Below are 144179 nucleotides of genomic sequence, written 5' to 3'. Positions count from 1 at the left end.
GTGTACTATTTTTATTTGTCTGTTTGAACATTGGTTGAAAGTCATTTCCCTTCTAACTTGTTAATAAAATTTCTTGAAATGAAATATGCAATTTTTAAGAGTTAACCAAAGATTTGATTATTTTTTACTCTTTCAGGTTGAATGATACAGGCAGCATGTGACACAAAAACTCTGCTATGAATGCAATTAACTCTCATTTTGAGAAGTCTCTGCTTGCAGCCCTGATCCTTCCTGACATCTTGAAACATACAATCGATATCCAGTGGACTCTTGAACTCTGCTATCTGCCAAGAAGAAATTTGGGCCTTCAAGTTTTCTTTCGTTCTACAACGAAACCTCTAGATGTTATCTAGCTAGAATTATATTATCAACCTCCTTGGAAATCTGGATAACAGATTTTGGGAAGGTGTCTGGTGCCAATTTTGTTATTACAGTGTCGATTATAACCATCTGAATCGTCTGCACCAGTTATCCTGAATATCAGATATTCTTTTTCTTTGAGATTTTATTTCCACCTGCATCATTGCATGGAATTACAGAGCATCAATTTTCCTGAGCTCTTCTGTGAAATGAAGAAATTATTCCACTCATGCTTCACCTCTGACTTCAAAATACCCAGGAACTGTCACACTGCCCAATTGTTTTGGTAAAGTGTGAATTGCACTTTTGCAACGTGTGATAGTTGAAAAAACTCCCAATTGGATGAGATTTTCCCCATCTTATGTAGTCTTTGGTCCAATAAAATATATTGTTCCTCTTGGTGGTCTGCAGTGAGATTTTCAGGGAACTCAGCCTTGTAGCAGGAGTAGCCTTCCACAAAACTGCAATTAGACCTTGCTCAGCATTTTCTGAAATGATTGTTTCGGCATATTCCAAAGCCAGATTTTAACCAATAGGAATGGATATTCATGCTTCACCAGAAGCTGCACAAATACAGGGTGTTTGGGATTTTTTTGCACAGAGGATCATTCAGATGATCGTAGCTCATTTTGTGGAATAAGTATTATGCTCATTAACTTGTTTCTTAACATCTGCATTGCATCTTTGGCAGCTCACACGAGACAGTTTGTTGGAGCATGCTTTCAGATGTACATGATGCCAAAGCTTATGTACTTATTTCAACCTGAAAAATCAGTTTCCAAAAGTTCTTGCAAAATCACTGGTCCCATACAGCTGCATAGAGGCCCTGGTGAAATGAGTGGAATATTTTAGGGAAGGAGTTTGCAGCAGCGAGCTGTCACACCATAGTTCCTTGGTACAATATTCTGTATTCAGAAACAGAGGTGCCAAATAATCAAACTTTATGTATGCAATTTTAAGTCAATTAATGAAGTGTCCTATACTACCAAACTGTGTCTTACAACAACCAAATATTACTTTAAAAAAAAAAAAAAAAAAAAAGTGTTTTTTCTTATTTCCTGAACAGGTAACACTGCTTCTCTTTGTCCCAGATGGAGCATACAACATGTTGTTGAAGTGCTTTGAAAATTTTTTTTTTTAATTCAATAATCACAGAATCACAGAATTGTAGGGCTTGGAAGGGACCTCCAGAGATCATCAAGTCCAACCCCCCTGCAAAGAAGGCCCCCTACAGCAGGCTGCAAAGATGGGCATCCAGACAGGTACTGAATATCTTCAGAGAAGGAATATCCATGACCCCTCTGGGTAGCCTGTTCTTGTGCTCTGTCACCCTCACTGTGAAGAATTTCCTTTGCATATTGGTGTAGAATTTCCTATGCTCCAGTTTATGGCCATCTCCCCTTGTTCTGTCCCCACAGTCCGCTGAAAAGAGGTTGGCCCTTTGACTCCCACACTTAGGATATTTGTAAACATTAATAAGATCCCCTCTGAGTCTTCTTTTCTCAAGGCTGAGCAGACCCAGGTCACCCAGCCTTTTCTCATAGGGAGAAAAGGTAAGAATAGGGAGAATAGATGCTCCAGGCCCTTTATCATCCATGTGTCAAATAACATATCTTAAAACTTCAGACTTCGGTAAAAATGCAACAAGAACAGAAGTTGTATCTGACTAAGGAAATCTTAGCTTGCAAACAAACTTTGCTTGCAAAATTTTAGTAGGATGATACGCAAAGTTCTTGTACTTAATTAGTCCCAGGGCTGCTCCAGAATTCATTGGTGCAGGGAGTTCTAAATGATTGGTTTGTTTGTTACATCTTTCACATGATTTTTGATGAAAACATGCTTCCAGAAATATTTAATTCTCTTCTACTCTCTTGCTGTGTGAGTAAATCTTTACACCTAAGATAGCATTTCCTCTAATCTGTCTCTAGCCCTCATACTTTGAGCTTTTCTCATTCAGTATTGTTATTTCTCTTCCACACTTGTTTGGGTTGTTTTGGGTTGTTTTTTGGTTTTTGGTTTTTTTTGCTGTCTTATTTCAGTAGTACCTCTCTGCAGTGCCTGGCAGCAACATCGTGTTATAATGACTACAGTCACCATTCCAAACACAAAGTGCTTTTGATTTAGAAAGGGCCAAGTCTATGAGTAGGAAATGTTATTCTTACATACATGTTAAGTCACAAAGATAAGTTTCATGCATCTACACATTTGCACATGGATTGCCAGACTTTGGATGGGCCCTTGCAGCGTCAAGAAAAGAGATGAAGGAATTAGGGGTTGGAGAATGGGAAACAGAGAGGACAAAGTGCATAAGACTGAGCAATCGCAAACTAAGGAGAAGAAACCTCCAGCAAATAAGGTCAGTGGCACAAATGGTGAAAAAATACTGAAGTTATTCATGCCCAGAGGCACTTTATATTTAACCATGGAGTAGCAATGCTATGCTACATTTACAATTAAAATAGAAGGATCTTTCAGGTAACAACAACTGTCAAAGTGTATGTTGAGTGACTGCTAAACAGAAACATATCTGTATTTTACTCTTCTGTGCTATAGAAGTCTCTGTATTGAGGTTGTCCTATAGCTCTCTTGGTTACAAGCACAACCATGCAGTCGGTGCTCTGTGTCTGTTCTCATGGTGTGTCTGTATATAAGGGCACTCACCTCCTCTTCTGGCATTCCTGGCAGTTGTGCTTTTGAGACATTGTGCTGTTAATATTTCATCCAGGAAATATTCTTGTATAAATCTTTCATACTCTCAGCAAATGCTGTATACATTGGCTGGCTTCCTGGAACGGTTTTAAGTAAGTTCCTTTCAAATCGCATCTCCTTACCACTTAAAATGTCTTATAACAATGAAACTGCAATCACAATTCTCACTTTTGTAAAGCATCAGAGATTTCACTCACTTTGTTGAAGGGTAAATCTGAAAATGGTAATTCCAGAAGGTCCTGATAGTTCTAGAATTATTTAAGAACAGATCACGAAAGTAACACTGATCACTAATATCTGTGGCCGTATTTTCCAGTTAAGCTATGCATTTCAAATTTGTTCTTCCTGGTTAAACATAACTGAATTACAGCTATTGCATGACAACAACCTGGAACCCTTCCAGCTTTCACTCATCCATTGCAAGACTAATTATATTGCATAAAAAGACATATTTAAGTAATGTAAATTGTGCCCCTATAAAGTCTGTCATCATTATCAGAGTCTGTATTTCATATTGAGTGTTTAACCCCATTCCATTGTTCATCAAAATAAAACACACACACAAAAAATGGACTGCTGTCATATGATTCATTCCCTCTTAAAAGAATCTATTGAAATGCTGGTGCGCAGGTTAGTTCAGCAAATATCCCTCCTGGCGACAGGCAGCCTCATCCTCCTATCTCTCCTTTTGCTCATCAGATGCTTTGTTCATTCACAGCTTCTTGGACACAGTTATCTGAATTGTACCAAGAGCATTGCCAGCTGGTTTTTGGCCCAGTCACCTCCTTGTAGAGGTCTGCCAGAGGCTCCAGGGCAGTCTGGAGACCAGTTCTCATCAGAAGTCCTTGGTATGAACCACTGGAGGCTTCTGGGGTGAGGTGTGGAGCAAGAGAAATATCCTGCAGGCAAACTGTGAGTTGTCTGTGAGGTATCCTGGAGGTGGAAGGCAGCTGAATCATGGCCCACACTGTGATCCTAACTGCTCTAACAGCTGCCTATAAATAGGACTTCAGATATAACCTAAAGATCCGGAACAGAGAAGATCTCTGATGCAGATGCATACAAGTAGAATAATATTGCACCAGAATAACATTACATCTCATTGCATCCAGGACTTTTGAGCACTCAAAATGATGAGATTTACTGCTATGCGCTGTCCAGATCATGCTCCCATTTCCTGTTTTATTGAAGAGCATCTGGGAAAGTGGCCAGGAAGAAGCTGGTTTCTCCAAAAGAGACATTCAGGAAGCTCTCTCTGGCTCCAGATGCAGGCAGGAAAAGGGCTGAAGGTAGTATACCTTACTGTAAGGACAGCAGCAGCTCTCTCCACCATCATGCCTTCCCTAAAGTCTCCTGAGCCCCTAATCTCTCCAAATGTGTGCTGAACACATGCCTGAGCTGAATGCAACGAACGTACACAAGATCTCTTGGAGCCCTAAAATTAAACCATTCAGCAGAAGCCTTTTAAAATCCAAATTGCACAGTGATGAAAGGGATGAATATCAGAAGTCTCCCGTACAACAGCATGGAGCTGTTGGTGTTTCAGCCTTCTGTCCAAGTCCTTTAAATGACAGCCCACCACTCGTGACTGGAGTTGCAGTAGAACCCCACATTGTTCTTGGCTCCTTTCTGCAGCCCTTCAGCAACTCCTTGCTAGCCAGGAGCTGTGTGTTTCATAGGACAAGGCAGCTGGCAAACTCTTAAAGCACAGACTTGACATTGAAAGGAGTTACGTGTGCAAAGTGTCTCTTACTTAGGCATTGGAACCCATAGCTATCTTTGGAGACCAAGTCTCTTACTGGCAGCAGAATGGGGATCCGTGGCAGGACCTGCGCCGGAGCTCACTTAATCACAGTGTCTCCTTAAATAGAAGCAAGTTGATGCATTGTGTTCAGGCTGGAAATCTAGAGGTACTTACAGCAAGGTTTTGTAAGGCAGCCTGGGAAGAATGAACATGTGGATCTCACTAGCAGGAGGAGGTAAGCTCCCTGCAACCCTAATCAAAGGAAGTGAAATCACGTGATGTGGTACTGATTACACTTGTGCTCCGTGTAACAAGAAAACACATGCTTTGTGCACAGCTTAGAGGATGATGTGTGTGAGCAGAAACAACTGCGCTGCAGCCCCTCAGTGTCTGCACACCAGGACTCTCCTCAACACAAGATGATAACAAGCTAATAGGTATTTCCTGCATAACGGTTACAAGAACAAAAAGGAAGAGAAGCACATGCCAGACATCAGCAAGAGGCGGCCAGCTCCCAGGCAGGGAAATGTACCCTAGCAACAGATCATAACCAAATGGAACAGCACAACACCGATGACCAGAGAGAGGCAAAAGCCAGCCTGAAGAACAGATGCTTTGCACACGTGTAACAGTCAACTTTCAAATTGGCAAGCGCCTCAGTAGCCATCAGTCCACCTGACTGAAAACACAGAGGTCTTCTTTCAGAGATGAGGATTATTTTGAGATACCCCAAGTCCTAACGACTGCAGATGGGACAAAACAGCTGCACCAAGAAAAACAAATAGTTTCCTCTCAGCCTCAAACCAATTGGCCCAGCACATGCTGTAATAGCATCCCAGTTCAACAATCATGACTTATCTTTTGTATTTGCTCAGGATCAAAGAAGTGATTTAAGAGGTAACACTTGTTGGAGTGATTCCTGCTAGAAAACGTTCTGGGTCCTCTCCCTTGGCCAAACTAAAGCTGTGACAGAATCTAACACAATGTTTTTGAGAGAGATGAGTCACCTCTCTTATGGCTGTCCAGTGAAAATATTTAGGATATTCAGTGTGATTGAATTGTTACTTTTTAAAGTCTGTAAAAGTGCAGAGGAGAGATGATGTGTAGGATTGGGTGGAGAATAAATGCTAAAAATGCTGCCTAGGGAGAAGAGAAACTTCCATTCTGATTCAGTGGAAAGCATTTTATTTCAAGATAAATATTATGATATTTCATTCTGAAATGGTGCATTTAATTTCGAAACCAGCCTCTCTTTTAAAGAAAAGGGCAACACGTGAAGCACTCAGTGGTGGATGCCCCATTCTCAAAGACACTGAAGGGCTGGACAGGACTCTGAGCACTCTGATCTAGCTGTAGGTGTCCCTGTTCACTGCAGGGGTATTGGACTTGATGACCCTAAAGTGTCCCTTCCAACTCAAACAGTTCTATGATTCTACGAAACCTAGCCTAAATGTCCACTGTTCTCCTGGCTGTAAGGGATACAATTGTCAGTCCTTCTCCTTAAAAGCTAAAGTTGCAAAGTTAAAAAGGACAGTGAAGAAAAAAAGAAGGAAAACAGAAAGAAAAAAAACCAACCCAACAAAACAGCTGAAAATGGCCTGTTCCTGTCTGATAATCCAGGAGGATCTCTGACCTCCAGCTTTTCCTGTGTTCTGCATTCACTTGTGCAGCTACTTTAGTGTTTCTGGGTCAGAAACAGGTGCTGAGAAGCTCACTGGGTCAGTTCAGGGACACTGCTTCAGTTACCAAAACGAGGAGACTGGAATCAGCCGTTGGCTCGCTCTGAAGATTACGAGTGACTGTGAGCAATTTCCCAGGTCTCACTTCACTAAAATCATTCCCCAGGAGCTGAACTTAATTACTTTGGTGGGATTCACGTATGTTCTTAAGTATTTTCCTGCATCAGGACATTAATTGCTCTGTGCCTTTGCTCCCCATCTGCAGGATAGGTTGAATGCTGCCTCGCATGCTCTGTTTAGATTTACGTTCTTGCATCAGTCCCTGTTTACTCAGCACTTTGATAAGGCTGAAGTTTCTTTCGAGCTGTTGCTGGACCTTGTTGCATTTCAGGTTTACAGAAGTCTGTATACTGGTCGCCTTTCTGCAGCTTTCATGTCGAACATTGACAAAACATTGAGTTGCTTGTTGATATGGGAGCAAACCAGCAAGCAGTACTTTTCACTTTAGCTCCATCACAAATAGAATAATTACATGGCACTTTGAGACAATTTGCTAAAGATGTTCACGCATTTCAAGAGGGTAGAATTACTTTATCCAAAGCAATTACAAAATAACTAATTAGTGAGACTGACTGTGAGCTCCTACCAATGTGCTATGTGGAGATGCTGCTTTTAATGTCAGACAACAAGCCTCCAGCTTATGAACCATTTCTAGGTAATGAAGAAACTTCCAGTGTAATAAACATGCTGTTTTCAGCTGATATTCCCTAGTCAAGATGTGCACAGATCACCACGTTAATGTTAGCATTCCCTTCACCTGCCCTCCTGGCAACACTGTTCCACCAGGTGAGCAGTGATGGGTATGGGAACAGCTGGGCAGCAGCCCCATGGAGGAGAAGCAGTGAGGACACCCGCATGGTGTAAAACAGCAGCTGTACCTCCTTGCTGCTCCCTTCTCCCGAGGGATTTTGCTACATGCTCTGGGATGGGAGGCCACAGAGAATGGCTTTGAAAGAAGGTGGGTTTTTTGTTTGAGTATATGGATTAATTGCAAATTAATTCATTCTGCCCTGTGCTGATAAGCCAATGAAACACTGTGTGGAAGTTGTCTCTGCTCAGCTGGCTGTAAGGTGGGCTTTGGTGTGAGCCAGTGGGATCTGCAGAAGCAAAAGAGAGTGCAATTCAGTGATTCACATTCAGATTCCTCTTGTTGATAGAAAAAGAACAGATCATTGTCAATATGTCTCTTGCAAGAAGACTTCTTTAAATTCTGTAGGGAAAACAGTCACATGTGAAGAAAATTGCCATATCTTGGTTGTTGTTTTCCTTTTGCTTTCAGATGAAATGTATCTACTGTGTATGGAGTAATTGTTGCAGGCTGTGTAATTAGTCTTCTACATGCACAGTGGATGCAGACAAGGAGTGACGTATCTTTATGGGGTTAATAAAACACAAACCAGAGATAAAGTGAGAGCCTGGGTTTTTTTTGTTGGAGAACTGTTAAAGCAATTGCTGGCAGAACATTACACCTTAGTGTAGACCTAGGGACATTTTGCAATAAATAACTTTTGTAAAAAAATCCAGACTGTGAATTTAGCATAGAATTTTAAACCATCTGTGCGTTGTCACTCTAACCCTGAGGTTTCAGTTATTTGTGTACTTTACACGAATCTGATTGAGGATCTGATCTAAGTGAGGATAGGAGGGAAGCGCCAAAGACTCAATTAAAATCAGAGATAATAGAAATAACCTCTTAATTCTTCATAGGTATAGTATTTCTTTAGTTTTAAAAACACATCCATCTTTAAGCTCCTCATCCTCTGTGTTATAGTAGTTATATTTATAAAGACACAGCTTCTAAGATATTATGCATACTAAAATTCACAAAGTAGAAAAATGGAAAGTTCTTCAATTCCTTCTTCCCAGATGCACTAGGGAAAAAAACTATATAATATATAGGTGCGTTCTTTATGTATGACTTATTTTTCACAATTCACTTGCTTTGTGGATAGATCTCTTCCTTGTAAGTAAAGGAAATTGTAGCATTTCTGTTTCAAACATAAAACATCTTCATCTGTCCGTCTCTTACTCTCTGCAAGTCTTTGATAGGACTGTATTAAGGTCATCACTAAAATGCATTTTGCAAATTTAATACATAGATGGGTCGTAGAAGACTCTAAATGTGATCTGCATATATCTAAGCATGCAAGTTAAAAACAGGTGGTAGATGTGAATTCTATATCTGAAAACAGAACAAGATGGACTGAAAAGACTGTTAAGCATTACATGGTGCTTTTTACAATCGATATCTCACTTTGCTGTTCAGCCATCACTCTAAGCACTATTATTATAACAATTCTGCCTCCACTAGAAGATGGGGTTAACTCAGGCAGATTCTGATTTTGCTTACAGTTTGCATGTTTCAGGTCAGAATGGAATCATTTTTGCAATCTATCTGCTGGCTACATGAAGACCTTGCTCCTTATATTTAAGTGTATCAAACAGCCTTTTTTTTAGCATTTGTCTAATCAATTTACCTCAGATTCCTCGATTATGAAAGCTAAGCAGCTACATGTTCCCAAATTCACTACTAACCTCTCCTTTAAAATCTTCTGCTAAGAGTGACCTTCCCACCTGCCGCAGCTACAGCTGCATACGTAGCATAGCTCATTCCTATTGACAGCTGTAGCATGCATGATTGCTGAACAAGTCAGACTGACTGGTGGGCATCAACAACAGACTGTAATCTGGAGGACTTTTCTCCCTGTTTTCTTACTGTCTTGGCAGTTTTTTTTAACTAGCTGCTGATAAGAAGTAATAAATCTACTCAAGTGCTGACAGTGATAATCCAGGCAATTGTTGCTCTCTAACTGAGGTGGAACAGGTTTTCTTTGGTTTGTTTATTTGTCAGACATAATCTAACACTTTTCCCCTTCTACTTGTGAGAAATTTACTGCGTGTTCCCCTCTGGCCAGATGTTTGAAACAATGTCATCCTAAAAGAAAGCTGTATATTTGGCGATGCAGCAGAGTCCAGACTTGGCAATCACCATTAATCTATGTGTCAGCCTATGCTTTATGTGCCTGCTCCAGCATAATGGATGCTGTCACCCAGATGGGAGGCCCAGGAGGCACTGTGTGTCTACCAGCCCTCTTAACCCTGGAACATCACTAAATCACAGAGATGCTATATCTGCAAGGTCTCCCCTGTCAGTCCTGAAAAGCCGCAGCATGTGCTGGTCTCCTGGTCTAGCATTCCCACTGCCCTCTCCACAGTCAAGGCCATCTCTTCCCAATACCTTTTCAGATGGCCCCATCAGGAGCTGACAGACAGAGAAAACAGGCCCACATGCCTTATCCCCATGCAGCAGGTGCAGTTTGCCTGTTCCTTGCCCCAGCCCAAGCACCTGTACAAAGCTGAACTTAACATGGGCCTCAGACAGAATGGCTGATGTTGTTCAGTAGGTGTGGCACTGCAACGGCATATGATCGTGCAAGTAGAATGATCTGCATAGAATGAGTAAAATCAAAAATCAATTTTAAATTCTGTTTTACTTACATCAAAAGTAAGTATGGTACATGTTTGCTGTCTTTTCTGGAGGTGTACATCCATTCCTGTGCTCTTACAGGCACTGTAGTCTTTGATCTTCTGGAATTAAATTTGTTGCATCATGGCTGTCTTTTGGTTTATTGCCAAACTTGACCATTTTTCAGCCCCTCTGCAACTCCTTCCTATTTCTGTTTCTTACTCACCAAAATATTCTACCATGAGATGCAAACAGTTGAAAATATTTAAGCACTAGCCACCAAATTGCAGATGCCTCTGACAAGATAATGAACTACAGTGACAGCTGCACACCAAGAAACTGCAGAAAAATAAAGATGGAAGTCTCTGACTTGTACAGGAAATAAGACAAGAAACATTTGCTGTTTTCATTTTGATGGATTAGAAAACATTCTCAATTTTTTTGGAAAGAAAGGCTGTTATGGAGGATGATGTTGTCCCTCATTCCAGGAGATTGGCTGTACTGGGAAAAATCTCATGGAAATAGGCACTGCCTGATGGTCAGATACCATCCAGTTGGCAACACCTCACTGCCTGTTATGTAGGTACTTTTCAATCTAAAAAATTGGATTTCCAAGTTTTCCTGTTGGCTGCTGACCTCTTATTTGGTGCCACCAAAAGTGTAAGTGTCCACTTTTTACCAACAAACCAAAGAGAGTCTGAATTTCTTGCTGATTCACACAAAGAAAGTGACTAAAGATGTGACAAAGTTGAGGAGCCAGGTGGGTTCCCTCCCCTTCCTCAGGCCAGTTTGAGGTATGCCATGTGAACTTCCTGTACTGGATTGCTGATCACCTCTGAGTATGTTCCCAGAATGAAGAACTGCTCCCCTTCCCCCATATGTGAGTGGTCAGAGTACTCACCTGAAGCACCAGACACAAAAACTTGCCTGTCTACTCTGAAAAGAGCTGTCCTTCCTGCTACAGTTTCTTATATGCTGTGAACCCAGGTAGTTATAATGAACGTGGGATTAATTTATGCAAAATGACCTGTGGAAGAGGGAGTATGAACTACATTGCTATAGCCTAGCAGTTAGCAGATAAGAAGAAAAGGCAGTGGAGAAAATCTAGTGAAAATGGAGATTTGAACTGGAGCTGTGATAAGAATGAAATTTTAAATTTTGGAAAAGGAGACAGTGAGAGAGAAAATCCTTTCTGGTTGTGCTTTATGAGAAGGACTTGGCAAGACCACCAAACTCCAGGAGAGGCTACACATTTGAAAGCTGCACTCTGGTGAAAGGATGCTTTTCCCTCAGTCTGTGGTCAGAGGTGGGACCCGAGACTCACTGTCCTCCCAAGTGCATCCCCAGAAGAAGCTATCAAAGACAACTTCTCCACACTCAGCTTGCAAGCCTGTATTCTGGTTCTGGTGCTAAATTGCTCAGCTCCTGTTCGGAGCCTGAGTCTAAATTCATCTGTAGGTTCTACCTTTTGAGGAGCTAGCTCAAAACATAATTTTGCTCTTTTTTCCAGTAGGAACGTCTAGTTTTCTAATATCTGAGACTGTTAGCTGCAATATAAAGACCAGCTTAACATGGATCTTAAATTAGTGACGCTGTTTACTTTTAATTAATGATTTAATTTTCCCAATTAGCTTAATGTGATGTTTGCAGTATGAATTCTTCCCTTTCTTTGAACTACAAAGTAACACTGATCCAGTCCTATAGAATAAAATACTCAGGAGCAGTTTATCCCACATGCAAAGAAGTAGAATAATGTGAAACAACAATAACGTTTGATGTTAACAACAGGTCATCTGTACCTAAGAAACAGTTTTTCTCTGTTCTTTTTTTTCTTCTGCTTTTTACTATCTCTGCTTGAGATGTGATAAAGAAATTAGGAGAAATGGAATATCTATTCCCTGTAAACTCATTTCCTTCCTGGTTTAAAACAAGAACAACTTCGTCTTAACTTTCTTTCTAGCTCAGAATAGTGGCCTCAGGGTCCACTGCTTTGTTAGGCTCCTCTACAGTGGTCACAGTATCTACTAAAATACACAATTATTTTTAATGATTTCAGAGCTTGAACTTTATTTTAATAAAGAGCATGGTTTGGCTTCTGTTTTTCACATAAATCAACTGTTATAAATTCCAGGTTTAGTTTTATTGGAGATTTTTAAAATATTTTATTTCATTTTTTTTCAAATACCAGAGTAAAAGCAGCTCAGATATCAGAAACTCCTTTTCATCACCTTACAAATGCCAACAGTACATATGGATGTTCCATAAGTTTCTATCACCAAGGTGTTAGTTTGTAATGCATTGCCTTGTAAACACAAGTTGTGTGTATGTTACATTCTGAAGTCAGGTGTTCTTTCATGCCAATTCAGATGTGATTTACTGTAAATAACTCTGATGTTGCTAAGAGACAAATTTCAAAACATGTCTCAACCACAACAGTATTAATATTAAAAAACTTAAGATATCCACAATATGCAGAATACACTCTAACATTTTGCATTTAGGCCAAATAATGTTTTTCACTTGAGGGAATGTGACTTAATGACAGTAGGAGGTCAGCAAGCAGCAGGTCTAAGATCTCCCATAGCGTACTTTCTGCCACCATACTTCAATGTTCCCTACATTCACACAAGCTCTTTCTCTGTATGTCTAGCAGGACAGGCTGCTGAAATCAAGAAAACTGGTGCATTTGAAAGCTCTACAGAGACTGGGAAGTATATCTTCTTTATACATAAAAATTACTTTGATGTATTAATTGTCTTTGAAGACAAGGTTAATCTCACAGCCAGTAAAGGAGATGAAGTTGTTCAACGGGAAGTATGGGAATTAGGAACTGAAAACACAATATAATAGTATGTCTGCAGAAGGATAAAAAGTGTTGCTGAAAGTTCAGGCTGGGGCATTAAATGTTGTTTTCTGGTGAAGAACCTAAAACCAATATCATCTAATTTCATATTTTCCTCTTTCTCCAACATATACAAAATAGCCTGACCAGGAAGGACAAGAAACAGAAGGCAGGGAAGAAGGAATCACCTTTATCCAAGTTAGGGCAAGAGTACAGATGCTACTCAGGGACATTCAAGCAAGTTTTCTATTGAAGTTAAACTACTGAATAAGGTGAATGATTAATTAGTGAAAGAGAAGAAAAGGAGTAATCTTCCTAGATGTCAGTGTGAGTGAGTTTTCAAGTGATGTGCACGATGTTTAACACCACTATAGCATATATTCACTCTTTTTTCATGTATCTATTTAGGTGTATTGGAATAATGACCCTGAATAGACATGGGTGTGTTTTCAAACAACATTAATTTTAATTAATCCAAAGATACTAATGAGTTCTCAAGTGAATGAGAAGCTAACTCACATCTAGGGATTTGGGAGGGTATTGAGGAAGCAAAGAGCTGAGAACCAAGGGAAGTTTCCTCAAGTTAGGTTGTGGGCACTTTGAAACTTAATTATCCTGATATACCTCAGTTCACTTAAGCTGTTGTTTATAGTTGACCTACATTACTAGTGCAACCCTCTACACCCTGTTAGTTTCTCTAAAGAGAACAGTGTTTGAACTATTAAAAAAACCCAGACATTTTAAAATTAGCATTAGTGGCAGTGGCAGGGCCAGTGGAAGATGCAGCAGCTGGGAGAAGTGGGAAGAGTCAGCACCCTTGTCATAACAAACACCTGGAAAGCAGTAAATGGAAGAGGAAGAGGCCAGTGTAAAGAGAAGGAAGAAAATGATAAGAAAGATATAAAGAGAAAAAATGGGAGGATTAGAGCACATAGTCATTATCATAATTACACTGACTATGATAATAGGAAATTTAATTGACAGTACTTGCAGCTCCTGGCATTTGGATTAACTTATCCTTAGAGACAATGAAGTAGCTGGAGAAAAATTACCTGTAGTTTTAGAGGACTTGAATCAGACTGCATGAACTGTATGAAAATATGTGAGAGGCAGGAAAATTACACTTGCTTTTGCTGCAAAATCAAACCCAAGATGCATACTACTGGACAGATCTGCTCTGAAATACCTTTTTGAGCACTGATTAGCTTTGACAAGCAGGTGCTTCTTGCAGTCTGTTGCCCACAGTTGTGGGATGCTGAGATTTTGGCAATGACTAAACTAAAGTCTCATGTTTCCTTCAGCAAGTGCTCTTCCACCATACGAAATGTTCAGGGTATTTTTGAATGAACAAGATTTCATGACAGTAGCAGTAGGAATAAAACTAATTACATCTGTTTGATGGTAGGACCTACTTTAAGATAATTTGCAACAGACTCCCCAGGGAAGATTGCCCCTTTTGAAGTACTTCTCACTCCAGGGTTCCCTTTTGAAGTAACTCCCTTTTTGGATTGCTTTTGAAGAGTTGCTTTTCCTTTCCTACAGTATTTGGGTTCTGCTTTGTTGCACGTTTCCCATTGGAGTTTTGCAGTTGAAGATTAATGAGTAAAAAGAGAAACTTTTGATTTGGATTGGTTTCTCTTTCATACCATCAGGAAGAGGACCTGGCTGCATGCTGCCAGAAGAAGGGAGGACTAAGAAAGCTACTGCAATTCATTAATCTCTTCAGTGGTACCAGCTTCATGTCTAAACTGGCCACCACCCAGTCTGAGATGCAGTAATGTCACCGACATGTCTATGTGTCTGCTCTGCCTCAATGCAAAACAAATCTTTTTTTTTTTTTCTTCATCAGCTTATGTATCTGGCCCTCAACCCTAAGGGAGCTTGTAATGCCATTAGCTGTGTTGGGCAGTTTGGAAATAACACTGTTCTGACAGTAAGAAATATCCATCACTATAAGTGTCAGCTCCACACCTGAGCATTTGCAAATGGTGAGCAGCGACACTGGAATCTAAGGTTTGGTACTTCTGATTATTTTTTTTTTTATTAAAGCTGACATAAAGGTCAGGAGACCCACAAAGTAGAGATCAGTAGAAACTAAAGAAGTCTATCACAAACCTGAGAAAAGCTTCTCAATCCCCCCAAAATGCCCAATCAATACCTTGCCGCACTGTGACATGGGGTCACAACATTTATGTTGCACTGTATTGCATATCCAACCAGCTCTCCCTCAAGCTTTTTGGCCCTGGTGGTTTTCCACAATTTGGGAAACCACATTCTTGTATCCAGGCAAGACACTGCAGTGTGCAGTTTAGAAGCCTGTATTTACATGCACCATCAAATCTCCCAGAATAGCAACCTGCTGCATGAAACAGATAGCCCCTCCATGACCAGACACTGCTCCTAAGCTGATCTAGACCTGGAAGCACCTGATACTACTGCTACCTTGGGGCCAACTAGGATTATTGGAACATTACTGATGTGGCCAGAGATATTACTGAATGCAGATTAGGGGACAGTTCCTCTCATCTGTGCTCCCTGCCTGTGTCATGCAATGGTTGAGTTTGAAAGGGACATCTGGAGGTCACTTGATCCAACTTTTGGAGGTCATCTGGTAATGCCTGTAAAGCAAGGGCAGGATAATAAGGTATAGGTGCTCCAGTGGGATCAATAGTTGGCAGTTATCTACCTGGGGCATCACTCCCCCTCCTTTTTCCCAGCTCTGTTCACTAGCTCTCCTGAGCAAGGCCTCTATCTTCTGAATGGGGACATCAGCATGTGGCACTGACCAGCTAACAGCATCATGGCTCTGCACCAAGAACCCCACACTGCAGTGAGTGATGAGTCTCTTCTGGGGCCAATCCACAGGGCAACCATGGAAGTGTGTTAACAGAGACAATACCAGGCAGTGTACAAGCTGTCCAACAAGCCAGTCTGAAAAGGAAACACATTTGTTGATGAAGATGAGGACATAAATGCTCTTTGAACAAGGAGGTGAACTGTCTAGCAAAATGGCAGGTGATACAGGAATTCACTAGTAACACTTTCACAATGAATCAAACTCAGTGCTCTAAATTATCAGTGGAATAACACGAAAAGTGCATAGTTATCCAGTGTTAATTTAAGAATGCTATGCTGTTCAAAGCAGATTTTTAAAACATCGAAAATGTTTACATTTTAACAGGGTCATAATTGAAATGGAAACAAATGTGCTCCATGAGCAAATCAGTCCAAAAGAAATGAGTGGGAAATTTTTTTGGCTCTGCAGAAAATCAGGTTAAATTAAATCAAAATAGCAGAAAATACTGAAACAAATGGAGAAGACACAGTTTGAGCATTATGATATGAGATCAGTGGAAATCCCTCTGAAATTCCATCATTCTCATTATCATACTAGTAAAATACTATTTATGGAAATAATGGGGCTTTCCAAATATAGAGAGATGCTACTAACACCACACTGAGCCTCAGCAGCAGCAGCCTTCTCTTTCTTGTATCTCCCATAAACTGGAATTTAGGTCCTTACAGTTCATCTTCCTAGAAATTGCATTTAACACCAAGGTAGAATTACTGATAATTTGTATCTTATAATCATCATAGTGTTTGTTTAGAAAGCATTGTTGTTGTATGCCATAGAAAGTTTAGTCATTCAAATGTCTCTTCAAACTCAAGTTTTATTTTCATTTTTTTCCCCAATATTAGTGCTAGTGAGGAAAGTTATCCCTTCCTGTCCCTATCCCTGCCCTGTCCCTGCCACCATGCACCTTCATTAGGCTGAATGTACTACTTGTGCATCCACAACAAGATCATTGAAGTAATCTGAGGGTTTGGTGCTGCGGGAAGCCTGAAGAATGCATCGTTCTAGCACTGTTGCCAAAGGAAATTTCATATACATGTGCATACTATGAATGAATTGTCTATTGACAGTGAAATGATAACACTTTCTGGGCCACCCAAGCTGAGGTTTCAAAAGCACTTTTGCATATCAAAAGCTAACATTGTATCAACCATCTTTTCACTAGACAGATCATAAATCGATATCCTATTTTTATTAAGTACCTGGTCTTTGGGCTACACGAAATCCCCAGTGTGGCATTTTCTTTGTCAGATTCCTAGGAAAAGGACTGGTTCACAAAGATTTGCCCAGAGCAGTGAAGCTTGATGTTGGAAGGATGGGATGTCCACACATGCCTCAGAGTTGGCAAAGAGCTGACTGCGGGGGGATAGCAGGAGACTTATCCACGGCCCAGTATTGCATTCCTCTTCATGTACCCGTTAGGCATCCTTTTGAGCTAAAGAGCTTCACTGAAACTGCATACAACCATTCACATTTCTGTCTCCTTGCCTCCTTCATGTCATTTTATCAGCTCACAGAAGGCTCCAGCAAGGTTCAGAACTTGTGCCAGAGACACGCAGGTGTGTGGCCAGGAGCTGTCATGGGGATGGGACATATGAGGTCAGAGCAGGATCTGCCCTTTGATCCTTTATACTTTTTGCCCAAATCTAGCAGAATCAAAAAAAAAAAAAAAAAAAAAAAAGTTTTTTGTAAGAAGGAACAGAATTTGCTTTATTTTTTGACCCCACGCAATAGTCTGTGAAATGTCCCCCAGTACCAGGAGTGATGTGCAGAGAGGAATCCCTTTGGAAGTGCTTTACAGCCCATGTCTTGGACACTCGGGGATTTTTCTATCACCAACCTGCAAGAACCTCCTCAGAGGTCTCTAATGCTGACAATTAGTGTTGTGGGGAGCCCCACAGGGGAAGTTTGGATAAACATATTGGCACAAAACCAACTGAGCATTGGGAGTTCCTTGTCCACCTGCCTAATTAGCTGGCAAACAACTCAAAATGCTGCAGTTTTTTTTTGGCCCTCTTGCATACTACCCTCAGTATTACTTGTAAGATTGGTGCTGGCACAGTGAAAGCATTAGGGAGAAACTGAAAATCTTTCTGACTCGCTGGGCAGGAGTCACCTCCCAAATCAGAGACAATCTGGGGTTAAGCACATTGTCTGTGTCCACTGTCTCACCTCCCTGGTTGCTGGGTGCTGAAGGGCCATGTGCTCTCCCCCACACCTCACTGATATCTCGCCTAGCATACGCTCTTCCACCATACATAGGGGCCCAGGGGAGCAGATTGACCTAAATAACTGCTGGAGGTGACAGAGACAGTTTCCAGCTGATCTGCATTCCCATTCTGCCTCTTTAAAATATCTACAGTGCAACACAAAACCAAAAAAAGGATAAGGCAGAGCAAACTGTGGCCTCTAACTTTCCCATCATCAACACTGAAGCTGAAGCAAGTGACAGTCATCACTTGGATATGGGCAGCTATGCACAAGAGTTTCAAAGAAAGAAAAACACAACACAGATCAACCAAAACCACAAGACCTGGATCTTTTCCTGATGATTAAGTTATTTGAATTTATGAATTCTAGTTATTTCCCAAAATGGCCTGAAATGTATTTATTAGCCATCTCAAAGTATTATGAATCAGCCAGGAGCTGACATAGACTCTGAGACATATCACTCACTCTGGCCAGAAAAAGCTACAGAACAAAGGATAGAGCTCATAAACCACATCCACTGGGCTCTGGCCAAACAGTGACTGTGATAAGGGAGGTGACTGAGTGGGAAAATTAGTTTGATTAACTTTATCAGCAGGAAGGTGAGGAGTGGAAAATCCCTAAGCAGGAGAACAAAGGGGCAGAGGTGATAGAGCAGCAGTTTGAAGAGGGAGAAGGCTTTGGGCAAAAAGGAGGAACAAAGGCACATGCCTTCATAGAGGACTTCTATTCTCTGCACCATCACCTGAAGAAACAGAAATCCAGCTGGAGAGGAGGGGGTTCCAGGCAGGAGAAGAGCGTTTATGTGCTGCAGGGACAAAATCATGCCAAGTCTAGGGAGAAGGAATAGGTAAAGGAAGTCAAGAGGAACTTCATTTTGGTATTCAACAGAACATCTCTGGATTTTCCCAGACATTTCCTCTTTTTTTTTTCTTCCTTATCCAGAAGCTTTACCAGCAGATAGAAATTTTTTTTGTGTCCTTTAAAATCATCTGGTAGTACAATGACAAGGAGAAGGATAAAAAATGCTCATAGAGTTGCAAGATTTCCAGAAGTCCCAGGCAAAATGCTGTTACAGCTGGTAGATGCAGCACATAAAAGATTATGCTGGGCTATCCCAGAAACACTGGACTTCTTACATATACCTTGTATGGCTATTCTGAACATGCACTCACCATGAGCACAATTCATGCTCCAGAGAGTAGAGGCATCACGTGTGTTGCTCTTGCAGGTGTTTGGAGGATCTTCCAAAGAAGGATTTAGAAAGATGAAAAATGTGCAGTCCCCAAGTGTTGTTTTACTGAGACCTCACTTCCTTCTGTACAAAAATGACAGGGATCTCTTGGAAAGAGTCCTGCGGAGGGCCACAAAGATGGTGAAGGGCCTGGAGCATCTCTCCTATGAGGAAAGGCTGAGTGAACTGGGTCTGTTCAGCCTTGAGAAAAGAAGACTGAGAGGGGACCTGATCCAGGTCTATAAATATCTAAGGTGTGGGGGGCAGAATGGCGAAGCCAGACTCTTTTCAGTGGTGAGTGGAGACAGGACAAGGGGAAATGGCCAGAAACTGCAGCATAGGAAGTTCTGCACAAATGTGCGCAAGAACTTCTTTACAGTGAGGTGATGGAGCACTGGAACAGGCTGCCCAGGGAGGTGGTGGAGTCTCCTTCTCTGGAGATGTTCAAGACCTGCCTGGATGCCTACCTGTGCGACCTGCTGTAGGGAACCTGCTTTGGCAGGGGGGTTGGACTCAATGATCTCTGGAGGTCCCTTCCAACCCCTACAATTCTGTGATTCTGTGATTCTGTGATTCTGTGATTCTGTGCTGTCTACCACCAGGTAGGACTGTGCTGAAGTCCTTCAGAGAGTCAGGGTGCCATCACTTCACATATCATTTTACTTCAAATACCAGCCTCTACTAGGACCTAAGAGATAAACTAAAACTCAGCAGGCAGCAGTCTAACAGATAACTAGCAAGGGAACTGTATTACAGCTTAGCTAATCACTTTTCTTCCAGAAATATTAAATATCTCTTCCTACATACAAGGAGACTTAAACAACAGGGAAGATACTCCTCCAAGGTGACCCACTAAGCCAAGTGACAGAGATAAGAATAGACTCTGTCTCCCAAATCCTCGCACAGTCTGACTTGCAAATATCCATCACTTGTGCAACCACCGCAGCAACAGTAAGGACATGCCAAGGTCACTGTGGGGAGCTGAAGACAGTGTTGTAACTACTGAGGCACAAGGCACAAAGATTTTTCAGGAAATGTAATAAAAAAGGAGAACCTAGGATAAATAGGCGATTTAATAAAAGCAGACTGTGTATATTGGTACAAGAGACAAACAGAAGAGTATGGAATAAATGCTGACAAGTTGTGATGAAGAGTGTGACCCTCTGTCATGTTTACTTACCCTGTTATTGGGGAAAGTGAGGTACCATTCATGTTGAACTACTGCTCTGACTATGATGTGCAAAGATGTGCTGTGACTTGAAAGTTCCTTTCCCAGGTATATTCCCATCAGGGGAGGCCACTGGTATGTGGCCAATGATGCTGCTTCTCTGTTTTTTTGTTTTTTTCAGCCAGTTGCCAGGAAAATGTTCTTTTCACCCTGTACAAATGACCACAGTATTGTCACAACCATTTTTCAGTACTTTTGTAAAGATATTTCAACCTAGAACTGAACTTAACTGCCCATGCAAATACCTCACTTCTCTCCCAGCTCACATTATTTTCTATAGACAGAGCTTTTTTGACATGGCTCTGGCTATGCAGAGAAAGAAATTTTGTGTTCTTCAGCTGCTAGGGATAAATCCTGGCTTTGGGTACAGTGAGTACAAGGTAAATGGAGTCTAGTGTGACAGAGTGAACAGTAAAAGCAAGAACGTATTCAGGAGTAAGAGAAAACTAGCAATTCAAGGCCAACAGCAGACACGGTGCTATCTGCATTTCACACCTCAGAGGTTCCTCTGGTTGTCTAATGACATCTGTTGTTCTCTCATTTTGCAAAAATGGATTTCAAATCTAATTACCAAATTCACATAAAAACCCAAGGGTAAATTTATGAATTCAAAATGCTGCTCTGAGGGCAGCATATGTGTGTGGGGAGAAGCCAACTGTAACCCACCATGATATGAAATGTCTCGTTTACTCCTACTTACAAACAAAGCCAACTTCTTCACTGATTTTCCCATAGTGTCTGCAGGTAACTCCATGCAAGCTGTGAGTGTGCAGCACAGCCCACAGCCCGCTGCACCCCTCTGAGCCAAAAGAGGTAGCAGGAGAGCCAAGAGGCACTTGAGGGCAGCTCTACCCATGCCCACAGCACAGGTGGACATGCAGCACGCTGGTAGTGTTCGAGGAGTGACAAGGCTGTGGGCTGCTGCACAGAAATGGATGGAAAGGATTACACAGGAAGTAGACTTGTATATCCCCTCAAAGAGCCAATATTTTCCAAGATATAGGACTTAGAGGAATGCAAAAGCACTTCAGGAGCATCAAAGAAAGCCCCAGCGCTGGACCTGAAGAGACTGAGGAGAGCAGGATGATGGAGACCATGAGCTCCTCAGGACAAAACAGAAAGGTGAATTGCCAGGTAAAGCTGGAGCCTCCATCCCTCGCAGAAGAAGGAGATGGGTTCTGTAGTCCCTGCACTCCTCTGTGCTATCTGCAGCCCCATTCTCTTTCAGCAAACAGACTGGACAGAGAGATTACAATCATTTACTGCAGTGAGGGAGTGAGATCATTTAATCTAGCAATGTCGCTGCTTGCCACCACAAGGATAGCACTCCTGCAGAATAGTCTCCTAGCAGTACTGTTCTGTTATCAAGCATCATAAATCTTTTTGATGAAGAGCAAGCTATTAAATGTGCAGAGCTTTGCTAGTAGTGCACTAAAAGTGTATGGGAGGTGTTTGCTACTTCCTGAGCACTTTCCTGGATGTCTGTGAAACCTTTCCTGGTGTCAGCTTTCCTTCAACCTCAGCAGTAATAAAATATTGTGGAGTGACTTCATTCATTGCCTTTTACCTCTGAGAACCTATGGTGAATTTGTCTCAAGTTTTTAAAGTGTGTTCTCAGTGGATGGATGGAGAACAGGTGTACCAAACTCACTCTATTTTCCTTTACGTGCTTTATCCTGCAGCTGAAAGTGTTCAGCTTGGAGCTATATGTCAACATTTCAAACCTCAAAAATGTGACAGGTTGGGAATCACACATGCTCCCAGAATAATCAGTTAGCCATAGTGATTATGTATATGCTGCAGCTGAGAAAGAGACTTACAGGGACAGGCTTGGAAACCGCAGATGGGCTTCTAGGAATCACTCAAGCGCACAGTGTTCCTACTTCAGCTAGCAGAGCCAGTGTTGAAGGAGGAAGTAGTTTTAATGAAGAATTTGGTTTCCATGAATATCATCAAACACTTTCTCTGGCCCAGGCCTGTGTTCAATGTCTTTGCCCAATGCATCACCCAATTCACTGTGTTTTTGTCAAAGTGAGAATGCAGGTAGGAATGAAGTCTTAACAAAAAAGATGGCTAACAGTAAGTTCTCAGTGCTTCTCTCAATCTGCTCTCAGCTATCCTTCATTCTCGTGCAAAATAAAATTGATTAGTTAAAACGCTTAGTTTCCATTTTAACCTCTGTGGCTTTGCACTGGAATGAAATGGATACATCTGAAAATTTTTCTGGAGGTAATTTCTCCTGTTAGCTATTATCTGCTGAAGTTTTAACACAGGCTGGCCCTCTGCTGATGCTCTACTCTGCAGGCACAACAACAGAAAGCAGCAGCCTCAGGGTTTGGAGGTTTAACAGGTGATTTGACTCCAAATCAGTAGCTAAGCTGTAACCCTCCCTTTAGCTTCCAGTGAACTGTGGATGTGTGTCACCAATAGGGATTTGGGTGAGAGAAAGATGGGCTCTTGCAAATGGAAATAAGCAACTATAAAGTGAATCATGGTCAAATGCAAAATAAGCTATCAGCACTCAGAAAACCCTGCCTAGTTTGCAGTGCATAGAGACTGTTCATTTTCTCCCCTCAAAAATCAAGGGAGATTTTCTGGTTTCACAATGCAATAGGCTCTTTAGAGACTTTTTTTTCTAAATATAGCTTTAAAATTACTTCACTAGAGTTAAAAGGGGTCCTCACAGTGGATTGGCCCTTGGTTGTCTGCATGACACCACAGGGGAAGGAAAACAAGGAGGACTGCAAGCCTCTAGGGTCAGCTCAGACTTCAGTGTAAATCAGAGGCACCTGTTCCACTTAGGACCCTGCTTGGGTGTTCACCAGTGCATAGAAGTCAACCTGACATCAAGTGTGCAGCTGTGGGGACACACTGTACTTGAGAAGAGGCAAAATCATCATCCTTGTGGTATTTAGAGCCTTAAGTTCAGTAAAAAAATCTGTTCATATTTGCTGATGTCGCATACATTTTCCTGATGCTTCTCTGAACCTTAGTTTTGTCAGTATATTTTTTGAACAGCAAAAATAACAAAAAAGTTGCAATGGGAGCACTCATCTTTAACAAAAAATAGCTATCATCAGTCCTATCTTCACATCATTTTAATGAAATGTCTTTGTAAGGCACGGAGCATGACTATTGCCCAGCTTCCCACTGTGGTCTTTTTCTTGCAAGGTCACAGAGCAGTATGTGGGCCTGAGGAGGAACATGCGGGGAGCCCTGAGTAATGTGAACTGTCCTTTTTCTCCACCTCCATCTGATTTGTGATCCTTCACTCTCACCTTGTATCTGTAATGCAGTTGAGTGCAGGGAATGCAAATTTCTAAAGAAAGCACACAAAATGTCAAAATAATGTACAATGTACAAATGTACAAAATGTACAAAAAATGTACAAAATAATGTCTCACTTTTAAAAATATTGACGAATCTCAAGAGTTTTTAAAATCATAGCCCTTCATTCTTTGTTTCATGAATGTTAATTTTCAAGTATACTGAACTAATATGACCACATTGCAGCTGTGCAAAAGGAAGATGGTTAAAAATAGCTGTAGTGCTATATCCACAATTAATAATACCTCACTCATCATGTCCAAATATGACAGTGCCAGGCCAACAGCATCATTTTGATGCCAGATGCCTCGTGCAAGTGGACAGTGAGGAACAGAGTACAGGAGGGAAGGGAATCCCACAAATGCAGGTGAGAATTGCATTGCTGGAAAATGAGAAGAATGATTCGTGCAGGGCAGGCACCAGTGGGGAAGCAGGGGTCTGTGCTTGGCAACAGAGAGCCAAACAAACAGATGTAGAGAAGATGATGTTCACCTGCCACAGGCAATATCTGACCAGGAAATGGGCATCCAGAGCTGAGGTGCTGGGCTTTTAGCATCCATTTCCATGATAGATCCCCCACGTCCCTTAGAAAACTGTGCTGAGGTGTCTCACAACTGTGACAGAAGGGACATGAAGTTGCCTCATCTTACTTGAAGTCCAGTGCCAGTAGCCACTAGATTGCCCAACCTTGCTCCGGATAAAGCCGATGGTCATTTCTTTCTTCACAGCACTGTTACATAACTGATTTTTTTGCAGATATGCATATGCTTGATTCAAGAAAGTTCACGTATATGTAGAAAAGTATAGAGATAACAAAATCATGTTCATTACATTGCTTGAAGATTGCACCCTTTTGATGGGCAGATTACTTGGCATGAGCTTTGTTTTCATGCTTCCTGTCCTTTTTGCTCATTGCTCAGGGCATGCCAAAGCTGTTGAAAACACTAAAATTTTGAGAGCTTCTTGCCTTGTATCTATGATCTATCTAATGATCTAACAAATAGATCATTAAAAAACCCTACTGCACACATTCATGTTAAAGAGATGGAAATAGCAAGCATGTCATTTGCATTTTTTTGTTTGTTTTGCCTAAATTGAAAACATTCCCCCTCCTTCCCCACTTCAAACACCAAGGAAAAAACAAATTTTGTTGTCCAGATATCAGAGTAAGGGAAGTTAGCTTCTGGTCAAAACCTGCTTACAAGATTTATGTCATCAAATACATAAAGACAGAGCTTGGGGCATGAAAATGATGAGTTGTAGGAAAGGGCTGGTTGTAAGAAAGTGTTAACACATTTATTATAGCTCTAGGGAAAGGTGTATTTTGCATTCTTATCAGACCAGCTGTTACATTATAAAGGCACTAAATTTTGCATCTGGTTTTGAAAACCCAGACAGAGTCACATGATCAATGCAATATTAGTTTATCAGATCTATTTTTTTTACCTATAGAATGCTTTTCTACATTAGACTTAAAACTGAATAATTTGGCCATTACGGCCTACACACAGCAATGGTATTTCTCCTTATATTAACTTTGTTGTCGAAGATACAGCTGTTGTAGGAAATATTTTGAATTTTTAGTACCATCTGGTGTGCTGAAAGAAAAAGAAGTGCTTTAAACGTTGGCATAAATCCATTTTCTAAGTGGGTAATATTGGTGCTTTGAGAAAGGGGCTGTCAGAGCAGGAGATGAGAAGAGTTGTTAATCCAGGCTGTTTTCATCATTCTATCGCACTACAAACCCTACCCTATCTTGATAAAACAAACATGTTTATGACTCCTAGAGAATTCAGAATGGCTCATCATTACTAAATACATTTGAATTATCCAATCTTTTTTCAGGAATTGACTTTCAGCTATGCTGGGAAATGACAGACTCAGGGATTGCACAAACCAGGAAGCACAGGGAGCTGAGTCTGAGTGCAGAGGCTATTGAAATACCTCCTCCCAGGGGTGAGAACCTGCCTGGTGGCCCCTCTGCAATGCTCCTATTTTCCCTGTTCTCGCATTTAGAACCCAAAATCTTACTGCTCCAGCCTGAATTTGCTGCATGGATAAATGAATGTGAGATCAACATTTATCACACAGTTAGCTCAGAGAGAATAATCTAAGCTTTCTATAGGAATGTTGGATGACTGTGTTACAGTTCATACATCACAACTTCTGAGCAGTCATTTCCTATTGCGGGGAATTGGGTTAGAGGAGTAGCAGCAGCAATAAGGTAATACAGTGTTTCCATAGGGAGCCCTGAAATCTTCATTCATTAAGTCTCCACTGCAGCTGCAAGCATTAAGACAATCCTAAAAACATGGAAGTTGCAGAGGACAAAAATGAAGCATTTTTTCCAGGGAAAAAATAAGTTGAAAATTCACTCTGCAAACATTTTCATTAAGTCACCAAAACCCATTTTGGAAGCACAGTGCACACCTCAGTATCCAAGTCTTAAATCTGTAATCAGCTTTGCAACAGTCCCTCCAACAAAAGAGATTTCATAGTGACGGACTGTCAGCATTGCCCAAATTCTTCAAAGTGATGCAGAAAAAGCTGCTTGTAAACCTGTGGAGATCAGGAACCGTGTGTGCAGGTGCTGCAGGTCTGCTGCAGCCTGCATGTACAGCCTTGTTAGAGAATGCTTGGAAGTGCCAACGCATGGAGCAAGGGTAACCACTGGCAGACGGACTGCTTTTCTGTCAAAACATAAAGCATACATTTGAGACAATCATGCAAAAGTCATTTTCCCCTTCCTTCCATAAATTACAGGTTTTGTACAGCATCATTTTGTTGGGCTATTAACTACAATAAAATAAATTAATTTTCATCAAATTAATACTAAAACCTGTTAGCATCCTCTACTGCTATTTCACCAGTCTCCCTGTACGAGCAATCACAACCATTTTTCTGCGAAGCGTTGACTTACTTATACCTCACCTCCCTGCCACAGACATTCACTTTCACAAGTACTAAACTGAATATTCACTTCTTTGGCTCCATGGTATCAAGGACCCTTAACAGTTAATGGTGTGCATGCATTTTATTTTTCTCCTCCTATTCCCCTTCTTCACAAAGCCACTCCAGTCACGCATACTTCTCACACAACTGCCTATGGTGGGAGCAGAGTAGATGTTTTGAATACCACTTTGAATAAACATTAGAACTAGATTATTTGACTCAGAAGCTTGCTAAAATTTAGTTTTCCTAAATGGCTGCTACATCACCACACTGGAGGATTGATATCAAGTCCAAGATCTGAAAACAGGACTGAGATCCATAACAATTATTTCCCATTGGAAAAGTACTTGGTTTTGTATGAGCATTTTGTAGCAGCAGGAGACCATCCTATGATGATATTCCCTTCCACTGACATTATCACTTAATTCCCTTTTTTTTGAAGGTTTTTATAGGGATTGGGTGCAGCTGTTTCTCATCAGCCCCTTCTTATTAGAGTTTCTAAGACTCCTGATTAATTTAGAGCCTGTTTCAGCTGCTGTTTAAGGAGATAGAGCATTTTGCTCTCACCCTTCTCAGTTTGCTGTTTCTAATAGCTTTTAAAACATTGCGTGTAGTATTAATAATATCGTTTATGAGCAAATGTATGCGTAAGTTCAAGATATTTGTCTTATTCTCAGGAGTTAGATTAGTTCCCTCTACCCCTCTTTTAATTTTTTTTCCTATCTTAATTTTTAGGGTTATATAAAAGTGTGAGGGGAGGGCTCATTCAACCTCTTAGGAGACTCTTGTATTGTCTGATACTGGAAGGAGTTGAATGATGCTAAGCTCTGCCTGAAAATAGGTCACTCACAGAACCCTGTAAGATTGGGTCACCGTAGTTCTTTCCCCCAGCGGTTGTGTGTGTGTGTGTGTGTGTGTATTCAGAGATTTAGTATACAAATCTTGCACAAAAGGAGCGTCCCCTTTTTCAGCTCACAAGGGAGGCTGTTTTTAGCAACTAGCAAACGCCGTGTTGCATCAGTGCTTCTGATGGCTTTTCAACCTTATACCAAAAGACTATGGGTAAACCAAAGGGCTTCTGCCAGTGACTGCAGCTCAGGTGTTAGAGGGTTAGAAGACAAGGGAATGGTGCCTTGAAGACCAAAAGGACAGCTGAAGGAAAGGGTGCTTTGGGGATGAGAAAAGAAAAACATTGCTATTGTTGGAGAGAGGACCTTAGAGAACTCATTGCCTGGAACAAATCCCACACATGTCCTTCCTGTAGGCTGCAAGCATTTCTAAGGCCTTAGATATGTCTCAGTTAATGCTGTTTTTTTCCAGAGTCTCCTGATTGCTTAGTATGTTGCAGCCTTCATTTTTCCAGACAGTTGTCTTGAATTGGGTAAATTTTTTTCAGAATCACTGCTGCAACATGAAAATATTTTTAAAAACTTTATGTTCACCAATAAATTTCAAACGCTGTTTCTTCCTGCCAGTTTATTAGAAAGGTTGAAATAAGGAAAACCAATACATTTCTTAACAGGTTGTTCAAAAGGCAATGTAAAATCTTCATAAGATGGTGCGTTTTATCTGCTGATTGCATTTTTAAAAAGTGATCTTAGTAATATCTTAGTTTTATGCAGGGTATCTAATCAGCCATACATAGATAATGTTTTACATAAAGAATTCGCATTGACTTTAACTAGGACCATGCATCATTCTGCTGAACAGCTTTTCCAGTGAAGAATGTGTGCTCCTTGTCCACAAACACATGCTGATTACAGCCAGTTACCTTATTTTTTTCTTAATTCAGTTTTAGGATGGAAAGTTCTTCAATTGTATAGCAGAGCAAACCTCTTAAAGAGCCTGGGGTGATGATGACTGCAATGAGGAAAGCCTACAAACAACAGAAAAGCCACAAGCATGACGTACTTTACCAGTGCAAAAAGAAAATTTGAGCAGAGCCTGATGAAATGCTAAGGAGAGAGAAGGGACACAGAGCTCTTGACTGACAGATGTTTTACTTAACTTAGCAGGTAAATGTAGTGTTTAATAAAAGAACTGTGTTCCTGGTAGTACCACTCTCCAGTAATTCAGTTAAATTGTGTTAGTTACAAGTTACACGGGAGCTAATTAACTCTGCAGTATGCACTAGGAATATGGTTCAGATCCATTTGGGGTGCCCCCAGAGAAAGCTGGGCAGTGCAGGGTCTCAGAATGGTACAGCCAACACTGTGAGTTTTGTACTTCAGTGCCCTATTGCTTTCTGTTTCTTAAAGGTTTTGCATCTAAGGTTGCTGCATGAAATGTATAATGCACGATAAACTTTATTTTTCTATCTGAGTAGCTTTGGATTTTCTGCTACTAAAAACAAAGGCCATGATTGTAGGACTAATTTACTAACTGGATGTTTATTCTCTCTCCATCTTGTTTTACTTTGCTATCAAAACATATTTTGTTTCTGTTAATCTAGAAATTTAAGCTGCAATAATCTAAAGCTATTTACCCTGAATGAAACTATTCACACAGAGTTTTAATATGCTGTAACTTATATAAATTGACTTCACACCTTCAGTTGATTGATTTATTTAGCTTTCCTGAGTGACCCTGTGTAGGCAGCCCAAACTGTTTCATTAGTAAAATGAGGACTACCCTTCAGGCTGTATCTCTTTCAGCTGTTCTCAGACCCTGTCCAGCTCTTTTTCATTACCCTGAGAATTAAAAATCTTGCAAGAGGCCTGAGGCCAAATTCAGCTCACTGCTGTGGATTATACTTATGATTCAGCCTTTCTTTCACCCTAAGGAGAGTCTATTTCCACTTCTGCTGCTGCAACACCTTTTCCTCCCTCCTAAACAGATTTGCAGTCAAACATCTCAGCCTGATGCAAGACATCTAGCATCACCCACACACCCTCATATTTTGTTTTTCTCAATCTGACATTTTTTCTGCTTCTATGTTGTTATTTTTTTTCTGCAATCTTTTTCAGCAAGAACCATCTAAGATAAACTTCCTACCAACCAACCACTGCAAATCAAAAATTGCAATGTAGGAAATGCAGGAGTGCCCCCTCTTGTCTGCTCTCGAGTAAAGCACTTTTCCGGGAACGTTGCTTTATCTGTCAATTTGCATTTATTTACAAATTGAAATGGAATAAAATAAAGATGTTCACAGCCTGATAAATGGAGTTGTGTGCATGTGTTTGCAGATTGAAACCCTCTGATGCTCTTTTTTCGTGGGGAGGGAATTCAGAATTACAGGCATATGTAGCACAGAATGAGTGTTAATTTTCTGCCCACTCCACACTCTTCATTGTTTTATCTTCAGACACAAATGCTTTTGGTATTGCTTTGATCAGAAAGATCATAGCTAATAAAATATTCTCTTTTTTTTTCCTCAGATGCTTGAACCTTGGGATTCCCTTTTCCTTGAATCAGGATCTTCAAAACGGCTACACTGTGGTATGAAGTCTGATTTCCCAGATATTAACTCATAAATATTAACATTCTTAGAGTCCCTCTAGAATAATTTAGGAAAATAATTATATCTATCCTTTCGGAATATTCTAGGTGATGAGAATGGAAGTGGTAAATGGAGACCACAAAAAGAATTACCTTTAGGAGGTTGAGTTCACCTGTGGTTATTGTACCTGTGCTGTCATCTTGGGTCAGCAAAACCAGCTGCTATCAGGTGGCTGCAGGGTGGGGTGAACAAGCTCACAGAAAAGGCTGTCGGATAGGATTCGTTGGGAAGTGGGTCCATGTATTGACCTGTATGTCCGCATTTTGTTGTGTTAGTGGGAGACTTTATTTGCTTATTCATCTCTTCATTCATTTTAGCAAGACCTTTATGAAATTAGAACTATTAGAATTAGACAACAAGGAAGAACTTTTTCTCTCAGAGAGTGGTCAGGCACTGGAATGGCTGCCCAGAGAGGTGGTGGAGTCGCCGTCCCTGGCAGTGTTCAAGAGGCATCTGGGTGATGTGCTGCGTTATACGGTTTAGTGCTTGTGGTGGCAATGGTGATGAGGAGACGGTTGGACTAGATGATCTTGTAGGTCGTTTCCAACCTTGAGATTCTATGATTCTAGAAAGAGCAGCCATCCCAAAGCTCAGCAAAGCCCTTTATCTGAGCCCTGTGTGACTGCCATCCCTGTGGACAGGTGGCCCCTGGCCAACATGGGAACAAACAGGGAAATCTTCAGCTTCTTGCAGTCAGATAAATGTGGAGGTCTCTTCAAACGTGAAATTTCTAAGCTGTAGGTTTGTGCATTTCCTCATAAAGATCCCTGCAAATTTCTATCTTGAAGTTCTGCAACATAGCCTGATTTTCTTTCTCCTTGCCTCATCTCCAATCTCTCACACAGCTTTTGGTTTGCTACTGGAAAGTGACCCCTTGAGACAAAATTAATCTTATTTCAGGAACTGTGCCCACAAAACAAGGAGATGAATGTTAAGTTCTGGTTAGTACTAAAGAAAAATAAAACACAGTACAGCATTAAAGCCCATGTGAAGTCAGTGCTTGTGAGCAGTGCCAAAATGACGATTACACAGAAGAAAGGCTCTGATTTAGCTGGGTAACATGTAATCCAAGGGCTATGCTACACTGCTAACAAGTCTAGATACTAGGAATGCGTCTATACCATCTAATTAATATGGCACTTTGCCTGGCCTAATGAGTTCAATTTCTTTAATTAGGCCAGACAGGATGCTATGCTGATGTGGCCAAGACACTCTGAGACCTCAGTAAGTATCTCAGCAGGGCATAGCATTGTACCACATAGACCCATGAGCTTGTTGGCATGTGGGATCTCACTCTGTGTTGTATAGGACGTAGTAGATCCACCTGTAGTCTCTGTTCAGTGTTAATCCTTTGCTGAACTCCAAGAGTGAGTGAAATGATCGAAGAATGACTCTGTGTTTGTACTGAAGTGAGTACTCTACTAAGGAAGAATCCTATAGCTCTTTGTGAGCCTCACATGGCAACTGTGGTGGCTATATTTACTTCATTAAAAAGCATTCATATATGCTGCTCTTTCCAGTGGTAGCAATATCTACCTATTCAATATCTACCTATTCATATCTAGCCCTTGACTCACAGAGGAGAAGCTATGAACAAGGTGGGTCAAGTCACTTGTCCCAAAGTAGTGGACCTTCCATCTGGTGGCGTGTTGAACAAGAGATCTGTGTAACACTTCAATTCGCTATGCAGAAACCCATAGCTACTAAACTGGAAAAAGGAAATACATCCATTTTTGGCTAAAACTGTAGATTGTTCCATTTAATTTTCAACTTAAAATGTCATAAACAATCAAAGTTTCTGAGATCATGCCCTCTGTGCATCTGCCCAGGAGGATGTCCTTGCACCTGCTGCCTGCACTTCACATGAGCTAATGAAATTTAGAAAGTTACTGAGTTCTTACAAGGTTTGTGAGAAAGGGTACCTGATGTGGTGCCTCAAGGCGGGAGATAGCCCACAGAGAGCTCTGCAGAAAACATGTTTCAGGACTTCGCCTTATTAGTCTACAAATAATTGACTCCTCAGTCACATTTTCTTTCTCTGAGGTGGATTTCACTGAGGAAGCTTCATGACTCAAACGTGTAACTGAATTAAAATGTCAGTCATCCACAAACAACAAGTCCACCAGCACCCAGGTTTGCTGAGTCTCAGACTGGAGCGAGGATGGGCCTCCCAGAACTGCTTGTGCATCAGAAGGCTGGTATCAGTGTCCTCGCTGATGTTACCTGAGTCTCTGGGAGATGAGATTCACCTGCTCCTGATCAAATCCATTTTTTCACACAAGCCCTCGAATTCTAGCTTATTATTTTTATTTTCTTTGCAGCTATGGTGTATTTTCACTCTCCTATTATATTCTTCCCAGATGAGGCTGCACTGTATTGCCTCAGATCTATGCCAGAAAGAATTACAGATGTTTCAAAGGAAGTGTGCAGAAACCGTGCAGCTGAAACAGAATAAATTATGCTTAAAATCAAGGAAATGTCCTAATAAGTGAGAAATGCACCAATTTCTCCTTGAGCTTTTTTCCTTACTGCTACCACCTGTGTTTATTTTTTATTTTCTTTTTTTTTTTTTTTTTTATTTTACGGTGTGGTACAGCAGCTGGTTCTTCCAGTGAAAAAGTCTGTCGTAAGACCAAAGTTTTAAAGGATTTTTGGAATTTCTTACATTTTCTAACTTTAGAATACGTCAGCAAAATGTAGAGGTGTATGTCTTTATCTGTAGGACAGAAAAAAACATGCTTCTGGAAAAGCTGTTAGAACTGCACCTCCCTTCCTCCCCCCTCTTTTCCGACAAACTATAGGTTGAGCATTTGACCCAGCAGTCACCAAGCACAACCCCAGGTGTTTCCAGAAGTTCTCCCACATTGAAGCAGTGGAGCAAAAGGAGCCTCTGCCCTCATCTGGGTGGCATGTCTCTTTCACTGTCTGCAACGTGCTGAATTCAGCAAGGAATTTCTAACTTTTTGCCTCCCCGTAGCTGTAACCCAGGAGAAGCTGCAGACATCTGTGGCAGACAATGAGTCATGTGCCTTGGCTCCTTCCTTTATGGCAAGCTTTTGCTTTACAAGCTGTGCCCACTGCGTACACATACATGTACTCCAGCAGTGTTCAAATACTTCTGGTCTCCTAATTTTAGGCTGCTCTTTTTCATCAGTTTCCCCTTGGAAACAATGAAATAAAGAGAATACCTAAAAAGCCTGGCCCAAATCTCAAGAAACCTGGTTCAACAGATGGTACCAAAGTTTTACACCTTTCTTGCCAAGATACAGCTTGTAATTAATTATTTGATGAGACTCTCACAGTCTTTTTTTTTTTTTTTCAAAGCTTGCTTATTCCTTTCAAGTCTTTCCGAAGAAAAAGCATTTCCACTGATTTCAGGAAGAAAAATACATCTTAGATTAAATTTACACTGAGAGGTAGAAGGAATTTTTCGAAATAGTTGTATTTTTTGCTGAATTATCTTTGTGCTTGATTTCTTTAAGTTACAATATATTTACATTAGCTAACCATACCTGAACATTACTGTTTCTTCTGCACTTCCTTGAAGAAATTTGGTATTCCCATTAATAACACACATGAGATGAGATCATCTAACCTGTTATGGAAGAAATACATAATTCCATTGGCATTTTATTGCAATTTAGCACGCAGTGATGTCTGCTTATTTTAAAGTTTATCTGGGTAATGAATTGTATCCTTTAGGCATGTTGTAATAGTTCTTATTTTTCTAATGGTATGTTTTCTGTGCATTTCTAACAAAAAAAGTCCATGTCAAATGAAATGATCAAAACTGAGCATGGTTTCCACAGTGCAATTTAGCCCGAATTTGAGCTCTGCATTTTATAGCTACGCATTTGAATTATACAAAGAAGGGACTCAAAATAATTTTCAAAGTGTTAATGGAAAGCATAGGAGATTTTCTCAATTAGAAAAATGCAAATCTCTTAAGACTTTGCTCAGCTCCCAGATGTACAGTAGTTTGAAGCATCTTCTTGAAGCTCCGTAATACCATGTCCATAAGACTGCCTCTTGCAATGCCAGTACATTTGTATATTGAGTTTGGTTTGTAAACACATAAATCTGTGTTTTGTGTTTCACAAGTAACTTACAGCTTACCACGTAGTCTGCTCTCGTAACGTGATCCATGGTTGTCTGGTCTGTGTTTAGGAAGAGGTTGTGCTTTTTCTCATGGAAGACCAACGTGTTTGAAACCACTGAGTCAAAATGAATCATGAGGTTGTCCTTAATACTCCGCTTCCACAGTGTAACATTAACCAGTGTGCCCAGTTAGGGCTAGTGTGCTGCCTAGATCTGCATGTGACAAATGTGATTCTGTGCCACTTCTTACACAGCAACCTATTGTCTCCCCATGTGTCTTCCCCCCAGCAGCCAGTCATGCATTCCCTGGGCATGTTGTCATGGCCACATGGACTGTTTTCCTTTGGAGTCTAATAATAAGTCAATTAGAGCAGGATTAGCCTCTGGGAAATGAAACCAGTTACTCCCTCTCTCCCAGGATGAGGACCTTAAATGATCTGCCTGAACATTTTCCTCTCCTTTTGTTTTTCCTGCAATCCAGCAAATCACTTCTCTTCTAATTAGCTTGCCAGTAGGCATCTATCAAATGTTTCTCTTGTTAACTTACTGACTAAGCCAGAAGGGTGCTTTGTAGTGCCTTGTAGGGGTACTGCCAAGTTTAGTGTCTGATAGAGCTGGAAAACAAACAGCCCCTCATCTGTCTTCTCCCCCCCCCCCCCCCCCAAAAAAAAAAAGCTCTGTTTCACTCCATGCAGTATTTTCACACAGGAATTAGCTAATTTTTCCTCTTGGCCAAAGCACTCCTTTCACTCTGCAGGCAGTTGGGAAGAGTCATGGTGGAGCCCTTTCTTCTAAACACCAGTATGCCAGTGTTTAGACAAGGGGGATACAATTCTGGTCAACGGTTTTCATTTTGTGGATTAAGACAGGCAGAAGAAAAAAAATGTGGCTTGTGAGTATAAATCACTCTTGTGTTAAAAGGTAAGCAAATTAAAAATATCAGCCAGCCTGCCATGCTTAAAATTTAAAGGATCGATACTATCTCCTTACCATCCCATCCAACTCGATCCCCTTGACCAGGCTGCTCTTGAAAGCCATTTTCCCAATGGAGAACCACTTGTGCTGGAAGGCCTTTGTCATTACAAACTGCCATGAACAAATGTGCCCCCAGGAGAAGCAGCTGAGGACTGGGAGCACCAGCCACAGGGTGCCTACGGAAAAAGCAGGGAGTTGCTCCAGCGATCACCACAGCTGGGCAAGTCCTCCACATTCCCTGCTGCAGCTCCAAACGACACAGATGCTCCTCCATTGCGTATAGGACTGTTAGGTTTGCATTATATATAAGATGCTGAATACAAGTCTGACTGTGCCTGATTGTACCAGGGCCGCAACCACCAGTAAGCATGAAGAGAAAGCAAAGCATGACAACTCCATCTGCTGTCAAACAAATCTGCAATGAGCTGGGGTCTGGTAGGGGACCCCTTCTAAGCAATTCCTCTGTGCCCTAGAAAATGCATACCTTATGTTCCTGTACAAACCACTGTAAATGTGATGTTGCAAAGAGCTGGCTGTTGTTACACAGAGCTCAATTTATGCAGAGAGCATAGCTGAAGAGTTTCAGATTAAAAGAATCACAGCATGTATTTTTTGCAAGCAAGGCTATTGAGAAAAGCTAGCGTTTCTCAAATCTGGAAAAGCAGCTTTTGCTTTTAGCTTTCCTACCTGCTGTCTGCTCCCTGCAAGGAGCCTGCAGATGCAGCTGAATGCCACGGGTGCCCTGCATGGTGCTGTGGTCTGAATTGGACACTCATGTATCTTCATCTTCTGGACTGCCAAACATATCCTATATTTTAAAGTTAATAAAGCAAATATCAGTTGACAGGATATGAGAGGTTCATGTCAAATGGAGCCATAAGAGAGACAAATGTGGACATATGCATTCAGAAAATGTTCAGGCAGTCATCAAGCACCGCTTAATCAACACTGATGATGAGATGTGCATGGTGTTGAGCAGCAGCAGTACACAGGTAGCCAGGCTGGGCTCGCTGAGAGGCAGACAGGCTGTAGGGCTCTTCTCGGCATCCTCCTCCTGGCACGGGGGCTGTGATTAACAGCCTGGCCAGGCTGGGCCAGGGGCCTCCCGATAAACTCCGTGCTTTAGAACAAAGCCGTCATTCTCTTGAGCAGTTTAATGTGCTGTAATGAACTGAAATAAGGCAGAATGTAAAGGCAGGGAGATACAGGCTCTCTGCTGGAAAGCAGAGTCATTAAAAATAATGAGCAGTCTTTCACTTCCTTTTTTTTATTAACTTTCTGCAGAGGACAACCTGGCATTTTATTTTTAACACAGTCCCCACTTCACTAATATCCGTTAGACAGATGGCGAAAAGTTTTTTGCAACATACTCCAGAATATTTAGGAAAATGAAGTAAAACAAACAGCACAAGAACAGAGCCCCCCTCTGCTGTTCTTCTCCTCATACCTTAGCCTTTTTTTTTTCCACAGCCCCTGTGAACTGACTAACTTCTGCCACACTCTGCGGTGGTCACACACAAAGACATGCACCGAGCTGTTGCATCCAGGAGAGTTGTGAAGTGCATATTACCTTAAACTTAAAACTTAATTTGAATTTATGCTAATTACTAGCTAATATCTGCAGGCAGGGCAGAGGTTGGTGACAGGACTCCAGGATGTGCAGTGTGACCTGTGTTCAAGATAGCTGCTCAAGCACATCCCACATCCACAGCCCACCAAGCAGGCTGTCAGTTTTCCCAGCTGCTCTTCCCCTACAGCTGTTGAAACCTTTGGCCTATGCTGGGAAGGGGAAGACCCAATCCTGCCCCATTCCCTTCACTAACGCTGCTGCCTCTGCTCTTGAGAGCTGCTGACATTCGTCAGGCAGAAGCTGCCCCTTATAGACGCTGTGGTGCTATATGTGGTAGAGATTGAGCTTGGTAACCATTGGCGCCATTACTGCAGGTAGACATGGCTCAAATGATTGCTCCAGATCTTTAGAGCTGTAGAGCAGAATTTAAGCTTCTAATCTATGCTCACAACCTGTCTTCACTGCAGATTTAATCTGAGCTTTTCACTTATTACTGCACTTCTGCTGCCCACGTTGGGGCCTCCTGGGCTCCAAAGCAGCTCTCCTGGCTGTGAGGGTCCATCCCCCAGGACAGCTACCCTGGCCTGGGCTCCCAGGTTTGTCTGCTACTATCCCTTCACTCATTCACTGCATGAGTCCAGAACTTCAAATTCAGAAAGGTGTGAGATAAACTGAGCATAACATCACAACAAATAAGAAATGTGCTCTCATCAGACTCTCTCAGCTTGTTTCCCCCTAGCCTTTCAACATTAAACTGAACCCTCGTGTTCCTGCTGTTTATCTCAATGTTTTCTATATCCAGAACAAAGCAATACGGCATTTTCCTACATGATCACAGCACAGCTCCTCATTGTGCATGTTAGCTATGTTAGTCTGAATCTACGTGGCTGTCACAATGACTCAGCACAGGTTACCTGATAACAGAACAAATAGTGAATACTGAATTGGTTGCAAATATTTGCACTCAAGCTGTGTTAGCTGTGTTCCCCTTTTGTAACTGATAAAATGCAGGCAGTTGCTTCTGCCAAGGAAGGCCTGGTGACTTTTTCAGGTTACCTTTCAGTGTGATGCCTCTACAATGTTGCTATCCATACTGTCTAGTTTCACAGCTGCCACCAGCAGCAACAAAGTGAATGAGCCCATACACAGTCGGATATTGGACTTTCTAAGTTAAACCATTAAAAAAATTTCTGCTTCGTATCTGCATTTATATATCCAGCTATGTCTAAGGATTATGTCTGTCCCCGTTGGGACTGAGTCAAATTTCTTAAAATCTTGAACTTTTCATGAGCAGCATGTACAGCAAAGTCTTTGTTTCAGTGAGTTCAGTACAGAAGGCCAGAGGAAATTCAATTAAGAGAAAACTATTCATTGTGTTTATGTATCATCGTATATTAGCCTTCTTCTTCTCATTCTACAAATTGCTGTGGGCCATGCTGATGTACAAGGTATCTACACCACGTGAGGATTTGTTTTTGCAAATCCCTTTTGGTTCATACTCCAGTAGGGCCCGTGCCAGTGACTATCTCTGACAGCCCAGAAGAGATAGAGCTGTAATTGATGGTGCCCCCGGGAGATTCTCCTCCCGTCTCTGTGTATGTGTGTGTGCAAGAGAGAGAGAAACAGACTGTCTTTTATCTCGTGCCAAAAGTGGATTTAATCCAGCACTGAGCTTTTCTTCTTCTTGTCTGTTCCCAAGTGCTACAGTTTTGAGGATGGGATTGGCAGAAGGCAGCTTCCAGAGAACATCTTGCACCAGAAATTTCGGAACACAGCCTTTTCTCTTTGGATGAGAAGTAGTAAGGAAGGCAGCAGAAGAAATGACAGAGCTCAGCTCTGAATATGCAGAAGGAATAGCACCACTACCCTGCGCTGGGTCCTCTGCCTTTTTCAAAATGTTTTGGCAGAGAGGAGTTCCAAAGGGCCCTGATGAGGCAGTCAGAGAGACTACAGCTTCCCTGCCTCATTCCAGCCTCCTTGCCTCCACCCCAGTTCTGGTGCAGAACATAGCATAGGGGAGTGGCCTACATTTTACACCCAGACTATCGGCTCGTGAGGAGGAGAATGGTTTCTTCAGTAGGATGCAATGCACATGCATGAAAGACAAACTTTTTTCTTTTTTTTTTTTTAATATGCGGTCTGCAGAAATGTGTTGCTCCTCATCCTATCCTGCTCCCCTGGGACCTGGAGGTTGTAGCTGCAAGTTTGCTTGCATAACCTCCTCATAGACTGCTGTTGTTCCCTACTTCCTCTCTTATTAGTAGTTCAAGTATACTTGTGGTGATATAGGCTAGCTGAATAGACAAGGAGAGAGTAGGACATACTGTTTACTTTGACTTTAGCAAATTTTCAGTATCTGTACAATGAAACTGGTAAGATACAGACAAAAGAAATGGACTACGAGACAGGTGGAGCTGAGTAGGTAGATAGCGACCAGCCAAACTAAGTGTGGTGAACAGCAGGACAAAGTCCTCCAGGTGTCTGGTTAATAGTGGTATACTCAGGGATAAACATGGAAGCCAGTTAAGTCCAATATCTTCATTAACAACATGGACAGTAAGATGCGGTACATTGTCTGCAGATATCAAATCTGAGGAAGCAGTTGAGAGCTAGAGAGTAAAGCTGGTATTCAAAGGGACCGGAATGCCCTGAAGAAATGGAGCCAGGATCCTTTCAGGCTTAACAAAAGTAAGGGGAAGTCCTATTTCTGGCATAATCCAGAATAAATGAAGTGTATCTACCATCACAGGCAAGTCAATTGACTAAAAACCAACTTTGCAGAAAAGACCTAAAGTCCTAGTAAACAACAAGTATGAGACAGCTTTGCGGGAACCTTACTGCTGTCTACAAAAAGGTAAGTGGGTATAGAGAAAGAGAAAGAACCTTATTCTTCTTGAAAGTGCTGAAGGTGGTACACACAAATTTCAGCACAGGAAATTCAAGTTAGATAGTAGGAGTCTTTTTCCTTTTTGCGAGTTGTCAAATAATTGAAGGGTTTGCCCAGAGACTGTGGAATCTGCTTTGGAGATGTTCAAAACTGAGTTATGTGAGGAGGTAAACAATGAGATCTAGTTGCTATCTAGTTGGAAGGTCAACTAAGTTCTGGGAGGGGTAGGATTGTATTTTCTGCAGCACATTTCACAGCTTAATAATTTTTTCCCTTCATAACTATATAGGGGCAAGAACAAGTCCCTATGGGATCTGACTAGAAATACAGTCATCTGAGGATGTTTTCTCTTCTATGGTTACATTTTTGTTCTTTTCCACTAATGAAAAGAAAGCAAAACACAACACAATAAATCATGTAAAATGCTCTCAAGAAGCCTAAATAAATTTTATCAGTTTTCAAATCTTTATCAACCAATCTCACTTGTTAAAACAGTCATTTTAATACATCTTGAAAAATAATACCAGGTGAATCTGATAAGAGCTATTTTTTTTTTTTTTTTTTTTTTTTTTTCCCCCATAAAACCATGCTGACTGCCATTGCTGATAGTATTTTCCTGCAAAGAGAGCACTTTATCAGTAGCTCTAATGGTTTGGCCAGGATTGATTGCAAAGCCCAAAGGCCCTGCTTTTGAATCACAGTGTTTTATGCCTGTAAAGTACTAGCACATAAATGAGCTTTCTTGCTGGCCTCTGGAAACATAAACCAAAACTTTCCCAGTTGGGTGCCAAGGACTGCTCACTTAAATAATGTCTGCAAAGACCATGGGAATGGCAGATGCTTAAAATTAAGTCATGTTTATTTACATGTTGAACATGGGTTTAGGCATCTAGCTTCTTATTTGAAAAACTATAGCAAGTGTGAATAGCTCACTTCCAGACAACCATGGTTGGGCTGTTCTTAAATGTAAAAAAACTGCTAAAAGAGGGTGTAGACAGCAAGAACTTGTTCAGCGTGGCTGTGCCAGCTGGGAAACGCAGGGTTTCTTCTACTGCCAGGTGTCAAATGCAGCATCAGCCAATAGTGGAGGTGTGGAGTAATGTGCAATGTGAATCTGCACCTGTGTGGGAATTTGCCACTGAGAAGATCCAAGACAAATATTACACAGCATTTGGAGAGAGAAAGAAGGGGAGGGAGAAAGGATAACTCCTAAAACTAGAATTAAGGTGGGGAAAAAATTTCCTGCTAAGTACTGGTAAGCTACTACTGACAAGTACAGAGCTGTCCCCTGCTTACGCTGTCAAAGTGTGCTCGTCCTATTGGTGACATCCAGTCTCATAGAGAAGGAGCTAAATGATGTTACCCTGAATCCCAGTGAATCTCATGTGAAGCATTAAAAATCACAAGTGCATCAAAATCATCTTGTGTTGATCCTTGTCAAAATCCTTAGGGAAGGAATTCACAGCAAATGTCAAATGAAGGCGGGAGGTGAGATTCTGAAGACGATCTAAGTACATGCCTCAGTAGGGCTGATTTTCCTGTGCAGACTGCTGTGCACATGTGGCTGTATCGCTTCTGACAACCAAACAAGCTTGTCCAGAACAGGCTGGGTGTCCCTGCACTTTATCATGCAAGCACTGCATGTAACGCTGGCTCTTGAATGCATAAGTCATTTTTAACTGATACTTCTGGCCAAAAATGGAACATATTCAGGCACTAAATTCAGATTCAAATCACTGAGGATAGGATGTTTAACACCTTTGAAAATCTGGTCATATGGCTTTCAAGACTCCAAAACGTATTTGCAAGTCGTAGCCAAAGGACTAGTCTGATCTTGCCATCTATTGATAGAAACCCACAGCTACAGCTGGGAATGTGTAATGTGTTTGCAGTCCTCTTCAGGCAACTGCAGGCCCAGAGTCACTCAGTCTGTGAAAATCAGCTTCTCTCTTCACCAAAATGAAGAGCTAGTATTTACAGGCTAGTTTTTATTGTCCCTTGACAGGCAAAAAAAAAAAAAAGGCTTTGTTGTGTTTATTGTTTCTAAAACAATAGGGCAGGGAAGCATCTGTTTCTAATACTGGACAGTACAGCTTAGGCTCCTTTATGTTTCTCAACTTGGTTGCCACCAAAAAGAAAACAGTCAAAATAGCTCAATGGAAAAAGGAAAAAAGAAAAAGGAAAAGGAAAAGGAAAAGAAGAAAAAGAAAAAGAAAAAGAAAAAGAAAAAGAAAAAGAAAAAGAAAAAGAAAAAGAAAAAGAAAAAGAAAAAGAAAAAGAAAAAGAAAAAGAAAAAGAAAAAGAAAAAGAAAAAGAAAAAGAAAAAGAAAAAGAAAAAGAAAAAGAAAAAGAAAAAGAAAAAGAATTCTGATAAAATACCTGTCTGAGAGGTCAAGGGCATTGCAGTCTTTCTGTCTTGGGAGCTACTGTGTTTGTTCCCAATCTTGGTTCTGGAAAGCATGTACTTGCTCTGCAGGAGTCCCTTACCCCCTGCCTCACTTACTGCAGATTTTTTCATGTTTGATTCAGAAAGGAAAGAGTTTATGGAACATGAGAGCTGTACACACAGAAAGCAGAGAGGGAGGGGAAGGGAAACAGTCTGCCAAGGGGATGGATCAGAAGAAATAAAAATGCTTTTCCTTCTCCAATATCTAAGAAACTTGTGACTCCTAACGTGGGAGGACTGTAACATTGTATCTGATCCTGAAGTTAATTTAAAATGCAATCAAAAAATACTTGAAATGATGAACCTCTTCCAAATGAGTAAGCCATTAAAATGTGCTCAAAGTATATCAGCAGAGCTTAATGCAACTGCATGGTAAGAAAATATTTGGAGTTGCTCTTGTGGGATGTTTGGGTAACATCTGGCATGCTTCTGATAGCAACTTGTGGGTCCAATATGTGCTCAAGAAGATAATGAGGAAGCAATTGTTCTAAATATTACAGTGGTGTCAGTGCATACTATGCTGTAAAATGAGCATTTTGGAGTTCCTGCAGTTTTAATGTGCTGCTGAGCAAACTTTCCCTTTTGTAGGCCAAGTATTTCTCCCAAAGGTTAAGTAGAGAGTCTTATGATATTTGGCACAACAGAGGAGGAAGAGAAATCAGATTTCCAGCCTAAACAGATATATCTTCTCAGAAGATGTCTCTGTTTCAACCATTGCTTTTTAGATGATTTCCTTAAGCCCTGATTTATTAGTCTGAGTTCAAAAACTGTGCCTAGTCTGAAGATGCTTGAGAAATACACTCCCTCTCTCCATCGACCCAAGCAGTTGGTGTCTGATGCAAACTGCTCTGGGTAAATGCGAACCAGATGTTCCCTGATGCTGACATGTGACCCGTCCCTCACACCCTCAGCCAGCGCACGTCGGTCAGAGAGCTGCAGAGCAGCACAGTGCAGCCTCAGTCAGCACACTGCTCCAGATCCCACTCACCCCATACAGACATCATCTGCTGGAAATAGCGCCCTGGCCCCAAAAAGCAGAGTCATTGTACAGTGCCGACCTCAGTCAAATGAGCAAACATGCCAGTCGTGTATGGGACTAACAGAGATGCCAAGCTTGCATATGCTCATGCCTGCAGTCCCTCTGCACCAGCTCTGCCTACAAGCACCCTGCAGAGAGCCCGTGCTGCTGCACATGGCAGGTCAGCCCATCTAAGAGGTCTGAGATAGGGAAATCTGGAGTCAGATTGTGTTTCCCAACTGTTAATAAAATTTCCCCTGGAATAAAAGCAGAGGAGCTGGCGCCACTTTGTGTTATTCAAAAACCACGAATTTCCTCTCCCTCCAGAATCTGTTGCAACTTCTTAAAAATGTTACATTTGTTTCTCCCAAACGAGCATCCTCCTCCTTCATAACGCACCCAGAGAAAGTTAGCAATCCAGTCTAGCAGCACTAGCAATGAGAAGAGGGAAGGGTGATGGTGAAAGAGCAGGACACCTTCATGCATGGGAATGCAGTAGTGTTTCATCCCTGCAGGGGAATGTTAAAGGTTTCTGCCGCAGAAGGAAATGCAGATATGAAGGATGATGCTGAAGCCAAGATGAAGAGCATCAGCTGCAGAGGATGACAAGAAGAGGGGACAAGAACAGAGGGACAAGAAGAGACCCAGCTCTCAGCTAAGGCTTCCACACATAGACTGGACTCTTGGCTCTCCCAACACTGTCTTGCTGCTTGTGTCATGTTTCTTGGTGCTGCTGTAGCCTCTACAGTACAGCAGATGGGATGTGGGCATGGCCAGAGCTGCACACACCAGGGTCTGCTGGCAGTAAGCAGGGACCTCTGCCTCGATGGGGACACCTGTACTTGTAGACCTACATATAGGGGGTGATCTGTGATGTGCCACCACTTAGTAGTTTGCACATAGCTACAAGGTCAGGACTTTATTATTGACTGTAATGGACATATGCAGGGAACTGGATGGAAAATCGTGGAACAGATTATTTCCCAACTTTTAACAGTGTATGTCACCCTACATCTTTCATTGTTCAGTGTATTACTGTCCTCCTGGCCTGAGGCCTCTGGTTATACTGGACTTTATGAAATAGACCTCTGCTATTTGCTGGAGCCTCTGGAGTTTGTGCAATGATTTTGTGCTAAATTTGCTGCAGGCAATAAAAATTAAGAACAGCTGCAAACACAAAGACAAGTGGAGATTTGAAGAGGACTTCTTTCATGCTTTGTCTTGTTATTTCCAACAGGCTGAAAGGCAGGCACCTCCTGAACTTCAGAGGGACAAACAGTATTTGTCTGGAGAGGAACACTGTAAATATCCCAATGCTGGACTTTGAGGTGCTCTGCCAGGTCATGTGAGCCACAGCTGCATACAGGGTGCTTCTTGACAGAGCCTGGGGAAAAACTGGGGCCAACAGACTGAAATCCAGCATTGCTGGACCTGGGGGTATGCAAGGTGGGAGCTCCAGCCTGACCACCAATATCCACAATGTGGGGAAGTGTCTGTGGTTTACATATGAGCCCTTTCCTGAAGAAAGAGTTAGTACAACAACACTGGAGCAAGAAGTAGGGCAACCCAGTGCGAGAAATTAAATTACTTTCCAGCCTAACAAGCTTTGCATATATGCATATATGCAAGAGAAATTCTTTGGTATGCTCTGCAATTCATCAATTAGGAGCATAAACTTTTTAGGAGGAAGATTTAAGACTCTGCTAGTTTTAGCTATGTAGAAATGACAGCCTCAGTCTCCTGCATGCCAGGAAAGCACTTCATTATCCTCACAGTTAATATGCAAACATTTTTAGCTCGTACTCAGGACAGCACTGATCACATCATTTAGCTGTGGCTCAAATGGTACAGGCAGCATAAATTAGCAGCACAGTGTACAGCTAGATCCGTCTGTAAAGAAAAATATGCTCTCAGATATGCATGAAATTCCTTTCTTCAGAGTGACTTGCTCTGTTTAGCTATAGGGAATTTAACTGGCAACATTTCTAATAAGATTTAAAATTTGAATTTTAAATAACAACTCATGATTAAAGAAATCAAAAATAACACAAGAGTCAACGCGTCACGTCACTTCTCCTGTTTTCCTATTAGTAACAGTATATTTTGAAAAATAGATACGAAGAATAACTGCATGCTTTGTCCTGAACAAAACACTAGAGGAAGACACAGAACTAGGAACAAACCTTATGGCAAATGTAGCTACTAGTGAGTGTGTTTATCTGCAATTATATATAGACACACACACGTACACAGAAATAGAACCAAACCAAGCCTTCAGCCTGAGGTCTCAAATGCAGGAGCAGGATCCGTGCACTAGCACAGAACTGCTGCTGTGTGTTATTGGGGTTCTGCAAAGTGCTATAAATGCATCTTGGTGTGGTGACTAGTGGGAACAGAACCAAGTCTTATTGTACTGGGCTGGGGGCACACCAAATCACAGAGAAGCCTGTACCACATTACAAAATCAAACCCCAAAGCACCCTCTGCCAAGTGGCTTTTCATCGTTGTGCCAAATTCTGCCTTCTAGCATGGAAAATACCATTGGCCTGATAAGAAGCATGTGGTGTGGGGTGTGTAGAAACACTTGAATACATAGAATCATAGAATCGTAGAATTGCTCACGTTGGAAAAGACTTTAAAGATCAAGTCCAACCACGACCTAACCATACTACCCTAACTAACAACTCTCCACATCATGTCCCTGAGCACCACATCCAAATGGTTTTTAAACACATCCAGGGATGGTGACTCAACCACCTCCCTGGGGAGCCCATTCCAGAGCTTAACAACCCTTGCTGTAAAGAAGTGTTTCCTGATATCCAACCTAAACTTACCCTGGCGCAACTTGAGGCCATTTCATGGTTGTTTCAATGTCTGTTCATAGGGCAGGAACACTAAAACAGGCTAGCTCACATTTTCAGGAAGTAAAGCTTCTGAAGAACTAATTTTCCCAAAAGAAAGTTGTTTCAGCTAGAAATGTCAGGTTCATCCAAAGGGTACGAAACAGTGTTTGTGGTATATAGAACAAAACACGCAGAGAGAAAAGACACTGCACAGCACAGAATTGCCTATAGATTTATTTTAATGAAAATTTCATGACTCTCACAGCTTATATATAATTTATTATGGTAGTAACAACATAGCGCTGATAATAGAGGGGCTTTTCTGTGATTATGGGCTAGGTGAGCTTTTCAGATAGCTGGAAGCGTGTTTCCACTTAAGAGAAAAAGTCCTCTCCGTGTCTCTGCTTAGCCAGGGGTGTACGTTGCTGCTCAGAACAGAGCTCTGGAGTTCACTTCCTTTGCTTCATCGAAAATATTCTGAATGTTGAATTTCATATGAAGCAGTGCTGTCGACAGCTGGCCAGGCAAACTCACTGCAGAAGGGTGCACTTCCAATTCAAAGACAAGCTCCCTCTTGTAAGACTCTCAGCACTCTCCTCCATAGACCCATCAGGATAATCACTCTGTTAATATTTGGCTGCAGAGTACCAAATATACTAGAGCATATAAGAAAGAATGGCAACGAAACTTTAACCCTAGCACAAAAGTTGGGGCTCTTAAGGTAAAAGAATCTCTTTTTGCTGTGCACGCTCTGGTAGCTAGCTAGCTCTATAACAAACAAACCGCTTCTGTATTTTCTCTTCGAGGCAAAAACGATGCATTTTTCCTCTTTTCCACCCTCTCAGAAGCTACCAGCAGGGATTTGGCTGACAAGCTGAAGATGGTGTTCCTTTTCTGGCCGTAGTAGTAATAAACTTGAAACAGAAAACTGAAGGGCAAAAATACTGTGTAAACCCGCATAAAAGGGGCTACTGGCGGCCGCTTGCTTGGCCTTATTTGAGTGGCAGACCTTCGAGGAATGCAAATAGTAGCAGCACTTTGTTTGCTTTAGAGAGGTGTTAAATAAATATTTTTACAAGCCATTTCTGCAAGACATTTTAAGTACGAAACACTGAAAAGAAACTTGCTGCCCCCTGATTTCACTAGCACAAATGTCAGTATGTTTTCTGCACCACATTGTTAATTATTGCAGCTTCCAAAGGAACATCACAAAACTCGCAGGGAATGATGAACTGACCGTGGGCATCATTATCAAGATCAATAAAAACCACCAGAGACAGCTGACGTGCAAAAAGGATTTGATCCCACTAAGGCTGGGTGGCTGCTGCTGCTGTGAATTACTCCAGGCTTTTGCGTACAGAAAATGCATGAGCTTTCTGAAAGTTCCTTGCTTCTGTAAATCAGATTGTAAAATAAGACCATATAGCAGGGATTTCAAAAAGAGCCTTTCAGTATTCATGAATGTGAGATTTTGCTTTCCAAAACAAAATAGGAATGGTGTGCAAGACAGAAATAGCTTATTTTATTTCAGATGCTGTGAGAGAGAGCAGAGCGGGTTCTCCATGCTGCATGCTTTGTTTAATTATACAAATAAGATTTGAAAAACATATGCGGACAAGAAAATTTTGTTGCAGGAACTGAGAGAAAACACACACACACAGATTAAAGAAGGAAACATTTGTTTATTAAAAAGGAAAAGGTTCTGGATGGCAGCTCAGTCAGACATGAGACAGATGAATGTATGCACAGCTGTTCATGTTTAAAGACAGAATATAGACATAAATACAGTTAGATCTTTGCTGTGCTCTGCTGCTACAGTATTTTTATACAGCCAATTCAAAGGAATATCTGTCATAACTGAACACGAGGAGAAATTTATCAGAAACAGAGCACAGATTGCTTCTCCAAGGCCAGGATAAACAAAGACCAGAAAAGCCTCTCAAGCTTTGCTATTGCAAAATAAACTTAATTGTACAAAAGAAAAACCACCTTCTGTGGATGAGAAGATTAAATGTCACATTCAGCTCCAAGACAGATTGCTTGTTCTTCTGTTTGAACAAAACGCACAGGGTAATTTTCCTCTGCTCTTATCACAGTAACTGCCCTGTCTGAAGGGAAGCCAGCACTGTGAAGCAGGAATGCACTTTAAAAGCAACATCTTACTTTCTCTGTGATCTATTCAGCCTATTTCCAATGCACAGCAGAGACAGGGAGGCTGATGAGATCCCTGTCTTCCTCCCCCCACTTCTATATTTTCTTTAATACAACAAGGTCATCTTGAAAAAGGCTGAGGAGGTGATGACCAGCTACTGCAGAGAGCAAAGCAGGAGCCAGACCAGCAGTCAGGCCTTGGGCTGCAACTTCTTGCCCAGGCTTGCTGCTCTTTAGCCTTGAGGACATTGCCTCCTGTTGGCTCTGCCAGCTGGCTTCAGTCCTAATTTGTGTGTGTTAAGTGAATCAAATACTACAATTAGTCAATAGTACAATAAGCATAAAGGCATCTAATGCCAGCCTGTGGCATTCCATGACTCAAGCACCACATCCACAGGAGAATAGGAAAGTGCACTGTGTCATGAAAACTAATTTCTTTAAAGGGTTCTGGTGTTCTTTAGAGGGGTTCTTTAGAGTGCAATTGGGAATTGGTTCAATTTATAAGTAAGTAAATAAATAAAGCCAACATACATTTATTGCTGACACGGAATCTCAACTGCAAAGCATATATAGAATGCTCATTTTAATCATTATTTCCTATTAAAAAAATAAATGATCTTGCTTTAAAACTACTTTTGGATACAATTTTTCTGCTCTGTTTTTTTATAATGTAAGTTTAAAATATTATAGCTTATTTCCATTTCACTTCCAATACAAGTATGGTTTTGACAGCTGCAGAACATCAAATTTCAGGAATCTATTTGCTTCTTTATGAGAACATAAACCAACCACCCTTCACACATTTGCTAATCATATTTAAAATCCTGGAAAACATTGAAAGCATTTGCAAGGTAGCAATATTTTATACTGGGCCTGAATTTCTTAGGGATCTCTTGTGTTTCTATCAATGAAAATGCAAAGATGTAAAACCCCTCCAAGTTATGTGCAATTTTTATTTCAAATAGTAAACAAATCTGAGATGCTAACCACATTCAAGGCTAAAGGACTAAAAAAAAAAAAAAAAAAAAAAAAAAACCCACAAAGCTTCTTTCATCATCTCAAGTGCCTCTTGGATATTACAGAAAAATATACAGATGCCATCAAAAATCCTCATAGTCAAATAGACTTGCTGAAATCAATAGCAGCTGTTCCCCTCAATTTTGGGTGGGCTGTTTGTACAACAACCTACATCAGTCCTACATCAAACACCTGAGTGTATTCTGTTCCTCTGTGCAGGGAGGGGGCACAAAAGGGCACAAGGACAGACTGCTCCAGCATGATTTCAGCTATGCTGGAGATCCAGTGAAGGACAAAAGCTAGGGTTTCTGGCTCTTGATATCACTGTAGGGAAAACACAACCAGAAAAAAGATTCTGTCATAATAAGATGTAACAGGTCCTAGGCAGTATGCCATCATTTCAGTGTACACAGAGTGACATTTCATTAGCTGAAGGTGAGCAAAAATTGTTTTTTATACCTAGTCCATTCAACATACAATAGTCAGCTAAGTGCTCAATGTGCTAATGCGCATATAAGTTATGTCTTGCAAATGTTGATCAGATTGAACACGTTATAGAGGATATCCAGGGGAACATATTACAATCCTCTCTAGCTATTGTCATTGCTCAGTTAGTTCATTTTCTTCTTATGGATGAGTGATGGGACAATTCAGTGTTTCTTAAACCTCCAGGAAATCTGGAGAGCCATTTGCCTGTGACCAGCAGTGGCAGCTTGGCAGGCACAGACCTACTTGGTGGACCCTTCAGCCTCTTGCTCATAACCCAGTGTTCAGGTAGGATCCCACTCAGTTGGGATGCTGTGCACATTTGCAGCCACAACAGTTGGAAGAAACAGAAGCACAATACTGTAAGACAGCCCATAACTAACCTTTTATTACATGAACCTATAAACACATCAGCATCACTAAGTTTCCAGATTCATCAGAGTCAGTCATGAAGCTCGTGTTTTCCTTAAATTCCCCTCAAGATGAAAACTGACCAGTTTAAATGGAAGGATTGATTAAGCACTGATTCTCAGATAAATCAGAATCATAATATGAGGAATTCATACAATGTCAGAACATGCAAGATTCTCCCTAAACTAGGGCTGAAGACCCCCAAACAAGCTCCCACCCCACCCCACCCCTAAAAAAAAAAATCTTAAATGCAACGTTGTTTCATATAGAAGTTGCACTCAGTCAGAGGGTATGCTTTAATTATAGAAAATTCATATAAATTAAAAAATTATCTGATAAGAATATGCTGTGTTGAATATGACGTGAAAAGACACTTTGATAATGGATTTTCAGTGATTTTGCAGCAGAAGAGCTGAGCAATTCCCAGCCTGTAATCACTATTTCAGAGTTGAAAAGAAAGCGATCCTCCTGTAGATGGAGGTAGATTGCAGCTTACCTCCTGCCAAAGCAACCACTGAGGGATCAGACTACGAAAGAATTGATCTGAGTGTAGCAGAGGGAAGAGGAAGAACTGAAGTCTATTATTTCAGTGAATGATTTACAAGCAACCTCCTCAAGAAAGGTACAGATGATCACTGTAGTAGGGGCATGCTGATGTGGAGTTTACACCTCTGAAGTAAGATTTCCTTCCAGGGAAAAAGTCTGCATGACTATAATCTGCTTGTGCAGCAGTTATTCCAGTACCTGTATCTATCATGGCAAGGAGGTATTAGTATTGTAATTATTCTGTGCAGAAACAAGTCAACATAGTTTTGCAACATTTTGTGCTGAGCATTCGATTAAAAAGAAGAAGTATACAAGTACCATTCACACAAGCATATTTATTATATAAATACTTTATAAATTACAAGACTTTAATTATAAACATAAACATTTCTAGGAAAATAATGTTTTAAATTCTTAATAACTTTTACAATTAATACAAGGCACATAGTGCAAAAATACATTTCTGATGCAGAGATAAAAAAATAATTACCTACGTGTGTTATCTAAAATGTAGCTGCTTACACTTATGTGGTACAGTATTGTTTTTAATTAATACATATTACTAATTTATGGTTAGCTCTTTGTGGGTAAAAATCTGATATAGTTGCCATTTGATCTACCAATTTTACCAGCATACAAAACAAGTATTTGGTTTACAGAATGCACTTTGTCAGAAGTACGTATAGTTATCCATTACATCATATAAGATACTAGACATGGAGAAAATTCTGCTTGGAATACCTGAGTATTTCCCCTGAAACACATTATCTTTGTTAGCACATAATTCTACAGTTCTGGACTGTAAGGTAATGCAAAACAACCAGTCCTTCCCCTCTATCACACAGTTACTTTTCTGGAAGAAATAACTGTAATTAGCAGATGTTAGAGCTGCATTTACAACCATTCAGAAATCAAACTGAGTCAAAGACAGACACTAGCCACACTGTGAGCATGATGCTGCCCAAAGTTTTCACTAAGGTTACCGATTGAATTGGAATATAAAAGGGAGACACACTAGGCATTACTAATATACCACTGCAATAAGGTGTATGTGGAAAGGGTTTAAGTAAATGCATGTTCAGACAATCACACAGAAGGTGATATGGTCAACAAATAAACTGCTTTTACAGTATATTTGGTTGAGAGGCAGGGATTAAAATCAGATCTCCAAGCAATACTTCTTATTTTCTCTTCCTGTAACCACAGAAATACTATGCATTAAATGTTTAGCATGTGCTAGAGAGACTACAAAGGTCAAACCACACTTTTCAGCATTACTGCTAGTATTTGAGCACCACAAAAGAGGGACAAGGAAAAATGTTTTTACTGACAGAGAAACACACAGATCTATAGATCTATCTCAGGAGAAAGAACACTGGTTATGTACTTTCCTGCTGAAAATTATTAAACATTCTTAACAGAATACACAAAGTTGCACGTATTTGACATTACCAGCTGTTTTCTCTATGTAGAGATCATTTTCTTTCCTTCCCAAATTTTAGTAGAGCCAATCAAGAAAATCAGTGCAGAAAGTACTGAATATTGCAGAAAGAATTGCACTGGCTAATTGTAAGTAAAGAATGCAGTTATGGCACAGTTTGAGGTGTTATGCATGTTAGCAACATGAGTGCAATTTACTTGCTGACGTTTCTACTTTACAAAGAACGGAGGTCTCCCCATTAAAACCTGAAGGTTGTGATTTACACACTTATTAGCCCATAAACAGGCAGTACCTCCCTGAATAAACACCAAAGAAAACAGGAAGGAATTCTCAGCAGTGAGCATTACAGTAATGAGCATTACAGAGATGAAAGAATTAAAAAATATGTATATACACAGCACCTACAATTTGCACCTAAATGACAGATGTTCCTGCTTTGATGTTCTTACCACATCAGAGTTCTCACTTTATTTGAAGCTGGAGACCAGTAATTGTGTTAGGAATACACTTCCCACAAAACCCTCCACATCTTCCATATATTTTGGTACCATCCTAGAAATTAGACAGAGAGAACAGTCAATCAAGAGAAGCTGCTGAAATCTCAGTTGTATGAAATGCTTCTTGAGGTTTGCACACAATAGACATTTTACAGATCAAACCTACAATTACTAAATCTAGAGATGATAGCATTTAATTAACAGAACAGGCAGAGAAATCCTTTATCATTATTGTTGTATACCTTCCACTCTATCTTGGTATGCAGTATTTTTCTTAACTCTGCTTGTTTACTTCTCCTCTTCAGTTGGTCTTTTGGTTTCCACTATGAGACAAGTTGGAAGCAACTCCTGCAGTATGTATCTTCAATAAAATGGTATTTTGTATAAGGCAATATTAGGTACCTCCAAATTTTCAATGAACCCAATCAATGTGACAATAGGCTTATAAAACCAGTAAGAGAAGGCTAGGTAGGCAGTGCAATCTGTATTAGATTCCAAGAAGTGTGATTAAACATGTTGTGATATCTTTAAGATTAGTTTATCAGGCCTCATGCTGCACTTGTAAGAACATTTAGATAGATCAGTGGCCTTGAGCACTGCATTTTATTAATAAATAGCTTTGCACTAAAGAGTCATCATCAGCACATCCAGAGGCATAACATTTTACAATAGCAGGTAAAGTAAAACAGTATTGACTTACATGGGATTTGTGTATGTCAGCGGTTGCATAGTTGCCCTGAGCCATCCACCTAACAGTACTGGATAATCTCAGACCTGTACCAGCCAAATTAATGCTGAACTGGCCCTAACAAAACAAAAACAAAAGGTAAAGTACAGAACTGATAAACAGAGTTCAAAATACTAAAACACTCATATATATAGCTTAGGTTATATCTGGACATTAAGTACTCAAAGATGCATAGCTCTCCTGGGTTAGTTACATCACGTTATTTCTTATCTTTTGACTCTCACAACACAAAAGCACATGAACCAGTTATTCTGTAGTAAGTAGCACCTGTTTGCAAAGTCTGAGCGCAGAACTGACATCAGTTGATTAGGCTGGAGCACCTCTTCTATGAAGAAGGGTTGAGGGAACTGGGCTTGTTTACCTTGGAGAAGAGAAGGCTCCGGGGAGACCTCATTGCAGCCTTCCAATTCTTGGAAGACAGCATATAAACAGGAGGGGGTATGACTTTTTATAAGGGTGGACAGTGATAGGAAAAGGGGGAATGGTTTTAAATTGAGACAGGGGAAGTTTAAGTTAGATATTAGGAGGAAGTTTTTCACACACAGGGTGGTGACGCACTGAACAGGTTGCCCAAGGAGGCTGTGGATGCCCCATCCCTGGAGGCATTCAAGGCCAGGCTGGATGTGGCTCTGGGCAGCCTGGTCTGGTGGTTTGACCCTGCACTAGTAGGGGGTTTGAAACTAGATGATCATTATGGTCCTTTTCAACCCAAGATGTTCTATGATTCTATCATCAGTTAATTCAAATTATTTTAGCCTCCTTGCTACATATTTAAATTAAATTTACAAAAATTATGTACATGCAATATGCAAGAGTGAGGCTGATTTTCTTGAAAGACATTTCTAAGTGCCTGAACTTTTAGGAGACAACACGGTCAGGTCCCGATGTTGTCTGGAAATTGGAGATAAATCACTTCTTAGCCATCCAGGTCTCAAACCTTTGCCTGCAAACTGCCCAAGCATCATTATTATATCATCTCCCATTTCTTTCTCTGTATACTTAATAACATAACTGAACACGAACATAAATGGAGGATAAAACAAATACCTTTGTTGCTAAATAGGATGCTTTGCTATACAAACCATTCAAAATATTTTATTGATTCTGAAGTCTTTGCTTATGCAAATAAATACTCTGAAAACTATCTTCATAACACAGATGGTTCATATGAGGACAAGAAAAATAATTTAAAAGCTAATAAACAAACCTGGGAATAGAAAATGATTAAATTATATCTACACAGAAAAGCAATGTGTGGAAAAGTAAGTGCTACCTCCACAAAGAGCCTAAGTGTTGGTTTAGGCAGAACTCTAATCTGAAAATTTCCAGCCACCCGCATACAATTCTCAAAGGCCTGAATTTCTGATTTCAGACTATAAAAATTGCTTAAATCCCAATATCAAATGTTTAGCAAAGATAAAATCTCCATTATGTATTTCAGCTTTCATATTTTATTTTTAATATTGCCAGTGATATATATATGTATGTATACAAAAGATCTGTGTATGTTTAATATGTTTTATATGTGTAAAAATACATCATTCAGTCTTTATTCTTGAAAGTCATTGAAATTCCTTTCTAAAAATTCAGTCTTACGTTGTTTGTTATGGCAGATTTGTTTCAAGTGCATTTCTACACAGATTTGATATGTTGATAGCACTCCTACGCTCAGGATGCACTAACATAAGCAAGTATCGATTGGGTAGATAGTTCTTTGAAGGCTGAAAAAGGACATTTCCATGAATGAATAAAGCATCTGGAGGAAATTCATACAAATGGTGTGGAATGTTTCCCACAGTTAACAGGCCCAACGTAAATATGTTCATAGGGTTATGTTTTGTAAAAATAAATGAATGAATGGACACTTTTTGTCTGCAGGGGTTTAACACAGGGGTTAGTTTCAATGCTAATTCACAAATGAAAATACATCAGTGCAAAAACACATAAGCAGAATGACTTCCTGACAAAAGTTACTGATCACAAGTAGATATATACTGCACCGAGCCCAGAGTCTGAATGTTGAAGGTATTCAATACTGTAAAGAACTCCAACAGTTTTCTTGCCAAAGGTTAAGTTTGCCTAACTTAAGCACTTCATTTGTACCTTAGTTGTAAGTCTCTGTCTGCCCTTGAATGTATCCTCCCACACAGCCTGTCTTAAGCTTAGGCATCCAGGTTAGATAGACAACAAATATTCACTTCCATGCAAGTTTTGAGCTTATTGGCTTTATCTTCCTTTATAATGAGTGAAAATAAATATGCACTTCCAGAAGATGATCTTGAGGTCATTATCAGACACCTTAGGATATCCTAAGGTTTCTAATGTGGTAAGAGTCTATGAACCATTTTCTAGGGAATCCCATTTCTTCCAATAGACTCCAAAGACAGCATTGGTTGACTAGATTATGCCAGGGCTATAACTGCATTAGCAAGGAGTAGACTGCAGTATGAGCAAAACTGTGAAGTGAAAAAGTCAAGAACCTCATGTCCATATACAATAGACAAATCAGATTTTACACTGGACTAACTCTCATCTAGTCCCATAGACTGAGTTCTCATCAGCAGTTGGAGCACATATGGCCCTTCTGGAACTCATCATTTGATTCAGTTTCATCCAGAGGGCATCCAGTTCATGCGTCCCAACACTGCTCCATGGCATGAGCCAACAAACAGAAAGCTGGGACACAAAGACATTCACTTAAGAAGCCTCAGCCATTCCAAACTAAAACACTGACATTGAATTCAGCAGCTAAACAAGGTTGATTTCTTCTGGTAGTTCTCAAAGGCATACAGTTTGTGATAGAAACAGAAAAAAGCAGATGATGGAACAGAGGAAGGAGTAAGAAAAAGCACTTATTAATGTCACACACACACCAGGCAGAACGAATTTCAGAAATTTAGAACCTTGCAGCACTAAATCAGTAAAACTTTTTTTCTTTTTTCAAGGGGAGAGAAATCATTAATACCTGTGGACATCTGGCAGCACTGTAGCAATCTCCAGCTGTAGCAAACGGAACTGCTCTCCCAAGTATAGTCTGAGCAAAAAGAAAATCTGTGGCTAGAAAACAGAAAATTACTCAACACCGAAAGTACTGCATTAGAATATTAGAATCTCAGGTGATAACAGTGTGAAAAAGACAATTTTTTTTTTTTTTTAATAAACAGTGTTTTACATTGTCCATTCCAGCTTATGCCACATGAATCAAATCTACAAGCCCAGTTTGCTCTTTGAGACACAGTGAACATAGGAGGATATGCAGCTGGATGTAGCTCCACATGAGCTGGCTGTGGCCCAGTTTGCCATCTTCAGGCAGGGGCTTGAAAGTGTTGCAAGATTCCCAGTCCCTTTAGTCTGAAAGGGACAGTGTACAACATGGCATTGTTCTCAACCTTCTCAAGAAAAATATGCCAATGAATTAGAGGAAATGGAATAATGGAAATAAAATCTTTGAAACTGAATCTAATTCATATGTAAATTAAATAAGCAAATGCAAAATTCAGGTCATTTGACTACTTGGGACGGACTAACATAGGAATTGTTTCTCTGTTTCTTGTGTGTGTTTTTTTTTTCTCCTTTGATATTTCCACTGAAGTCATAAAGAAAACACAAATTTTGTTTGTCAGGAATGGCATTACTAGATCCACAGTGAATTGAAGCGATAATTCTCTAATCACAGCCGTGCACAATATCAACAGAAGGCTCACACTGGCTGAAACTGCCAAAATGCTTACTTTTAATTTGCATGGAGGCGACATCAAATCTTATTTTGCTAAAAACCGTGAAGCCAGCTGCAAGGTAATCATTTCGACAGGCACAGTCTTGCCTCCTGCTTCCATTGAAAGGACATTCATATGGATTCTGTAACCTAGAGAATAGAAAAGATTTAGTTTTCCATTTGACATTTTTCCGTAACAGAATACCGTAGTGAAAAATAATTGTATTGCATTATGCCACCTACAGAATATTAAACAATTACTGAACGTGAAATTCAGCTATTAGCTCAGCTCAACTGAAATATCAGTGTGGATTAAAGCCATTTCTGAAGTCAAGATAGAAAAAAAAACAAAACATGATCATTTATTGCAACTATCTCAAGTCCAGCTTGGAAATATCCACATTTCTGCAGGTGTGTTTGTAAGTCTAGATATTCAAAACAGAAAATCAAGGAAAATAAATTATATTAATCTGCTCTCACCACAGGTAAGTATCATTCTACTGATTTATTTTGGAAGAAATAAATGCACTTAATGAATTTACAAAACCACTTTTTTTTTTTTTTTCTTACCTGAGTCCATACACTTCAGAGAAATTGTCTGCTTCTCCTTTTACCAACGTCAAATATTCTTTGGGATTGTCTAAGTGCATGTCTGAACAATAGATCTGCAAGAGCAAATATAGACCTTTAGCAAGATCTTTATGAGAAAAGTATTACTTAATAAAATTGTGTTCATAAAAACTCAAATATTAAGCATACTTTTATCATCCTTCCTTTAATGTTGAGTAGGTATTCACCGTCTTTTCTCATCCCTTTTCTAATCTGGATATCTTTGCAGGTGGTAATAATTTCACCTTCAAAATGAATGATTAAATCATATTAATATTTCATAGACAGAATGCATTTTTAGTACTTAGTTTCCCATAATTATGCTCTAAATATGTTCATTGTTTTTGTATAAATCAGCTCGGAAAACATGAAGTTCATCTAACAAGTACAGATGTCACTTACATTCCTCTGCATGGCAGATCCTCCTGGTATCTGGTTTTAAATGTGGCAGGCACAAGTCACTGGATAAGCCATTTTCAGTCATACACTCTACTGTTCTCTCCTTTACCCCTGCTCCACAAGACACTGAGCACTAGACAAGGAGAGCAATCAGCAGTTAGTTTAGAAGGCAGTTAATAATTGACAGAAGTATTTCAGTGAATGCCTTGGCAGTGAATACCTGCCTTTGTTTTTGAGGCAGGTAGCAAAAATCAGCTTACACATCTGTACTCACCTTGGTCCACTTCCCCACTCTCCAGGTAGCTGCTTGTGAGCATCCTTTGATGTTACAGTAATAAATGTATGGGGAGGGTGTCACTGGGCATTCGCGATATGCCACACTTCGAAGGCCGTAGGTGTGCTTGTTTTGAACAGAATGGATTCCAACGCAGTATGTGATCCTCTGTTGGTAATCCAACCCGCAGCTGGCTGAACACTAGAACAGAATCCCAAGTATTGATGTTATTCCTGTGGAGCTGAACCTTCTCACAGCATTGCAAACACAGATAAGTCATTTCCAACCCTTGTTCTGGCAAAATCATATAACATGATGCATGCCATATTGGTTAAACAGTGTGCAGAAGTTGAGGTCTGCTGCAATAGCGCACGCAAGGAGATAGGACATTGTATGCAGCTCTTGTCAGAGCTTACAGAGCAGTTCCCTCTCAGCTGCAATGTGCACATACACATACACATGTCAGTAGTGCAAGGAAAACAAGAGATTGAGCCCACATTTCATTTAAATCAAGGAAAAGATTTCTGTTTGCTTCAGTGAGATTGTCCCATAAGGACATTTCCCTGAGAGTCAGCAGAGGAGCCCTGTGGTAAGGGGCTCTAATTCTAATTCAGATGAAAATATGCTTTTTTTTTTTTTTTTTTCTCTCTCTGAATGTTTTACAACAGTATGATACCATTCAGTGTAAAGTTACACAAAAGAGATGCAAGCAAAATCATTAGTTTACCTGTGACAATTCTCCTGTGAGCACAACATATTTGGAGGGAGCTCTCCTGCAGTTTTTGATGGATGGAGGTTTTGTGGCAGGATTGCAGAAGCTTTCATCCACTTGGATCTGGTTTTCATCCACACACTTAACCTTCTGGTGTATTTCCTTTCTTCTATATGATGTCGAGCACTGAGTACGAGAAAAACAATCACAGTTTGTGTACCTAAACAAGTTATTTACAGAGTAAGGCTATTTGCCAATTGTCACACATCATTAAGGCCCACACAGCAACAACCTATATGAAATCTGTTATCATTATTGGACTGAATTATGTACTGAATCAAAATCCCTTTGTTTTTAGTGTTCAGATACTTCCAATCAGCTGAAAAAAAACCACAATAGCACTTCATGACATGACACTGTAACTGGTGGGTGAAATGGAGCAGAAAATAAATATGTCAGGCTAAATGATAGGGTAAGTGAAAAAGCTCATCTGTATGAAAAGTCAAAATAGGATTTCAGTGAAATATGAAACGAATAGCTTGGTCTTGAAAACAAAACATAAGGAATCCCTAGAAGCATGTACACAATATTACACTGATAGAGCAAAAGAAAACAAAACTGCTCTGGACGCTGAAACAAACCTGTTGTGATGAAAAAGGCAGACTCAAATACACAAACTCCAGTCTCAGCAGATGCAATAACCAATACCACTGCTTACTTACTGCCTGTTGATTCTAGTCAGAGACCTGAACATAATTTAACAGAAATTTGGACCAAGTCACAATCAATTAGGAGACTTGCCAAGGTTTGATATATAGGTCAAAGCTATTGTTCAAATTCTAATATTACTGAGTCAAAGTGGCAACCTGAAGTACAGAAAAGCTGTAAGGTAGAGCAGCTCTGCTAGATATAACCTCCAACATTATCAAATTTCCTTGTAAACCTTGAAGAGACTGCAAGATCTTCTTTAGGTGGTCCATTCCACTACTTCAGTTGTCTTCACTGAGAAAATGTTCTTCACAACGTCGAGTGAACCTCTGGCTTCACCTTCCTCCTGTTGCATCTATGTACCTCATAGCACTGTGAAGCCTGGTTTCATCTTGGCAACTTCTTTGCAGATATTAGAAGGCTCCTGCCACATTTCCCACAAACTACTACCTGGTCCCTTCAGCCTCTGCTCAGCAGCAGGTGCTCAGCCCCCATCAGCCTGTAGGATTTTTGCTGAATGTGCTCCCATTTCTCAGTGTCTTTCTTACACTGGGCTACCAGAACTGGGTGTAGAATCTAGACAAGATCTAACAAGTGCTGAGAAACAGGAGATAATCACTTTGTTTGGTCTCCTGGCAGTATCCCTGTTGATACAGCCCAGAAGGCTGCTGGCCATCACTGCTCCAGGAACACAACTTGCCTACTGGCAGCTGTCACCAGGCTCTGGGCTGTTCCTCCTTAGGGGGTCTTCATTCCCCAGACTATGTTCCACTTTTGTTTTGTTGAAATTCATAAAGCTGTTGTCATTCTGTTCTTCCATCATGTCTGGGCCACCCTGATGTCAGCCCTGCCTTCCAGCTACAAAGTGATCTCCCCACGTTGGTGTCCTCTTGATGAGAAAGCATTGATGCCCAAGGAACAGCTTTGCAAATTTCACTGAGGTAAGTACGCTAATGAAAGAAGCTGCAAAATGCACATGTGGGCTTACAAACCTCACCTGATGAAAAAGCCCTGAACAAGCTGAGAGCCAAGTAAACAATCCTTATGAAAAGCTTTATTTATCCTTCTATTCTCTCTATGTGAACAAGAATTGAAGGGTAAAACAATCAGTGATATGTTACTGACATGGAAAAGCAACAGTGTTAGTACATCAGGGAACAGCCTCTCGTCACTCCTTTAATTGGCAGGGCTTTTTGAGAAATAAAACATGACAAAAATTCTATTGCATTAGGCAGAAGTAAGGTGCTAACACCCAAGTCTTGCAACCCCCTAATCTTGCAACCTGATTGATTCCCTACTTTCGCGAAATGGTGAGGCCACAAACAGTATGGCAGAAAGTCAGAGAGAATCAGGAATGTAAACAAGAGCCCAATCAGAAGATCAGAAGATCTACAAGCAAATGTACCTCAGCAGCGGTGCATATGTCCATTAAGCCTTTAAAAAAGCCTTTAAAAACTCAATTCAGAAGGCGCACGTGTATGGACTTGTGTCAGGGGAAGTGTGGGTCAGAGTGTGAATCCAGTTGGCTGGTGTAGCTACAGGAATACCTCATCTTTTAATGGCATGGAGCAGCCCAGAATATTAGGCATACTAGGGATAATCCAATCATTAGGCAATGAGAACAGGCAGAAGAGCACTTTATATATTATTTCGGTAAGGATTCTTATTTTTAGTATGAAAATGCATATTTGATATGAGAATGTTGGTTATTGATAACAGCAAGCTTCCCAGCTGTGAGCTTTGTACATATAGATCTGGAAACTTTTCTGATATACTGTGACCAGTGGAGTAAGGAAATGACACATGAGCCCTCAGAGCAGAGACAGCTGGGCAAAATATTCCAAATTTGAGTACATAGTACTCAAGGGGGGAATACAGGAGGGGAACACAGATGGATAAGTACTTGAAGAGGTAGTATTAATGCAAGATATGCGGGGTTATACATGAATCTGATGAGAAAGGAATTGAGCACAGGAATTTCAAGCAAACAGCAATAAAAATGTGGAAGAAGTTATGAAGTAGTGAGATGATGTAGTGGAGCATGGTGCATTTGTTGTGGAGAGCAGTGAATACCCAGCTGGAATATGGAAGTATTTGATAGTAAAGGAAAATCCACTCTCACACACCAAAAATGTATTTTTCTGGTAAAAGAACATTCAACTGCTATTCTGCAATGTAATGGCTACAAGAAAGGTATCCAAAAGTGAAAAAAAATAAGAAAACTCTTTGCATCAAATATAGATCAAAATTGAAAGTGTTACTTACATTCTCCCATCCATCTGCCAGCCAGTGGTACCGCGTGCAGGCAGGCAGCCAACAGGGCCTGTGGTCAGCGGGCCGTGCATCGTGGTTGCACATTGCTTCACTCACTTTACCCATGCCCTTCACCTGACAGTAGATGTCCCTCTGCTGAATTCCCACACCACAGGATACAGAACACTAAAAATGATTGTGTAATTGTGAAATGAAACGGTCAACAGAATGGGGTACATCTCCATTATTCAGCGTTCTTGCACTTCACTGACTCTGCTGTATTATCTGAATAAATTTATTGTGAAAATGTACATTCGAATTAAAATAAAAGATATCAGATATATCCTGTAAGATATATGGAAAAAAAAATGCATCCACCTTGCCTAGATTGCTCTGTCTCCTTATCTTACTTCACAGTAGGAATAAAATCAGTGTATGCACATGCAAACGAGGAGTTAAAGATTTTGCGAGATCAAACAACTGAAAGTTTAGAACTTACCTCATTCCATTATTAAACTAAAGAATGACAATTTTGCCTGTTTTTTTAAAATGCAAACATTAAAATAGAAAAGAAAGAACCTCAATATTTCAATGTAGAAATATCTTGCAAATGGTGCAGCCTTTTGAAGTAGCACTAAGTATTTCAAATCATGATGAACTTAAAGGATTCAAATCCTACCTACCCTACATCTCTTTTCCTTCTTCTTCGTCAAAGTTAGCTTATTACAATGCCGGGATATGCTGTAATAAACATTCCATTTTACCCCAGTCAGAAGCACAACAAGGCCCCAGAAGCCACCCAATGACTCAACATAATCATGAAGGAGAAACCAATCTATCAAATCACAGAATAACAGAATTGCAGGCGTTAGAAAGGATCTCAAGAAATCATCAAGTCCAACAGCCTGCTAAAGCAGGTTCCCTACAATAGGTCACACAAGTAGGCGTCCAGATGGATCTTGTGTGTCTCTATGGAAGGAGACTCCACAACCTCTCTGGGCAGCCTGTTCCTGTGCTCCATCGCCATAAAGAAGTTCTTACACGTTTGTGTGGAACATCCTGAGTTCAAGTTTTAGGCCATGGTCCTTGTCCTATCGCTATACATCACTGAGAAGAGCCTGCTCTCATCCATTTGCCTCCCACTTTCCTTTAGATATTTACAAACACTAATCAGATCTCCCCTCAGTCTTCTTTTGCCCAGGCTGCTCCAGGTCTTTTATCATCTTTGTGGCCCTCTGCTGGACTCCTTCTGGAAGGAGTGGCCAATGAAATGTGGCCAAATTGAGATCAGTAATAAATAGCACCCTGCCTTTTATCACCACTATTTTGGAACTGAGCTTACAACCTGCAATAACTAAAGGCTCCATATTATCTTCTAAAAGGTCAGTCTGGGTCTTTTTAATGATTCAGAGAATCATGGAATCATTAAGGCTAGATAACACCAGAGTGTATCTCTTTCTGTAATACTACTTTTACACTCGCCGCTCAGGTAGACTCACAGAATGGTTTGATGTTGGGAGTTGGAAGGGACCTCTAAGATCACCTAGGTCCAACCTCCTTGCTGTAGGCAGGGACACCTTTCACTAGAACAGGTTGCTCAGAGTCCCATCCAGCCTGGCCTTGAGTGCTTCTAGAGAGAGGGTATGGACAACTTCTCTGGGCAACCTCACCACCCTCACAATAAATAATATCTAATATCTAGTCTCAATCTACCCTTTTCCAGTTTAAAACCTTTTCTCCTCCTTCCGTCAGTACCTGCCCTTATAAAAAGCCACTTCCCAGCTTTCCTGAAGTACCCCCTTCAGGTTCTGGAAGGCCTCTATAAGGTCCCCCCAGTGCCTTCACTTCTCCAAGCTGAAGAGCCGCAGCTCTCTCAGCCTGTCCTCATAGGGGAGGTACTCGGGTTATGGTCTTTAATGCTTGGGTTATTAGCACAGACCCAATTCTTCAAAGTTAATGGTTTTTTTATTCTTGGTTTTCAGTTGGAGTGTTAAAGCCTAGCAGTTTCTCTGGTGCTTAAACTTAGATGCATCAGTTTCATCAGGACATGTGAATTAGTTCAGTTTCTCAAAAAGAGAATAAAATACCTATTTAACCATAAACATAAACCCATGTTTTATGAGTTAACTCTGGAGAACATTCTTCCCCTTTGTAAAATCTCTGCTTGTAGCCCATTTTGGGGAGCAGCCTGATCTTTATTGCACCTCTTTCTCTTGACAGCCAGCAGTTCAAACTCTCTGTGTATCTGCTAGTACCAATTATTTATCCGTTCTTTTTTTTTATTTGGTTGGGGTTTTTTTGCTTGTTTGTTTGTTGTTATTTTTTTCTGAAGCAGGAATTTCTATTGTAATTCTGAAATTTTTCACTGATGGCTTAATACAGGAGAGTGAAACTAAAATGAATCACATAACCAAATGAATCACATAACCAAAATCTGTTTGGAGCATTTCATACTATCGCTGATCTATTTCTTGTAAATTGTAAAAGACAGAAAGGAAAAACAATGAACTTTTAATTTCTAGATTTAATCTTGCTGACACTCCCTTTCACTGAAGCAACTATGTTATGAATACGATCTTGCCAACTACCATTATAGAAGAACAAAATTATGGCAATTTTACATACTTCTTTCCATCCGCTGGCTTTCCAGGCAGGACATCTTCCAGCTCTACAGATTTTGTATGTCCGTGGTTTTTTTAAATGTCTGCAGTTTTCATCCTCTATTTTAGCCTGGAAGCTATTAAAACAATGCACATCACGATGCTTCAAACCTTTCCCACAGGAAACAGAACACTGAAAAGAGAAGTATATTAATTTACTAAAAGTTCTGAAGTAGTAAGAAAACAAGAAGAAACTTCAGAGTAGGCCAAATTGGACTCTAAGGAATAAGCTTCTGTATTATTATGCCATAATATCTACTGCACACATCTGAAGTCACTGCATAAGTTCTCTTGTACAGAGTATTATTGATGAGATGTCAAACATCAGTCACGTATTGTTCATTCATTCATATACTCATTGATAAATATCTGAGCTCAGCAAGCCATGCTGACAGCTTGCTATTGCAATCTCATGACACCCTCTAGCAGCCTTCTGCTTTTAGTAAGCATATTGCTGTTTTCATGTAAGCATTATGCTACCCATGGTTATTATAAGATTTAAACAAAGACAAATGCAGATCGTAGGTATGCACATGTATCCATAAGGCTATGAAACCATGCTTGTTCTGACTCCTGCCTTCTACGAGTCTTGGGTATCTTGCTGTATGAGGCACAGAGGCAAGGGAAGATGTATTAAGAAGTCATTATAGGTTACAGCACATTACTCAGAAGCATAACCATGCCCCTTTCATCCCCTGGTTCTTCTGTTTCCTCTAGAAAGTTGCTGTGATAGACCATGTTGCCACTTGAGCATCCCTCTCTCCAACATGAAACCAACAGAGCTGCAGATGTATTTTGTGAAACACCAGTGTGCACTGGATATGATTAGAGAGCAGATGACAGATATTTCTCTTCCAAAGAAAGAGCCATTTCTGCACTACCTCCTGGGCTGCAGTGAGGTTGGAAGTGAACTGTTCAGGCTGTCCATGTACCTGCAGAGCAGAGCACTCCCAAATGAAATGGATACCATGAGCTTTTTAAATGGAAGCACTAAAGTCTCATTTTTTCTTCATATACTCTTGTCATTAACCTTTCTATTTCAAGATATAGTATCAAAAACTTCTGAAGAATGGAGATACCTTCTGGAAATTTTTCTGTCTGGAAAGAAATATGCATACTTTACCCTACAATTTACCTTGTAATTTATTTCACACTTGCACAAACACTTCCTTTACAATCAGCTAGAGAATACTCAAAATTTAATTTCTAAGTGGCTGTGAAAAAGAAAAAGGATTTAAATATAGATTCTCTTCCTAAGTACATTCTCTACCTTTTGTCTTACATTGTTACCTATGTCACTAGCATTACACACTACTTAATTAAGCAATTCTGAATACTTAGGCTTTCTATTTTCTAGAAATGAAATTCAGCACATATAGTTTCAGTGCAAAACCTGGATGGAAATAAGCTTTGAAAATACAGAAATATGCCTTTTCCAGGAACAGGCTAAAAAAGCAATTCCCCTTATAGTACTCTGGTAGTACAGCAGGTGAGTCAGTTACCTTGCAAAACACAGTGATAGACAATATTTAAAGCAACCAAGGAAAGAAAAAATGCTCTTTTTTAAAAACTTTTTTTTCCCCCTCTCTTTAACATTCAGAAAAGCAAATGCATTCACTCTGGATGCAGACTATCTAGGATCATCTGTGGAAAATTCAAGAAGGCATCTAACTGTACCTATTCCCCTGGAAACAGGATGTAATCTGACTTCATTCTATAGATAATACATAAAAATAGCTCTGAAAGGGATTATCTGTCCCCAGTGTGCCTCAGCATCAGGTGCAGGCAGGCTCAGCTGTGTTCTGCACAGAACAGTGGCCCACTTTCAGCAAGAGACATAAACTGCTCTTGTCCCATGCAGCTTCTCAGTGTGACTCCTGACAAACAGGGGAGCACAGAGCCTTCTAACACAGGGCAAAAACCAAAGAAAGGAAAACGGGTCTGCTTAGTGCTGAATTGGAAGCTTTAATCAATATGAAGTTGGGGTGTGTCTTCTAGCTTTTCTGTAAAGATGGATTATAACTGCTGCTCAGCTCTTTGAATGAAAAATGTAGGTTCCATAGGAGATCCCAGATGGGGAATCCCAAGTCTCTAGAGACATCTAAATATAGCTTATGAGGTATCTGCTGTTGCACTCCATTCCCATCATCTGTATTTTCCTTAGAGTTGCGTATTGCACACACTGAGCTAGGTACCACCTGCTTGATTGCCCTCCTTTCAGCTGTAGATCATCAGGATTCTGTGATTGCATGGAAGTTCCATACAAATGTGAGGAAGCATCAGATTCTCTCCTGAGCTGGACAGAGGCTTTGTTCTTTGCTCTGGAAATCACTCATGTCCTTTTACTGAGCCTAGCCTGTAGCACATTTTGTACAAAGATGGATTTTGCCTTTCTTGAGCCTTTAGTCATCCTTGAAGCTCCTAATGCATTACTACACAGTTTGTGGAATCTCATCCTCTCACTGCCTAGTTCCCAGTCTTGTGAGATGCTCTGGTAATGATCTTCCCAAGGCTTAATCCTTCCAACTGAAAAAGTCTACCTGCACTTCGATCTCCTGCTGCTTGACTTCCTTCTGATCACTAAGTTTGCACATGGTCAAGACTAATGTAATCCTTGCAGTTCAAGACATCTATGAAGTGGCTTCATTTGGATAACATTCCACATGATTAGAGACTCATGGAAAGCACATTCTCTCATATATTTTCTGCAGATTGCACGCGTAGAAAAAAGGCTGTAAGAATTTTAAATCTCAAAATAAACACGAATCTTTTAAAAAGGGTACAAGTTGAATAAAAGTATCCCTGTAACCATTTTGCACAGAAATTCTAGCACTTGTCTCAACATTGGCTAAAGTAATATCTCCCATATGCCTCGTTCTTTTAAAAACATAAAACTGCAGTAAAAAGCTGGACTTGATTACTATTGTTCAAAGCCATTCCATGATGCTGGTAACTAGGATTCATCTGTTTGGCTTTTTTTTTTTTTTTTTCATAGCAATAAAATTCTACGAGGATCAGCCTGACAGAAATCCTGGTGCTTTCTGTGGTACGGACTGATTCTCAGACAGACATGCCATCATCATCTCTCACCAAATTAAGGCTTTGTCTGCAGCTGACAGATGTAGTTTCACAAAACCTCGGTAAAGGGTTTTTTTTTTTTTTGATGATTTGACTATTGATACTATTTCATTTCAAGTTTGTAGACTACGGATTATTTGGTGGATTTTGTTCTAAATTTTCCTAACCTTTTCTTTCAAGGCAGCATTTTGTGGAGCTTAGCTGGAGCTCACTGGGATTCCAGAGAATGAAAAATAAACCAGTAATGAGAAGCATGTAACAAGTTCTCTTTGTATTCACATTAGGCATAAGGAGATCTAACAGATGAATATGACCGAAAGTATTGCTTTGCCACTAAGAAAGGATAAAAGATATTTTAAATGTGTGCTCTAATACACATTTCTTCTTTTGGTTTTTTTTTGTTTTTTTTTTTTCTTGTTTCTGTTTTTTTTTTTTTTTTTTTTGGCAGGCATTTCTGCAACTGGATAGAAAGAATTTTTGAAATGACAGATTTTAAAATGGCAGCCTCCCCAGAGCAGTGGTCATAGCACTGAGTTTGCTGGAGTTCAAAAAGCATCTGGACAATGCTGTCAGACATATTCTGGTTTTAGAGTGATCCTATGTGGAGCTGGACTTGATGATCCTTGCGGATCCCTTCCAACTCAGGATATTCTGTGATTCTATGATACAAAAGAAAATGTACAAACCTATAAAATTAAACAGTAGTTGAGTTATCTGAAAACTGTGTTTTGATGATCTCTTGGTTAGCCCAAGAGTCTATTTGGTCTCTTTTAAAACTAAGCTAAATATAGAGTGGGAACACTACTGCACAAAACACTCATAAAGCACATCTTTGAGCACTACTCAGTTGAGTGTTGTTTCAAATTTTCATTTGTTGTATCATAATTAGCTCTTCTGCACTTGCCTCCTCTCTACTAGCCATATCTCCCCAAGGTTCCTTGTGATGCTTCAGCATGAAACAAGTATTTTTCAGCTGAAATAACTCACAAAGTTATCCTTCCCTTTAAACATGTAGAATACTGTCAAGAAGTAACACAGACTCTGGGATTGGGTCTCCCTGAATTCACGGATTCAGTGTCACAACTCTTCACTACGACAAGCACAAGCACTTGTACTATTAGCTCAAACAATCAGAAGGGACCAGGGCTAGAAAAGACCAAGCAACCCATCACTCCTGAGAAAGTATATTGAATTCCAGGAGGTATGTATATGATTTATTTTTATTTCTAAGTTACACACATTAACTACAGAAGTTACACTGAAGATTCTGAGTTATCTCATTGAGTACAGAATCGTTTAAAAAGTTAAGTGTTATATCAAAGTTATTGTAGATGTCTTGATACGATTTAACTAAGTCGTCCTTGCAGCTGCAATGTGTAAATCTGTTTTACTAGTTTTAAGGAAGCTGCTTTTGCAACTACAGCAATGAAGGGGAGGAAAGGTAGGCTAAGAATGACTTTGCACTCTGCATAGCAGGGCAGGAACCTGACACACCAGCGTTCTACCATTCTTACATCGGTTACCATTGCTTACAGGGTGTATCGTGCATGTGAACACCTGTGCACACCAGACCAGTCCCACTGTTTGTGTACAAGATTGTGGAGTACACCACAGAATGACCTAACAGTAAGTCTGAATGCTGCAGCTGAGAACAACAAAAGGCAACAGCAGCTCTTCCTAACAGAGAAGCAGCTCTTCTCCATAGCCACGTTTTTTCTGCAAAAGGATTGTGTACTCTGTGGTCCATGGATAGGCAGTCTTTGTCTGTCTCATAAAATTACAATTTTGATTCAACTTCCATTTGAAAAAATGACCAATTTCTGAATAAATATTTTTCAAGTATATTGATTCAACATCATATCACAGAATCAGAGAATGTTTGAGCTTGGATGCAACCTCTAAGTTGGTCTGCCCCAGCCCCAGCTCAGCAGGGGCACCCAATGCAGGGTGCCCAGGCCCAAGTCCAGGTGGCTGCTGAAGGCCTCCGAGCCTGTGCCAGTGTTCCAACACTGCACAGCACAGCAGTGCTGCCTGGTGTTCAGAAGTAACCTCCTGTGCTTTCGTTTTTTGCCCATTTCTCCTGTCCTGGCACTGAGTACCACTAAAAAGAATCTGGCTCCATTTGCATCTTTCTTTATTTATATTATTTATATTAAGAGATTTTTTTGGCCCCCAGAACCTCCCCTTCTCTAAGCTGACAATTCCCAGCTCTCTCTGCCTTTTTTATAGGAGAGGTGCTCCAGCCCCTTAAATCTTCATGGTCCTACACAGGACTCTTCCCAGTACATCCAACGTATCTCATGAGCTGTCAGAACAGATGGCAGAATTGGAGTGAGTACTTCAGGTATGGCCTCATCAACAGTGGAGGGGGCTATAAATGAGAAACAAACTACAAACATACATACACAGAAAAAGTAGAGATGAAGAAGGAATGAAGAGGATCAAAGACAGACCTTCTAGGGTTGATGTAGAGAGCAGGAAGGCAAAGCTGCTATGTGAAGGAGCCATATGGAATCTACTAGGAATGTGTGTTAACATCTTCCTCTTAAAAACAAAGACATCCCAGTTAAAAAAAAAAAGACACATAGATCAAACCTTTCCATTATATTAAAGTCAGTCCCATCAGGACAGATCTTGAAGGGAAGGGAAGTTGATTTTTTTGCCTTCAGAAATCAAATTCTGCTAATGATACTAGAGGCAATTTAGCATTTAAAATTGCAACCATGCGGTCCAGATTTCTTTGTCTCGTGCAGCTGGAGGTAGTGTTAATAAGGGAAACCTTTCAGCAAAACAGCAATCTGCCTAGATGGCAGATGAACAACCATATTCTGTGCAGCTGTTGGAAAAATCAAAATTGTAACTCCTGAAGTTCCACTTAATGATCATCCACTGCATATCATTTATTCATTCAATTTGTGAATAGGTTTCAGTTTGGCTTATTTCTGACATCTCAGCAAAGCACTTCCCATTACTTCAAACTCAGCAAAATCAAAACAGAAGACTGTTGTTTGAAATCCCTGTCAAGTCTTTTCTGCTCATGACAGATATCACCATTTTGCCCATCACTGCCTAAAGACTGGCATCATTTTTGATGCCAGCTGCAGAGCATTTGATTTTACTCTGCCTCTATCTTTAGATCCTGTTGGGCCCTCACTTGTACAAGTGTAAACTCAAATAATTGTGCAAAGTACTGCACTTTACAGGTGTGCTACTTCAGCTGTCCTCTTAAAGAAAAACATTCAGAAAACATTTCTTTGTAAGTGAATGATCATACTATACTTACTATGTAACTACTTCTCCTGTATTTTCAAAGTATGTTTATTTTCTCTACAAATGTAAAATACATTGTTAGTTTTCATTTTAAGAAATAACTAGTTTACAGCTTACAAAGGACAATTCTACTGTAGAGATTTAATAAGTGATATTGACATGCTCATCTTTGTCATTTCAAGTGAAATTCCTTAGCTCTCCAAGGAGTGAGCCAGTTTATACAAAGCTACCAAATGAGAGCTATCACATCTGCAGGAGTGACAGAACGCTCTTTACTCTCCTGTTTGTTCTGGAAACTGCTTTAAAACAAACAAATACATTCTACAGCTAGAGAAGAGTGTGCACAGTGGATACCACACAAGCTCAGATACAAACTGTATGCTCCAAAATCTTTTTAGTGATTTCCCTCTAGGAATCTTGCTTTAGCAATGGAGCTGGACTACGTGATCTCCAGAGGTTCCTTCCAACCCCTACTTCTCCGTGATTCTCTGGCTTTGTTATTCTGACTAGATGTTTCTCCCCATTCAAAAGAGAACCCAATTTTCTTTCTAGATAAAGTCTAACTCATTTTCTTTCAAAAGAAAAATGATGTGCCTGATTTGTTTGGAGGTGACTCCAATACTCCACTGCAACAAGGAGTGTGAAAATTCCTTATGCCAGGAAAAACCTGAAGCTTGAGATTAATGAAATAGCAACCTTTCATATAAATTTCAGGTGGAGTCTAAAAAATCCTGATTGTATGATTCAAAAAGGAAAATCTTAGCACAGATAATATTTCATAACAAGGAACCAAAATTGACACTGATTTTGGACAAGAATAAGTTCACATGGCTCACAGCAGAGGTTACCATTTCCCCATTTTCCATACGAGTACAATCCAAGCCACTGGGGAACAATTACAAAGAGAACATTTCACAAAGATTATGGACATTTCAGTGTGAGTGCTGATGGAAGACTGTGGCATGGTATAAGAGAAGAAAAGGAAAGCAAGATGAACAGAACAGTGGCAAAAATGAGGACATTAATAGGCTTTACAGAATAGTTGAGTCAAAGTCCAAAATCATATTCAGATGTCATGACTTCTCCTCTAGATATTATTTTTCTTTCAGGTTTCAGTCTTCTAAGAAGACTCTTAGATACTTGGACACAACATAACCCACAGGATATCCATCTGTTCATGCGAGGCATGCTAGTGCTATCTCACAACAGTGAGATGCAAAGACAAGCCTTGTGCTAACTGAAGGTATTTTCTGATGCTATTAACGTGCTCTTGATTATTATGAATATTTAAATATAGCAGTCACTACTTCACAAGTAGGTGATTAATGTATTCTCCTTCAACAATGACAACGTCTCACATTTGGTATCTCATTTAACACTTCTTTTATAGGCTCTATTTCATCTCTCTGTTACAGTAAAAAATCATGTATAGTTACTCTTCCTGCCATACTTTCTCTCAATTAGAATCCTCTGCATCTGGTTGCCACATGAGAATCAGAAAAACAATGGTATTTCTGTCTCCTTTCAGCAGCCATTTGGCAAGATCTGCTGTCTCACGTGCAGGTCTTAAGACAGGCCTCAAAGTGTCACTGAAGGGTCTGCACATGCTTCAGCTAAGAACTTCACCATCAGCTCTCATTCAAGTAACATTATTGCTGTAATTAATCAGAGCATATATTAAAACAATGAGAAGTATGATCAGCTTACATATTTGCTGGGGGAGAAGCAAGAGAGGTGGGGGAGGGGACAAATAAGCTGCATTGCTCAATCAGCATTTCTGCAAGAGTGTATCTGGTACATGTGTCTAACTTTTATCACCTTTCAGCTGCATGATATATACAACGGAGACAGATGGCTGAGGAAAAGCAACAAGCAAAAATACAAGAACAGCAGGAAATCAAAGACCAAACCCAGTCAATTCTGCCTCACCACTCCTTCTGAAATTACTGGCAAACAGGAACAGAGGTAGAACCTCACTTTCTGAAAAATCTTAATCTACAGATACACGTTTGTGTTAAATTCACAAGATGGAATGATTATTCTGCTCTTGGGTTCTTTAGGAACCTCCAAAAATATCCAGTGCGGGCATGTTTATCACTGCATTGTTGCAGATGGCAAAATTTTGTCTTGTCTTAGCAAGTCTTACTCATTCTTTTTTTCCCCACACAAACATACAACCCAAGTAACACCTTTACGTAATTAAATGAAGGCAGCGGGACTGGAGACAAATTATAAGAAACAAGTATCAAGAAAAAAGGAAGGCAGGGATGGAGATAGGAGACCTTAGGAAATATAATGAAAGCCAAAAGAAAAGAAACACTTTTTTCCCCCCTAATTTCAAATAAATGGCTAACTTTCCAGACGCACTTCCCAAAGGGAGAACAAGGGGTGCACTCAATCAAGTCAGCAGTTGTGCATGCCACCATACCCACCCACCTCAAAAATAAAACAACACAAACCCACATACAAAAACAAACAACCACCCAAAATTATAACCCAAACTGAATTCATGATTACTGTCAACAACAAGACACGGTTTAAGGGTGCATCACAGGGGGTGCAGCTCATGCCTCTTGAGACGCTTGGGAAAACTGAGCAAAGGCCTGGTAATGACACAGTCTGCCTTCTCACTGAACAGTAAAGTTTGCTCATTAGGAGTGACTTTTTATGACTGGATCTTCACAGTAAAAGATGGACCATATTTTTAATGACAGAGGATCTCTTGGTGTGAGGTCTACACTTTCAGAAACAGAAGAGTTGCACAGAAAAAATAATTTGTTTATATATTTTTCGCTTTTTAAACTTCACTTTATCTTAAGATACAGGGTCTTTTCAACAGAATACAAAAATAATGAGATAACAGTCACACCATGGCAGACCAATTTTGGCTGATTTGCAAAAAGGCAAACATGATCAAAAGGAAACATTGGATCTCCGTAAATGTAGTCTTTGATTTATCATTTTCAATCATGTGAACTGCAGCAAAACAGTAGCTCATAAATTAAAGCAATATGTGCTATGTGTCATTTCACTTTTTTTTCATTTGATTAAAAGTTAAGGTTTTGTATATGAACTTTCCAAAAAAAGTTGTAAAATTAAGTGTATACTGGGATGACACGGTTTTGTTAAAAACATTTCAAACTCTTTAAAAGCATAAAAAATGTAATTAAATATCAGCTAAAGAATTGGAAAAAAAAAAACCACACACTTTAAATATTAATTGGGCAAGAATATGAGTTTACAAGTATAACGTAGGTAATATGAAATGCATTTCACCCACCTTTGTATGTGTCTTCCAGTTTATCTTCAACCTAAGACATTCTTCTGTATATTTTCCAATTACTTACAGACCAATCTTTCCAACACTGCATGCAGCCATGTGCATAAATGTTAGCAAATATGCAAGCTTCTGAAGGACTAATTCATCAGGAAATCTAAGTGCCTAAGCCTGCTCTCACTGAAGTGCAAGGGCCATAGATACATTCATGCTAGCACATCTACTGATCAGTATAGCAGTCTATCTTAGTGGAGTAGCCTGTATCCCACAGTTACCCATTTTCTCAGAAAGGACGGGATCTCATAGAGAGCTACGGAATGCGTTGGGAATTCTAATGCATGCCAGCTAAACAAGATATGCATGTATTAACCTTCACAAATTTTTAACAATATTAAATGCTTCAGTCTATGTTTCATAGCTTTTAAATTTGGGCCTCAAAACACTTTGGGGCAATATTAATGAGCATTGACTGGGATTCTCAGAACTGCCACAGGCAGCTCAGAATGGTTTTTCCATGGATCCGACCACCCAGAACCTGTTAGCTTTTCTGAATGCTCCTACACTACAAAAAGAAATAAATGCCTGAGTAGTCTTATTTTCAATGAATGACTATAAATACTTAGGAATGGTATTAAGGATGACCAGGATCACCTGCCATCCTCTTCTGGGATATTCCTTGTTTTACTTTGTTTTCCAACTAGGTTCCTTCTTACTTGTACGTTTTCAAAAGGACAGGTCTGAAAGCTACACAAACTTGTAAGAGTGCTTTAGTTTTTTGAGATTATACGAGTTGCGCGTTGTGTTACGACCTTCAGTTTTGTGTCGTTTGTCACTGAGTGGAGGCAGGACTGTACTGTAAAATTACAACTCCAACGTAAGTTGTTAAATAACCATTATCTTTAAGCTTCATAATCAAAGATCAGAGACAATGAGTTCATCATCAGAGATCAACTCCTTATTTCAGTCTAATTGTCCAACAGGATCAGTTGCTGCTTTTATCACTAACAAAGTTCACATTTTTGTTGTTGTTCAACTTTAGGAGCTTTTTCAAATTTTACAGCAACCTTTAATCTTTTACACAGGAAATTTTAAAGATGCTTAACCCCACGAAAATAATGTCAGTAAAATATCACATGACGTTCATTGCGCACAGAAGTTACTCAGTGCTAAAAACACTTTCAGCAAAAGAAGTTAGTTCCTTTTTTTTTTTTTTTTAAGAACTTTAAACATTAGCATTCCTTAATAAAAGACATGTTAAATATAAACACAAAGCCACACAACATGCATTGAAAAAGAAGGGTTAAAATGCAGCTGTATTTCACAGACACAAATCACAGTCATTAAATTAAATTATCAGACATACATTACAACTTATTTATTATTTCAAGCTATACAGGCAACATAGCACCAAACTGGAGACATTTCCTCTAAATACGATGAACAATACACATAAATATTTGTTTTTGAATTTCTCAAACAATTATTTTCTTTTGTATTCATTCAGAACTGCCCTAAAAGAAATCCACTATCCCAAGCCTGTTCTGTGACATTATTTGGGTAGTGACATATGTTATCGATTATCTCTGAAAAGACATTCCCAAGTTCCAGAATTTTTAAAAATGAATAGCGTATGCTAACATTAAGATTTCAGCCAGAGGGATATTAAATAAATGTGCTGTATTGGTAATGAGGTATTCTGAAGTTTGACATTAGGCAGCAGCAGAAGTAGAGGTATAAGGCTGAAGCTGGTTTTGAAAACCAAGTTCACTGATCCTGAATTCCCTTTTAATATAAAAGATTATCTTCAAAGATATAAATACTTTTTACACATAGAAAAATGAATGAAGGCACTTATCATACATATCTTTTTTTTTTTTCTTTTTTTTTTTTTTTTTCATTAAAATGGAAACAAATACACATTCTACTTATGCAAGTTTGGGCTGCTTCTGCTCCTGCAGAAGTTGATGGGAGGCCTGGCAATAACATCACTGAAAGAGGACTGGAATGATAATTTTTAGAAATAAATTTATTCTCTTGACTTCTTCCACTAGTGCAAAGACAGAATTCTATGGAAATCTTTCCAAAGCATTAACTTGACAGAAAACTGAAAAATTAGAAAAATAGCCACGCTAGAGACTATTACATTATGTGTCTGAAGGGTAATAAGAATTTCTGACACTTAAAGCTAACTTAGAAAATGAATTGATCCACTCGATATGCCTAAACTGTGAAATCACAAGTCAATTACTGACAAAATTAGATGAAAATATTAAGACAGAGGAAAAAAACCTTGTTTTAATCAAAATTTCAAACAAATGTGTTTGTCTTCTGAAAGGGCTAAATATTATCTGTAACAGTGATAACAAAAACACCTCAGCACAACCAGATTTATACTGTTATCCCAAAAAAATAAAAACCAAACAGAACAAAAGTAATCAAAGAAAAAAATCTAACATTCCTGAATCGATTTTTTACAGGACTTTTAAAATGTAATTTGAATGGTTAGCAAAACACTCCTCTGGGAGGATGGATTTCTAGACCAATACAAGGTGTAATTGACCTGGCTGGTTTGTTGTCAGTGCTTTGTTATTTTAATAGTGTTTGAACAGATGTAAGAGCACTCTGCAAAATCACTACTTTTGGGAAAGCCATGCCTGTTCACTTTTAAATTAAGGTCCCTTTCATCACAGAAAATATTTTCTAAAACTTTAAAGTAAACAAGAAAAGAAACCTAAAATTATTATCTGACAGAACAAATGCTATCTGGAAGGCCTGAGGACAAATTATTCATACATCTTCACTTTGAAAAGATGGATGTATCACATCCCAGCTCACAAGAAGAAAAAGGGCTAGAAAGTAAGATATGACCATTTAAGCAAGAGAAAAATACCAAAACTTAAAAGAAATTGAGATTTAAGGGGGAAGCTTCAGGTAGTAGTTCAATATAGTGAAGTCTCTTAAAGTCTCCATAAAAAGCCTCTGTTAAGAAAAGCTCATTTGGTCAGTCATAAAAAGCCTGAACAGCAGAATAAAGAGTCAAACAAAAAGTATGTGTAAATCACCTAGTCTGTTCAAGTACTGCACCAGGGCTTTTCCACCAGAAATCCCTTAACTCACTAATGTCAAATTCTTTCCCAGCCAAATATTGCATTTCACATGGGAGGAAGCAGCTTGCGTTTGGGAAGCCCTCGCTGTATCTGCTGCTACAGTTAACCTCTGCAGCCAACCAGGCCTTATTCCCTGAAAACTACTGGTGTGTGACAAACATGTCAGTTATTGGATTTCTACATAAAATTCTAGTTAATATTACTGTGTGCTAACTAGAGCATTTGATTCTCTAGTACAGTTAATTTACATTGGTGTTATTCATGAAAACTTTGCAAGACTACATGTAAATGCATTGAAGGACTGTTACATCTTAACCATTTAACTGACTAACTGACGATTTGATTGTATTCTGACATAAAATACTGGCAGGTAGTTGTTGGTCAATCGTTTGGCTAAGAATGCTGAAGCATCTGGATATGGGACAACACAGCATTCTTGAGCTAAATAAAGACAGATTATCCCAAAAGAATTATAGGAGAAAATTGTTAAATCTTGTCATTGTGGATAGTTTTAAAGTCTCTGCAAATCTGTAAAACTTTCCCTTTTCATGCTTGTTGTAAAAAAAAAAAAAAACAAAACTTATCATTAAGACAGAAAAGCACTATGATAAAATATAATGCAATAAATCTCAGGTATTACCACATGGAGTAAACACAAAAACCCAACAATTAATTGTTAAAAATAAGGAAGAACACAATAAAAAACCTGTATTAGAACAAAGCACACTTAGGCAGCTGTCAGAATGCTATTTTTCTTGACATTAGATAATGTGACATATGGTTTCCATACTTTGTAGCTTGTAATTTACTCATTCTTTTGTGTAGTTTTGGATCATTGCTTCAATCCCTTCACCAAAGACTAGAACAGCCTAAGAGGGAAATATCCACAGCCCAAGTTTTTACTGGTGGTACAACTCCATTGAATCAAGCAGCTACGCAATCTATCTACCTCAAGTATTATTTAAGTTATAAACACATTCTAAATATGTATATACAGCAAAATATGTATGTATCATAATTTGCACATATCAAAATTGAGGTAGTGTACTTAGATCTAAGCCAATCAGGCTAAAATATTATCTTGAAATATTTGAATTTAGGGATGATTCTACAATATTGTATCAACTTCACTTACATTAGGAGTTGTCATGAATATTCATAGCACCGTAGAATCATTTGAGCTGGAAGGGATCCTTAAAGGTCATCTAGGTTAAATGCCCTGCAAGGAACAGGGACACCCACACACATACAGCTAGATCAGGTTGTTCAGAGCCTGGTCCAGCCTGACCTTGAATATCTCCAGGAATGGAGCATCCACCACCTCTAGGCAACCTGTTCCAGTGTTGCACACAAGGCAGTCATTGAGAGTCCCTTGAGAGCAGAGACTGTGTGTAAACTCACTCCATTTTCTCTGAAATTTGATACAAAGACAAGAAAAGGAACAGCATTATTCAGTTCCTGGTTGGAAGAAAAAAAAGCCAAAAAAGTAAGTTACATTCTACAAATAAAACATTGTTAGAGTCTCTCCAAGACCTCCAGATGAAATGAATTAATCTTTCAAGCAAAAGGGTGTGTTTCCTAGCACTCTTACTTGTAAAAACCAGAGTCCTTCTCTGGTTTGGATGTTATGAATATGTAAATTATGGACTTAATCAAGTTTCAAGAATTCAGTCAATGTTTCTGATTCTGATTAAAATTAATTAAATAATTGCTTACATTAATTTATGCTTGAGCCATAATTTACCTCTTCTCTCATGCTGTACAATTAGTAGTAGCTTATTATTCATAATGTATGTACACAAAGCATTATCCCAAGATGAAGAACTATAAATACTTTTAATGGTAATTTTTGGAACAGAACTGAACATTAGCTGAAGTTTTTTTTTCCCCATTCTAGAATAAATTTTCTTGTTTCTGAGTTAGAACCAAGTATAAACAAGCTTATTACCATAAAACAGAAGTACCTAGCTTGCACTGAAGGTAGAAAGATACCCTAACACATCGCATATCTCACTTTGACATTCAGAATCTGTGCTAAGTGGTTTTTGTAATGTTCACTACATCAATAGAATGGAATTAAAGTTAATCAATAATTACCCAATTCTCTGAAGTCAAAAGCTGCCTTCTTTGAAATACAAGCCAGCCACAGAAATTTCTGCATCCAGGATTGTTATTTCTATTGCATAATTATAAATCCTCAAAATTTACTGCTAAAAAGTCCTAGAAGAAATGCTTTGTAAGCGTGTACTGGACACTGCAAAAGCCTTTCCTCCCAGAGCAAACACTAGAAGTGCTTTTGCCTGCCTCTCATATCTCTGAATGTTACTATTAAATTCAGATAAGGAAATGGGTATTCAAGACATTCATTTGTTGCTTTGGAAGATAAACATTGTTTTGAAGAACTGAACTCCGAATAATTTTAATAACTTTTCTTCCCTTGGAAGAATTAAACTTGCTCAAGCAGCCGTGCATTACAAATCACTAAATGCCAGCTCATCATGGTCTGCTGTAGATCAGGTTTTTACTCTAGTCTGGATAAATTCCAGAAAAATCTTTGCAGATACTGGGAATCTATTTCCACTTGAACATAAAATTCAACAGGAAACTCTGAAAAAGCTGGAATAATCAGAGAGCTAAAGCTTTAGTTCAGATGTGGTTTAGAAAAAAAACCTACAGCTAAATGAGAAAAAGGGTTTTTTAAGTTTTTTTTTTACACCCACTCTGAACTGGCTGGGCAGAGACAAAGCCAGTGTTCAGTGAGGTCAAAGAGTTATCCCACATGAAGCAAGTGCTTAAAAATTCCCTTGCTTCCAATCTCCCTCTCCGCTTATTATATTTATGCCTGAAGACAAAGACAACACAGTGAGTTAATGGGAAATTACAATGCATGTATGAAATCTCATATTTCAGTTTCTAGTTAAGTTTTGACACTGAATGTCACTGGTAGATACAAAAGTCTAAAACTTTGTGGTTCCCACATTTCAATATTACTCAAAAATACGAACAGTAATTTATCTTGTTTTTGCTATATTTATAAAGAAGAGTAAGTATAGATATGACACACTTGTTGATCCTAGCCTCTAGAGAACGTTTAGCAATTAACAGCACCCTGTATGAGAGCACACTGTAGTCCAGAAAGACACAGGATAAGAACAGTCATAATCTAAAGTCAAATCATCATATCACAAGTTAGCCACCCACAGGTAAAGGCTAGACAGTGCTGTTGGTGATAGAGTACAACAGTGTTTCTGAGACTAAAGCTGCTATGGCTCTTTCATGTTGTCCTCATGAAGGCTGTGTATTGGGAGTATTCAAACCAGCTAAACTACAGAAAAGTGGCAGCATAGTCTGTATGTAAGCCTTGCTTACCTTCTTGGCCCCTGAAGTATGTACATTAATTAAGAACTAATAAACAGTAAGTCATCTCCAGTTATTTGAATAACAGCTAAAGAAGATACTCTGGTATCCTTTAAACATAAAACCAAAATTCTGTTTGCACAGTGGAAGAGGTAATTGGGAGAGCTTATTAATTCAAACTTCCATGGTAAAATCTATCTGCAATAAATAAGAATAGATTATATAAACACTAATCAGTTATTCAAACTTGAAATTGGACAATATTTAAAATGAAACTACAGAATCCTATTAATTAAGATAAATGTAAAGAATTGTATCCTTAGCCCATCCTTCAGAGATGTTAATGACATTTTTTGAATAATTTTGAATGGAATCAGAATTAGATCCAACCACCTTTGATTGCCATTAATCTCTTTAAAATTGAGCACAATAACTAATAAATATTGCTGTCGCATTCATAGCTCGAAAGAATATAATGTTCTCTCTTTTGCAGAATATGCTACGATTACATCTTAATGTGAATTATCTGCTAGTGGCAATTTTAAAGATCAATGGTAATTACTGTAATCATTTTAATACATTAATAGACAGTGACATATAGACAATAACATATTATAGTTACATACATAATTATACACAGACAACTTTAATTAGTCATTGTTTTAAAACCACAAATATAAACCTTTATACACAAATGTACATTCAATATGGAGTAAAATGCTGTTTTGTGACAAAGTGTAATATAGATATGCGAAATAGCTTATATTTAAATATACTAATAGATAAATGTTAAGTACTAGAAAGACTTGTTTGTTTGTGTTTTTTACAAATATAAATATGCAGGTAATACTGCCGTATAAATTACAGCATATACTTTTAAATTAAAACAGATCAAACATAACTCTTTGGAACAGATCAACCCAGTAGGTATCACTATCAGTGATAATTATTCATGTTAATTTTCAAAATACTCTGTATGATATTTTACAGAACATGAAACCTGTTCCCACTGAAGAAAATGGCTATTTCCCATTTAATTCAATGTCAGCAGGAGCATTTGCTTAACAAAAATACAGACTATGTTCCGCATGCACTATTATTTCATTGTTGCCAAATAAAATAATAATACCACTTTTGAAAGCCGTGGGGAAATAGAGTGACAGAAAGAACAGAAAGCAGAAAATATCAGTGAATGCTATCGTACCGATTTCCATGGTCCCCGATGCCATGAAACATCACCAGGGCAAGAATGCACATTACATTGTGCCATATTAGGTGGCTTGTCTAGAATTTCACAGTTTTGATCACCCAGCATTTGGCCAGTAGGAAGCTGACATATCACCAGTCTTGTCTTTATTCCATCTCCACATGTTTGGGTACACTAAAACATAGAAATTTATACACAAAATTTTTGTTGCAAGTCATCAAATACTATTAATGTGATAATAAATACATGCTATTACTTACTACGCCTACATTAGCATTCCCTGGATATCCAATTCAAGAAAAAAGATGTACAGTTTGAGTTCATATAAAGAAAAAACTATTCTTTCATCAAAAATTTACAAAACTACAATTTAATAGTTGATCAAGTGACTGTCTATAAAACATCTGTTACAGAAAGTCTACCCTACCAAAGAAAAATAACTATTTGTGAGAATAAACACAAAACAACACTCAGACTGTCCTTGAGAACTAAATGGCTAGATCTGGCCAAAACAGGAAATCACTCATTTTGTCTTATTTTCTAGGCTTCTAGATATTAGTGTATCAAGAATAAGAGAAGAGGGCATAAAACATAAGAGGTAATCTTAGAATGCCAGATAAGCCAGTTTTAACGTAGAATACTTCTTTTAGACTTATTTTTATGCTACCTATATTTATACTACAGTTCTGGATTTCATCAAAGAATAAATTATAAATAAACACGTTGAAACTCATTATTTTTTAAAACTTAAAAGAACGGTTCAATTCACATTCAAATTATTTTGATACTATTTCTAAGCTTATGCAGCGATGTTTCCGCTTGAAAATGAAATGGTCTTACTTCTCCCCAGTTTCCATAGTTCCATCGTGGGCAGGGTCCAGAATCACAGTGTCTTGACTCTGGAGGTTTACTTGCCTCATCACAATAACTAGCACTTCTTCCTTCCTCATCTTGACATACTACAACTCGACGGTGAAATCCACCTGCACAAGTACTAGAGCACTACCAAAACATGTAGAGACAAATATCACTGTTGTATCATTAGAAAAATGCATACTGTGTTGCTTAAAACAACTTGAAAAAGATATATTAGCATTCAAAACTGGAAATCTGCAAATAGGGATTATTATGTAGAAGTGTTTGAAAGTTGAAATTGCACAGATTTTAAATTGAATATATTTTTCATAATGGTACTTTTTAAAACAATGTACTTTTCACCAACTCTGTACTGCGATAACATTTGTCCAAATGTATATTCACAACTGAGATAAATTAACATAGAAAAACAAAATTTTCTTACTGCTCCCCAGGGTCCAGTCCTCCATTGATATCCTCCTACAGAAGGATGATTCCACTGGTTCACACCGTCTAGTGGATGATGTATTGGAGGATAACCTGCTTCTGGAAAATGACTTGGATGCTCATGTATTTTCGGAGTGTGATAAACTGGTGAACATGGTGGCATGTTACATTCTTGTTCTTTAGAGGGACGGCCTTCAGGATCACAGTAATTCTCGTTGATTTGTTGATGGTAGTTGACACAGATAACTTGTCTTGTTATTATTCCACTATCACATGTAACTGTGCACTGACCAAAAATTAATCCAATGTTTGTGACAGAACACTGATAGCTAATAACCAAAGACATTTACATTTGACAATATAAAACATATACTTTTCTTTTTCAGAGGATGCATGCATGTACAGAATATGAAATTCCAGTTTTTTATACATTTAAAAAAAGAACAACAATCTGAGCAATACTTACAGGGGACCAGTTTCCAACTTGCCACTCTCCACATGGGCTAAAGCAACTTGAAACCTCAGCTGGACGTGGCAAATGAGCACAGAAAGACTCATCTGCTATTCCTCCATGAGCATCTCTACAGCTCACATAGCGAGCACGATCACCCTTCCCACAGGATGCTGAACACTGTCAGAGGACAATCCATGTTAACTGCATTCCAGGAGATCAGAGAGATCATGCAAGCATCAAAAATGCTAGCATAGCTTAGTATCAGCGTGACTTTAATATTAATCACTGACAACCAGACTTCCAACTCACAGTGATACCCGAGTGTCAAGTACAGAGCCATGCACTCAGGAAGGAAGTGAATATTGCTAGGTCTTAAGAATGGTTTTGGTCTTAAGAATTCCTCTAGGATTGAAACTGAAGTGCTGAGCCTTACTAGAAAGTAATTCAGCATATTTAAGAGGAAACATTTAAACTCTAATATGGAATCATTATACACTTGCAAAGGGAATTTTTAAATTTACTAACAATAGAAACATTAGAGAGCAGCTTCCAGAATGATCTAGTTGTTCCATAGTGATGCAACATTTACATGAACTGATGTAATAAAAACCTGGTAATCACATTCTAATTCATATTAACATAATCCATTGAGCCCCTTTAGATGTCTTTATAGCTAAAAAGTACCATGGGGATTTAGTAGAGAGCCTCTATGTAGCTCCACTTTATGCACTCTTTACTACTGTTCTGTTAAAGCCTTTTCAGCAAAAATGTAATTGCTATATGCCTCTTTAAGAACCTCAAGGGATTAACAGACAAGTACATTTTTACAGATGATTTTAAAGTTTTATAATTCTGTCAAATACAACTAATTTTCATAAACACTCTTTGGTTAAACAGAGTTAGTGCATATGGCAGCTGGGTCTGTGTTGCTTATTTTAGAAGTTGTGTATAATTGGATCTTTAAAGACATAAACAATTTAATATGTTACTCAAGTATACAAGATGTAAATCATATTTTTGAATGAAAGATGTTTTCCATTCTCACAAAATGATCAATTATTTTAAAACATCTCCTTGAACGTTCTTAATCATACCAAAACTAGTCTGCTCAGAACTCCAGCCTCTCAAACCCCACTCACTTGTTTTTCTTTTATTTCCCCTGGCTAGGCTTAATCACACAATTGGCTGGAAGTGTCCATCTCCTTTAAAAACACAAACTAACGTGTTCTTAAAAAAAAAAAATAAAAAAAAAATCAGAATTTCTTTAAAAATTATCTCAAGCAGATTTTGGTCTGAAAAATATAATAATGACGGTTTTACAGAAAATGGGAGAAAGAATGGAGAACAGCTTTGATGGCTGTGATCACCATTACATTACATACTGGGGTCCATGATCCATATCGCCATTGGGTCACCTTTCCCACATGGATTAGAGGAAATGATGTAGTCCATAATTTTGTAGTTTCTGGACAAGAGGGCAATTCACATTCCTATGGGGTTTAAAAAAAAAGCTTTCAAAATCTAAGTTTAGGAAAAGCCAAATGTAAAGCAGATGGCTCCCACAATGACAGACCCTTTTACTACAATATGCCAGCATTAATTAACCAGTAAATCTACTTTTCAGTGGCATTATTCAAAGGTTTTTAACAAATTGTTTTGTTTTAAATAGAGAGGTGAAGACAATCTATTTAACGTTAATTCTGTATTAGTAATAGCTAATATTAGCAGTTTGAGAAAGAGCCATATTTAGTAGCTTGCTGGAGACAGTTGACATGAACATGACTGTTCTGTTTCAGAGCCACGTGCAATACAGAACTGAGAGAAAAAAGCAGCTCTGCTGTCCTTCATACCTTCTGTTACCAATAACAATAAATTGTTCAGTTTCAGTCAACAGATAAAGAAGTATCACAACCCAAATATGAAGCATACTCAAACCAATTTTGAGTGGAGAGGAAATTAATTTGTACTCATTGCTTGGCTTTTACATTTTGGAATCTTATTCAAGAAGCCATCAGTAGGCTGGTGACTTGTGCAAGGTATATCCTGGATCCCAATACCCTATTTTCTTTTGCTCTCAAAAAAAAAAAAAAGATCAGAATCAGAGCCTGCCCTCCTAGAGATAAGTGGTTACCCGCCTAACTGCATGTAAATGCAATCTGGTAGCCAGATCAACAAACTAATATGTAGCATGTTTGACATTAATTGCTATTCATTTGTATGTATGTAACTTATTGTAGACATTTCTTCTGAAAAACAATAGATTTAAATTAAGGAGAGATAAAGTAATTAAACAGAGATGGGGAGGAAGTGTAGAGACCCATATTAATACCATATTGAACCATATACAATTCATGTCTACAGAGTTTTAAATTATTATTTCCACTATCAAAGCTTTCCTCAAGTAAGTACATTTATCTTTAAAGAACAAACAGAATTCTGGAGCAGAACTCCAATCTAGCTAGGTGCGATTACTTAGTACAACAGCAAGTAGTCACCCTACTTTATTCTACAAATTGGAGCGTTTTAAAAAAATGTATTTACAAATAATCAATTCTTTGGATCCCTTCAACATGTATCAAATTTTCAAATCTCCAATTTCCGCATTATTCTCCAGGTCAAATAGCACGGAAAAAGAGTATATAGTTTCCTCGCTCTAGAACTCATTTCTTGTAAGCTTCTCCAAGAAGTCAATAGACAATGTTTGTGTTTAGATGCTTTCAGCTAAGATGCTCAACCAACTGGAAGTTATTTCTTAACTTACTTGGTTATCTCTAGGACGAGTAGCAGCATTACATTCTCTGTCATCATCCAAAATAACTCTGTAAGTCCCAGTAACACATTTGACTGCACGCATCTGGTATCCACGTCCACACGTTACAGTACACTGTTAAGAATGTCACACATTTGAAATAGCACTATGTTTAAACAAAATTATTTTTTCATTCCATTTTCTATTTCAAAACTCTCTAGCATAAACAGGAACACTGCGATGAAGATAAATTTCTTCGCATCAGACCATATGGTGTTAAAACACCGTTCACAACAAACCAGTATTTTGGTTATTGCACAACAGTACTTGCAAAATATCACCACTTCCTCTTTTTCCCCACTCTGCCCCCTGCAGTATGTTGGAGGGTGTGCAACAGACTGGGATAAACAACTTGTTTCCTGTTATTTAGCATATACACTTCAATTATCTTAATTCAAGCTATAAATTAAACATGCTGGTGCAACTATAAATACTTGGTCTTTTACTTTTCTCATTCATTTGAATGCTATGCTATCTACATTTTCATTATTTTGGAGATGAAACATGTTAATGAGAAATATCATTAGTAATTTTTTATATTAAGGCTCAAAGTTAGTGGCTATTTGAAGCATTTAATTTACATGAGGGCATTCCTAAATTACAGGCTAGACGGTCAATAGAACGAAACAAACATGTGAACCAATACACCTTCAAATAGCTGCTTAAGTTCCAATTAAAATGCATAAAAGGTGTTGTTCTGTGATCATTCATGGTCTGAAATAGTAACAAAGAGCCAGAAATACTTATGTACTCACTGCTCCCCAAGGGCCTACTTGCCAAGATGCGCATTCAGGAAGTTCACATGGTGTTACTGATCCTGGTCTATCATTCAGATTACAGAAATCGTCTCTCAGTTGTTCATCATTAAGTTGGCACCATACTTGTCGATGCTTCATTCCTTTGCCACATGTCACAGGGCACTGTAAAATAATATTCAGGTTGTAAAGAGTTCACTTCTTTATAGCAAGCTGCAGGATTTTGAAGATTACATAATTCACAAAAATATTCCATGAATGTACTTCATGCAACAGAACTAGTTATTTTGTGAGTTCTCCATTTCTAGTAAACATCAATTCAAACACATAATATAAATAATCACTATCAAGTTTCTAAAGCCATAAAATATGAAAACAAAGTACAACTTGCTTATTTTCAATAGAATAAAAACATTTAGTTAAAATATGAGTGCACATGTCACAGCTTTCACTGGGAACCTGTTTAAGCCATCCATCATTCTATTACATACATAAAATCTACAATGAAATGGATATAATTCTGCTCTTCAGTTGGCTGAAGGTTCATTGCTTCAGAAAAAAAGAAAGGTACATGTGTGACCAGATAAAGGAGCTTTTGCTGTATCACTTTAACGTAATTAAATTTCTGAGAAAAAATTAAATCTAGGTGTGGTTTTCAGAAGTTCTCATGCCGTTTGTACACCTGAGAGGTACATCAGTGCAGTCCTATAACTGAAGAATTTTTACTTTCATGTGCTCCAAAATAATCAGAACAAAAAACACAGTTCAGATTATTTTTATATTGGTGATCAGGCCCAAAGGAGTCTTAAACTTTACATAATTCATTACCTCACTCCACTCACTAGCAGACCAGCTTGGACACAAGAATTCATTGCAACTCTGTGTTACAACTCTTGGAAGTTCCTGACATTCTCTGTCAGGAAGATGACGACCCAAGTTGTTCAAACAGAAAGCTTCTCTGGTTCTGATGCCTCTTTCACAGCTCCTGGAGCACTGCAGCATTCAGACAATATTATGAAATAGGAAGCACAGCAGGAAAAACACAGGTCAAAATAGGTTACTGGTCTTTGAGGTGAAAAGCACAGTGCTAGACAAATGTAGCTACAAAGTTAAACATTGCTACTGTGTTCACCTGAGATAAACTTGGCACCTTGTTTAGCAGCTCCAATACAAAACTCATTAATGAAGGTTAAAGCTGAAACTGTACTTACTCTTCTTCTCCAGAACACACAGTACTAAATTACTAAGGCTCCAAATAAAATATACCCTGATATTCTCTGCTGACTTCTAAATACAAGCTGCGAACTAGTGTAGACAGCTAGAACTTCTTACAAGACTATGAGGAATCATGTCCAGCAGTTACCAAAATCCAGAGTCCGGTATCACCTCTTCCAACAACATCTCATTTGTATAACGTTTTTTTGGGGTTTTTTTTTCAGTTATTTAAACTAAATATATATATATTTAGAAAAAAACAAGAGTTGTTATGAACACTAATTAGAAGTCTAATGCTAAAAGGTTTTGAATTTGTACCTTTGGCCATTCTGGATTTGTCAAGCATTATTTTCTTTTAGTTATTTAAACTGAAAAATATATATAAATAGAAACCAAGATTTCCTACAAACACTAACTAGAACTACAACGCTATAATTACAAAGGTTCTGAATTCATACCTCTGACCATTCTGTGTAGTGCCAGCTTGTTAGCATACAGTCACCATGACAGGGCTCTCTGGTTGGTGGTTTCTGCTGATCAGCACAGTATCTATCATCCACCAGAGCACTGAGTCCTTTTGAAACGGAGTACTTCATGCAGTGGATTTCTATAGATCGATACCCTGGGCCACACTTTGATGTGCAGTCACTTTTGCCAATGCTGTGCCACCTGCAAAGATAAACTGTTATAGAAAGACTAACTATGATTTATTAAGTTAATTAAGCACTCAGAGAAAGTGCCTAGAATTGCATTTTAGGGAATAGCTAGTCACGACTGGAATTTTCAAAGCAATATAAAAGAATTCAACCCAGTTTTAAAAACATCTTTTTAAATTTAAAGGATCTTTAAAGGACCTGTCTAAAACTCCCAGGTGATTTTGAAAAATATAAGCTATAATTCTAACCTTTATGTTCTGAACACTTCATTGAGGGCTTTCTTGGAGTGGAAAAAAAAAAACAACTGTGTTCCAAATTAGTTTCAGTTACAGTAGGTACAGTTCTGGTGAAAAATATATTCTGTTCAGTAAAACAATTTTTTTGAGCTTTATGAATATAAACTAGAAAAGAAACACATTAATTCTACTTAATTGCAGAACTGTAGGCCTATACTATATATATATATATATATATATACGCACACACACATACAGATTTGAGAAAGGAGGGAAAGATTGGAGAAGTGACAGATGATGGAAGGAGAGGGAGTGGAGGAAGGAAGAATAAAGCAGTCAATTACTTTGTTTCAATCTCTATCAATAAAAGTAAGAAAGACCACAGTAGTTCAATTAGTGAAGAAACTCTTTTTACCTTAATTCACACTCTGTATTACACTCTTCAGAGACATCTGGAACAGGAGGTATATGTTCACATCTTTGATCAGACACTACCACATGATCACTTCTACGTATGCACGTCATTCTTCTTCTTCTAATACCTTGTAAAGAAGTGAAAAGCAGGTGGAAATAAGAGAGCCTTTTTACAATAATGGATTTCATTCATCATTTAGGAATTTAGCTGAGATACTCCATTAGCATTAATCTTTGTATAGAGTAAAATCTGCTGAACCATGCTGCTCTGTGCATCTGGCTACCTTCCTGGTGAGAACAGACTCATCCTAATCACATTTGCCACTCTGCTACCTAAGAGGTCATGATCCTTTCTTTAAGGAAGGAGAAAGTTTGAGCACAAAGTATCTAAAAGACCTGGAGTCTTTCAGGTTGGAGAAGTACCACAGTTGGCAGATGTTATGCTTCTCTAGCACATGAGTATGTCTTCAGCCTGACTCAAAATCGGCAGAAATTCATCATCTATCTCAAGTACGGGAAAGCACCTGCTAATAGGAGAATCTATAAAAAAAAATCTGAGCACACACTCTTCATAGATGCACTTTATACATATTGTGGCTCTATTTTTAGGCTGTAGTAGCATATGGAATATTGGTTTAAATTTATATTTCCAAATAGCTCCACTCAAAGTAGCAGATAACCAAAACACAGAAAAACATATGAAAAATACCAGGCAAACCAGTCATTCACCATCTGGAAGTACTGTAACAGCTGCTAAATATATCTTAGTAGACATACAATTATGAAGGATGTACTAGACTTGATTCAACTATTTTCTATGAACCACTCCCACAGTTAAAAAGGGAAGGAACACAAACATAATTCTGGGTACAGAATTATACTGAAAAGAGAAAAAGTGAAGCCATTCTGCCCTTAAATGCTATGTGCACCTAAAGTTTACTGAAAATGCTGAGTTTCTTCCTTACAAGCAGATGTAACAAAATCTGAGTACTTAAGACTAGTCCCATCCTAAATGCCCTCAGCTCTTTGGATCTGATGTCAGAAGAATTTACACTACCTTGACACATCCTGCTGCAGTCCTGCCAGGGTCCATAGGGATCCCACGTAAACAGATCACTTCTGTCTTCTATTGGAATATTGAATGAATAACGCACATCAGGGTTGTATAAATTCCCTACACACAAAACCTTAATTGAGATAAAATAACTGTTTTTCAGTAAATTTGAGCATGACATAAGATTGTGAACACAATGACCACGTAGCCAATTTTCAAATTCATGAAAAAAGGTAAATATTCACCTGTAAGGTTAACTCCTCTTCAATCCTATCAGTGCTGTTAATTCGTTCTACTGTATTGTTTGAACCATTGTACTCAAAAATTGCTCCATGTATTTTGATTTCTCTTTTTGACATGCTTACAACAAAATTCCCATTCAAGATAAAATTCCCATGAATATCAGATAATGCTGTAAGTAAAATAAATATGTAGGTAAAGCTATTTTAATTAGAAGTTTCTTTCTATCAAAACTTCTAAAAATACACCTTTGCATCAACACTGCCATGTTTTAGTCTACATGTAAGATTTTAAAGTTGTATCAAACATTTCTAATGCATTAATTCCATCTCAACCATTGGCAGCTTTCATTTGAGCAGTTGTCATTTCTCTGCAATAACACGTTTAATAATATTTGTTTTTCTGAAAGCTGAGTACAGTCACACTTTAAATTTAGTTAATTTAGATTAGTTTAGTTAGGTACTGAAGAAGAGAATAAACATCATTCATATTTCTATGTATTTCAAACATCTACATATTTCTACAGTGCACATTCTTCTATTTGTTGGAGCTATTTTTAGTTAAGTAGCTACTAAAAGTAAATTCTAAAGTAAGAAAAAGGGAATTATTATGCATTCAGAATAATAATAATAATATTGTATATAATAATATTGTAATAGCAAAGATGAATAGCAAAGTAAACATTAATAAAACAATGGAAAAAGGGAGAAAGAAACTATGCATCAATATGCTACACTCAGGCACTTCAGAGATAACATAATTACTCTGAAATAAAACAACCAAGATCTTTGGTATCATTCACTTGTGATTTCTTTGTTTCTATCACATACTCACAAATTCATAAATAAATTTATCAAAATATTATCTTTACACTCAGACATGACAGAAAAATAGAAAAAACATGAGAAGTCTGGTAAACTTGCTGACTGCTTCATTTCTAAATATGTTTTCAATATTTATAAACTCAAATGCTCTTTAGCTGGCTCATGATGATTTAATTATCATGGCCACAACAAACTCAAAAATTGACAAAATCATACAGTATCACGCTATAACTTGTCTTCTCTGACAAGTGAGACATTCAGGAATCAGAAACCTACCATCATCTCATTATTATTAAAATTAACACCTACCCAGAGAGTCAGGCAAGTGGTGATACAATGTAATTACATATTTGCTCTACAGACTTTATTGAGCTTCTGACAACATGTGTCTAGAGCAGACTTCTGACATGAGCATGACAACTATCATCTGTCAGTGTTGTACGCTGGAGGTCCTTACCAAGGTAGTTGTCATCTTCTGGTTTTCCTGAGTAGCTGTGCTGCCGAATATCAATGTTTGTTGCTCCTTTGGGAATCTGTACCACAACATTGTAACCTGCAATGTAATTTTTCACAAATTAACCACAGATAAAAATACTCAGATGTTGGCAGATACGAGCATACTTTTAACTACTTTCAGTCAACAAACTCTATCGTGCACAAGCAACCATTACTTCTGAATACCCTCATGTTTTCAGGATGGAAATACGAGTATCTTTATGTATCTTTTTTCTTTAAGTCAGTTGAATTGAATTTTTATTTTCATAACTGAAAAGACAGCTAAAATTCATTCCTGTGTTCAGAAATGTGAATTCTATTCTTTAACAATAACACGAGTTCACCTAGAGAGCAGTTGCATATATCACGTGGGACTCAGGAAACTCTCACACAGTTTAGACACAAAACTTTCATACAGGCCTAAATGAATCACTTAAATTACTTCCATTCTCTGTACAACTGAGTTAGGCTTTCCCTATCTTACGAAAGTATTGCATCGCAGCACTCTAAAGAACAAGTCCTAAATACTCAAATAGTGCAGTGTTATAATAGACGTAGATGTACCAGACAAACGAGCTATGTCAGATCCACATTCTGCTACTACAAGTGTTATCATGCTGAGCATCCTCTAGAATAAAAATGCTTCACAAATGAGCCACTGTTTCCTATAATATCTCCAATCAGTATTACGGTATCCTTGTCTCCTGGTAACAAAATCAGATCTGTACTGATCTACTTTTCAGATCTGTTGCTCTGTACTTAAGTACAGGCTAAAAAAAAAAAAAAAACAAAAACAGTAGTTTCTCACAGATGCTAATTACAGATTCAGAAGGATCACTGTGACTAAGAACAACTGAATATGGCAAACACGGGAAAGAATAAACAAAAACATGCAATCTGAAGCATGAATATAATCTTTGCTAACTTTGCCACTTGTTTTGCTGTGTTTAAAAGTCTTGCCTGTATTGAACTTTAGTTAGTTGACTCACTTCCATGGGAGGCAAATTAAATGGGTACAGTCTTTTAAGTTTCTTAATTCACTAACTTCCCAGTACTTTTAACCTAATAAAACTATAAAACTTAAAAGGAACGTTTAAACTAATCACAGGTGCAAAACTACCAGATGGGGGCAGCACTGCAACTGCATGATTTGCTATCGGCTCTGGATAAAAAGAGCCTTTAGTCTCTGTTCTAGTACTATTGGGAAGAAAAACAAAAAACACACAAAAAAGGCCCTCATCTGTCACAGTGAAAATCTTCTAGAATACAGAAGACAAAATACGGGAGGAAACTACAAATAAAATTGCCTAGCCTTGTCAAGTATAAAAAGGATGCTAGATCACATACTAAGGCAGTGAGAAGGAAAGTTTTCCAGGAAATCCTCAGAATCTCTAGTCTACTGCAATTATAACCAGCATAACAATTACGCTTACATAATTAGATGACCATTTTCTGAACTGAGAGTTTAGTAAATTAGTGTTTCATTACAGTGAATTTCTTCAGATTGTTTCACTGTCATTTAAACACTTAATGACAACATCATGACTGTCCTCATAACTGTATGAATACAAGCACGTACCACAAGCTGCTCTTGCCTAGTTCCTCAGTAAAATGGCTTGTGACAGTATGGAATGGCACTAGTCACAGATTAAAGAAAAAGACCAAGTATACAGACTTTGGCAAGCTTATCTAAGGAAATAACAAAGAGGAGGGCCACAAAGATGATCAGAGGGCTGGAGCACCTGCTCTGCGAAGAAAAGACGAGAGATTCAGGCTTGTTCAGCTTGGAGAAGAAAAGACTCCAAGGAGATCTCATTGCAGCCCTCCAGTACTTGAGGGGAACTTACAAGCAGGAGGGAGACTGACCTTTAACATGGTCTGATAATGACAGGACAAGGGAAACGGCTTTAAACTAAGTGGGAAGATTTAGGTTAGATGTCAGGAAGAAATTCTTTAATGAGAGAGTGGTGAGGCACTGCAACAAGCTGCCCAGAGGAGCTGTGGATCCCACTCCCATCAGAAGTGTTCAATGCCAGGTTGGATGGGGCCCCGGGCAGCCTGATCTTATGAGTGGCAACCCTGCTCATGGTAGGAGTGCTGAAACTAGACAAATCCCTTCCAATCCAAGCAAGTCTATTTGATTCTGAGAAATGACAACATTCTGTCTTATCTATAGCAACAAGTTGGGAAACTTGTTTTATTGCACTCTGCATAATTAATGTAGTCATCTTGCTTCCCAGTGTAAATATGAGCTCCTATATAAATTATTTCCTCAGAACACGTAGCACTACAGTAAATCAGTTAAAGCATCTAGGAAAGCAAATGACACAGTAACTTTCAAGTCAGACTACCTTATGTCGTGGATTGTAAAAATAAAAAAAAACAACAATATACTATGAGCTTCCATTTTTCATAATTTACTTTTTAATATAAAAACAACATAGTGACGATCTCTACCATAGTTGAATGAATGGTAGCTTTAGTATACTATTTTATTTGTATCAAATGTATTTCTGACGTAATTCATGTGATACTTCTAGTGATGGAAAGCAAAAAACTACATTCTTCTTCTTTAGTGTTTTGACCAAATATTCAGAATCCAGTCTCTAATAAAATTAGTTGTTTGTGTCTTCTTCCAACATCTCTGGATAGACACAAGAAAAGTTATGTTTATAGAGAAGGAGTAGTTGTATCCCACCTTTAAGCTTTCTGATACTTTTTGCATGGCACAAGGCCTCTGCCTGGAAAAAATAAATAAATCCAGCAGGATGCTAAATATGCTTTCCCTGCTGACCAGTAACTCCTTTGTCCACTGAAGATCCTATTTGGCAGCTCTCCAGGTGTCATTTTCACTTTGCCTGTGGTCTCTTTCAACCAATGAAACCACACAAAGAGGCCTTTTGGAATTTGATATGAAACCAGAGATAACTTATGTTTTTTGCTCTAAATATTGAACTGTTTTTTTTTCCACCATAGTGCAGATGGGTCACTGTGTCACAGTGCATTACTGTTCATCCTTGAAAAGGCACACGAGTGAAAACTGGGGATATTTTTTGTTAGCAGAGGCCGAAAAGAACATACACTGAAATCCCATTTCCTCAAACATACAATTTCTAAACCACACTGAAACGTACATTAAGATTTTAAAAATACAAACATACCATAACGAGCACGGTTGAAAGTACCTGCAAGTGTCTTACATGAAGAGTTATCACCACCACAGATTCCACATTTGTCTCTCCTTGCCTTGGAATTCAAAACATGATCACAGCCTGCTTGCTACAAAAAATATAATGTTGTATCATTCAGCCCAGTGGAAAACAGTGAAAACACACAATGCTAGTTTCTCGCTCCCCAAAAACATTTTTAATTTACTGTATATATCTAATCTTCCTTGGCAGTTCATGAAAAGCCTTCTTACATTTTAGTATACAGTATAGTTCTGGATTATACATCCTTAGTACAACAAACTCACTCAATATACCAAGAACTGTACAAAGCTACCTAGAAGTATTTAAAGATTTTGTATAAAAATATCAACATGGTATGTAAACTAAGGTGTATTTACATAAAGTCTTGGAATTCTAAAATGGGTATGTACACGTGCATGAATATCAATTATATGCAAGTCTGTCATGACTGCGAAACGAGAAAGAGAATACATGTAGACTGGCACAGAAACACTTCTCATTTATAAATATTTACTTACACTTCCTTTTTTTTTTTTTTTTTTCCCCCCTACAGTCATAAACAGGACTGCTCTGTGGCATTTCCTCTTTCATTTTGATATACAGCCAAATAAAAAACTACATTTTCTCCTCACTCTGAATTTAGCCAGTTTCACTGAAATCAGCAAATCTACTTAAGATGGACAAAAAGGTCTTGAACTTGAACAAACTGAATAATATATCAGTTTGTTATTTTTTAACAAAATCTGGTGGGCATTTCCATAACTTCTATGAAGCACGTTTAAATGATTCCTTTCCTGGGTCTGTTCATCCTCGCTTTGCAGTAAAGTCATAAATGCGTAATCTATCTACCCTTGCATTTTCTGACTTCTTCACTTCTTTGATAGCAGAAATATGATAGCAATAAACACACAGCATGATTTTTTCTTCCATTTACACCAATTTCAGATCAGTTTCCCTCTGCTCTCTTGGACAATAACAACACATCAGGCTGAATGAGGAAAGACTGTGGGTGTTCAGATTCAGCTGTATGTGCTTTGCTTAATTGCCTCAATTTCCAGATCTTAATTTGGTAGGGATTAAAATCAACTTAAGTAAATTCAAAACATCTGGTTTTACATATTTTTCAATAAGGGTTATTTCAGTGTATATTTATTCAATATCTATTCTACAAGCTGTTAAAACTGATTTTAATAATTAGTAAGTTTAGATTTAAATACCCTGCATAAGCCTTGAACACAAAGGTCATTGGTTTCTGCTCCACAGGGAGTACCATCAGCAACTCTGTCCTTCAGCTGATAGTAGGAAGTTGTTCCAGAAACTCGGCAAAAAAGTTTACAGCGATCTTTCATTGAAACTGGAAAGAAAATCCAACAGGTTTCTTGTCTGTTTTATTACTTTTAAAGTAATTAATGTTAAAGTAATTACTGTTAAACAAACATTTGCATTTTATTAATTGAAAAAAAATTGTAGTTACTTACTACCACTGTATTTTGGAAGCCAGCGAACAGCAGATGTAAGACCATTGATGTTAAAATGTTTGCCATCAAACTCAGAGCATTGTTGCTCCCGGAAATCTTTTTTGCCCTTTGGACATGAATCAGTATTACAGGAACGAAATTTCATCCTGCGGCCAACACAGTACTTTCCTCCATTTCTTGGTCTGATAAAAACAGATAAATGTAAAATGTTGTCCCTTGTTTTCTAAAATTCCTTTTTTCCAGGAAAATTTTCACAGAAGCAGTATCTCCTCTGTAATTTTAAATTACATTTCCTAACTTGTAAATCCTGTTATATAATACTTCCATACTAGCAGGTTCTTGGAAAGGAAAAAATAATCAACAGCATATTGGTAGCATCAGCTACGACAGACTGACAGAGACCTATTTAATCAAGATCTAGTCTATTGTCTCTTACTCATCAGGGAAAACAAAATAACCTGGGGTGATATCCTTCTGATAATATCAAGATGGCATTACTTTCTAAGAAAAGCCAATAGCCATAATTGCAGCTCTTGTTCTGTAGAAGATAAGGGTAAAGTTCTCTCTGATTTTTGTTACAGAGAATGAAACCCACATAGATTATGCAGTCAATGGAAGTTTCTTACTATAATGTAAATTTTTACTGGTGTTTAGAACGAATTCACGAAACTAAAATATCTTCATCTTTTTTTAACTAAACCATTATGTCATAATTCCTTTACTCTGCTCTGATGAAGGAGAACAACAGAAAACATACTCTGGTCTGTTACAGAGCCTGGTGGTGCTCTTGATTCCACCTCCACAAGTTCTTGAACATGAGCTATAAGGTCCCCACGGTCCCCACTCTCCATCTACAGGACGTGTCTCCATTTCCCTGCTCACACAAATTCCATGGCGGCAGTGCTGTGCAGTTGACAAACAAAAAAAGATTAAGTTAAGCAAAGATTAAGATTAAGTTAAGCAAAAGGTTACAATATATATTAGGCACAGAAAGAAGAAAATTGACTGCAGCCATCCTCTGAAGCATCGAAGACTGCCCACAACTGAGCACAAAAGAGCAGACTGGATGAACTACATGGACACAGTGCTCATAGACAAATGAGGAAATTCCATACTTCAGATGACTGACTGCAAACTCAGGATTAGACTGATGATCTAATCTGTTCTAATTTGAAGGGGTTCTCACAGCCACATTGACAGTAGTATACTCCATCATTCCCTGCAGTACATATATGGATCAGTCATGAGAATCATCTGAACAGATCATATCAACTCAACTGCTTGTTATTTATGAAGCTTAGGATTTGCATTTTCACTCTCTGTGGCACAGAGCAGCTTGGTATTATCCCACAGTCTTAAAGGTTTTTGGTCCAACTAAACTCTCTACCACAGAAAAATAATTCAAGGATACACAGAAAATAAAACAACCCAAGAATTCCAACCCTTTCAGTAATTGATTTAAATGTTGCATATAGTTTCTCAAGAGTTATTCTAACATGAGCATTTTTTCTGTCTATTCTTTGGGATGGACTCCTAGAGCTAGGAGGAGGTGATCTTTGAATACTAAGCAGCTTTCTTTGGCCTCTCTTCCTTCTGGGGCCTTATCCCACAGTATACTACCAAGCAGATCCTTGAAGAGGTCAAAATCTGCTCACCTGAAATCCATGGTTGTGAACAGCTATTCAGCCTCCTCTGTACCTTCAGGTTCTTGAACTCTACCACCTCATGGTCACCAGAGCCAAAACTGCCTTCCCATTTACAACAAGGCCTTCACTGTTAGTATAAGGTCCAGCAGAGCACATCTCCTTTTTGGCTCCTTAATCACTTGGAGAACAAAGTTATCAAAGCATGCCAGCAACCTCCCAGATCACTTGTGCCCTGCTGTGCTGTCCTACCAACAGATAACAAGGTAGCTGAAGTCCCCCATGAGGACCAGGGCCTTGTTCTCCAAACAGGACTTCGTTAAAGAATCAGGTTCTCCATTATGAATTATGCCCAAACTCTTAATCCAATTTGGTAGTAAAATTTCTGCCTGTACAGCCCTTGGTCATGCTGACTCTCGAGCACTGTCTATGTATTTCAAGCCCTGAAAGTCTTCCTCTGAGAATGTGATCAATCAGGATGATTAAAAGCTCAAAGCAAGCACAGAATCAAAGCCAGATCTATCTTGCCATTTAAATGTTTCAGCAAACTGGCCAGATCACTCACTTGATGCTAAGACTAACATTGTAACTCAACCAGTGAAATAATGGCATCGTTTTGGTGTTATCTGCGTATCACCACAGTGCTTACTGTCAGTTTTTATTACTTTTACTTTTTTCCAGATGTCTTTAGGATTCCTTTGTACCTCAACTTTCTAGTACCTCTAGGAAGTAAACTAACCAACATAAAAGATGCGAATGCAGTTTATGAAAGTTGAAGGTAAACATGAGGAAACAGAGAGATCTTGCATATCCAATAACTGTCATTAACATCTTCTGAAATATCTTTTTACAACTATAGGCTGAGTATTCTAAATCTCACATCAAAAACCTATAACGCATCCAAACATCCAAATATGACACTAGCATCTTGCGTTTAAGTTCTTCTTCCTTCCACAAAAACATTCACAGCAGCTTGAAGGGAGAACTCAGGAAAAGAGAGTTGTAAAATGAAATTTTATACCCACAACAGCATTGTTCTGATCTATAAAAATGCAAAGCACATGTTCACATCTGGGATTTTAATAGCTTCAATTCAACATTCAACAATTCAACAAACTTGTCTCAGCTATTATTCTACTGCTGCATTCCTACAGAAGCAACATGATGGAGTCACAGTCAAAAACTCAGGCACCAGACGCATTCCAGATGTTCCTTAATGCTTGCTTGAATCAAACCCAAACCCGACCCAAATCCACATGCAATTATTACATCTTCAGAGATGAGAAGGAGGTTCAAAGTATGGGATCAATGGATCTACAGGTACCCAGATTCGTATTTCTTAACTACCTACTTAGAACAAGCACTTTGACTTCTAAGTATGGATTAAATAATGATTTGATAAACTGATTTCAAGTACTTCCAATATATCTTACAACTTACTGTACTTGCTAAGTGTCCTGGAAAGCAAGTTTGAAAGAAATTATTAAAGTGTTAATTGTCAGGCTATGCTAAACTTAACGGAATCAAGAGTAACAGATAAGTGTACAAGAACATGCTATACAGTGATTCTAGTTACACATACTCATCATATAACCCAATGAGCAAGAACTAGATAAGAACATCTGCTCAGATGAATGTAAAAGTTCAAAAATCTCTAAACCACTGTTTCTGGCTGTATTTATCTTTTTGGAGTGTTCCCATTTATCACCTTGAAATAAATGTTTTAATGTAAATCTCTCCGTGTCATCTGCTGCAAACGAATCTATGGAAACCTGCTGCTGCACTTTAGATTTATGTCTGATGTGCTTCTTCCTACAATACATGTACATCTTACAGCCTTGTTGTGTCTGCTTTCTGAGAAAAGGTCAAGTATGGAATCAGGCAAACCAGACCACGTCAAGAAGTGAGGACTAGACCATAGAATAACAATGAAAACAGAGTGGTTAGTAAAATGAACATGTAATGCAGAAGAAATTGAATTGCAACTAACTGAAGTTGTACCTACAGCATCTCAAGTCTTTGTAGTACTGGTTCTCAGAGAAGTCTGCATCTATTACTCAGATGATATCAACTATTTTAAAACATATTCTAATAACACACAATTTTAATCATTTTTTTCCAACATTTTCACATTTCCAACATTTTTTTCCTTGTGAAAAATCTAAATACTTTATTTCCCCCTAGTAATACTCCCACAGAAAACACTCAGTTTTTCTGAAATCATATCTAATCAGAAAAATATTTCATTAAAATCCCTGTTTATAGGAAAAATTCTTTGTTTGACCCTTAAAAAAATTTTACTGTTTTTACAGCTCAAAAGATCCTCCACTGCTTCCCAGACAGCTAGACAGCTAAAATCTAATCACCTTTATTAAAGTCCATCTGAATTTTTCATACTTATTTTCCATATACATATACACATACACATAATGAATCATTCTTTAGGATACATAACCCACATTTATTGCACTCATGAGGAAGTCAAACAATACAATGATTTTAAAAGGAATAGAAACCAACAACAACAGAACAGCAAATATACCTCAGAATTAGAAGCTGGCACTTTGCTTGCTGATCAAAATAATCTCTTCTTGGTCTGAATTCACATATTTAAGTGTCCTTCTCCTTATGTTACCAAGGGCTCAGGACAAAAATCTAAATTCATTCTACAGCTATTACGGGCATTTATAAAGACACAAACCCCACATACCCTCTATATCGGCACTGAATAAAGGTAATAAACTTTCTCTCACTCATAAATACTGGGCACATTTTTTCCAAGAGGACCAAAGCTTGTATTGTGCAGATTCCTTCTTGTTAGTAAAAAGGTTTTTCCAAATTACTCTGAAATTTGTTCTTTAATTGTTACACAAATAGCAAACTACTATCACGAACAGAAACAGTGGGTCAGAAGACTTCTCTAGATGAAGAGATCTTCATAAAAGAGGTGGCTGCTAAATCAGTTCCACTGTATCTAGGACATCAAAAACTTTGGGTCAGAATCAAATATCTACTGGCTATCCTCCTAAGAGGAGGTAGGTTGAAAACCATGGAATTGTGGAATAACTTTAGTGGAAGGGACCCATCAGGATCACTGAGTCCAACTCCTGGCTTCACACAGGACCACCCAAAATCAAAGCCGATGTCTGAAAGAGCTGTCCAGATGCTCCTTGAACTCCAGCAGCTCAGTGCCTCCCCCACTGCCCTGGGCAGCCTGTTCTAGGCCCGACCACTCTCTGGCGAAGAATCTTTCCTTAACTCTCAACCCGACCCTCCTCTGACACAGCTCCACACCGTTCCCTCTGGGCCTTTTTACTGCCAACAGAGAACAGAGTTCAGCACCACTAAAATTGAAAATGCCTCAAATACAATTTTTTGAATTCATCACAACAGAAGAGTTGCAAGCACAAATATATTTACTGTGCTAGCATATACTAGTTACATTAACTCATCACCATGGCTTATTCCCACTAAAATCAAAAGAAAAGGAGCTGTGCCTTACACAAGAAGGCATGACAATTTGTCAGATTAATGGCTGCTCTTTCTTGCATCTTTTCAGATGTAACAACTGTAATTAGCTTTTCACTTCCTAGAGAAAACTGTTTGGTTTCACTGCAATAATTGCATAAGGTAGGCTTTTGAATTCTTGTATAAAAGAAGTGCTCTACTGTTGGCAAATTTGAGTCAATTGAATTAAGGTTACATATAAAGTTTATACAAATGATGAACTTCCTTTCTGATCAATGACTGACTGAAATATCTGTTAAATGTTGTATCACCAGGTAGATATAATCAAGTAAAGCTTCCTTCGCAACCTTCAAATATCTTTTCCTAATTATGCAAGAGAAAAAGAAGCCATTTGTAAGACACTGTTTACCCATTAAATTGTTACTCTTTAAGGCAGTATTTTCAAACTCCTCATTACTTATGTATTGTGAAATACAAAAATAAAAGAAAAAAGGCAATCTTTGAAGGTAAAAAGTTATTGGGGGAAATTTAGTAATAACATACTAATATTATTATATATAAAGTAGTAAGCATATTCCATATGGAAATCAAACCAGACTTTTTTGAAGCTATTAAACTATTAAAAGATAAAAATATAAGTTTTCCCACAGCCCTTGAAGCTGGCCAAGCACACTACTACTTAAAGCACCTTAGCATAACAAACCTGCCAAACATAAGATAATCTTATCACTGTCATATTTGAGCATGTCAAAATCTCTGAAATACATATTTTCACAGTCAGCTGATGGGTGAGAAAATATTTCTGTTGGCTAGTGGTGAACTGAGACACAGAAAAGCCAAAGATTACATTAGCAAAGAACTCAAGTGTTTTGCTTCTTCTCACGTCTCTAGCTACATGCAAATCCAACACTAAAACCCTCACATCTTCACTATTAACACTGACTTCAACTAACATCCATTCATACTTCTGTGTCCATCAAGATATTTTAAGTGCTTTGTGCGAGGTATTTTAAGTGCTGTAGGTTATGTACTCAGAGGATGCAGATCAAAATCTCCAGTCAAAAAAAAAATCAAAACCTGCCAGATGAGGAAACAGTGAGCTGCCTTCTCATTCTCTAAACAGTTAATGAAATAAAGCAACATTTCAAGGTTCAAGAAGTCCAGCTTCCACTTTTTCCGTTTCACATTAAAAAAAATGTAATCCATACCTCATATAGGTAGGGTGTAAGTGAAAGTTCTGTTTCTCAGCCCTGTACAAATCCAAGTATGTTGAATTATATTATAGTAGGCAAGAGAGACAATGAGTGTGAGTTACATGTGGTTAAGGTACTTGCTGGAATAGATGAAGAGCTACTGATAGATACTTTCACATTTTGTCTGAAACAGATAGAGTACACAAATATTTTCTGAAGCCAGGAGTCTGATTGAAAGATTTTTTTCCGAACAACTGTACTCCTGTACTTTATTCACTCACACTTAATTAGTTCTAGCTCAGTAAAACAGCCTCAATAAGAGAAACTAGGGAATACGCTTTGGAGGTGCTTGCTTTTCAGGAAATTCATCTTTGTTGCACTACTACAAACAAGTTTTTTGAATTATCTGAAGTTTTCAAACAGAAGAGAAGATGGCAACTTCCACCTGAGGTCTTCTGCCTACTTTTTACCAATATTACACCTGTAAACTATTACTCTTATTTTGAACTGACAACCTGTATTATGTATGTCATAACGATATAAGACTAAAAGAAATTCTGCAGGTTAAGTCAGGTAGGTACTTCTTAAGCAACCATTACACTGCAGGAGTAGTACTGTCACACAGAAAGCACTGGTCTTTCTTATCTACATCAATGACCTTGCCACATACAAGCTCTGAGAAACAAATGAAGGCTTACCATTCCCACACCGCAAACTGTTCCATCAGCCAAAGGCATGTGCTGAGTCCGACATCCCTTGTGAACTCCCTCTGTGCTCGTGCACCATAAACGTTTGCATTGTTTCTAAACAGAAAAAAAGATTACCTTTGTTGTACTTGTACATTACTTTAGACATCTATTGAGATATTTGCATTGTTTTTCTCATACCATATGGGTTTAATTTTTGCTATTATTTGCTATTATTTTGTACAGATAGCTCCTCCCTCACCCCTCCAAAAAAAAAAAAAAAAGATTTTGCCTAACACTGGGCAGAAACATGGAATGGTTGAAATAGATCTTATTAGAAATGATAAATTACTTTAGATTTTATAATTCAATAGATAATTTAATAAGAAGGCATGTAGGAGATTATGGTTAATATTATGCAATAGAGTTGGAGCATAATACTCAGATAAAGACACTAACTGGAACTATTCTTGAAAACACACTGACTAGAAACTTAAGAAAAAAACCTTCTTTTCAAGTTATTAAAGAGATTCTTGATGGACAAATAAACTTTATGGATTAAAAACGTCTCAAAGCAGCCTTCAGTAACCCATCTTCAGGTCTTTGAATTCCTCTTCACTTTTCTATTATATTCCCATAAAGACTGACTCCTTTTATACAGTAGTTTACCACACCAATAGTTTCACTTAATACATTTTGAACATGATCTTAAATTCTCTCCTCTAAACAGTTCCAACAAGCTGTGTAATACAAGTATAGGTATTTGACAACTTGCTCCAAAATCATCTCGACATCTTGACAGTAATGAATGAGGTCATAACGCTATATTTATTATTATATCTTGCACTCCCACATAGGCCACACTGTGTTCTGAAATATTTCTATATTTACCCATTTGATTATGTACGTTATTTTCTTTCCAGATACAAATTTTGCTTTAAAGAATATTTGATTAGTTATATGAAATGTACATTCCAAAAGGCAGAGGAATATTTGACAAAGTAAAAGAAATCTGCAATTTGGATCAAACGTTTGGGAAAAGTGTAAGAATTAATACATTAATTTTAAAGTTATAAATTTGTAAAACCAGTCAAAGCAGATAAGAAATTTGCTAATGTAATATGGTGGCTAAAATGTGAAAACATTTATTAAAAATGTTTAAATAATTCTTTTTTTCATGCATTAAGTTTTAATTTACTCAGATTGGATCTTTTAAAGGAATTATATTTACACTCACAGATGTACAAATCAAAATTAATTCATCCTGATTTTAATCCTATGTATTTCTATTAAACAGAGCAGCAAGGCTTTCCACTGAACTCTTTCCCCTTTTAAGAATAGAATCTAAACTTTGACGTACTTCAAGATAAAATTCTTACAACAATGGACTGGCTGAGATTTCATTTTTAGGCCTACATCTCAGTAATTTTTAGTACCTATAAAACAGGAGTCTGTGCATTGTTCACTCACCAGATAGGGACACACTTGCGACCCAAGGCCAAACATAAGCTCACACTGCTTATTGACATCATACATTAATCCAGGCAGCTGAGAAGAAAGACCATAAATTCTTCCACTCGGTTTATCTAGGAGGCATTCACCGTAACCAGTGCTGTTGTGAAAACAGGAACAACACGTGAATTAATTACTGTTCTGACCTATTAAGATCATACTAAAGAGCTCTTCTATAATCAATGCCCCGATATTTTTAAAGTCTTAGTTTTAAGTTTTGATTATCACTTTACTGAAGCCATGGAACTACTCATCCTCCAAAGGTTTATATATCTGTAATTTCTGGGGGATTTAGGCCCTCCAAGTCAGTGGTTAAAACCAAAAACAATATTAAAGTGGCATTTAAACAATAATTTTAACCCTTTTCTGAATGACACGAAATTGAAAAAAAAAAGTATGCATTATACTGATACTTACTCAAGAAATTCAGTGATATATTTTTGACTGCATTTTGACCAGGTCCATGGACTTGTATGGTAATTCAAAGTTGGAGCCATAACATGGTATTGATGTTTAATTCCAGCTTCTTTACATTTAAAGCTGTCATCATGTGGCACATTAAATCTAAGAAGCAAAACAAACAAACTCCGAAAAAAATTCAGCTATAATTAATGGAAATACTTCTGTTGTAACAGCAAAAGCCCCAGATGTAAGTCTGAATATACCTTAGAACCGCAATGGAACTCACATTTTATGACTATCTGACATTATGGCAATCACACTGAATACATAAGAATTTTAAAGCTGTGTAATTCTTTCACTCACCAGCAAAAATCCCAGTGTTTTGGGAGTATGGCATTTTAAATTAACAACCCATCTACTGAACTGAATATTCAAGACTGCCCCAATGTTCAGCTTATAATTTTTAGTATACGATAACTACAGAGCCCATCAACATCATTTTATGCAACAAATATTTTACCGTATTTTATAACTCAGTTTAAGTAACATGATAAATGGCATGTATCTAAATGAACTTCCAGGAGAATGAAAACCAACAAGCTAGCTACTGAGCTCTGTAATGCCATTGTTACCTACACTGTGGCATGCCTCATGGAGCTAGAGTATAGCATCTTTCTGCCATCACTGATGAGGTATGCTTCATAAAATAAAATGCTGTCATCTCCTCTTATTTTTCTGTGTAAAGTATTTCTCTTTGTTACTCTATTGTTTTCTGAAAGGATCAAACAGAAGGAAGAATATATCTGTGTTATATCACAAGCTTTTTCTTAAACTCCTACCATGGCTAGAATGCAGGTAGTTAACAGGGCTACGTTGAACATCTAAGATACTTGTTCCAGTGTCCCAACCAGCTGATACAATAAAAGGACAAAAGATGGCAGATAAATCCAGTACCTCCCATCATACCAGTTAGCCAATGACCAGGTTATAAATCTCATGTTTCTATATCTCTAGGTGGCAGGCAGAGCTGACTCCCTGCAAGAGCCAAAACCACTGACTATTCCAAAAGTACATAGACATTCTACTCACCCTTGGAAAAGTACAACACATCCCTGGAAACTGGTCATATTCAAAAGAAATTTAATAAAATTACCTGCTGGGAAATAGGTACTTACACATGCCCAAGCTCATGTGCTATAGTAAAAGCAGCACTTAATCCATTTTCTTCACTTATAGAGCAGCTGCGTAGTGGGTCACACATTGTACCTAGCTCTGCCAAACCTGGAAAATTGAATTCTTTTACAAAAGCTTAATAGAAGGAGTTTTTAACATGAAGGAATGACTCTATAAGTGAACACTACAGCACATGAATTGAAAAAGCCACGCGTAAGCTATGCAACCAGATTTACACAAAACCAACTACCACCCAAGATGACAGTATGTGTGGAACAGCTCTGAAATGATTTCATCTGCCAGTTAAATTTTATATCTATTTTTGGATTTTTTTTCATAAATCCTACAGTAAAATCCTCCTACAGATTTTGCTGTAAAATCATACTGATAGAAAAAGTGTAACTCACCTAAAGTATCACACTTCTCTCTAGCTCTGCAGATATCTTCCCTTAAAAGAAAAATTACAAGCAAATGAAAAATACTTCCATTAAAAGTATTTCACTGATGCTACATTAGTTACAGCAATAGCAAATCTCAATTCTAAATTTTTAATTTTGCAGTCCATTCTAAGAATTTGCATTCTTGTGAAAGAAGTGATTTACATTCACCAAAGCCCACAGAATTACTTTCTATCTAGCTTGCAAAGAATACAAATTGATAAACTGTTAAGCTGTTTCTCTATGCTGTTAAACTTGATAAGCTGTTTCTCTAACATGTGACTGTAAAATGCTGCTGAAAATGTGCAGATTCCAGTATACATGACACCACCTCATAAAGTAGAGCAGCTGCAAAAATAATGTAAAATTCAAGGCACATATCAAACATTGTTTTAAGCAAAATAATGCGTCCAATTTGAACATGGAGAAAAAATTAAAAGGAACAGGAGAGAATATATCTCAATAAATGAGCATCAGAGGTTCCACTGAGATTAGTGTACAGGAAAAATACACAGTATTTAACATTTTCCATTTGTGAGTTTTTGATAGTTCTAATTATGCCTAGCTTATAAGGCACCAATCATCACTTAATTAGCATTGGCTAATTTCTGTACGTACACCACCATGACCCTGTCACATACATGTACAATGTTTAAAGACGTTAATTCCTTCTAAAAAGTTCAGGTCTAAATTTCTAGTGATCACCTGGGGTGAGGGAAGAGTAAGGTATTCTTCATTCACTCCAATTAACTACAAACTTTATCAGTGAACATTTAAATATGATGAGGTAAGAAAAAAGTTGAAGCATTTGTCTCACCTAGCCAGCTAATTGTCTCTTTCAATACCATACCTAGTGATAAGAACAGCAGTGTCATGATGAGAAGGGTGAGCATCATCCAAAATATTTTGTGCTTGCTGCCATATACAAAAATTACGAAGAGTGGTAGCTGCATTGAAAGTGATCGTTGGTCCTTCCTAGGGAATATCGAAGAAACAAAAAAACAGTTGTAATGTTCATGCACTTGCACTCGATATTTTGTTATTTGTGGCCTTAATCTTCACAACTATGGAAGGAAGTCAGAAAGATTCCACTGGCACAAATTTGTTTGCAGAATCAGGATCTTAATTTAGCTAAAAATAATCAGTCATGAGAACCCATCTTATTAATCAATGCATCACGTATTAGGTACAGAAAAATAGGGTGGCAAGATAATTATGATAAATAAATATTAAAACATACACCAGAAAAATGCACACTTCTTACAATTAAAAATATTCTGTTAGTGCTGAAAACTCTCAGCAAAAGCCCTCTAAGAAAGTTGCTGTTTCTTCTCTTCTAGAGTAATGTAGATATAAATGGCAATGTAAATATATGGTTAAATAAAAAAAATAGATGTAAAAGATTTCAAAGTTTGGAATTATAAGGCAAATTCACACGTTTTGAAATTTAAGAAATATTTTTCCTACCTGTTCATTGTGAATTACAATTAACTTCACAATAACTATATTTATAAGATTTCCAATACTTGAATCTTTATAGATTGCTGCAACCTAAAGAGGAAAAAAATCAGATGGTTAGAATATTAAATTCATCTGACAAATCACATTTCACGTTGACACACAAATGAATTATCAGAGAATAACAGGCAGTTATGCAGTAGATGCCTCAGGCATCCATCTCTGCCTTTCTACCCATGGGTTTTGGTAACAAACCCAAAGTAGACGCCTGGTTTTAAACTATGATTTTACCTCAAAATGTCTCACACTACACACACCACGGTCAGAATTTATCTGATGTTTTCCAGTGCTATTCTCTAAATAATTATCCAGCAATAGTTTTCCTATATGTTAAAAATGCAGTTATTAAATATCCAACTAGTTATAACTTCATATTATTTCGAAACACTTAGATACTATGTTAATTAAATTAGTGGAGTAAATGTATTTAAATGTATTGTAAGACCTGTAGATTATTGATAAAGTATCACCAACAGAAATGTGTCTGTGCAATGTCAGCAGAACTATCATAGACACAAGCTGGTTTATGCACATGATTTGAGCAATCAACACCTAAAATATTACAGGATTTCAGAAATCATATGGGAACCAATAAACTTTTGCCTTTGCTTTTAATATAAGCAGGGCAGCACTGAAAATATACCTGACACACCATACAAAAGTTTCTTCCTCATTTGCAAATTTTATTTACATAGCCAACGGGCACTTTATGATGTTGCAGACAGATGGTAAAAACTATGTTTCAATTCCATTTACTAAAGTAAACCAAAGCTATTTTTCATAAAGGCAGAAAAAAGTTCATTCACTCTCAATAACAGCTTCAGACATCTCATCCACATGGATTCCCTATTTGGCTTAAAGCAGCTATCAATTAAGCCATATCTAAATGAATGCCGTCCACTAACCACAAAAGCACTGACCTTCCCCCACTCTGGCTTGGACTATATCTACAAGGCTACAAAAGGAAAGAGAAAAGGAATTGATCAAACTGAATAGTTTTTTTAGTTTTTTGGTTGGTGTGTGTGTGTGTCACATTATATTGACCAACGTGATCTCATTACAGGTGCTGCCTCTTTAACACGAGTGTTGACAGAGGAAATGGTGCAGAATTGAGTACTTTTATTTAGTCTACACTTCAACTGGTTCAAACTGCTTGCGAAGACACAGTCCTGTGTGTGAATGCTACGTACCTAAAATCAAGTTATTCTGCTAAAAGCTGGAAATGACAGAGCCCTGGCTCCCCATGATTCATACCATCCTGTTCTCGAAAGTGGATAAGAGTGCAAAACGCAGCATCATCCTTCATTCCTTCATTGACAGACAAGCAAGATACGGAGGACTCAATAGCAAGGAAATAGTCGGAGCTTTGCAATCCATGTGGAAAACATTAACTATCTATTGTCTCCTTCCAAAAGGATTCCATTCTTGGTTACTTACTAGCAAATGTCCAGTTACTCTGAGGAACAACTCTTGAGCGATCGCTGAAGAGTTCAATTAGGAATGGGAACATTCAAAAGACTTTAGTCTTTACAGTGTCTTTACAGCTGTATAGCTCAAGCACTATAAATGTAAATAAGAGAATTTATGCAGACATTGTTTCCTGAATTTGAATGCAGTGAACCAGTATTTTACTACTATCAAAGCTACCACAAATTATCAAGCACAGAATGTTTTTTTTATGGCTTGAGATCAATTTCAACAAATCTAGAGAGAATATTTCTATATATTAACTCTTCTCAGGAAAGATCACAGTCTAGGCATTGTCCTGAATGAACTGCCCTATTAAAATAACATAACACTGTTACATTCATCTCATGTAACTAACATTATGCTATCTGTCTAGACTCCTTCAATAGTCAGTGAAAAAGAACAGACAAACCAGAATGATCCAGATGCATCCATCTGAAGATACATATTTAGATAAAATGTATTTTCAAACAAAATAGTATGATAAATTACGTTTCTTCAGTCACTTACAATGGATGGAGACTAGATCTCTAGGAGATGTATGAGATTAATTACACCCAACTGTTCCAAGTTTTACTTCTCTTCAGCAAAGAAAAAACAGAAAATTGGTTGATACAGCACTCCAAAATCATGACAAAGAGAAATCTGAGATGAGACCTGCAAGAGTCTTTGGTTTATAATGCCTTCTACAGGGAGAAGATGCCCATGAGAATTCTCCTAACACTTCAGCTGACGTAAGGGCTATCTAAACCATAATCAGACAACTCGTTACAGCACAAACCTACACAGGGTAACACACATACAATCTTAACAGGAGGATCTTTTACAGAGCAGATAACAAAGCCAGACTACTTCATGTTGAAACATGCATTGCTCTAGAAATAAAATAAATATCTTTCAATTAAATAGACAAATCAATCCAGTTAAGAATGTCTTAGCTTCTGAACACAATGCTCTGAAATTCAGGAAACAGTTATATTTCACTGTCAAGTAAAGTGATGCTGCATACATTGGACAAATACCGGTATAGGATTTGCCCAGTTCTACAAGAGCTTATTCCAGTTAGAACAGTCATAGAGGACTGGAAGGGGGGGTGTACTAGGTTCGGTTGATAACAAATAATGCCAGAAGCATCCAAAATAGGACTATCATAACCTTCATTGCATCATTACCCTTCAGTTTCATAAAGGCCTCCAGTATTAAAGTATATAAGAAGAAACCCATTTTTAGTCCTGGGTGGCTAGAAGGATTTAGGGAAAGAGTCCAAATTGGAGGCTTCTTAAGATTTAAATGTCACATTTCTTATTCTTAATCCTTACTGTAGTCAATTCCTTGTGTACAGAAACAGGCTTTTGAGAAATCTGTTACTGTTGTGTAACCTCAACAGATATCAGTTATTTGCAAACAAAATCTGAAAATAGAAGATGGAAAGAACGCAGCATGAAAAGCAGAGTCAGGTTCCTTCCTTTCCCTCCGCTGACAGTGTCCATGAAGAATGTTTGGGCAAAGCATTTCTTCAGAAGCCATTGGAAATTACTCATACATCAGAGAAGATGCATCAGACTAAGTCCAAGAGAACACACGCCTTGCACATCCAAAGACCGTCTGTAGTAGAATCTTCAACACCATACCTAAGCAACATCTAAGCAACATTCAACATCTAAATACTGTCTACGTCTGACTAGAGCATACAGGAGGTCTGAAATAATGCCAGTAGTTCTGACAAGAATCTTATCAGAATCGAAAACATACTTTCTCACATACCAAAAACTGGTAAGGATCTACTGAACCTAAATGCTAACATTACTTTTATTAATTTCATGTTTGAGTCGAAGTATAGATGCTGTCTCATGGGCACTTTCAGGACCTTCAAACATTTACTTATAAATGCTGTTTTAGGAAGATGGAGCAAAAAAGACTGTGCTGGTAATGAGATGCCCCTACCTGTGATGTAAGGTATTTTCTGCAGGCAGGCTGAATACATGCAAAAAGAAAAATCCTGAGTTTAAAATCACAAGCCAATCTTCACCTAGGGAAGCCAACCTTCACCAAGGTTCACCTAGGGAATCATACAGGATAAAATTACCAGCTGAGACTTGAAATGATAGATTAATGCAGAATGCAGAAAACAGCAAAGTTCTCAAATGTGACATTATTTCTTACTTTATCAAAAAAAAGAGGATAAGTGCTCCCTGCTCTCATATTCTTTGGGCATCTCTTTAAATCCCTCTTTATTGGAAGCATTCATAAAATGGATGATGAAATGGACAGGAATTTGATAGAATACACTATTTATTTGCAACTTCCAGACCCACCTTCTCCATAGTAACCTAAATTCAGCCTTCACAAAAGGAGATAATGCTCAAGACAAAGGGAATTAACTTTTGAGAGATTTTTTCATGCTCTTGATACAGGCATCTACACCACAGAACAACAGCTCAGACCAAAACAATAAAGAAAGGAGAAACCAAGAACCATGATGAAGATAGTTATCTTTCAGTGAAAGGATCATTGCTTTTGTTTTCATTAAATTCCCAAAGATTACAAGATGGATCTTGTCATTACCAGCTGTCATTGTCAGGCTACTGGAAGCAACTTTTCTTGCTGACCCTGTAGTAGCTGTCCATTACACTGAGACTGTGAATCACTGCAAACTGCCACATTCAGAAAAGGGGCTAGAATATGAGCAAGTGCATCTAGAGAATGGAAAATGAATGATATACCTAAATATAATTGAATTTCTGCTGGTTTTTTTTTTCTGAAAATTGCATCGCAAGACTGCTTTTCCTTTTCTGATCTGCTACACAGAACCACCATATCAGGAGAACATATTCATATCACTTAAAAGAAATTTCATAACAGTTCTTGGCTTGTGTCTAGTGCAGGCTCCAACAATCTCCTGTTTATCACTCTAGTGCTGAAAGGATGCACGATATCTGGGATCTGGAGCATTTCTCCTTCACCTCTTCCACTGTCATATCCTGATTTTGTCATATATTTCATAATACCCCTGAATTTTCTGAAGTCATGAGATAAAGAAGGCATCACAACATTTATTGCTTCTCAGAGAGAAAGTAAGAAAAAGCTGTGTTATTTTTGCAAGTGTTACTCCCAACCTGTTCCATCCACCTTTCCAGTATAAAACTGCTTTATTTGAAGTAACATAGAAATTTCTTATGGAAAGTTGCACAAATACACCTACGTACCTCAGACTGACCACTTTTTCCTACTACTTGTATGTCCTCTCCATTCTAACATTTCCTTGAATTATTCAAGATGTTCCAGAGGACTTCCCATTTAAAGGCAAAAAGAACAAACATATCTATTTTAAAGGCTTACTCAGATGTCAAAGCGCTTCTTTTTAGTATCTGAAAGAAAGATGATTTTGCGAGGAACAACCACACAGAGGTTTTTCTAGCCTTGAGAGCCTACTAAAAAAAAAAATTAAAAAAAAAAAAGATAGGAACATTGTTTGGCAAACATCTCCTATCTCTACAAAAGTTCCATGTGGACCTTTTCTATAACTAAACACAGCTGAAGCTTCACCATGGGGACAGATCTTGAACCTGTCTACTGACATGAACAGTACAGAGACAAATACTAACAAATATCTAATTAACAACAACAAGCTAACTAACAAGAGTAATAAAGAATACTACCAGCAGTCAGCAGTAAAGATGTGAAAGTATATGCTTGCTAACATGCTACAAAAACTCCACGTCTGTCTCACTTGATGGACCTCAAGACTCACAGCACTATGAGGCACTAAGACATTTGAAATACAGGCAGGAGCTGGAAAATTCATAAGAGCAGTCAGTGTATGAAAAAAGTAGGCTTTTTTTTCCCTACATCAAGACATTTGTATGTCAAGGTATGCAAGAAATCTAGCTCACAAATTTTTGTTTAAATGATACTTATAGAGCTTATAAGCTTATAGATACTTATAGAGTCATGCAGAGAAAGGCTTCAGGGTCCTGGTGGATGGAAGTGAATGGAAGGCTGGACATGAGCCAGCAGTGTGCACGTGTAGCCTGGAAGTGCCAACAGTATCCTGGGCTGCATTTAAGAGGGATGGCCAGTAGGGAGACAGAGATGACTGTGAGACTCCCATCAAGAGTACTGCATCCAGGCCTGAGCGCAAGAAAGATGGAGAACTGTTGGAGTGGATCCAGAGTCACAAAGAAAATCAGAAGGCTGAAGCACCCCTCCTGCAATGCAAGGCTAAGACAACTGGACTTCTTCAGCCTGGAGAAGGCTTCGGGGAGACCACATTGCAGCCCCCCAGTACTTTGAAGCAGCTTTTATATAGGAGGGAGACAGACTTCTTCTCGTGGTCTGATAGTGGCAGAATTAGGTGGAACAGCTTTAAACTAAAAGAGGAAAGATTGAGAGTAGATGTTAATGGGGAAGTTAGAGAGTGGTGAGGTAGTGGAACAGGTTGGCCAGAGAAGCTGTGGATACTCCATGCCTGGAGGTGCTCAAGGTCAGGTTGGATGGGCCCTGGGCAGCCTAAGGACCTAGTAGCTCATGACCCTACACAAGACAGGAGGGTTGGATCTACATGATGTTTAAGGTCCCATCCACCCCAAGCCATTTAACTTTCTAGTTTTTGGGGTTTTGTGTTTTTTTTTTTTTGTTTGTTTTTGTTTTTTTTTTTTGGTTAATAATGTAATAGCCACCCTCCTTTTAACAACATCATACAGAAAATACAATCATGTGATTTTATATATGCAAAAGAAAAAATAGGGGAATGAGCCTAAGGAAGAAACAAATGGCTTTGCGCCAGCTCTCTAGTTTTCACTTAGGATTACACTAACATTCAATACTTCTTAATTTATGTTCACATACACTAATCTGAGAGAAAAGAAAGCAAGATACATGATTGGTAGACATCAAGCAGTAAACAGGGAAAAAAAATTCAACACAGGATCTTGAGTTCAGAAATGTAAGTTTAGTATTCTTGGTAAGAGCTCTCATTCATTGCTTTCTGTTTTATATCTCAGTGAATTATGGAAGGTATAAAATGCTATTAAAAATGACAATGGTTTTTCAAGATTTTTATAACCTCCTACATCTGAACAGACCAAAGAACAAAACAGGGGAAAAATAAAGTCTCTCAGCACAGAGATGTACAAAGTACATTAAGAATGAGTCTTGATCAACATAAAATAGTGTTAGAACCGGGTGATATTAAGATCATACTGCTTTACTACTGAATAATAAGGTTTTCATGATTCTACAGTACAATGACAATTTAAGTGCTCTAAATTGATCCAGTCTCAATCCCTTCTTTGAACACATGGCCACTCTCCTCCCATACCCCAGATCTGGCATTCACATGAGCAGGCAAGCAGCCAATTCCCCCATTTAGCAGGTCAACTGAGTTGTACTGCAGGTGGTTTTACATGTCAAGTTTTCTTGACATGTCAAGATTACAAAGGTCTTGCAGCAAGCAAACTAACAATAGACAAAGAAGTCTACAGAAATGATACATATACAGTACATTAGAAAATCAGATTAGTGCACAAAGTATATCACAAAAATGAAATGGTTCTTGGCATTTTCATAGTAAACTCCAGCGCTTTAGTGAATTTTTGCTTGCTCTGCTTGCTTTCTAAGATCTAGATTTACAGTTGGGGCTCTGAACTGTTACAATCTAACACGCCTAGGACAGAGTCCTCCAGCTACTAAACCTATTAAGACAGCATCTACTTCTATGTTGATACAACATTTAGAAGAACAAAGAAGAATGTGGGGAGTGGTCACAGATTGTTTTATTCATCTTTTCACATTAAATAATGCCACTGTTTATGAAAATCTTTGTATTGAAACACAAAGTCTTAAGCCTTTCTATGGCAAAAAGCATCTTTCAACTTTTAAATACATATTTCAGTCAACAATAACAAACATCTCCAAGATGGAATAAATATTATGAACACTCATCTTGCAAAGATTTATGCAGTCTAAAAGAAATGAGAAAATGCATTCCCAGCTTTGGTTCAATGGGATTACTTGCACACTGAGTTAAGCCTTTACAGGTCAAATTGGATGAGTGACAAGACACTTCAAACTCTAAAAATATTCAGCAGCACATTTCAGTTCTCATTTTCCATCCATAAAAGAGTATCCTATAGTAGGAAGTTTACTTTGCTGGTTTTGTTAATACTAAAATATGAAGAGAAAGCAAACAAGGATCAAGATTTCAAGGGTTCTTTTGGGTGCTAAATACCTACACTCCATTAAAATTTAATGAGATATATATGCTTAAACTTTAGTTTTGTTTAAAACCCAAGCCAAAACTGGATATCCTTAGAAGTTTTGGAATAAGTAGAATAATGCTTGATACATTCAAAATGCCATCAACCTGGCAATTTCATGTAACATCAGAAGTCACTTGAACAGACGAGTACCAGCTTTGATTATTAAAATTTAACTACCTGTTCAATGATAGAAAGAATAGAATGTAGTAGTTTCATTTCTTCCCTTTGTTGGTAAGAAAATAAGACTAAGAGTTGCATTTCAAACATTAATAGGCTGTGGGTCAAGAAAAATCCACCGGCATACTGATGAATTCTGATACCGATTACATATCCAAGAGTGGTATTCATTTATTCTCCACATCTATTACTAGCTTACTGAAGCATTACTACTCTGAGACAAGAGAAGGAAGAGAATGAGGATGGTATATTAATCTGTCAAACAGAGCTAGTAAACACAAAGTAACACAAACATATGTAAGGAATTAAGACTTCCAGAGGTCCTTCACAACTCTTTCTGTCATTCTATGATCTCATTTGAAATTCCTAAAGAAGTAGAGGAGATAAACACTTCCCCTAGGAAGACAGCTGAAAAAGCTAATGCTGTTCAGCCTGGAGAAGAGAAGGCCCCATGCAGCCATAACAGCAGCCTTTCAAAAGGGGAGCTATAAGAAAGAAGGGGACAGACTCTTTAACAAGATCTATTGTGACAAGACAAGGGGAAACAGTTTGAAGCAAGATGAGAGATTAGGTTGGATAAGCAAAACTTTGTTGTTGTTGTTTTGTTTTTTTTTTTTAAGTAAGGGTTGTGATGCACTGGAAGAGGTTGCCCAGAGATGAGGTAGATGCCACATCCTTGGATAAACTCAAGGTCAGGCTGGATGGGGCTTTGAGCAACCTGATCTAGCTGTGGGTGTTCCTGTTCAAGGTAGGGAAGTTGGACTTGTCCTTTACAGTTCCATTCCAATTCAAACAGTTCTACAATTTTATGACACTAAGCTGGGATTCATATTCTTAGTGGTAAAATTAACTGGACTGTGAAGAAAAAAAATTCAGAATTAGGATCTAATTTCATATTTTTATTAAGTTCCACATTTTATATATAAGCCACACATTTCTAGACAAAGTTTTTAAAAACCTGGCTCCTAACGGTAATCTTGAAACAAACAAGTAGAAGTACACATGGAGTAACTGCTGCCAGATGCTGTACATCTTCCTGAATACCATATTAAATTCACATTAATGGTGCAGCCTTTTTCTTGTTTTCGATTACCTCAAAGCCAGCAACAAACCTAAGCCCAAGTTCTACAATATAGACAGGTACTGCAAGCAGGAAGTCAAGGTATTTTAGCAAATAGCTGGTCTTTCTCACTCAGTACAAATTTGTTTAATGTTAATCATAAAAAGAGTTCCATAGACTCATTAGCAGCAGTTCAGCAAGTAGAAACTAACTACTTAAGACATAGAAAACCAAACATTATAAGGAGTAGTGGTCGAATGTATGACTCCTACAGATGCAGAAACAAGCGTTTCCTTTAAGTAGTTAAAAATTTTAGACCAATAATTAGCCATAATCACAATAGCAGTTCATGAAAATTACACACAAAATACTATTTCATCTCACTGCAGGGTTTTGTAGAAAAATAGTCTGTTTTCAAATAATGCTTTGACTACTTTGTTTTCTAGTACAGCTCTATTAAAAAGATCTAAGTGATATCTTCAGAATAAATTATTTCTAAATTATTCCCAAACAGCTTGTTAAAAAAAAAATAAAAAAATTTCCAATAGTGATTTTATTTTATTGTGGTCAGGCATTAATTTAGAGGTTCACATCACTACCAGTATAAAAATTCAGAAGACTACCAAATTATTAGAAATTATGAGATTTGGCATACATGTCATATAATGAAATTCAACAAAATTCTGTCCAACTCTGCTTTTGTGCAGTGATAGTTCTGAAATCATAAAAAATTCCACAAAAAAAGGAAGTTTTATTTAAGTATGACATAGATCTTAACCATACACTGGAAATACATTCTTTTCTTTGTAGGACACAGAGATACAACACGACTGCACAGGATAAAAGCAGCCTTAGTATAGCACTGCTGTAACTAATCTCATTGTAATGTGCACAAAAGGAAGGAAAAAAAAGTAACTTTTTCATCCTAAAAAACTTCCCGTGCCCCTCCTCCTAACACTTCAAAAAGGATACAGCTTTCCTGCTTGAAATCAGTGTGACATTAAAACTTCTAAACTTAGATGCCTACATTGTATAGGAGGTGACAGCACCTCTACTGCTGACAGCTGGATAGATAGTTGTGACAATGCACTGAACTCAGTTCAGACACCTACCTATCTGTATGTATGTCATTTCAGACAACATATTAGACATCAACATACAACTAGCAGGTGTAACACATGGTCTACGTGAGACCCACACATTTTTGTGAGGCCGCAGCTGGGACTAGTTCAGCTAGTCCAATGTCAGTTGACAGCTAGTTCAAGGCCTATCACCTCTTAATTTGCTTCACAGAAGTACCTAGTACCAATTAATTGTGTCTAGGGGAAACTATAGAGCTACTCAGCTCATCTACAAGATGATGGTCAAGTGATTAATTCTTACTTAAACCAGGTATTCCCATGGAGACCAAAAGTGTGACTTCTTCGCAAGTCCAAACAAAATGCAGTTCACAGAAATTTAACTTTTTTGACAGACAAAAGAATACAAGATCTAGAAGTAATTCTACAGAATATTTTAGCACACCTTTTAGTAAAAAAAAAAAAAAAAAAAAAAAAAAAAACCAAACAGTTAAACAGATGTCACAGTAAATCTTTTGATTTTACTGAGCTTATACTAAGCTGCGAAATGATACAAGAGGTGACTTTTAGTTGAGCTGTTTAAATTCTTACTTGAAACAAATAATGTCAATTTAAAATCTGACCCATATCAATCTGAAGTTAGTTGAAAAAACTAGGACTGCCATAATCAAGCATTTTTTCACGATACCTTTTAACCTCTGTCTGCTTTAATTAGTCACTCTTAATTCACTGGAGCTTGACCATTCTTTTAACGTAACAGCAAATCAGAAAATTAGTCAAGCATTCTAAACTACACACCTCATTTACATTTAACTGAAAAGGCAGAATCTGAAGTTTTGGCCCTACTTGTTTTTTGTTGTTGTTTACGGAATCTATTTTAATACAGAATTCAGAGAAAGCAGAAGACAGAAGTTGCATAAGAGAAAACATCAAAACAGGAAAAAAAAACCTGAAATTGCTAGTACTTATTAAGTTTTACTTACTATTGACATCAGTGTTAATACATAGTGCTGTAAATTCTGTCCATGATGACGAACCATTTTGGTGTCAGCTGTAACCATCACTTCTACATATCTTGGATAAGAAAGAAAACGTTTTTTCCGGGAATGTGGATTATTGCCAGCATCCTCCATAGTCAGATTTTTAAAAGCATGCTCTAAATTTGGAGACCTCCATAAAATGTTTCTCTCCTCATTTAAGCTGCTGACATTTGGATGTAGTAAAGTGCTTTTCTTCACCTCCTTTTCTGTAATATAAAAAAAATTAACGCAGAATTCAGTTTCTAAATTTAAAAATAGACATGCAACTCTGTCTAAAGTAGACAAAATTATAGTTATGAACTTATTTCCAGGAGAACAGGTAAAAGAATAAAAATATATTACACACCGAAGGAACATAAATTAGATGTCCTGAACACTATCATACAGCTTTTTTCATATATGGATTCAATGTCAAAAATTAGTTAGGAAGAGACAGCAGTATTATATAGCTCCTAGAATGCAGAATAATCCAAACAGGAAGGCTGGAATGAAATAAGCACTAGAGCTTAAGCAATGAAAGAAATGGAAAATAGTTAATTGAAATAGCCATATTCAAACACAGCCTTTTAACATCAACAAAACCAACAACAGCAAACTATAAAGACTAGACTCCAGTCCTGAACTGACATCATTTATATATGAAAAAAGCTATATAAATATAAGTAACTTTCTTGACAGCTCTATTAATATTTGTGGCATAGAATCAGAGTCTAAAAGATACAGCTTGGAGACATCTCAATATTCAGCACTTCCCAATTTGCTACCTTCAGGGGCTTTTGATATCTGAAGAAAACTCACGCCTCGATCAGTCAGTCACTTCAGCAATGCCCACAAGAAAACACTTAGATGAGAAGTATACCTGAATTCTCACTATTCCCTGGAACTTAAGTGCCTAAGTGGTATTCATCCATTCAGATTCAGTCCCTATTATCTTTCTGGAAGCTAGATTTCCTTTTAAGCAGAAGCTGCCAGAGTATAGCTGCCAATCCTTAGCAACTACGTTCTTCAAACAACTTAAGAGATCCTGACTCAGGTGTCATTCTTATTTTGAAAGGATTTAAATATTACATATTTCATCTTCTAGTGGAAGAGCCCTCCTCATTAAGCTTTAATCTACTTCTGAGATGTCAGCTGTCCCCATTAAAGTCAAGACACAACGTTAAATCAAAATGACAGTAGAGACAAACACCTTGAAGTTTGCTGACTAGTCACCTGAGACAGTCACAAAATACAAGAATAGCAACTCAAAAAGAATTATTATCAGTAACAGTGAATAGAAAAAAGTAAGGGCTGACATAGAAAAAGACCATGCTAGTGAGTACCTATAAATATTTGATGTTTTCAGACTGACTGACTCAATACAAGAAAACCAGCTGAAGCAGTAACACACTCATCTATTACGTCACAGGAGTCTGAAACTTCATAACATTGGAAAAAATAGGAACCAGAACCCATACTTAAGAGCTGAAGACCAATCTGCGGACTAGACAAGACAACTTCAGTACTACACTAAATAAAACTCATTTTGTTTATGAACACAAAAACAACAAGAGAATGAACAATAGCCAACATATAGCTATCATTATGTCAAACTCCTCTAATTTTCCTGTATTAAGGAAACAGGATTTATGAGTATAAAATGTATCAGATGTCCTTCCCTGACAGAAAGATTTAAAAAAAAAAAAAAAAAAGTGAGGAAAAATTAGCTAGACAACTTTAGAAATAATCACTGTGATCCAATTTCAAACTAAGAAGATGAGCTGAAGAAGACTTCAAAGGTGTAGCAGCATTTCACTCACAGTGTGGGAAGAAAAAAAAAAAAAAAAAACAACAACTAGATGTACAGATACCAGAGATTGGGAAAAGCATTAGGAAATGCTGTAAAGGTAGAACAAGTCAAGACAAAAGATTTAACATTTCAGTATTGTATCAATGAATAAGTAGGAAACAATTCTGAACAACAAAACGGATGAGGGATTTAAAGTTAGACATATACAATGATTTTCATGATTTTTTTTAAACAGGTCATGGAAATCATCTACATTAAAATGTCTAATCATTCAGCTTCTCTTTATAGTCACTGCAGTGAAACAGACATTTCCATGTAGTAAATCATGTTACCCTAAAAGGCATACCTAAAATAAGTCACATGAACCAGAGCCAGCAATCCTTTCTCTCCTCCAAATATAAAAAGAGGAGAAGGATGACTAACACAGATGTAAAATATCTAGAGTTAGATGAGATGGATCACTATTGTCATTGCAAGTCACATCCTGATCAAGCATAAAATGTTTAGCTTAGACATACTACTTCCACATGGAAAGCCTTTCCATATACACTTGTCAAAATGCACTAAATGAAAGAACCAACTCTTATGACCACAAGTCTTTTCCCCTTTAAGAAAAAAACATGACTAACTCAACAAGGCTAGCAGTGAAATAGAGAAATATCTTATTTAGGACAAAAATACTACACTAATACTTCTTCCTTCATGAATTCCTTTGCAATGCCCACAAGCCCCAATAGTAATTGGACAGTAATCCCTGGCTCAGTCTTCTGTAGCTGATACAACACATAAAACAGGGAAATTGACTATTCTCTTTATGCTTTTCTTGCAGTAGTTGCTAATACTGGTACTATTCTACAATATGTCAATACTGGCATATTGTACAATACTCAACTCAGCTAAAAGAGCTCTGCTTTGGTTCAGTATGTATCTATCATTTAAAATTAATAAATTGGCTCTAAAATCAGCTTCCTGTTATTCAAAGCTTTGCTCTTTATTCTTAAGTGGCAATTATGAATAGGTAGCACCACCTTTCAAAAATACAGAGCTTTAGGAAGAAAAACAAGTCTTTAACTGGAGCTCATTTAATGGAAGACAATCATAACTGTAGCTTTATTTATCTACAAAAAAAGCAGGATTTTCAACACATTCTGTGTACGAAGTATAATTTTGGAAAAATCCTAGATCACAACATTAGCCAAAACAATGCTATTTCTGCAGTTTGCGTTTTCAAACATCTGGCCAGATATTCCTTCAGGTAAAATTTGGTATTTTATTCTCTTCAGATGCTCCCAATGTTGTGTAAGCACTTCTGAAATGCAAATAGATTCAAAATGCATAAAGGCAGATTCCAGTCTCATGTAAGATGTAGAATGGAATTAGACAGGGTGTTTCTATATGCCAAACTGAACAAAATTTAACCTGCATTCTCCTTCTTTGAGTCTCCACCTCCAGTATTTTCTCTGAAGCCCAATAAATGAAGCCTGTACACTTCTACTAAAATAAAAGCATTTATTCTCACTGGACTTGAAAACGTTTTAGACAATAAAGAAATACTTTTAACACGGCACTACTGTAACAGCAAAGGTTAAGATCATTGCTCATATAGGCTTGAGCTTCTACACTGAAACTGGCAACATTAAGTAGATCACACCTCTGTTCATAGACAAATTCTAAACATATTATCAGTTCTTCCTAATCCTGCTCTTCTGTGTAGCTTTTATAATTTGATAGAAGCTCCAGGTGACTTTCTATCAGCACAACACTTTCTGACTACGAAAGCACATTCACAACCATGAAAACTAGCTCTGAAGTTTTCCACTCTACTAAAAAACACATTCGTTTAAGACATGATGCTTCCTACTCACTTTCTTGTGAGGAATGAAGGTTTTTGTTTTACTTCCAGGTTCCCATTCTCTGCATATGTTCCCACTCTAAAATTACAGTACTCAGCAGTTAACTTACATACTATGACACTATGAAAGTACAACCATTCACTTGTGACACATCCTAAAATACACATTTAAATTACCCCCCTTGCTTTTTTTTATAAATATGTATTTTGTAGTACGAATATGTTATTAAAATATCCAAAAGGAAAAACATCTACATTAATGGGTAATATTATATACTTTCATTCTTAAGGAGGACATACATCTCAAATTATTCTTTAAGTTTGCAAGAACATATTAACTTTTGTGACTGTAAGCAACAGCAATTCCCAGGGATCTACCCTTTAAGTGTTTACATACAAAACAACATATGTATGGTGTAAAAACAAATCAAGAGAGAAGTTCCTGAAACACAAGGATATACCATTACGTGCCTATTTCCTCCTATATTTAAATTTACCCAGTGGCAGGAAAAGAAGTAATGCTTGCCAAAATTATGTGAGAGAAAAACATAGAGGTCTAGTGAAACAATCTGGAGAAAAATATGTCTTAAAATGGCAAGTTGCCTTTTTTTTTTTTTTTTTTTAAATATGAGAACTAACACTTGAAAAAAATTGCATTGAAAATGAAAGTGACTATACCTGAAACTTCACAAGGTTTATGGGATTTCTGATACTTTCTATTAATTTCTTCATGTCTGTATATAAGATGTGGTTTGTTATGCTCATCTTCATGTTCACCTCCATCCGTTTTCATCAGAGGTTCTAAAAAATATTCACCATCATGTGCTTTAAAGGTGCCCATCTGAAAGTAAGAGAAGTAATTGCTTTATTCTTCACTAAAAATAAAATTAATTTTTATAACTTTTATGATATAAACTACTAAGATAATATTTTCAGATTAATGAAAGTAAATTTGCATGAGACAGAAGTAGAAGCTGGAAAGCAAGAGTTTCTTTTAGAGTCTTGTTCCCCAGAGAGGAATATCATAATAGAGACTACCTTACTCATAAGTAAGGAGGATATATTAACAGTACAATCAAGGAACACTAACAGTATATTGTATGTAATCTTTATACAGACTTAGTAAAACCAAGGTCACTGAAGTAAAAAGAATCAAGGTATAACCAAGCAGGACTGCTGAGGAAACTGCATAGAGAGGAGTAGAAGCCATCAAGAAAGGTTTAGCTGCTGTCTGAATTCTAGACTGAGTTGTTGCTTTCTGTCCTTCACATAACTTATACAGCCTTTTTCTTCTAGAACTGTGTTTTCTCCACATATTAGCAGCAGCGTTAGCCTGCAGTAAGGACTGATGCTAAGGTTCAAACTACCAAAAAAGGACAAGTGTGGCTGCCATGTGAACACCTAACAAGCTGATAGATTCTTTCCTGCTGGCATACCCTAAACCCTATTTTAGATAAGAGACATTTAAAATGTTACTTCAGATTTAATGGAAGAAAAAAGAAAAAAAACTTTACTGCTGCTTTATTCCTGCAAGTAACTTTTAGTTCTTCCCCACTATCCAGAGCTAGAGCAGATATTCTACACCAGTTTCTTCAGTAACTTGTCCAGTTAACAGCCTTTAAGATTTTATTAAAAAATTTCAGCCATGACAAATGTCAACTATGAGAATAACAGCTAGTTATATACAACTAGTGAGGAAAGTTTTCAACAAACATTTTTCAAACTCCTCTTCTAGAATAGCAAACTTCCACCTGAAAAAAAAAAAAAAAGCAAGAACAAGAGTTTATTTCCCTATCATTTCAGAGTACAAAAGCCACTAATTCATGTTTTTGAGCGAGTTTCATAACTTTGAGGATCCCACTACTCAGATTCCTTATCTTGTACTCAAGAGCTACCAATGGTAAACTACCTAAGAATTCAGAAATGTATTCAGGCATGCATTGACCTATACAGTGAACAGTTAACATGATGCACCATGACTGACCTAAGTGAATCTAGTATTGCTGATACTCCACAAGAAGTAATCCTGCTTTCCTTTTCCTCTATCTATGTACTCCCACAGTTCATTTCAGCACCAGCAATTAAGCTTACATACACAAATTCCACTCTCCAGCTAAGATCTACACTTCCTACCAAAGAATGTTATTTTTCAGATGAAATGGTAAAGATTAGCTGGGGAAACAGAACTATTTATCTAGGAGAGAAGCAGGATGTAACCATGAAGACACAGTATTAAAGGCCTAACAACACCTGTAGTTCAACTTTGATTATTCTGAAGTATCACAGTCAGAACTGACACAAACATCTTAAATGAAATTAAGAATCTTGTCCTAGTAGTAAGCATACTGAAGTCACTTGGGAAGAGGTGGGGAAGCAGGCAATGCTCCCTCTTTTAAAAAAGACACTGAGAAGTAGCAGTAACCATGTTTATCTGTAGTTCACAAAAAAAAAAAAAAAAAAAAAAAGAAAAAAATCACCAGGAAGCAGAACATTCTCTTTTGTTACACATAACAAAAGATATATTATAAGCTTACAAGGCAGAAAGGCAGGAAAGACAGCTGGAAAGGAAGAGTTCTGAACCACACTTCAGAATTATTGGGATAATTCTGAAAGCAATATGTTTTAAACCAGAAGATTAAAATCCAAGTTACAGGAGGTTCCACCTTTTTAGGCACTTCAAAAATTGCACTAGGTTCCCTATCACTTATTCATGCCCTGGGCAATTGATTCTTGCAGTCTATCAGGATCAACTGTCTGTTTGGTTACGTGCATTTGGCTGATCAAAATCTGTAACACAAGCTTTTATCCTTCCTTTAATTCTCTCCTCATAATGTATAGATAAACAACTAATTACTACTGTCACTGACTGGTATATATCCCACCTGCAGTCTATGATGAAATTCACTGCACATCTCCTATCAAGTTGACAAGTCTTTACATTGCATGTGAAATGAATATATTGCACAAGGGGAAAAAAACAACAGTGCTTTAACAAGTAGTATATTATACCTGCAATTTAAAATCCAAGCTAACATTAAGAACTACTCCACATCAGTAAAATAAATTTGAAGTGCAACACTAAAAAAATCCACACATTTGGAGACTGCAATACCCATATGTGGTTGCCATCAGATTAACAAGTGGAATTCAGCATCTCAAAAGGCAAGTCAGCCAAAAAAAGCTAAGTGAAGCCAGTTTTGAAACTACCACCACCAATCCTTAAACTAAAGCTTTATTTTGATTAACTATGTGCTATCTCCTCATTTTCCTAACACACAGGTCTACAAAGTTCAATCACCAGCTACACGGTTCTGCCTGGTTTGTAGTGCTTCATTCATGAAAGTCATATTTCATCCGGTGTCAGACAGTAAATAAAAACCGAGCCATTCCTATGAGTTAGGCACACAAAGAAAAGGACTTTAAGATCCAAATTTTAAAAAATGGTACTATACAACCAAAAACAAATAACCTGGAAGTACAGAGGTAGGTTGATGAAGTAACCTAGAAGTAACAGCAGGTTGCTTCTGCAGGAAGTCAAATCAGAAGCAAACTGAATTTATTTATTTACAGATGCTTCTCAAACCAAGTACCAAGAAATCTGCCCTAAGCATTTTACTTCTGTTCTCAGATAGAGATAGAAGTATATTTAAAAGGTCTCTTCAGTAGAAATAGAACTTAAAATTGAGAAGACCGTGCTGTGCATTATAAATAAATGGTCCAAAGAAAGTAAGAAAGAGGGAACACTATAAAAAACATATACATAAACACAGACTTGAGGAAATTTATGAGAAAACCCACATGAAAACGATAATTTATTTCTTGGGTTTAAAATCTTCTGGATGAGTCAGACACTTTATACTCAATACTGAATGGATCAGAATGGCTACTGACTTTATATGATATGCCTTACCAGCTTGAAGTGGCTTAAAACTGCAGTCTTCATCAGTGCATTTGCTCTATTCCAAGAGTAGAAATAAGTATTGCACAATTTATGGTTAAAGTATGTACTGTATGCACATACAAATTACATCCTTGTGTATAATGGCAACTTCGAAGAACATATGGAAAACATAAGGGACATAAAACAACTTTTGGAAACATGGAATTAATATGTCCAACAGCAAAACTAGAACAACTTCAGAAAAATGCTAGGATGACTGTCTTGAAAACATGACTCTAAACTGGCAGACTCCCTCCCAGGTAACTTCTGCTCCTATGAAGGTTTTTCAAGCCCTTACAGCACGGTTCTAACTCCAACTCAAGAATCTGCAAGGAGTTTACAGCAAGGATACTTCCGCATTCAAACTAAGTTACAAAATACCCTCCTCTTGTATTACTCTCCCTCTTTCCCACATCATGTTAATTCAAAGCTCTTCTCAGTCATGCAAGTAAACCCTTCACTCTTCTCTGCCTGCTCCAGGGTTACAATGTTTTCTAACGAAAGTAGTAAGAGATGCAGCCTAATTATCTCCAGGAAGAAAAAAGCATTAGGGGTTGTCTGATAAAGGTACACTGCCAATATCTGCAGAAGACACTTCTACCAGAAGATAATTCAACCAGAGAAATACAACAAGACAGTTGTAGCTTACTCACTAAACTGAGATAATACAAGAAAGAAAAAACTAATAAATAAGCTAAACAACAGAATAAATAACCCAGCCAAAGAGTTATGCAGTGGAATACTTTTTTGGAAGATAAATGTATCATTTCTTCCAATCAGGTTCTTAAATACTGAGTGTAAAATGAAAAAAAGCACACAGGAAAAAATACCTAACTTTAAGTCAAACTGCATGCTCTAACTTCATATTTGCCTACCAATTTTGTGACACTAGGATTTCATTAGCAGATAGCAATCATATCCCTGGCAGACTAAATCACACTTCTGAGAGTGGGCAGGTGCATTATCAGTTCTGTCAGAAGCATCCAGGGTAGATAGAAGTGTAGGTCCTGGTTGAATACTATCATGCTTTCACTCAGGAACACAAAAAAACTGTTTATATTCCATCTAATGGCAGAGGGGAAAGCCTATTCACATGGGAAGTGGAAAATTCAGACTTAGGTATCCTGAGAGTCTCATTGTAAGTCTACTGCAGGCAGCAAAAGACCTGGCTGAAGCTAAGTAAAAGAAGGCATTCCTGAAAGCTTATAAGTAAAATGTGTAGTAACAGGCCAGTTATTTTAATATGCTCTCCAGTGCTTTGCTATATACCTATCTGAAAGACGTACAGAAAAAGCAGGTAGAAGAGCCTGCAGGGGTCATAGCAATTAACAAGATTCATTGGAGTGGAAGGAAAATGGAAGGGAATGAGATGGCCCATTTATCCCTAAAACTTACAGTGAACTAGTTGGACAAATCAAGTTTAAACATACCTGTCAACTTTTGCCATAGAAATATTGCATTGAGATTGTGGAAAGGTAGCTATTTCACAATGCCCAGAGGAACTGGGAAATGAAGCATATGTACATATGATTGTATTTATCTAAAAAACACTCATAAGTACTTTATCAAGCTAAATACTCCCCTAAAATGCAAACCCAAAGGATCCTCCAAACACTTCGTCTTAAAGGAAACTCCACCACAATCTTGTCTGTCTCAGTGAACAAGAAGAAAAGCTCACATTTCCAATTATCTCTGTTTAGGAAGAGCTGTCCAGCTTTTAAAAAAAACACAGAAACACTTTTTACTCTCCTAGAGAGCCAAATAACTCCAAAGAGGCCCTTCTACCCTTATGAGGCAGTTATCACTCCAGCAGTTAGCACATGTAAGGTACAGTGAGAATTTCACCTCATTTTAGTCAATTGCAGTGCATGCTTTGAATACTTTTGTCAATCTGGTTATGTCCAGAAAATGACCTCTTCTCATACCACCTAACTTAACTACCACAATCTTACATCTTCTACACAAAATGAAGACAGAACAACGAGAACTGAAGCTATTGCTGATCTGACATCTCACAGGAAAGCCCATCTATACCCAAGAACTCACAATCTGCTGGAATCTATGACAGCCAACTGCTGACCACCACAGAAGGTGGTAGCATTACTTCAGCTTTAAAATGCAGGTTTACACAGCGTCCCAGCTGGGCTGTTGCTCAGTTCACCTAATGCTTTAATTCTGTCTGTACTTCCTCTGTTCTGATTCATATGTAGAAGCACAGCATCTCTGGAAATAGAGATGCAAACAGCTTGAGGAAGAAAAAAGTGCTTTAAGGATTTTTTGGGGTTTTCTTAGTTGGAAACTTAAGCAGTCATTTTTTAAATGACTTGTGCAGTCAGCAGTTATTTTGCCAAGATGTGTAGGCAGAAGCTGAGTCAGCAATACAGGTCCTTATGCTATTATTGTCTACCCTTAGATGTATGGAAGATTTCTAATGCCCACATGCAGGAAAACAGTGCTAAGACAAGATAACGTAAGTTAAAAAGTCTGCACCATCCACTCTGAGGTCAACAGGCAAGACCAGGAAGACCTCAGGCAGCTGCAGTCATCAAAATAGTCTCCTGTTCAAAGAGACTGAACATCACAAATGAAAATACTTAAAAACTGATCCTGCTTCTGACAACACACATTAGGGAAAGATAAGAACGCAAACCAAAGAAAGACAAGAAAATGCAAATGAATTGAAGTCAATAACAAAAAAAATAATCAAATAGGAACACAGAGGAAAAAAGCCACAAACAAAGCAACTGAATACCAGTATTTCTACCTATAAGTTCACTCTACTTCTGAATTGTTTTTATTCTATTTAGTTTCTTATGAAACAATTCATCTTTAACTCAGTCAGTCCTTATACCCGAAACCATTTTGTACTGTGACAAAATAAATGCCAGAGCCAATAACAGCAGTAGTGACTTTTTTCTTACTGTTATATTGCAGATATTCAGGGCTAGAGATCCACCTTGAACTCTCTATGAGTAATAAAATCAAGACTATTAAGTGCAAGTGTCAGGTCAGCCTGTCAACATGAATAAGACTATGTATGCCCAAACAAGAATGATCATCTTGACATTTTAGTATGACTTTTCCCTTGTTTATGAAGAAAAAAAAAAATCCGTAAGAACTATTATGTGGCTTACAGATGCTCACAGACTTCAGTTATCTGAATATTGAAAGCTAATCTGACATTTAAATTTAGAAAATAACTTCTTGGAAGCTGCACCTGTATGTTATATTAAGGTAAACATATCTTCCAGTTACAAGTATTAAAGTTTTCTTTGGAAAACCACTGTAGCTTAACTAAATGAAGTTACTAGTAGTATGCAGCACACAAAAAAAAAAATGGCGGGCAGAACTATCAAGGCAACAAATCTGTTACCTGCAATAGAACTCCACAAGAAATTACATCTTGATTAGACACTTCTGTAGGTTGCTCCACAAGTAATGCCTCCTACAGCCACACCACCATCTGCCTTTGATGTCACGGGCTAACACAATGAAGTGTAGTAGAGGCTGAACCTTCCCATGAATATTCCATTACATTTTGTTGTCATGTGACAGACAGCAGCAGAAGGGCAGTCTGACAGAACAGCATCCGGCACAGAAGTCCATATAAAGTAAAAGGTGTGTCAGTTAATTCTCCTTCACAGAAAAAAAATGGCACCCACTGATGCTCATTAACACTTGCTGAACCATTATAGAAGCCAAGCAGTGGATGTGACCACAGTGGGTGGTTCATTTCAGCAGCAGCAACATAAGGTACATTCTGGATGGCCATGCAGAGCTGTCACATGACAACATGAAGAGCATCCCTACCAGCTCATCCACACAAACCTGCTAATGGTGGTGATTATGCTGGAAAAAAAAAAAAAAAAAGTACAATTTCTCAGCTGCAAAACACTATCAAATACTGGTATTGTCCTCTTTGTATCTATCATAGCTTTCATGGAAATAATGTAGGATACACTACTTTTGAAACAACCTACACAGTTACAAATAGTGATATCTCACAGTCAGATACAATACAAATTGGCATTTGATCACATTTGTCAGTTAAGTTGTAGCCTGTACTTTCTTGAAAGTTAAATTGCTTTCACCTATGATTTTGCTGTCAAGATAATGTTTGAGACGTCACTTTTGTCACTGGATTCATGTGGGCTTTCTCAGCAGATCTTGTTTCCCACGTTAGTATGAAGCTAAAATGGACCAATGCAGTAAAAGTAAAAAGGGATTTAGATCTTAGGAAAATAGAGTGAAATCAAGTGCAAGATTTAAAAAAAAAAAAAAAAAAAACAAAAAAAAACACTCTAAAGATGTAAGAAATGCGTGTATGCAATCAGACATTCAACAAGGCACCCTGGCCATCACTACAAATGACCTTCTGCCTTTGACAGCCTCCCAAACTTCCCTAATTACAGGCTCCCTCCTTGCAATTACTACAGGCTCCCGACTGACCTTCTAACCTCCCTTTGCCATTTGCATCCCTGAACCCAGGGCACACTGAAACATAACACAACAAAACTGCACACAGGGTGTCAGAGGCCATTAAGCAAAGCTCCATGGGTACTCTGGGTTGCACATGCTCTTGGCACACTCAGAAAAAGGCTTAACTGAAGGTGAAAAGAGCTTGGGGAAAAAAAGAACACCACCACACTCAGCTTGACAGTGCAGTCAAGAAAAGAAGTAACCTGGGAAGCAGCAGTAAAGCTGCCAGCATAGGTGATGCAGAGCTTGGGGAAAGGAGGCTACAGGATAACGTCAAAGAAAGTACATGGTGCAACTTCAGATCACTCTCAGGCACATCTTAAGAGCAACTTTTAGAACATCACCTTTAATTTTCCTACAAGTTCACATCCTTCATCCATTTCCTGCTTTTAAAGAACTGCTCTACAGCTATTGCCTTACACATGCAAATTTGGAAGATAGAATTATCTTCTATCTAATAATTTTAACCAATCCCTTGTATTTTAAATTTCCACACACAAAACTCATGTTTTGCATGGGAAAAAACAGACCTAGAGAGAACAGATTTTACTTAAACAGAATATAGAGCTGCCAAGTCACCACAGTCTAATTTCTACTCACTCACAAGAAGCAGCATCTTACCTCAGCAGCAATCCTTAAATCACTTATCTCTACATTTATCCACAAAGCATGGTATTGTCAATGGAAGAGAAATCCAGCTTACTTCCACATGTACATTTGTTGAATGCACAAGGCAAATACATTTTAAAACCCCTGATCTACTAACTTTCCTAGTCTTTCAACATGAGAACATCTGCACTGGGAAAGTGCAGAACATGTTTAGGGAAGACAAGATACTACAAAAAGAACCTCTATCTCCTTCCTTTTAAAACCATTCTCCTCCAAAGAAGTGCTCTCTACTAGCAGTCACACAAGGAGCATGAATACAAAAGAATGAGGAAGAACAGCGGGCTGAAGGCAGCAAACCAGGTTGGAGTTTACATGCATCAGCTGGTTGTGACAGTCTCCTTATCCCCTCACAGCCCCTCCGTGGCAGCTAACCATGTCACACAGAGGGCCAACCACCCATGCAGAGCTCTGCTTCCTCTTTGCCAAACGTCACCAGGTTCATTAACAAGGATAAGGTGGCCAGAATGCTGGGGTGCCACAGACTGTGACATCTACGCTCCCCAAGGCTACACCTGCCTGGCAAAAGGTGGTGGAATAACAACAAGAGAAGGTCTGGGGAAACTCTGGGAAAGAAAGGCATTTGGTAGAAGCCCAGACCAGAGATTCCTGACAGCCAGGAAGTGACGGAGGCCATGAAGTACAGCCAGAAACTTCAGTGGAAGTTCACAAGGCTCATCTATAAGATGTAAGGGTTCAACTTACTGCTGTTCAATGGCTTCTGAGGGGAATAATGCATAGTATAAATTGTAATGTTCAAATGAAGTACAGAAAAAGAAAAGTATGACATTTTAATTATTAAAGGAAGTATTGCACTGATAGTTTGAGAACCACCAGATAATAGCTGTTGGGACAGCTTTGAAGTACAGTGGGTACACATTTTTCAGGTAAGTAATTTCCCTTCAAGTAATGAAAATTGACTACTTGCAAGAAGATAATTAAAACAGGCAATAAGTAGCTAAAAGAAAATACTATCTCATCTATTAAGCTTTTTGTATCTTTATCTTGTGTAGACTACAGCACCATTCTCAGTGTCATGCTATCTGAATGAACTTGCACATGAAAAACATTTGCAATTACTTACGAGGACTCCTCTTATCAACTCCTTCTGTGCCCCAGGTATGCAACAAACTAAGGGCTTTAGTGTAGATTCAAATTGGGTTTTGTATAAAGCAAACCAGAACCAATAAGATCTGTTGGTAAAGCAAGAAGGCAAAGTTGTGCTGCATATAGAATTGAGGCTTTGTTGTCTTCTTCAGCAATTTCTGCAGACCTGCTCTCAAGTCCAAAGGCCTCAACTCAAAGAAAATGTGGCATATAAGCACAAATCCAACAGTAAGCACTAGACAATACAAGCGTCCCTCTGAAGTATCACTTCTTTCTGATGCTGTTCCATCTCTTGCATAACCCTCTTTCAACACACATCACACTCTCCAACATCCTTCCACCCAATTCCATTGTATCTTCTATATACTACTATGAAGAGATAAGAAAACGCTGTCACTGGATTATTTCAGTTCCCAGAAGTCCTGTATGTCTATACTGTGGCAATAAGAAGCATCACACAACCCTGACTTGAATTTAAAGAAGACTTACAGCATCCCATATTGACGTCTAGCTATTTTAAAGCACTCAAATTTCAGTGACCAGTATGGCAGTAACTGCAGCTTTCACAGAATCATAAACTTCCCTGGGTTGAAAAGAACCACAGTGATCATCTAGTTTCAACCCCCCTGTTATGTGCAGAGTTACCAGCCACTAGACCAGGCCTCCCAGAGCTCTTAAGTATTTCATAAGTAGTGATACAGCAAAGTGCCAGATATCTCATCTTGTTTTTAGACAAGGAACTATGGAATGCAGCAACACAATACAACTGCTCTGACATACAGTGGTGTGGTACTATTTCTTCATTATACCCCTGGAAAGACATAAACACTATTAAAGTAGAGGTACAGAATCTATTTCACACAGTTTTGATTTATTTGTTCAATTAAATTGTGTGCGGAAGCATTTTATAGTCACACTCCCAGATAAGCCAGTAGGAAACTTCCCATTCACTTCAACAGAAAGATGACAGTGCACCGCCAAGAATGTGACACCTCCACAGAACAGCTGAAAACACTCAGCTTCAATACTCAGTCTTCTCTCATCATCTCAAGAAACATTATTCTAACCTTATACGTAAATAACAGCCATCTAGCTGCAAACACCTGTCTGATGCCAACTGGCGGCATCATTTTTACCAAACAACAGCTCCCTGAGCATATTTTGTTTTCTCCCTTGTAACTACCAGTTGATGCAGCTCTTGAAACTCGGAGCGTTACATCAAGCAATGCCACCATCGGCCAGCGAAAGACTCTTTGAAAGCAGCGTCTGTATATTCCGTCACAACTGCAAGCAGGCAGCGCCAAGACACTGCATGACCAACCTCTTGGATAGCCTCCCGAGAGCTTCCGAGCCCTGCATCTCACTGCGTGCCTTTCAGGAAGGAGATGAATGGGGCCGGGGAGCGCACGCACTTACCAGGCCGCCGCAGACGCTGAGGACGGCCACGTGCGCCTGCTGCGCGTTGACGTGCCCGCGGTAGAAGCAGTGCCGCAGGTCGGGGGAGGGAGGCTGCCGCGGGGCTCCGACGTGCACCGCAGCGAACTGAGCGGAGATGAAGCCCGCGTCGGCGCTCAGATTGAGCTGGAAGAGCTGCCCGTACGCGCTGAGCCGGTAGTGTGTGCGGAGAGCGGCGGGCTCCGAGCTCCTTTTCCTCCTGCTGAAGTGACGCGCGTGAGGAAAAACTTCTCCGAACTCATTCACCCGGACAGGTGTGATGATTTCATAGGAGGACAGCTGCTTCACTAAGGTCTCTGCAACGGAGAGCGCGGCACTCAGCCTCGCTGGGCAGCGCAGAGGCGCTGGGGCGGCGCTCCCCGCACGGAGCCGCACCGCTCTCTCCGCGGAAAGCCCCCCGCCGCCGCCCCGCCCGGTTTCCCCCCCCTTCCCCCGGCCAGCCTCTCCGCAGCCCCACGGGCCGCCGGCCGCCTTTGTTGCCGCTCGCTTACCTTGTCCCGGGTGGAGGCGGAGCGCCCACGACCTGGCGACGAGCAGCGCGAGGGGGCACAGCACAGCCGCCAGTAACTTCGCCCCCCGCATGGCTCGCTCCGCGCCCACAGCACTCCTGGGCCGCCGCCTCAGCGGCCGCGAACCGCCTGGGCCGCCCCCGCGCCGCTCGGCTCCCCCATGCCGCCCGCGTCCCCCCTCGCCGCCGCCGCCGCGCTCCCCTCACGAGGCGGGAAGCCGCCCCGCGCCCGCAGCCCTTCTCCTCCCGGCCCCTCGCATCCACTCCCAGCTCCGCTCCGCCGCCGAGGTGGGCGAGGGCGGCCCTTCCTCCTTCCCTCCGCCTCCCTCGCCCCTGCCGCAGCCGCCGGCGAGGAGACGAGGAGGATGCCAAGCCGCCTTCAGGCGGTGACCATCCCTGGACCTGCACTTCAAAGCGGGCCCCGGGCCCGGCCCGCCCCCGGGGCAGGCGCTGCCCAATGGCGGAGCGCGGCGCCTCCTCCGCCCGCAGCGCCCGCCCGCGCCCGGCGCCCCGCGGCTGGGGGTGCTCCGAGCCGGTGGCCGCCTGGCACTCCGCGTTCCCTGGCGGAAGCGGCCGAGAGCCCGAGAACGGTGTCGTTAGGGGGAGGGAAACGGACTCCTGAGACGAGCGCTGGTTTTTAAGGAGAGCCGTGAAGCCCGGCTGTCCCAAATTCACCCCAAGAAGGGCTCCGTAAAGCTATGGACCGTCCCTTCACCTTCCGCTTTGCCCACAGGCACCCTGCTGATCTCAGGTCAGCCGTACCGTGGGGCCCGCAGGCACAGCCCTAGAAAAGGCGACCTCCATGCAAAGCAGGGTCTGACACCCACGGACTGCGATTTGTGAAGCTCCGGGGGCAGAGCAGTCTCACACCCCACTTCAAGACTTCTAGAAATCTACTGTGAAGGACTGCTCAGAATGCATCCCCCAGGGTGCCCCATGCCCTCCTCATGCAGAGCGTGCACAGACCAATGCCTGCCAAACCCCTTCAAAGCTCTTCAGCTGAGTGCAGCCCACCTGTGCTAATTATACACTCATGATACTCTGTTATATACTGTGTAAATAATGGTATTATTTATTAACAGCTAAATAACCAAAGCATTTGATGTGTTGAGTATTTTAATTAAAGATTTATTAGCAGTTTCCCTTCTTAAAGTAGATTTGATCATACAAACTCCAGAAAGTTTCCTGATTGCATTTCCAAAAGTCTTCAAGTTTTTACAGTGGTCAAAGTTGATGGTTACACAGTTGATACACTACAGAGTTGATGGTTTGTCCAGGTTCCAGGAAATCCAGAAGGATCACCCCTTTCCTATCCCTAAAGTAATTTTTGAAAAGTGGCCAGATTCTGCCGTCACATTTTGCTGATGCCCAATGATTTAGACCATGTCTGGCATTCAAATCTAAACCCTTTCTGTATAAACCCTTTCAGAAACTACTGAACACTATATTTAACAAAAAGAGAAAGCTCTACAGATATTATGCAAAAGCTTGATTTGCAGTTGCAGTGCCGATTAGCTGCGCAGAGAAAAGGAGAAAAATAGTGTTTTTTAGCCACTTGTATAGTATTCATGTTACCTGCATGGCTTTGGGCCATAAGCTGCGGTCATTCAACCTGACCTCTGTCCATATGGAATCGGTTTGAGTCTTGTGATGAGTAAATATAACCCTGTATATCAAAGGAAGGGGCATATTTTTATTAAGAAGAAACATAATTCCATCAGAAAATCCAGAATGCATAAAAATAGTATGTTTGCTATGACACTAAGAGGTATAATGATGGAGACAGGTATGAGGATGAAATAAAGCTGGAGAATTATGGAAGCTTTTTTAAGGAACAATTGCAAAAATATATCATTAAAGAGTGAGATGAAAAAGTAGCATTGGTTTTAGAATAATTGGTGATAGCTCCATTAGATATGCTGTCCATAAAAGAAAAAGAACTGATGGGTTGGAGCACAGCAGCATAGGCTGTCTTGGAAATTAACTTTCAAGCTTGGGCTAGGTGATCTTCAGGGGCATCTTCCCTGGCTAGATTATTCTGTGGTTCTCTTAAACAAATTAGAAAGGATCTTGGAGAAAGCTTTAGAGACCAAATGGAGAGGAAAATCGGTATCATTAGACCTACTAAAAGAACACAGATATAAAGAGAAAAAAATCAGGAGAAAAGCTACTAAGGAAGGAAGTTGAAGAGGAAGGAAGAATAATCAACTGAAATATTTGACAAGTTCTATGAAGGCTTGAAGTTATAGATGGGTGAAGCTCCAGCTAAGGCTGTGGGACTGTGCTGGTTTACATCTGCAAATACAGTCCTGAGAAATGCAGTGTGGTCTGACTTAATTAAATCTGCACTGACATTAAAGCTTGCTGTTGAACAGTTGCCTTTAAAATGCCTCCTACATTAGTGAAATAAATCCATCTATTTACACTGTTGATTCTTTTCACTTATCTCTTTCAGCCGCTATGTTTGGAATGAAGCGTGTTGTGCCAATTACTTTGCAAATGAATGAAATACAAGGGTATTTTGTGCTCGTTGAGACCCCTCGCTTTCCTCAGGGCTGCAGTGGGACTGCATGGGCAAACTGAACTGCAATTATGTCATGATTAGTCAAATATTTGTAATGCACACTTAGCACACTGCAGTAGATAAGGCTTACCAGACAAAAGCGTGGGATGTGTAAAAACGCACATTTAGTAGTTAATGAATTTATTCTTTAGCTCCAATACATTCTAGCACAGATTAGCTATTAAATCATTGCACTTGTCCTTGCCTCCATTTTATTAAATTGGTCTTTTGTTTGAGTGGAAGTCGCAAAGTGGAAGAAGATAGCAGTGTAAAAGCCTTTAGCAAGGCAAAGGCCACATTTAAGTAGAAAAGTTGCTATCAAAAATAAGATTGGTTAAAAAATTTTATGTGGAGAGTATATGAAGTACATACTTTACATCCTCATTGTTGTATCTCCACATTTTTTCTTGTGGAGTACAATTTAAATCGATCCCTCAGGTTCTCTATTAACTTCTTGTTAGGAGATGAAACCAGCTGTACAGACCTGCTCAGTCAGTTCCTATGCATCACCTTGACTAATGTTTATCCTGAGATGTTACATTTACACTGTGATTGGACACATACCATGAAGCCCACGTTATTCCAGTGCTGCTCAGCCTGTCCTCCACCCTTTTTTTCTCCTTCTTGGGTACACTCCATGCCATTGAGCCCGATCCTCAGCTTCCTTTCCAGAGGAATGCCAACCCTGCAGCTCCAAGGGTATGCAAAGACATCTGATTGTGGTACCCTATGACAACATAGAGGTCACAGTGAAATATCATCCCCAGCATAAGTAGAATAGAGGCTAAACAGCCTTAGGATCCCAACAGTAGGTCTCCGGTCTTGGGAACAAGATGCCAAGTTCTGTGAGCCATAGAGCTGTGCATAAAGATGGATGAAGGTGTGAGGGCAGCAGGGATGCTGGGATGTGAGGTGAGCTGGAAGAAACCCTGGCTGTGTCCTATTCTCCCTTGTTGGAGGGACCGTCCCTTCCACCAGTGTAGCCACTGCCTGGGCAGCCTAGGAGAGCATTGCTGTAAGCTAGCTGTTCACAGTAACCCTGCAGATGAGCCTGTGAACACACAGAATTTGAAGGAAGTGAAATCAGTGAAAGCCTATGGAATCCATTATAAATCTGTAGTGGTTTAGAACAGCATTCTAAATAGTTTCCACAGTTTGATCTAATAACCTGTTTCATTCTTAGGTTGGTACAGATGCTCTTAAAAAGATGAGAGGATTGTTCCTACAGTTTGATATACGTTTTGTAAAACTGGTGACTTAGTCTAAGGTTAATGTCTGCATTTTTTCTCAAACCAAATGCAACTGGAAGTTCATAACTCTTATGTTACTTAATATGAAGTCTTTTGCCAAGTTTCATCTGTGAAATGCCAGCTTACATAGAGACTGAGAGATATGGCATACCGTGCCATGTAGCTGGAACTTGCTTCCCATAGTTTTTATTGTATCCTGCATTATTTGTGACTGGCAGAATTTTGCGGTATTGCCTTTACAGCAATTGGAGACAATGGAAATCTAACTACTGGCATAATGTACTCATTGCAAACAATTAAATGTATGCCAGACACTCATAGCTACCAGGTAAAGAAACTTAAAATTGATTCAAATAATTTCTCTGTATCACAGGTGAATATAGGCACTTCAATGTCTTTACTCACCTTCTGGAAGGGAAATTGAAGAAGCGTGTGCCAGCTACAAGGAATTGCACCCAGTGCGGTACAACTGCCATGGAAGTTCTGGGTCTCAGTGTCCCAGGCAGGAGCTGACAGGCTGCTCTGTGCTAACCCAGGGGCAGGGATCCCGCTCTGCACTTCACCCCGCCTTGGAGCTCTGTCAGCACAGTGCACCTGTTTTATCAGGGGGGAAACCAGCTTCCCAGGGCAGACAAGTGTAGGTTACTGCATACTCATGGAGTGCATAAGAAAAAGCCCTCTAACCTGAGATTCACAAGTGACCCCCCCACAAATCATTCAGAAAAAGAAGAATCACTGTCCTCTGAAGATAAAGGCATGTGTACTCCTTCTGCCAACAATGCATACTTTTTCTTTTTTTTTTTTTCAAGTCACAAGAACACTGCAGCTGTTACTTTGGCTCAAGAGAAAGTATTCCTACAGTAAGGAGACATAGGACCCAATTTATCTCTCATATCAACACTGTTAGTTATGCTGGGGATGATTTGTCTCACATAGCACTTTCCTAGCTACCCAGCCTTTTTCCAGAGATCCATTTGGGGCAATACCCTAAAATTACTCCAGAAGAGAATGTAAATTTAATATTGCAAGACACAAAAAGCAGTCATAAAATGTGAGCATCAGATTGCTAATAGCACGCGAAATAGTTCCTAATCACATAACTTAAACATGTGTTTAGCCTATGTTATCCTCTACATGTTAGAAATGTTAGCTTTAGAGGAGCTAGACTCCACAAAGCCAGAAGTTTGTACTGAAGTAGATGTCCGTTTGAGCGAACTCACACAGAAGGATCTAGACACATCTGAACTGGATGCGCTGTGCTAGTGTGGCTATTCGTTCAGATACATGATTTTTTAAGCTTTCCTCATACACTGCTTTTCCTACTTGGAGATTCACAAGAAAAATACCAAACTGAATACCAGGACAAAAAATGGATGTGTGCTCCAGTGGCAGAGCAACAAGCAGCTGAATGTGAGGAACTACGGTTATTGTACAAGGCCTGTACTCAGCACTCAGAGCTGATTTACAGGTAAAGGAAACCTGAACTCTTTTTGTAAATCATATTTTTCTTTGATAGAAAAATCAAATGACACCAGTAATTCTTTTTTCATTTTTTGTTTTTTATTTTTTTACTTCAGCATGTATACTTCTAAGTAATTTACCAAAAAATATTTACAGTTATAATTTCAACTCATTTTGGAATCCATTATTCTGTAAGATTCAGCAATGCAGTACTTCTGTCTTTGTTAAACCCAAAGGATTATCCCTCAGTTGCCAGACTATACATGTTCTCTTTGCATAAATCAGTGATGCCCTAGCTGGACTAAATGGTTAAATCTTCAAGGGAATTACAGTGACATTTTTTGTTTTGATACGTAAACTCAAATTCACTAGATGATTTTGACTGAATTCAGTTTTAGATTTACAAAACTAATGCAGGAAGAGACCTCTCAGCCATGAGTTATAAAATTAATCCAAGGGAAAACATAGGTTTAATCCTACTTCTTCCAAAGGAGATTTGATCTTGTGTTTCCTTTAGCTGTGCAGTAAAGTAAGCTGGGCATGCTTGTAACTCATTTTCTTGATGATGTTCCACTGTATATTTTCCACATTCCATTTCCCTAGTGGAAAATCTGTTACAGTATAGCAGTTAGATCAGCTTTCTGTTGCGTGGTTTCATAACTCATTATGGCAGCAGCAGAAATCAAACTCCAGGATCCTGAATCATTCTTGTTGAGGTCTCTAGGCCTGGGATTACTGGGTAGAACTTTTCCTTACAGCTGAAGCAGCTTGCTTTACTTTGGCAGCTTGAAAGAAATGGCATCAAAGTAAAAGCTTTTCCAGTTTTTTCTTTTACATTCTCTGGTCAAGCATGTCAGGAAAAAGATTAGGGCTCAACAAAGGAACTGAAACAAAAGCTTGGTTCAGACTCTGAACAAAAAGTTAATAACTTTGTATAGTGCCATGCTGGACCTGAAATATTTCCCCTTAATGTTACATTTGTGAATAGATTTAAAGATGACTGCAAAATGGATAGGTCACAAAGGGTACAAAATGTATAAATTGAGAGATTTTTGTATAGCAGTACAAGGATACTTCACTCAGTGCTTCAAAGACCGTGACGCCACTGTTCAAATTGATGTAATATGTATGAAGTCACTTCCAGCAAGCAAGATGTACAAATCCAAGATATTTTATTAAAACCGTTCAGGGAGAGTTTGTGCTATCTGTAAGTAGCACACAAACTTTAATGTTACTGACTAGTAAAATCCAAATAACTTGCATACAGTCCTAAGAATGTCCTTTGATTTTGAGCCATCAAGCACTCATTCCCTCTTTCTTTCCCTCCTAAGACCTATTCCCTCTTTTAAATTTTTCATTTCGAAAACCAAAGATGCATTAAGCTTCTGTACTCAATAACTTATTTGTTACTAAAGAATGAGAAACCCTAAGTAGTTTCATTGTGATTTTAACATTAATCTCCCACACATGCATAACGATAAGCTCTTTCATTACACTTTCAGACAATAATGAGGAATTTTATTCAATAGATAATAAAAGTATGAGACCATTCCTTCTAATGGATCTGACTGCCTACAGAAACAAAACTGTTACGTTGTGCCTTTGCCAAAGAAGAGTATTGCCTAATCTTGAAAATTTATGTAATCTGTTAGATGCTTTTGAAACTGTGGTCAGAGCTAACTGCCTTGAAAACTCAGCCTACAGAGATCAGTAAGGATCTTTACTGCTACCTCATCCTCTCAAAATACTTGTGGTGTGCCATTTATGTGTATGCCTGTAAAACAAGCATTGCATTTTCTAGTAAAACTGCACATTTCCCACTTCTAGTTTATGCTAACTTAAAATATTATTAAAGTTTTCTTATAAGTGGCTATAGAGATATGCTGGCATACAGATCTGTGCATCGTATAATACTTTGACTCACAGAATTACCTAATGGCACGCAGCCCATTTAAAGAGGAAATTGCTTTGCTGAAATTCAAACTTCCTTCTGAACAAAACATTACATCTACGTTTCAATAGTGAGTTACCTGGAGATCAGCAACTCATTAAGTCTGGCCATGTCAAATCAGTGCTCACGTGGAATAACTGCACACAGTCATTTCACGCATGCATTCTCTTGAAACTATTCAGGCAGAAAGAGTAGCTGTGGTGATTTCTGAATGGCTACCCTACTTCTGTTTCTAGAATGCTTGGAGAATCAATATCCTAATTTATACAAAGTGAGATTTTATTCTTATAGATACTATATCCTCCTCTGCGTACTGGCATCTTGTAGCCAATTAACCCTCTGAAGAACAAGTACCAAGGGAGTTAAAGAACAGTAGAAAATGTAAACTGAATTCAATACTTGGATTTCTTAGGGAACCAAAGTAAATTAAGAGGTAGGAAAGGATCAATCTTCAAACTTGAGCTGTCAGTTCTGATTATTATTATTTTTTTTAACTCATTGCTGCATTTTGAACTAGCTAAAATTAACAGAACACTCCTGGGGAAATCCTGAGCTTAAAATACAAATCACATAAACAGCTACAGTCTTGACACTTGTATTTAAAAACATCAGCTGAATTCCAGCTCTATTCGGTAGAGCAGGTGGTAGAAGGAAATAGTGCCTTATCTGAAACAGTGATCCCAAGTCAGCAGGTGGTGGCATCACTCAGGCTTCTAATGAAAAGCAAATTAGCCTCATCAGGAAGATTAACCACTGATAGAGAAAAATGCCGTTCCTCCTTAATATGTATTTTAGTGATTCATTTCACAAGTATTTTAACCAGTTATGGTAACGCAAAAGCATAAACCTAAGAGATGTGGAAACTATCTTAATAAAATCACTAGACATTTAAGAATTGTTTGTTTGCTTAGGGGTTTATTTTTAATACTCAGTCTATACTTTCCTCTTGAAAATGAATGTAAAGGTACTGTGAAGTCTCTGTTACCCTGTGATCCTTC

General features: G+C 38.6%; 1 protein-coding gene across 1 annotated transcript; it reads right to left on the bottom strand.

Moving 5' to 3' along the window:
* Window positions 1-52513: 52513 nt before the first annotated feature.
* On the bottom strand, window positions 52514-136030 carry ADAMTS20 (ADAM metallopeptidase with thrombospondin type 1 motif 20; the record flags this gene model as incomplete). The annotated part of the gene is made up of 39 exons (XM_079536146.1): window positions 52514-52603; window positions 53249-53353; window positions 56262-56353; window positions 57028-57161; window positions 57582-57676; window positions 57771-57865; window positions 58023-58152; window positions 58294-58494; window positions 59021-59191; window positions 61979-62152; window positions 64592-64759; window positions 81920-82096; window positions 82763-82924; window positions 83223-83510; window positions 83691-83855; window positions 85061-85168; window positions 86440-86562; window positions 87243-87407; window positions 88071-88235; window positions 88916-89126; window positions 89765-89891; window positions 90821-90950; window positions 91063-91229; window positions 92339-92434; window positions 95538-95655; window positions 96785-96921; window positions 97046-97227; window positions 97803-97948; window positions 104048-104152; window positions 105506-105647; window positions 105965-106111; window positions 107125-107230; window positions 107530-107570; window positions 108410-108534; window positions 109027-109110; window positions 120104-120366; window positions 124480-124642; window positions 135410-135744; window positions 135940-136030. The coding sequence occupies 39 exons, from the start codon at window positions 136028-136030 to the stop codon at window positions 52514-52516; spliced, it is 5724 nt and encodes a 1907-aa protein (XP_079392272.1).
* Window positions 136031-144179: the final 8149 nt, after the last annotated feature.

This window comes from Tetrao urogallus (genome assembly GCF_951394365.1).
Source record: "Tetrao urogallus genome assembly, chromosome: 1".
Lineage (NCBI taxonomy): Eukaryota > Metazoa > Chordata > Aves > Galliformes > Phasianidae > Tetrao > Tetrao urogallus.
Note: the sequence above shows the minus strand (reverse complement) of the source record. Positions and strands in the feature narration are given on the sequence as shown.